The sequence below is a fragment of the Oncorhynchus mykiss genome, chromosome 12 (assembly GCF_057628025.1).
Source record: "Oncorhynchus mykiss isolate SJ-2025 chromosome 12, ASM5762802v1, whole genome shotgun sequence".
Taxonomy (NCBI): Eukaryota; Metazoa; Chordata; class Actinopteri; order Salmoniformes; family Salmonidae; genus Oncorhynchus; species Oncorhynchus mykiss.
In genome coordinates this window covers 83,766,109-83,899,958 of record NC_143033.1, presented here as the reverse complement: position 1 = coordinate 83,899,958, position 133,850 = coordinate 83,766,109, and the positions used below count along the sequence as shown (strand labels likewise).

Below are 133,850 nucleotides of genomic sequence, written 5' to 3'. Positions count from 1 at the left end.
CCGCCCGGGCAATGAAGGAGTGGCTTCGTAAGAAGCATTTCTAGGTCCTGGAGTGGTCTAGCCAGTCTCAAGATCTCAACCCCATAGAAAATCGTTGGAGGGAGTTGAAAGTCCGTGTTGCCCAGCAACAGCCCCAAAACATCACTGCTCTAGAGGAGATCTGCATGGAGGAATGGGCCAAAATACCAGCAACAGTATGTGAAAACCTTGTGAAGACTTACAGAAAACGTTTGACCTCTGTCATTGCCAACAAAGGGTATATAACAAAGTATTGAGATAAACTTTTGTTATTGACCAAATACTTATTTTCCACCATAATTTGCAAATAAATTCATTAAAAATCCTACAATGTGATTATCTGGATTTTTTTTTCTCATTTTGTTAAGTCTCATCTTTTTAAGTGGGACAACTTGGTGGCCGACTAAATACTTGTTTGCCCCACTGTAGCAATTAAACACAGGAATGGTAGATTGGCAGAAGATTAATATGCAGGTAGAGATACTGGGGTGCAAAGGAGCAAAATAAATAAATACCAGTATAGTGATGAGGTAGGTAGATAGATGGGCTGTTTACAGATGGGCTATGTACAGTTGCAGTGATCTGTAAGCTGCTCTGACAGCTTGTGCTTAAAGATAGTGAGGGAGATGTGAGTCTCCAGCCTCAGAGATTTTTGCAATTCATTCCAGTCATGGGCAGCAGAGAACTGGAAGGAAAGACGACCAAAGGAGGAATTGGTTTTGGGGGTGACCAGTGAGATGCTACGAGTGGGTGCTGCTATGGTGACCAGGGAGCTGAGATAAGGCAGGGATTTACCTAGCAGAGACTGGTAAATAACCTGTAGCCAGTGGATTTGGCGACGAGTATGAAGCGAGGGCCAACCAATGAGAGTGTACAGGTCGCAATGGTGGGTAGTGTATGGGGCTTTGGTGACAAAACGGAGGGCACTGTGATAGACTGCATCCAGTTTGTTGAGTAGAGAGTTGGAGGCTATTTTATAGATGACATCACGGAAGTCGAGGATCGGTAGGATGGTCAGTTTTACGAGGGTATGTTTGGCAGCATGAGTGAAGGATGCTTTGTTGCGATATAGGAAGCCGATTATAGGTTTAATTTTGGATTGGAGATGATTAATGTGAGTCTGGAAGGAGAGTTTACAGTCTAACCAGACACTCAGGTATTTATAGTTGTCCACGTATTCTAAATCAGAGCCGTCCAGAGTAGTGATGCTGGACGGGCGGGCAGGTGCGGGCAGTGATCGATTGAATAGCATGCATTTAGTTTTATTTGCGTTTAAGAGCAGTTGTATGGCATTGAAGCTCGTCTGGAGGTAAGTTAACACAGTGTCCAAGGAGGGGCCAGAAGTATACAGAATGGTGTTGTCTGCGTAGAGGTGGATCAGAGAATCACCAGCAGCAAGAGCAACATCATTGATGTATACAGAAAAGAGAGTCGGACCGAGAATTGAACCCTGTGGCACACCCATAGAGACTGTCAGAGGACCGGACAACAGTCCCTACGATTTCACACACTGAACTCTATCAGAGAAGTAGTTGGTAAACCAGGCGAGGCAATCATTTGAGAAACCAAGGCTGTCGAGTCTGCCAATAAGAATGTTGTGATTGACAGAGTCGAAAGCCTTGGCCAGGTCGATGAATACGGCTGCACAGTAATGTCTCTTATCGATGGCGGTTATGATGTCGTTTAGAACCTTGAGCGTGGCTGAGGTGCACCCATGACCATCTCTGAAACCAGATTGCATAGCGGAGAAGGTATGGTGGGATTCGAAATGGTCAGTATTCTGTTTGCTAACTTGGCTTTTGAAGACCTTAGAAAGACAGGGTTGGATAGATATAGGTCTGTAGCAGTTTGGGTCTAGAGTGTCACCCCCTTTGAAGAGGGGGATGACCGCGGCAGCTTTACAATCTTTGGGAATCTCAGACGATACGAAAGAGAGGTTGAACAGGCTAGTAATAGGGGTTGCAACAATTTCTGCAGATATTTTTAGAAAGAGAGGGTCCAGATTGTCTAGCCCGGCTGATTTGTAGGGGTCCAGATTTTCTTTCAGAACATCAGCTATCTGGATTTGGAGAAATGGTGGGGGCTTTGGCAGGTTGTTGTGGAGGGTGCCGGGCAGTTGACCGGGGTAGGGGTAGCCAATTGGAAAGCATGGCCAGCCATAGAGAAATCCTTATTGAAATTCTCAATTATAGAGGATTTATTGGTGGTGACAGTGTTTCCTAGCCTCAGAGCAGTGGGCAGCTGGGATGAGGTGTTCTTATTCTCCATGGACTTTACAGTGTCCCAGAACTTTTTTGAGTTAGTACTACAGGATGCACATTTCTGTTTGAAAAAGCTTGCCTTAGCTTTTCTAACTGCCTGTGTATATTTGTTCCTAACGTCCCTGAAAAGTTGCATATCACGGGGGCTATTCGATGCTAATGCAGAACGCCACAGGATGTTTTTGTGCTGGTCAAGGGCTGTCAGGTCTGGAGTGAACCAAGGACTATATCTATTCCTAGTTCTAATTTTTTTTAGAGGGGCATGCTTATTTAAGATGGTGAGGAAGGCGCTTTTAAAGAATAGCCAGGCATCATCTACTGACGGGATGAGGTCAATGTCATTCCAGGATACCCCGGCCAGGTCGATTAGAAAGGCCTTGATCACCACATTCTTTTGGAGAGATTGGAAACCCAAATTGGTCTACACGGACAAGTTCTGGCCTGGTTTAGATCTTATCTGTCGGAAAGATATCAGTTTGTCTCTGTGAATGGTTTGTCCTCTGACAAATCAACTGTAAACTTCGGTGTTCCTCAAGGTTCCGTTTTAGGACCACTATTGTTTTCACTATATATTTTACCCCTTGAGGATGTCATTCAAAAACATAATGTTAACTTTCACTGCTATGCGGATGACACACAGCTGTACATTTCAATGAAACATGGTGAAGCCCAAAAAATTGCCCTCGCTTCTCGGACAAAACCGAGATGCTTGTTCTAGGTCCCAAGAAACAAAGATATCTTCTGTTGAATCTGACAATTAATCTTAATGGTTGTACAGTCGTCTCAAATAAAACTGTGAAGGACCCCGGAGTTACTCTGGACCCTGATCTCTCTTTTAAAGAACATATCAAGACTGTTTCAAGGACAGCTTTTTTCCATCTACGTAACATTGCAAAAATCTGAAAGTTTCTGTCCAAAAATGATGCAGAAAAATGTATCCATGCTTTTGTCACTTGTAGGTTAGACTACTGCAATGCTCTACTTTCCAGCTACCCGGATAAATCACTAAATATACTTCAGTTAGTGCTAAATACGGCTGCTAAAATCCTGACTAGAACCAAAACATTTGATCATATTACTCCAGTGCTAGCCTCCCTACACTAGCTTCCTGTCAAGGCAAGGGCTGATTTCAAGGTTGTACTGCTAACCTACAAAGCATTACATGGGCTTGCTCCTACCTATCTCTCTGATTTGGTCCTGCCGTACATACCTACACGTACGCTACGGTCACAAGATGCAGGCCTCCTAATTGTCCCTAGATTTTCTAAGCAAACAGCTGGAGGCAGGGCTTTCTCCTATAGAGCTACATTTTTATGGAATGGTCTGCCTACCCATGTGAGAGACGCAAACTCGGTCTCAACCTTTAAGTCTTTACTGAAGACTCATCTCTTCAGTGGGTCATATGATTGAGTGTAGTCTGGCCCAGGAGTGTGAAGTTGAACGGAAAGGCTCTGGAGCAACGAACCGCCCTTGCTGTCTTTGCCTGGCCAGTTCCCATCTTTCCACTTGGATTCTCTGACTCTAACCCTATTACAGGGGCTGAGTCACTGGCTTACTAGGGCTCTTTCATACCGTCCCTAGGAGGGGTGCGTCACTTGAGTGGGTTGAGTCACTGATGTGATCTTCCTGTCTGGGTTGGCGCCCCTGCTTGGGTTGTGCCGTGGCAGAGATCTTTGTGGGCTATACTCGGCCTTGTCTCAGGATGATAAGTTGGTGGTTGAAGATATCCCTCTAGTGGTGTGGGGGCTGTGCTTTGGCAAAGTGGGTGGGGTTATATCCTTCCTGTTTGGCCCTGTACGGGAGTGTCATCGGATGGGGCCACAGTGTCTCCTGACCTCTCCTGTCTCAGCCTCCAGTATTTATGCTGCAGTAGTTTATGTGTCGGGGGGCTAGGGTCAGTTTGTTATATCTGGAGTACTTCTCCTGTCCTATCCGGTGTCCTGTGTGAATTTAAGTATGCTCTCTCTAATTCTCTATTTCTCTCTTTTTTTCTCTCTCTCGGAGGACCTGAGCCCTAGGACCATGTCTCAGGACTACCGGGCATGATGACTCCTTGCTGTCCCCAGTCCACGTGGCCGTGCTGCTGATCCAGTTTCAACTGTTCTGCCTGTGATTATTATTATTTGACCATGCTGGTCATTTATGAACATTTGAACATCTTGACCATGTTCTGTTATAATCTCCACCCGGCACAGCCAGAAGAGGACTGGCCTGGTTTCTCTCTAGGTTTCTTCCTAGGTTTTGGCCTTTCTAGGAAGTTTTTCCTAGCCACCGTGCTTCTACACCTGCATTGCTTGCTGTTTGGGGTTTTAGGCTGGGTTTCTGTACAACACTTTGAGATATCAGCTGATGTACGAAGGGCTATATCAATAAATTTGATTTGATTTGATTTGATATCATTGCATATGTAGGAGGTGGAACAACATGATTGGTTAAGGCATATTGAGCAGGGCTAGAGGCTCTACAGTGAAATAAGACAGTAATCACTAACCAGGACAGTACTGGACAAGGCATATTGATATTAGAGAGAGGCATGCGTAGCCAAGTGAACATCTGGGTCCAGTGAGTGGTTGGGCTGGCTGGGGACACAGCGATTCAGACAGTTAGCAGGCCGATGCTAACAAGCTAACTGTTTGTAGGCCAGGGCTAAACAAGCTAGCAGCGAGTAGACCGGGGCAAGCTAGCAGTTAGCAGGCCGGGTTAGCAAGCAAGCAGTTAGCATGGGCTAGCAGTTACAGACCGGGCAGGTAAGCTAGCAGTTAGCAGGCCGGGGCCGGAAACTAGCACTTAGTAGACCGGGGCAAGCTAGCAGTTAGCAGGCCGGGTTAGCAAGCAGTTAGCAGGGGCTAGCAGTTAGCAGACCGGGTTAGCAAGCAAGCCGTTAGCAGGGGATAGAAAGTTAGCCTTTGGGGGACGTCGCGATGGGGGTAAGTCTATTTTTGCCTCTTCGTGCGGTGACGTTGATAGACTAGTCATGGAATTAGTAGGGTTCCAAGTAGATCTAGGTAGCTAGCAGGCCTAGCTGGTGAGCATAATGGACCTTCAGCGGGCGTCGTGCCTGAGGGGCCTGTTGGGAGTCCTCGGGCAGATTATGTAGGTGTTCCAGTCGTAGGGGATCTGCGGGGTTCCATGCCCTGTACCGGCTGTAGAAGGGGTCCGGATATTGTAGCCCAGGAGTATACTTCGGTGGTAGCCCAGGAGTATACTTCGGTGGTAGCACAAGATCCCTGGCTAGCTTCAAGCTAATTTGTGCTTGCTCTGGGATGGAAACGCTAGCCAGGAGTAGTCATCCGGGATTGCGGTTAGCTAGTTGTGAAGATCCAGATGAAAATGTTCAGTTTACGGTAGGAATCCGGGGATAAAAATAACAGGTCCGTTATGCTCTGGTTAGAGTCACGTTGTTCGAACTGACGAGAGCTTTCCGAGCTGAAGGTTAGCTGATGACCGCTGGCAATGGTTTGCTGACTGATAGCTGGTAGTTAGCTGGCTAGCTTCAGTTGAGGGTATTCCAGATCCAAAGTAAATATAAATACTTTAGGAAAAAAAAAGCAGATCCACGCCACATTGGGTGAGGCGGGTTGCAGGAGAGTATTTAGATGTTGAGGTTAAGCTAAATATTTTTAAGGATATCGGACGAAAAAGATGTAAAACGATATATACAAGGGACACGACAGGACAAAGACGTCTGACTGCTACATCATCTTGGATTGCAAAATGTATTCAATACAAATGTATCGAATGCTCCCTTAGCTCTATTCCACCATTTATGTGTTCAGTCTATGGGAAGCTGCCCTTCAAAGTTCTCCTGGGGTAAAACTGAGAATGTATGCAGTTGATAAAGACAGTGGGCCTATTGCACTTCTCCTCCACACCGTCACAGCAGTGCTTCTTGTTGCAGAGATAAGGAGGTGGTTGCCTTGTGGGATCAGACGCCGTCAAATCACAGATCAGGACGAGGCTGTCGAGCAGGAAGAGGAAGACAGGAGGCAGGGAGTGTGTGTGTGTGTGTGTGTGTGTGTGTGTGTGTGTGTGTGTGTGTGTGTGTGTGTGTGTGTGTGTGTGTGTGTGTGTGTGTGTGTGTGTGTGTGTGGTGTGTGTGGTGTGTGTGTGTGGTGTGTGTGTGTGGTGTTTGTGTGGTGTTTGTGTGTGGTGTGTGTGTGGTGTGTGTGTGGTGTTTGTGTGGTGTTTGTGTGTCTGTGAGTGTGTGTGAGTATTCACTCTTGTAATCATGAAGAGACAGACCTATTGATAAGCTGCTGTCCTTGTCCACCGACACTGAACATCTGGCCTGACCTAGTATCCCCCAGCTAAGTGAACAGGGCTGAATGATAATCATATTTTAACAGCCTCCGCACCCACATTAACCTTTATGAACAGGTGTTTGTACAGACCTCTGTTTGTTTGTCTACCCTTCTGCATTTTCGCTAACATTGTTCTATGAGGTCTAACTGCTGCCTGGGGGCATTTTTTAGTACGTACTGTGACTATTAAACTCTCATACTTAGTGAGGATGAATGGAATTGTAGTACTTAAATAGGATTATACAAGTAAAGTGGAAAATAGTTGTAAAATATGATCTTCTCTGTTGTTTTTCATGATGCAGGATGTTGAAACAGACAGAATGGGCCAGAACAGGAGCACCTGTAACTTGGCAGCCATGGAGGAGAGATTTAAAACAGGAGGATGAACTGGATGTCCTGGTTATGCCAGCCTAACAGTGACGAACAGCTACATTAATCAACCCTGTCCAGCAGACAAGGGTTGAGTCAAAAATGAACACTTCACCATATTTAGCCGCTACTGAAAGGTTGCTTCCGCCTCCCCAGGAATACCCTGGCCCACTTCTCCCTCTCCCTCCATATGCCCCCCCCTGCACTTCTCCCTCTCCCTCCATATGTCTCCCCCTGCACTTCTCCCTCTCCCTCCATATGTATCCCCTTGCACTTCTCCCTGTCCCTCCATATGTCTCCCCCTGCACTTCTCCCTCTCACTCCATATGTCTCCCCCTGCACTTCTCCCTCTCCCTCCATATGTATCCCCTTGCACTTCTCCCTGTCCCTCCATATGTCTCCCCCTGCACTTCTCCCTCTCCCTCCATATGCCTCCCCCTGCACTTCTCCCTCTCCCTCCATATGTCTCCCCCTGCACTTCTCCCTCTCCCTCCATATGTATCCCCTTGCACTTCTCCCTCTCCCTCCATATGTCTCCCCCTGCACTTCTCCCTCTCCCTCCATATGTCTCCCCCTTCACTTCTCCCTCTGCCTCCATATGTCTCCCCCTGCACTCTCCCTCTCCCTCCATATGTCTCCCCCTGCACTTCTCCCTCTTGTGGTTGGATTGATTACACAATCTAGGCTACTTTGCATTGCTGCTTGTCATATCGAAATAATAGAGGCTATATTGTCATGGTCAAAATACATAATCTGTAAACAAGTGTATAGAAGAAGATGATCTGATGCACCAATAGAATACCATTTACAGTGTAAACACATTGCAGCACCAAACCTACCCAGAATCTCCCTTTAGGGAAACTGGCTCCAGAGTGACCAATAGGATTCCATTTACAGTGTAAACACACTGCAGCACCAAACCTACCCAGAGCCTGGCTGCAGAGTGATGGGCCTGATTGTTCTGGGGAGATAAGACTCAGGCTTCTCTGATGTAGACAGCTTCCTTTCACACAAAGACACAAAGAAGCGGACTGCATTGATTTAGAATCGATTCAAGGGCCCAGACTTTGGAGATCTCTCCAGTTAGTTCTCGTCTAGCTGGGAGTGTGTTGAAGGAAGCAGATAATATTGTGAGAGAGGTGAGACAGCCAGATAACATAGTTAGAAAGCAATAGAGAGGAATTATATTATTGTGGAGCTATGATTTCCTCGCCCATCTAAAGGCTCCTGGTAGCGTCCCAATGGCCAATGAGATGTAATTTTGTCACGGTAGAATGAGCACCTGTCTGCTGAGCCTACAGGCTGCTGGTGGCCCGTTAGTTATGGTGAGAGAGAGTATGGCCATTTATCAGCTTGGGTGATTTCTTAAATGAGGACATATTGGGACAGGTGACAGAGCAGCACGAGAGGAGATTAGGTCTGTAAATCGGCTGTAGCCAGAGAGCCGAAGTGACAGCAGGCATCTCCCCTGGATCTAATAGGAGCTAGGCTGTCTGTCTGTGGGCTCCTACTGCACATGGTCTGTTCCACTATTCACAGTCAATTCTGGGGGCAATGGAGAGCAAGGTGCTAGTATCACGTTCTGAGGTATGACCCAGGTGCAGACAGTGTTGAAGAAACAAAAGCTTATTCTTTAAACAGGGGCAGGAAAACGACAAGTCAAGGCAGGCAGGGGTCAATAATCCAGAGAAGGTGTAAAGCACCGGAACAGTAGGCGGGCTCAGGGTCAGGTCAGGCAGAGGTCAGTAATCCAGAGTAGTGGGGCAAAGGTACAGGACGACAGGCAGGGTCAGGGCAGGCAGAACAGTCAGAACCGGGAAACTAGAAAACAGGAGCAAGGAACAGGCGGGAGCAGGGAAACAGAACGCTGGTAGGTTCTACAAAACAAAACGAATTGGCAACAGACAAACAGAGAACACAGGTATAAATAGACAGGAGATAATGGGGAAGATGGGCGACACCTGGAGGGGGGCAGAGATGAGTACAAAGACAGGTGAAACAAATCCGGGCGTGACAGCTGGAGTACCTACAGTATCCACAATAGGGAAGAACTGGGGACAGAAGGAATGGAGTTGTCGCTGTTGTAATAATGGCATGCATGAAGGGGCCCTAGCAGAATTTTTGTCATGGTTTCTAATGCTAAATCAGAACAAGGGAAACAGACAGTCCATCATGACAATGACCCAAATGTAGAGACTTAAATTCCGCACAAATGTGAACTTGGAATTCAGAGAACTGTGTATCCCTAAAAACAAATGCAAAAACAGGAACCTCATTGTACAATGGATGTTTTCATATTGCCAGATTTGTGACTGTGTCTGTTTACAGATGATAAATACCAGACTTGTATTTTGAGTATGACTGCAGTCGGCCTGTTATTAATTGGCATAGGTTTTGCTAAATGGGGTTACTTGAAGAACAGCACAGCCTTGGCCATGCAGAGCATGAGAGATGTGACAAAGCCACTGATTCATTTAAAACAATAGAGTCGACCAAGGAAAGAGGATCATATAATAAGTCATACAGACAAGATAAGTATGGGGGATCAATTATATTTGCCGCAGATACAAAGTTTGATGGATTATGGCTGTTCCCAAACAGTACATTAAAATGCAGTATATTTACCTCTCCAAGTGCCTCTTCTGCAAATATATGTGATTGGGGCAGTCAGCAGGACGGAATTATAAGTGTCTTTGGCGGTTGGTTAAGATTCATTAAAGAGTTCTATAGTTGGGACCCTACTGAGTCTATGTGCTTCCGAATAGCCCAGAAAATAAATATTGTATTTCACCCATAATTTTTTCCCTCCCAGGGATTTATATTAAAGAGAAAGTGGGCGTGCGGCAATCAGCTAATGGCTAGGCTGGCCGCAAGCTGAAGGCTATTAGCTGTGGTGTTGCACGGCAATTAGCTTGTGATTGCAAGAGACAGCTGAGACATGGCTGGTTTTCTCTGTGGACGATCTACTGTAGCGTTCCACTTAATGGGATGTTACTTAAAATGTTTCCCTTTATTTTTACTACTAAAACGTTCCCAAACGTCATAACATGGACAAAATTTATATTCCTTCACAGTTCAAAGGGACATTTGCAGATCTCTTTCACAAAACAGCTATGAATTGGCAGTAATCATTTAGAACTGAAAAAACATTCCTTGATAATAGTATGCTGTTGACCTCCAATGGATCGTCATGACTCTGTCATCCATATGGGTCATTCATGTTCACTACTCTCCATCTCTATGCCTCTGAACATAACATGTTCTCTGCCATCGAGCTGTCACCACTCAACTGTAACCATGAAACATTGCAATTTCTGCCTTTTAGAAACATGTGCAAGCTGTTTAAAATATATATGTATGTATATGTATTGTCGTGTCTTTGGCTATGCCGGATTAAGTGATATGACATGCTATTCTATGAAATAATTTCTCCGTAATTAATATTACCTGATTGAGCTAATCATGTAAATGTAATTAACTAGAGAGTCGGGGCCCCACAAAATAATATTTATAGAGCTGTTATCTTCCGAATAAACTCCTAGTAATATTTTACATCAATAGCAGTCAATATTAATCGTCATCTTAATTCATCTGAAAGTCGTCAATTCTTGGTTATCTGCACAAACCCTGGCTAACAAGTTGAATCAGCAATACAAAATTGGGTTTAATTATTTATTTACTAAATACCTAACTAATCACACAGAATTACACATACACATAATTAATCAACTTGATTACATATTACGTCATAAAGGAAAACGTCCCTTGCGGGCGGAACAGATTTGACTGCTGGTTACACAAACAAAAAGTTGGCTGGGTTTGAGTGAAAGAGCGGGAAGACTGAGGGACAAAGGCCGAAGCTGTGCTATCGTAAATACAGTATCTTATGCATTCTAAATTACCGGCCATTTGGAAAAGGAAAACTCTGAGCTGTGCTTTGGTAGGTTGGTGGTAGATGGAAGACCGTGTTGCCAAACCGAGTCCTTTGTCCTTTGAAGAATGTCTCTGGTGGTCAATTGGATACGTTGTAGTAACGTCGTTGTGTGATAGACGGGATACACTGTCTGTTCCTTCCTAACCCTCGTTTGCCGTTGCTGTTGCAAACTCAACGGCTAGGAGGTATCACTTCTGTAGTGAATAAGAGTTCAAAGTTCATACCATTCGCAACCAAAGCTCACGCTGATGTTGGCTTCATTCTGTAGTTATTATCTGAACCATTCTGACATCGGACCGTCGTCCTCACATCCTCGGAACAGGAGGTTATATTGTCATCAAGGCTTTATATAGGAAGGGAGAGGAGGGCGTGTTTGAAATGTTTTATAGCCCATGTCCCTTCACAGGGGTGGGCCACTGATTGAGCAGAGCCCTACCTTATGAAAACCCTAATCTCACATTTTAGAAGCTAAAATCACATTTCATCCCATCACGAATAATTTCATATTTAAACATTTAAATTGAACAACAATTCCATGTGAATCCGATAACTCTGATTTTTTTAACTTACGTAAGTTAGGATCAACAATTTATTTTAAGAATGTGAAATCTCAGAATAATAGTAGAGAGAATGATTTATTTCAGCTTTTATTTCTGTCATCGCATTCCCAGTGGGTCAGAAGTTTTCATACACTCAATTAGTATTTGGTAGCATTGCCTTTAAATTGTTAAACTTGGGTCAAACGTTTTGGGTAGCCTTCCTCAAGCATCCCACAATAAGTTGGGTGAATTTTGGCCCATTCCTCCTGACAGAGCTGGTGTAACTGAGTCAGGTTAGTAGGCCTCCTTACTCGCACAAGCTTTTTCATTTCTGCCCACAAATTTTCCATAGGATTGAGGTCAGGGCTTTGTGATGGCCACTCCAATACCTTGACTTTGTTGTCCTTAAGCCATTTTGCCACAACTTTGGAAGTATACTTGGGGTCATTGTCCATTTGGAAGACCCATTTGCGACCAAGCTTTAACTTCCTGACTGATGTTGCTTCAATATATCCACATAATTTTCCTCTCTCATGATGGCGTCTATTTTGTGGAGTGCACCAGTCCCTTCTGCAGCAAAGCACCCCCACAACAGTGCTTCACGGTTGGGATGGTGTCTTCGGCTTGCAAGCCTTCCCTTTTTTCCTCCAAACATAACGATGGTCATTATGGCCAAACAGTTCTATTTTTGTTTCATCAGACCAGAGGACATTTCTCTAAAAAGTACAATCTTTGTCCCCATGTGCAGTTGCAAACCGTAGTCTGGCCTTTTTTATGGCGGTTTTGGAGCAGTGGCATCTTCCTTGCTGAGCAGCCTTTCAGGTTATGTTATGTTACTGTGGATATAGATACTTTTGTACCTGTTTCCTCCAGCATCCTCACAAGGTCCTTTGCTGTTGTTCAGGGATTGATTTGCACTTTTCGCACCAAAGTACGTTATTCTCTAGGAGACATAACGCGTCTCCCTCCTGAGCAGTATGACGGCTGTGTGGTCCCATGGAGTTTATACTTGCATACTATTGTTTGTACAGATTAACGTGGTACCTTCAGGCGTTTGGAAATTTCTCCCAAGGATGAACCAGACTCTGATGTACCAACATAACTGTAGTGGAGGGACTAGGGCTCTTATGTACCAACATAACTGTAGTGGAGGGACCAGAGCTCTGATGTACCAACAGTACTGTAGTGGAGAGACCAGGGCTCTGATGTACCAACAGTACTGTAGAGAAGGGACCAGGGCTCTGATGTACCAACATAACTGTAGTGGAGGGACCAGGGCTCTGATGTACCAACAGTACTGTAGTAAAGGTACCAGGGCTCTGATGTACCAACATAACTGTAGTAGAGGGACCAGGGCTCTGATGTACCAACAGTACTGTAGAGGAGGGACCAGGGCTCTGATGTACCAACATAACTGTAGTAGAGGGACCAGGGCTCTGATGTACCAACAGTATTGTAGAGAAGGGACCAGGGCTCTGATGTACCAACATAACTGTAGTGAAGGGACCAGGGCCCCAATGTACCAACAGTACTGTAGAGAAGGGACCAGGGCTCTGATGTACCAACAGTACTGTAGTGGAGGGACCAGGGCTCTGATGTACCATCAGTACTGTAATGTAGGGACCAGGGCTCTGATGTACCAACAGTACTGTAGTGGAGGGACCAGGGCTCTGATGTACCAACAGTACTGTAGAGAAGTGACCAGGGCTCTGATGTACCAACAGTACTGTAGTGGCGGGATCAGGGCTCTGATGTACCAACAGTACTGTAGCGAAAGGACCAGGGCTCTGATGTACCAACAGTACTGTATTGAAGGGACCGGGGCTCTGATGTACCAACAGTACTGTAGTGGAGGGACCAGAGCTCTGATGTACCAACTTAACTATAGTGGAGGGACCAGGGCTCTGATGTACCAACATAACTGTAGTAGAGGGACCAGGGCTCTGATGTACCAAGAGTACTGTAGTGAAGGGACCAGGGCTCTGATGTACCAACATAACTGTAGTGAATGGACCAGGGCTCCAATTTACCAACAGTACTGTCGAGAAGGGACCAGGGCTCTGATGTACCAACAGTACTGTAGTGGAGGGATCAGGGCTCTTATGTACCAACAGTAATGTAGAGAAGGGACCAGGGCTCTGATATACCAACAGTACTGTAGAGAAGGGACCAGGGCTCTGATGTGCCAACAGTACTGTAGTGGAGGAACCAGGGCTCTGATGTACCAACAGTACTGTAGAGAAGGGACCAGGGCTCTGATATACCAACAGTACTGTAGAGAAGGGACCAGGGCTCTGATGTACCAACAGTACTGTAGTGGAGGAACCAGGGCTCCGATGTACCAACAGTACTGTAGATCAGGGACCAGGGCTCCGATGTACCAACAGTACTGTAGAGAAGGGACCAGGGCTCTGATGTACCAACATAACTGTAGAGAAGGGACCAGGGCTCTGATGTACCAACAGTACTGTAGAGAAGAGACCAGGGCTCTGATGTACCAACAGTAATGTAGAGAAGGGACCAGGGCTCTGATATACCAACAGTACTGTAGAGAAGGGACCAGGGCTCTGATGTGCCAACAGTACTGTAGTGGAGGAACCAGGGCTCTGATGTACCAACAGTACTGTAGAGAAGGGACCAGGGCTCTGATATACCAACAGTACTGTAGAGAAGGGACCAGGGCTCTGATGTACCAACAGTACTGTAGTGGAGGAACCAGGGCTCCGATGTACCAACAGTACTGTAGATCAGGGACCAGGGCTCCGATGTACCAACAGTACTGTAGAGAAGGGACCAGGGCTCTGATGTACCAACATAACTGTAGAGAAGGGACCAGGGCTCTGATGTACCAACAGTACTGTAGAGAAGAGACCAGGGCTCTGATGTACCAACAGTACTGTAGAGAATGGACCAGGGCTCTGATGTACCAACAGTACTGTAGTGGAGGGACCAGGGCTCTGATGTACCAACAGTACTGTAGAGAAGGGACCAGAGCTCTGATGTACCAACAGTACTGTAGTGGAGGAACCAGGGCTCTGATGTACCAACAGTACTGTAGAGAAGGGACCAGGGCTCTGATGTACCAACAGTACTGTAGTGGAGGGACCAGGGCTCTGATGTACCAACATAACTGTAGTGGAGGGACCAGGGCTCTGATGTACCAACAGTACTGTATAGAGAAGGGACCAGGGCTCCTATGTACCAACAGTACTGTAGAGAAGGGACCAGGGCTCTGATGTACCAACAGTACTGTAGAGAAGGGACCAGGGCTCCGATGTACCAACAGTACTGTAGAGAAGGGACCAGGGCTCCGATGTACCAACAGTACTGTAGAGAAGGGACCAGGGCTCCGATGTACCAACAGTACTGTAGAGAAGGGACCAGGCTCCGATGTACCAACAGTACTGTAGAGAATGGACCAGGGCTCTGATGTACCAACAGTACTGTAGAGAATGGACCAGGGCTCCGATGTACCAACAGTACTGTAGATCAGGGACCAGGGCTCCGATGTACCAACAGTACTGTAGAGAAGGGACCAGGGCTCTGATGTACCAACAGTACTGTAGAGGAGGGACCAGGGCTCTGGTGTACCAACAGTACTGTAAAGAAGGGACCAGGGCTCTGATGTACCAACAGTACTGTAGTGGAGGGACCAGGGCTCCGATGTACCAACAGTACTGTAGAGAAGGGACCAGGGCTCTGATGTACCAACAGTACTGTAGAGGAGGGACCAGGGCTCTGATGTACCAACAGTACTGTAAAGAAGGGACCAGGGCTCTGATGTACCAACAGTACTGTAGTGGAGGGACCAGGGCTCTGATGTACCAACAGTACTGTAGAGAAGGGACCAGGGCTCTGATGTACCAACAGTACTGTAGAGAAGGGACCAGGGCTCTTATGTACCAACAGTACTGTAGAGAAGGGACCAGGGCTCTGATGTACCAACAGTACTGTAGAGAAGAGACCAGGGCTCTGATGTACCAACATTACTGTATTGGAGGGACCAGGGCTCTGATGTACCAACAGTACTGTAGAGAAGGGACCAGGGCTCTGATGTACCAACAGTACTGTAGAGAAGGGACCAGGGCTCTGATGTACCAACATAATTGTACTGAAGGGACCAGGGAATTCAAGTCTTCCTGTTTTATCTCCAACAACTAACTTAGCTTCAAAGATAATCTTGAGCTGAATGCAAAGAGTCCAAATTAATACTCTTCTTGAAGCTATCATATAAAGCCCTCAAACCATTAAGTCATGGTTTGATTAAGTCATTTAGATATTAGAAGGACATGAGATTTTGTCTTGATGATAATCCGTGGTCTCTGTGTAAATGCATTTTTTCTTGTTAAAGAAGTTTAACTCTTTCCATCGACTAGAAAATGACCACCTCTACCTGAACTTTCTCTTAATCTATTTTCCAATTTCACAGTGACTGGTGATACCTCAATATTGTATTATAAATCATGCTATATAGGCTTAATCTTTTATGGGTATCAAACATTCACTAACACAAGCACACAAATATAAGTGTATGTACTGTGTGTAAGGTAACTCATTATTCATTTAACTGCTTTGTTACATCTTTCCCCTCACGGCTGCCCCACGCCATTCTGTTCTTAATGTATCCTGAAAGGTACACTCTTAGAGAAAAGGGTTCCAAAAGGGTTCTTTGGCTGTCCCCTTAGGAGAACCCTTTTTGGTTCCATGGAGAACCCTTTCTGGTTACACATAAACCCTTTTGGGTTCCATTTAGAACCCTCTGTGGAAAGGGTCCTACATGGAACCCAAAATGGTTCCTCAAAGGATTCTTCTACGGGGACAGCCGCAGAGTCATTTTAGGCTCTAGATAGCATATTTTTTTTCTCAGAATGTACAAGCCCTTTGATGTTACATGGTCTGATTGATTGAGTCATGTAGGCTGCGTTTAGACAGGCAATTTAGCTATTTTTTTCACTAATTGGTCTTTTGACCAATCCGGTCAGCTCGGAAAAAGATCTGATGTTAAAATATTTGATGTGATTTATGAGAAAACCAGTTGTCACGTCCTGACCTTAGTTCCTTTTGTATGTTTCTATTTTAGGTTGGTCAGGGCGTGAGTTGGGGTGGGCATTCAATGTTTTTGTTCTATGTTTGGTATTTCTATGTGTTTGGCCCGGTATGGTTCCCAATCAGAGGCAGCTGTCAATTGTTGTCTCTGATTGAGAACCATACTTAGGTAGCCTGTTTTCCCACTCTTGTTTGTGGGTGGTTGTTTTCGCAGCTGTATAGACCTGTTTCTTTATCTGGATTGTATTCTCAGTAAATATTGTAGTTGTAGTAAGTTGAAGAAACCCACAGTGTCTTTACTCTAAATGCAAATCATCAGTGAGAGCCATCCATCTGGGGCTTCTCAGTGACAGAGGCAGGGGTGTGAGTGACTTTCTTCAATAGGATCCACAAGATTCCTGTCTCTGATGATTCCTGGAGATGTTCCTGGGGAACTTACCCACGATGCAGCCCTTATCCTTGGCCAATTCCCAGAACAGCGGAGGAGCCTCGTGAAGAAACCCAGATTTTGTGTGATTTATTTATATATACTTTTTTGTCTACATTCTTTTTTGTCCCTCCCTCTTCTTCGTGTGCCATGTCGAGGTGCCTGGGAGAGCAGCTTCAGTGCCATCAGCTTCATTGTGTACTTTACATGAAAAGAGAGTGAGATGCCTCCCCTGCGGTGGATTAATGATTTATTGCACAGCCTTCTTGCTCTTCTCATCTCACTTGTAAGGGGGGGGGGGAGAGAGTTTAACAAGCACACTTGTTTTCACCCAGCCCTCAGATAGTCCCCATTTAGAGCAATGAGAAATGTGCCATGGTGCCACTCTGTGCAGCTGTGACCCAGTTCATAGACTCTCACCAGCACAGTGCCAGTGAGGAGGACACCAGATCCAGAGTGGGCACACACATTTGATTTGCTGGGGCATACACACCATCCCCCTACACGGGCACTGCCACAGCGTTCTATAGCGCCAACCTTCTAATGACAGACAAAGGCAAAAACGGCATTTGTTGACTTCTGATGTGGCCATCATATCTTATGAAAAAAATTGTGAACTTAGTTATTTTTTATTTCTTAGCTTGTCAAGAGACTTGCTGTATGTAACAGCAGTTAATTCTGTATAAGACTAGTCATGGCATCCATTTTAGCAGAGGACCTACAACCTGGCAGAAGAACACTGCATTTTAGAGAAAGACTGTATTCATGGTATCTGTGCCCAGGTACTCCAAGTCGGAGAAAGGAAGCGACTGCACCTTATGAAACCGAACACCCCATTGGGATTCTCACTAGCTGACAAGATTTAGCACTTAAAATACTGCATATTGATTTCATACCAAGTTTAAGGGACTAGGGCAACCCAATTTCACATTTTGAAAGGAACATCAAATAAAATGAGCTTATTAAATATAAAAAATACTTTCAAAAGTTTTAAATAGATTATAACAGTAAGAGAGATGAACAGGGCAACATAGCACCTTGCTGCCATGTCTGTGAACTCATATCTACCTTGTTAAAATGATAACAATTAAGTCCATATTTTCCCTTTGAAAGTTTGAGATCTTGAAGTTGAATGCAGTCTTGACCATTCACTCTGTTCTATCTTGTCTCATCCTGTCCTCAACTTAAACTATTCTGAATAATAGTTGCTAGTGAAATATTGAAAATGATGTCCTTACCAGCATCTGATAACCATCCATTCTAATCCTTTAGTGTGATTAGATCCAAATTCAATTAGTTTCAAATGAACCCCCCTCTCTTCCTTTTTACTTTTCTGGCTAATTATCTTTCATTCATTGTGGGAACATCGTATCTTTCATCAGTAGTTTAGAGTCTCCATTATTAGAGCCTTAGAAACAGCTGGCCATGGGGTTGGTTTACTATGGGCCTTCTGCATTTAAACTGGGGGATAACTTTACTGACTCTGGCACAGGTTGATTCTGTGTCAATACACTATTACACTTGTGTGGATGGACTTCAGTCACAACCGTGTTGGAGCCAAAACCTCTCAGCATTTTATGGTTTAACCAATGGTGCAATACAGTGCTCTCTACATGCCAAATTAATTCCTAGATCTATTTTTAGCTTCTTTAAAAAATCCTTTCCTACAGTAGCAATACAGTGATCTCCCTCATCTCTATATGAACTATGACCACACCATTCAACAGATTCAACAGTGCATTGGATATAGGAACAGCTTGTGTGTAGAGCTCAGTCATCCATGGGGACAGAGTTGTTGATGCACCTGTCAGTTCTGTGTCCTGTGCCTGGAGCTGTCTGAGTGGAGATACATGCCCTTATTAAGACTCATGTACAATCACTGCGTCTGGCTGATGGACCTTTGTGTTTTGATGTCATTTTTTCATTCCATACAACACAGGACTCCCCCTTGATGATCTTTTTCATATGACATTGATTTATAAGGAGGTTATTACAACTGACAATGATGGATAATGCTCCTGTATTTATGATAATTATATTGAGATTAAACATGTTTCAGATATTTAAAAAGTCAAAAACGATTAAAAAGTAAAAGAAGTGAAAGAAAGACCTGTTGCTATGGTTCCTTGATCAGTCATTTATTTGAAAGTAAACATTTGAAGAATGTGAGGTTTACTCTCAGGATATTTCCTCTTTACCCAGACACCATTTTCTTCTATTTTGTCTTGCCTGTAGGTGACAGCCTTCCAACAACTTCCATATAGCATAGCCAGCAAAACCTATCCAACAACATATCGTTTGTAAACACATTGCAACTACATGAAAATTACTGTCATGTGAAAACACAGTTTGTCACGCAGTTCAAGTTTTGCAATCAGAAAATATCTAGCTCTCGAAAGGACTCACAGGTTTCAAACAGGCTGTGTGATTGAAGGCTGTCAGAGCTTCAATTACTAGTGCAGATAAATGTAGAAACAGTGACATGGGAGCAAAGAAAAGACTGAAGTGGACAAGCCAAGACAGGCTTCAGTGAGCCTGTCAATGAACCACATACTTCAAGAGAAAGCTTGAAAGTTTCCTGGGCTGAAAAACCTTCCCCTAGAATGGCATGGTCTTAGTGCCTAATTGGGCTGATTAAAGGAACTCCTAAGCTGGCACTTTTGATTAAGTGGAGTGATGGGGGTGATAAAGCCTGCCTGTCAGGCGGGCCAGGCCTATTAGATGGACAGAATGAAGGGGAGTTCACATTTTCCTCCATCACAGGGAGAAAAAGAAATGAACACATCAATCGTTATGAAATCATTATGGGCAGTAGTGTCACGCCCTGGCCTTAGTTATCTTTGTTTTCTTTATTATTTTGGTTAGGTCAGGGTGTGACATGGGGGATTTATGTGTTTTGCCTGGTCTAGGGGTTTTGTATATTTATGGGGTGTTTACTAGTCTAGGTGTTTATGTAAGTCTATGGTTGCCTAGATTGGTTCTCAATTAGAGGCAGGTATTTATCCTTGTCTCTGGTTGGGAACCATTTTTAGGCAGCCATGTTCTTTGGGTATTTTGTGGGTGATTGTTTCCTGTGTCTGTTTGTGCCACATGGGACTGTTTCGTTGCCAGTTCCCTTTGTTATTTTGTATTTGTGTTCATTTTTCCCTATTAAAACATGGACACCTACCAAGCTGCGTATTGGTCCGATCCTTGTTTCACCTCTTCAGAGGAAGGAGGAAATCTGCCATGACATGTAGCCATCAAATGTACAGTTACATCTAAAAATATGAAGTCACATCTACAAATGTACATCTACAGTATCTACAAATATGAAGTCACTTCTACAGTATCTACAAATATAAAGTCACATCAACAGTATCTACATGTACAAATATAAAGTCACATCAACAGTATCTACATCTCCAAATATAAAGTCACATCTACATATATATAACGCTCGTCGAAATGGGTAGACCAAGGCGCAGTGTGATTTGGGTTCATAATTTAAATGTGAACCAGCAACAAAATAAAAACAAACGAACAGCCTTGTAGGGCTCAAAAGCAACAATACAAAAACAAGATCCCACAAACAGGTGGGAAAAGGCTACCTAAATATGATCCCCAATCAGAGACAACGATAGACAGCTGCCTCTGATCAGGAACCATACCAGGCCAACATAGAAATACAAAAACTAGACTACACAGAAATAAACTAGAACACCCCCCAGTCACACCCTGACCTACTCCACAATAGAAAATAAAGGCTTTCTATGGTCAGGACGTGACAATATACAAATATAAAGTCACATCTACTTCACCAAATATAAAGTTACATCTACATATATAAAGTCACATCTACATCTTGTTAAGGATTTCTTCTGTCGAAAGAGGACCAAAATGCAGCGTGGTTATTTATAAACATCTTTAATAAAGATGAAAATGAACAATATACAAAAACAATAAACGTGAAAAACCGAAACAGCCCTATCTGGTGCAAACAAACAGAGACAGGAACAATCACCCACCAAACACTCAAAGAATATGGCTGCCTAAATATGGTTCCCAATCAAAGACGATAAACACCTGCCTCCGATTGAGAACCACTCTAGGCAACCATAGACTTACCTAGACTACTTCACTAAACCACAATCCCATAACCTACAAAAAAACCCTAGACAAAACACACCACATAAATACCCATGTCACACCCTGGCCTGACCAAAATAATAAAGAAAACACAAAATACTAAGGCTAGGGCGTGACAGTACCCCCCCCCCCCCCCCCAAAGGTGCGGCCTCCCGGCCGCACACCTAAACCCATAGGGGAGGGTCTGGGTGGGCGTCTGACCACGGTGGCGGCTCTGGCGCGGGACGTGGACCCCACTCCAACAGTCTTAGTCCTCTTACTCCGCGTCCTTAGATTGGCGACCCTCGCCGCCGACCTTGGCCTACTAACCTTAACCAAGGGCCCCACTGGACTGAGGGACAGCTCGGGACTGAGGGGTAGCTCGGGCAGGTTGATGGCTCTGGCAGATCCTGGCTGACTGGCGGCTCTGGCAGATCCTGGCTGACTGGCGGCTCTGGCAGATCCTGGCTGACTGGCGGATCCTGGCTGGCTGGCACCAACCGCCCTGGCTGGATCTTTACCCTAGCCCGGCAGATGTGAGGAGCTGAGATGTAGCGTACCGGGCTAAGCACGCGTACTGGGGACACCGTGCGTTCCACCGCATAACACGGTACCTGACCAGTACCACGCCCGCCACGGTTAGCACTGCTAGGCGCACTGTAGCACTGAGCTGAAACAGGACGTGCAAGGCTAGAGAGTTGCACAGGAGGCCTGGTGCGTGAGGCTGGCACAATCTTCACCAGCCGACTAGCACGCACCTCAGGACGAGTATGGAGAGCTGACCCAGGTGCCATCAAATCCCTGACACGCTCCGTCGGGCGAATTCCGTGCCTCATGCACCAACACAGCAACTCCCTCATAACGCACTCCTCCAATTTCCTCATTAACTACTTCACAGTCTCTGCTTCGCTCACCTCCAACACCGGCTCTGGTTTCCTCCTTACAATAAACAGGGGGAGTTGGCTCAGGTCTGACTCCTGACTCTGCCACACTCTCCCTGTGCCCCCCCAATACATTTTTGGGGCTCTCTCGGCCTTCCATCCGCACCGCCGTGCTCTCTCCTCATACCAGCGCCTCTCCGCTTTCGCTGCCTCCAGCTCTTCTTTGGGGCGGCGATATTCTCCTGGCTGAGCCCAGGGTCCTTTACCATCCAATTCGTCCTCCCATGTCCATTCCTCTTTGCACAGCTCCTGCTGCCTCTGCCTGTCACCACACCACTTGGTCCTGTTGTGGTGGGTGATTCTGTTACGGTTTTCTTCCGTCGAAAGAGAGGAGGACCAAAATGCAGCGTGGTTATTCATAAACATCTTTAATGAAAGTGAAACGTGAAAAACCAAAACAGCCCTATCTGGTGCAACAGAGACAGGAACAATCACCCACCAAACACTCAAAGAATATGGCTGCCTAAATATGGTTCCCAATCAGAGACAACGATAAACACCTGCCTCTGATTGAGAACCACTCTAGGCAACCATAGACTTACCTAGACTACTTCACTAAACCACAATCCCATAACCTACAAAAAAACCCTAGACAAAACACACCACATAACTACCCATGTCACACCCTGGCCTGACCAAAATAATAAAGAAAACACAAAATTCTAAGGCCAGGGCCATCTCCAAATATAAAGTTGCATCTACAGTACAGTATGTATGTAGCCTGCTGTATCTGTTTCTCTATGAGCTTCTAGGAACTGACAAACCACATGTCATTCCTGAGCTGATGCTAGAAGGTATCATTCATATAATATGCATAATCTAACAGCTCTCTAGTACATCTTGTTTTGGTCAACTCTTCACTATTCGCCGTATTTTCCTCAAGTCTTATGATTTGAGAATAATCTTCTTTAAACCAACGTTTTTCACGGCACAATACAGCACTTGTAGTTGGCAGATAGCATACCAATTTCTTTGAAAGATATTGAAACAAAAGTATGATTCAATTTAAAAACAATAACAAGAAAAGGAGAGGAAAGGCTTCTATGAGATCCTGAGGGCATGTGCCATAATTAAATTTGGATGCCACAAAAACAGTTTGTTACTTGGCTCTATTCCAATGACTTACTGTATGTGTATGTGTGCTGTGTACTCTGACTTTGTCAGTGTGTCCCTGCACCCCTGCTGGGTCCGCCTGGTCCCTGTAGGCCAGAGCCTGCATGATCTTCTGGCCATCTTGATAGGACATTCTACGTTGCCAGCACACAGCAGGGCACACACAGACACACACACACTAAACACAAGGGGCAGGTTTCTCTTGAAGGGCAGGGATGAAACTGAGCCTGTCAGTATAATTTAGGAACAGCAGTCTCTGAAAGAAATTGGGTAGTTAGAAACTTGGCATTGACAGGTTGGGGTGGGATGAAGATTTGACATGTGTGGAGATAGTCACATTGAGGCTGTGGGTCTAAGGTATCTCTCACACCTGGTTGAATTGGTCATTTCAGATCAGATTTACCCTGAAAAATGTGCCTGCTAGTTTCTACACATTTTGTAGTGTGGAACTAATGCAGGCAAGTTGGGTAAAAATAACTTGCGAATGACCTCTGATCTGATCAGGACTTCAATTCAAATCAAATCAAACTCAGCAAATGGTATGTGTGAAAGCCACATTAGACCAGAGAGGATGTGCTCTCTCTCTCTCTCCTTCCCTACTATTCATCTCATCCACTGTCTGTCTTAAGTAGCACTTTGAAAACTCCGCCAGATGCATTTTGCAAAAGCTACTTAATAATGCCTTGTGATCTGAGGGAGAGGGAGGAAAAGAGAGGAAGAGAGAGAGAGAATGGGGTATAAGAATAGCTGGTAGTTCAGGATTAACAGATAACTACTCTTTCATATGAACCACGTCATGACAAGACGCCCATTACGTGAATCATTGAAGTTACAAAGATCTGTTTTGCTACTGCCGCAGACATTGGGAAAAAAACTGTCAGTTAAAAATCCAGAGCCCAAGAACAATTTATTGAGAAGATGTGAAAGGGTATGGCCACTATGGAAACAGGCCTATTCCTAGTCATACTACTGGAGCTGCTTGGTTAAAGCTGTACAACCCTCTAAACTATCCTACTTCAACACCTCCTTACAATAACCATTGGCATTTCAATCAGTTAACTTCCTTTTCTTCAATTCACTGAAAATCGCGTGTCTTATGAAATTCCCTTTGGCCCTATTTTTTATAAAAACGTTAATTTGGAGAGAAAAAATCTTTACCTTCCTGGTTGCCTATAGCCTCACTCGTCACTTATCACTACACCATTAATTATTCATATACAAATGCAGTGTCTTTTGTAAGGTTTTGATGTGTACATAAAATCTAAGGAACTGCCAGGGCTAGTCATGGTTACTGTCGCTCCAAGTGCTAAGGTAATTTGAGATGTATACGGTTTCATGCATGTTAAACTGTGTGCAAATTCCCACAGAGATTCTCTTTCCACCAGGCATTGGTTTCCTCTCAGTCCTGGTCCAGCGACAGTTTGTGATGTAATTCCAAAGCTGTGACATTTACGTCCAAATGGTAATTGATTCAGAGGAAGCTGTTGGTATGCAGCTACAATTTAACAACCCATCTCAGGGGGTGTCAAGCTGTGGGAAGGAGAAACAGGAAATGAGTTGTACTGGATGTTTACCGAATGCCAATTTGAGACTGCCCACGTTCCACACCACAGAGAGGGCAGCCAAGCCCGGGCAACTGTGTAAGAGGAGATTGGAACAGATTTCTTGTTCTCCACGTTCTGCTTAGCAGCTTTCCTTACTCTACAAACATCCAGGCCCAGCACAACCCTGGTAGTGAGACAACCCTGGTAGTGAGACAACCCTGGTAGTGAGACAACCCTGGTAGTGAGGCTACTATTGATTGGGGCCTGCAGGAATAAAAGGAACCTAGTGCATGCTATCCAAGCTCTGTGCTGTGTTTACTGGTGCGGCATAGTCTCCACCACTGCAAAGCCAAGCCGCCACAACAGGGACAGACAAGCAATAGTAATCCTCCAACTTCCACAGACGCTGTCAAGCTTTTCCCAAGGAAAGTCTGGCATCAATCTCAGTACAAACCACCCAGGATTCCAAAAAATGCTGAAAGAGTCCTTCACAATTACTTCTCAACAGTATTGACCATGGTCATTTATAAAGCTGATATCGTAAAGACGAATGCAGTAATGACGGGCATTAAACATGACCCTTGGCGATCATCAGCAGTGGTCATTTTGTGCTATTGTCCTCATTACACTTCTCTATAACAGCTGTGTATACCAATGTGCTTATAGCTACTCATTTATCACAAACCACATTAAGCGACAATTAAGGAAACATAATGTTATCACGGCAGAAGAAAATTGTATATCTGTTCTCTTAATGTTGTTCAGAATGATAAAAAGAGAACACTCATAATGGTCCTGTAGACATTTTCACTGTGTTTGTGTGTCTGTAGCCTACTTGTGCTGGAGGTAATGGACTGCCAGTCTCAGTTAGCGAAGGACCAGGTTAGTGTACAATTGTCTTTCCCTACAGTGGTTGAGTTATTAAAACGGTGTTTTCCTCCATACAACATCCAATCTTAGCTGCCATGATGCCTTCCCAGAAATGCATGTTTGTTCATCCAAAAGCAACTGTGACACAGTGCTGCCTGTCCTCTGTTCCCCCACCCTCCCCTATTACTGTCTGGGGGGTTGTTTCTGTTTTACTAGTGCTTTTTACACTCACACATTTTGTTTCCTTTCAGTATGTTTTGCTGCACTGAGGTTCCACAATGTGTGCAGATAAACTCTTATAATGTGTTTTACCATTACAGATTTATTTTTTTTTACCTCAAAGGTCGACATGTCCACATCCAATATGTCCACCTCGATTGTGCAATGATGTTGTTATGTCTCCATTAACTGTGTCCTGGACTTATCGTGATGTTCAATACCCAAATAGTGAACTACATCACACAGTGTCACGTCAAGTAAGTAACAAATCAGTCCACATGGAAGTTTAACCGACCCTTCTACTATGCCCTTCCTCTGAATCACAGAGCACTGACGTGTTGGAGGGAGATAAGGTTTTGCTGGCGTTAACCGCTAACAGCACACCACACAGACAGCCACTCCTTTCATGGTCTGAGCGTGCCAGCAGCAGCAGCAGTTGCCTCAGTCAGTGCTGGCTGTGCAGCTTTGCTGGGGCAGATAAAGCGAAAGAGGGAGAGAGAGGCAGTGCTGCTACAGCTTTGCTCTAATTTTCCCCAGACTGGCTGCTGTTCCTCTTTACTCTGTCTCTCTCTGATAGCATGGTGTGGTGGAACAGACACAGGCCAGAACCGCCTCCTCCTCCTCCTCCTCCTCTCTCTAACCAGAACACTTTCCCTCCATCCCTCCATGCTCACTTTCTCTCCACATGCCACATGGGTCTTAACTTTCTTTGACACATCCCACTGAACCATGTTGTGGTTCTTTACTATGTGTCGGTGCATTTCCCGAAAAATGGCATGAAAGCAACCATATAGATACGGCAAAAGTGTTTGAAGTCAGTAACAACTATGCCCTTCTGGCTTCACTCTGAAATTGGAGATAAGTAGTAGGCCACACAGAAGCTGCCTAGTATGCCCCAAATGGCTAACTTTGATAACATCAGCGCTGATAACATCGGCTAATTTCCCCATGCCTATCTGCTCTTGAGAGGAGATCGCTTGGGCCTGTCAAAATGAGGGAGATAGGGTGCCATTACATATGTTCTCATTAAATTGAAATGTGTATTGGTAGTTTGAAGTGGGTTTACTTCTACATCTCAGAGGACATTCGTGTAGATTTAGCATAACCTTTTCAGACTCAATGATTTTGTGACTTTGGAATACATGGGTGTGGGCTGATGGTACTTCTAGGAATTCAAATCTTATAAAATCTTATACAAATGCCTTAAACAATTCATTTTTGAAATAGTATTTGCTTTTTTGATTAAACAGTTTTTGACAGTTCCATTAACTCAAACGTACCCAAACATTTCAACATTACACACTACTCTGTTTTGCATAAGAACTGGAGCAGACATTTTGGTCATGCTCTGAGCTGAAGCCCAAAAAGAGGTCCACATACAGTCCCTGATTGAAAGAGCAGGTTTTTAGACACACATCAAACAGATGTTGTACAGTAGGTGGGGCATATTCATGATGTCATAACAATGACACCTCATTATTGTCACTTAGTCTTCTGTTTGGAGAAAATATAACATTAGACAGTATTGTTTCCAATTAGTTGTTGTTTCAAGATGTTGCTCATTCCACTTAATTGAGAGAAAACAAAAGAGCAGAATTCCCAGGTGGAACCCTAATGATTTCATTCTTCTGAGGAATAGTCTCATTATTCCTGAGCCAATGTCGACCCAGTCGTTACCTGTCAATGCTTTTTGCTGAGGCTAGCTTTCTCCACACTAAGCTGTTAAACATTAATGGACAATCCTTCTTCCCTTTGTGCTCGATATGACATCTGATGTGTCATTTTGACTGACAGAGAGTCGGGGGGCTAATTTGCAAATGCTGCCATCCATAGCATCCAGTGAAGAAACACATTTATCAAAAGCCCTGTGCCCTTTTCTTGTCTCCTTGTCATATTAGCTTCTGAACACTGTCAGGGCAGCGTGGAGTTTATGGATTTCATTTCAAAGGCCTCGCTGTTTTCAACATGCAACTCAACGTGGTGACAAGGTTAAAAAAGGCTACCTCATTCAACCATGGGCCACAAAGTAACTTACTGTGCTTGGAGAGTAACAGTAGCTCATCATAGCCTTATACTCATACTGTAATATGGGGCAAACACAACTGAAAGTACACAAACCTGTCAAATGAAAACTGAGGGTGGAAGTACATCAAATATGTAGAGTTGTCTGAAACGATAAGGATTGTTAGATTTAGATTGCACAAGGTCTCCCAGGAACCTCCACTGAACTAGGGGCTGAAGTCAATTATGTAGGCCATTGTTCTTTTTCAGTCTCCACTGCCTCATCCAAAATTACATGGAGGTTGAACATGATGCAGTGCCTTTCATTGAAAATTAGGCTACTGCGGTTTCAGGAGCCTCCTATAAGTAAGTGTGTTAGCTTTAATGCAGCCTTTTCACTGAATATTAACCAACTGCTTTCCGTTGTAATGTATGTGGTCTCTCTTTCCAAAGAGCCACATTCCAGATTAGATATCAATGTCTTAGGAAATATAGCCACTTTTCTGAACACCAGAATAGAACATTCCAATAGCGTGGAGACAAACTCTGCTATCATGACATGTTAAACTGTGTATTAGCATCATATTGTGGCATGTTATTGTATTACCTAAAGCAGATCATTCCCAATCTCTCGCATAATAGGCCATAATAAAAGCCAACTATATAGAAGCACCAACAATTGCAACATGCTGCTGTTACATGGTATGAGTGAACGCAGCATTGTACAGTAAAGCGAAGATTTACACCACCAACGTCGCACTCTGAAAGGGAAAACTCTAATGCAGTTCTAGAATGGTCCAGATTACTGAGTGCAGCCTGTAGGCATGACCGAGAGCACTGCTGTCAGGGGCCGATTTCTAATTAACTGAGGTACCTGTATTGGTGACGTAGACGCGCTCATGTGGAGGGGGGAGTCGGGTCGGAGCAGAACGGGGTCTCACGCGGAGCTGAGGTACTTTGGTTCAGTCTGTGGCAGAGTCGAGACACTCAGTTTCCTGACACCATCAACGGGTAAGTGTTTTTCTGTTTCGTTGCTGTGTGATTTTGGTTGTCTTGTTTGTACAAAAGTTTCGTTAGATTCGTCTTCTTCTCTCCATGAATAAAGCTGGAGGAAAGTAAACCTCACACAATAAAAGAGGGGGGAACTACCAACACTGAATATGTTAGGCTATTTCTCTGTAAAATGAGTTAAGACTTTTTACTTGTCTGCGTTATAACTTTGAAGTGGACATTCAAAAATAGAAAGCATAGCACGAAGAACTACTCAGGGATATATCCGCATAGCGTCCGCGCTGGGTTGCGCTGTCCATGGTGCTGAAACAGTTCGTGCGTCTGCGAGGGAACGTTTGTTTGACTGAGCAGAATTGTTTTACGCGCGTTCATTTGCGTCTGTTAAGTTGGCATTGATACGCAATTCATAAAATTAGATTTAATTTGGTGCAGATGGTTATGTTATTTTTCTTATGCAAAATGTTTGGTCCTTTTTTTTCTTTTACCAAAGTATTTTTTTACAGTTGGAATTTACTGAATCCTGTCTTTCTCTCCTTCTTTCTCTACAGAAAACAATCAACGTTCAACTGTGCAAGATTTAGAGCTTTGCTAATAAATACATACTTATGGTAGATGGCATTGTCTAAGACAGCCGGAGGGGATTCTTCAGCCCATTTCTCAAGCTGAATCCAAATGACAGTTCCTCCACCCAAAAGTCCCCCAATGACCACAGAACTCCACTTATAGTCGGAGGATGCTGCACAATGTGTGACACGGTCGTCCGACTGCAATTGATTGGTGCAAGAAGCATCCTTCCCTCAACCAGAGCATGACACTCTCGGCAGTGGACAGTTGGAAAAGGGCTTCGGAAATGAACCCCTGTGGACAGCCACAAGACTGGGTCAGTGGCAGGAGCACGGCTAGGTAAAGAAGCAGAGGTCTTCGTGTGAGGAGAGAAAGCATACAACTAAAAAAAGTGGGGGGCAAAGGATCGCATCAGCAAAGACATACAACCTCAAATCATGGGGATACAGCATCTTCTGCTTCTTTTGATTTACTTGGACCCGCTGAATGTACTGTGCGCGGCTACAGCCAACAAGAAGAAAAACGCTCCAAAGCGGAATCAGAAGATGAAGGAGGTGAACGGCACGGAGGCGCCTACTGCGGTTCCGCGGCGAAACACTCAGGTCCAGGCACCTTCGATCGCTACCCATGACACCTGCCTGGGCTACTATGACGTGAGCGGAGCGTACGATAAAGTGTTCGAGTGCAACAATACCGAGCACCGCTACTGTTGTGGAAGTTGTTTCCTGCGCTATTGCTGTGCAGAAAAAGGGAAACGCATAGAACAGAAAACCTGCACAAATTATAACACCCCAGATTGGATCAAAACGCAGCCTCCCTCCCCGGCACCAACAGGTGACACTTACGACCCTGACTTGGATCAGACTAACACAACGGTATACATCACCTGTGGTGTCATAGCTTTTATCATCCTCATCGGAGTTTCTGCAAAAGTTGCCTACGACAAAGCAACCAAGCCCCCTCAGGAAATGAATGTCCATAGGTAAGTCACCCTCACATTCAGGTTAAGAAATAGTCATTTATTATGGGGGCCACTTTTTTCCTGTGTGTGTGTGTGTGTGTGTGTGTTAGTGTGTGTGTGTGTGTGTTTGTGTGTGTGTGTGTGTGTGTGTGTGTGTGTGTGTGTGTGTGTGTGTGTGTGTACATGATTGTGTGTGCAATCACTGTTAAGAAACACCAGCTTCATTTTTCACAGACATGAAAGGTCTGCTGATGACAGTAAAAATGTGTACACTGGGTATAGAAAGCTAAATTAGATTTGTGAATAGACTAAATCACGAGCACTTCATCCCAATGGTGCATAGAAATCTGACCATCACAGGTGTGCAGCTATATGCTCAACTTTTGAATAGGGACGAAGCCATAATTCACAATGATGATCAATTTCATTCCTCTCTGGAAAATAGTGTTACATCACCTGCAAGCCATTATGCAAAGGCCAACTGATGATTACAATCAACTCCTTTTCAAGTACCTCTCTTATGCAGATATACACAACCCCCAACTGACAGTCAACTCGATTCACCACTACCACCACCACTACTATTACCACAACCACCACCACTACTACTACCACAACCACCACCACTACTACTACCACAACCACCACCACTACTACTACCACAACCACCACCACTACTACTACCACAACCACCACCACTACTACTACCACAACCACCACCATACATTGGAACATTAAATGCCTCTTGTCAACTAAAGTATTGTTCCGTTTTCATCAGCAGCACAAACAAACCTCCATGATGCAGGTGTGGAATTGAATGGCTCTGTCAAAGAAAAGGCATCACATTCATGGTCACGGTATAACATTCAGACTAGGAGCAAGGTTGGGTTGCTTCTCTGCTAACAACCCAGAGGACATACTGTACAGATGTCACTCTCCCTTCTTTTGATTGGCTTTGTATCTTACGGGATAATGACCCATGGATGGACTGCTGTTGGGAAAGTATAATCAATGTCTCAATGTATTCATTATATTATGTCCCTATGAATGCATACTGTACCAACAATCCTTATAATCGTGCACTCTGCAGTCCTACAATTTCCAAGTATTTGGATAGGTGCTGAAAATAACAAATTGCCTCCGCAATTATTGAAGCTGGTGATTTTTTCCATGACACATTAGAAGCCTTGACTATATTGTTAAGCACTTCCTAGAGCTAGGAGAGTAACTAATGTACTGTAGTCTGAATTGAAAGACAGTTAACCTTCTGAAGTGGAGGAGTATGTTAGGGATTTTGTGCTCTGACATCAACCCGCCATGATGAATTTAGCAGATTAAGCCAGCAGCTATCTCATTCACTCACAGTGTTGTATGTGAGTAGTATACCTATGCCTTGCAAGAAAAGCTATAACAAGACAGTACCGAAAGAGATGGTTTGGGTGGAGAAACCACATGTGGTTAGCCAATCATTGTGGTTGTCTAATGGTGGTCTGGTGTATATTAGCCCATAGCAAAGGGGGTTGTCTACCTGTTCAGCCAAAGCTAAGATCTTGATGAAAGCCCATGTGAGGCTAATTGTGCCTTGCTAGGACTGGCTTCTGTACCCTCGTTACCTGCTGGCTCCATAAAATCAAGGCAGTGAGTGGAATTCAGATTGATTGTTCTCAGACTCCATGCAGCATTAATTTGTACCCATTCTTAAGCAAGCACCTCCCATGGCATCAACCCTAGATAGAACATGTATGTTTCTCCACTAGAGATAATTTGTACCACAAGCCTAGTGGATATAGTGGCTGGTCTAGCAGACTGGAAGAACTTTGTCTGGAGTTAAATGCAGCTTGAACTGTAGCGGTGGCCAGATGTTCAGTATGGGGTAAGCTCCAAGGATGACACTGTCATCTTCTCATGACAGGGATCTACAACCATAGATCTGTCTCTCTTCCACAACATCCATTAACCTCGGCACCTGTTTTCTGCATCAATACCTCAGCTGTTAGATGAGTCCCACTCACACTGTTGTTAGAAGTCCATACTTCAGCCTGTCAAATGTCATTGACTCCGAGCTGAACAATGCATATCAAAGCATTAGAAAGGAAACCTTTTTGTTCCCCTCAGTTTATTAAACGTCTGGTGGATGGTTCTGTTGACAAAATATAGACACGAGAACAAGGCTTGGATAAGTGCCCCCCATTCATTTTTCCTTTCGAAAATTCATGGTTATGTCTACAACCTCAATAGCTATTGATTTAATAGTCACACCAAAAGATGGTGTCAAGTACAGGTCTTTGGTTTAAGAGATAATGCTCTCAGACACATTTTTCTGCTCATAGAGTGACATTCAAATATAGAATCCTTAAATGCAAGCCAAGCCATTACCTTGACAGTTTCAACGATGACAGTACAAGTAGAAATATGATACCAATATCTGTCTGTCTCTAGTGTATTCCTACAGTTCTAGTCAAAGCTATTTCATGCAACCTACCAAACGACTCACTTTGATCCCACTAAAGACTATTAGACTTCTGAGGCTGTGGCAGTACCCCCATCTCAGTACTTGGAACTGAGGAGACTGTGAGGATTTCTGGCCCCTTAATGCTCTCCTATCCTAGCCATGGGGCGTACTTTCAAATGGAGATGCTTACTGCCACCACCACATCAGTATGACTGATGGTGAGAGAGATGAGACAGATGCTGCCCAATTCAGATTTTTTTCTTTACTTTTTGGTCTTTTGACCAATCAGATCAGCTCAAAAAATATATAGTGTTAAAATATCTCATGTGACTGGACAAAAGACCAATTAGTGTAAAATCAGAATTGGGCTGCCTGTGTAAATGCAGCCAGAGTAGGGATGACTAAACGAGGTGACATTGCATAGTGGACATTCAATAGCTTTTTAATGATTTATTTCCAACAATCATTTGGCACATTTGGTAACAATGATCTCTGCCGGGGGGAAAAAATGACTTCTGTGGCTGGCTTGAGACATCCATGCTGATAACCCTGTCTAGAAAGTAGTATTGGAACATGGGATTAACTATATACTAGGCAATGGTTTAAATGTATTTAGCCCTGTGAAGTGACTCAGAGTTTTATCTCAGTGACTGGGGATGGATTGTGAGGGGAATGCTAAGGCATTGGCAGACCTTTGTTGTTTCTTCTGTGACCTTCACGGAGGCACAATAAATGTCGAGTGAAAGCCAAAGCCAGGGATTTGAGTGGTCTATATTGATCACTTTCTCGAAAGCAAACCTGGATGCAATTTAAGATGGATCTGTTGCAAAAAAGTATCTACTCTCAGATTGAGTACATATTAGGTTTTGTTATGCCAGTGAGAGTCAGTTCCAATACATTCAAAAGGGATTTCTAAATTGACCTGCATGCAGTGAGATTGAATATGTCATTTTTGAGTGATTTTACCATAATATTGGGCAGAGAAAGCAGATTGGGTGAGGTAGGTGAGATAGTATGACTTTGCAATGTCTCTTGTATAACTTTAATGCATGTAAAGCACACCTCCATGGATGTATTTCTTCTCCAGTCTCTGCTTTTACTCCATTAGTGGTTAACATGTCAGTGATATCCTTCTCTCTGCTCACATTGGGAATATTAATTTCTTTGGTGTTCCTGACAACTAATCTCTCATGGACAGACTACATATACCTGTTACATCACCTGCAAGCCATTATGCAAAGGCCAACTGATGATTACAATCAACTCCTTTTCAAGTACCTCTCTTATGCAGATATACACAACCCCCAACTGACAGTCAACTCGATTCACCACTACCACCACCACTACTATTACCACAACCACCACCACTACTACTACCACAACCACCACCACTACTACTACCACAACCACCACCACTACTACTACCACAACCACCACCACTACTACTACCACAACCACCACCACTACTACTACCACAACCACCACCATACATTGGAACATTAAATGCCTCTTGTCAACTAAAGTATTGTTCCGTTTTCATCAGCAGCACAAACAAACCTCCATGATGCAGGTGTGGAATTGAATGGCTCTGTCAAAGAAAAGGCATCACATTCATGGTCACGGTATAACATTCAGACTAGGAGCAAGGTTGGGTTGCTTCTCTGCTAACAACCCAGAGGACATACTGTACAGATGTCACTCTCCCTTCTTTTGATTGGCTTTGTATCTTACGGGATAATGACCCATGGATGGACTGCTGTTGGGAAAGTATAATCAATGTCTCAATGTATTCATTATATTATGTCCCTATGAATGCATACTGTACCAACAATCCTTATAATCGTGCACTCTGCAGTCCTACAATTTCCAAGTATTTGGATAGGTGCTGAAAATAACAAATTGCCTCCGCAATTATTGAAGCTGGTGATTTTTTCCATGACACATTAGAAGCCTTGACTATATTGTTAAGCACTTCCTAGAGCTAGGAGAGTAACTAATGTACTGTAGTCTGAATTGAAAGACAGTTAACCTTCTGAAGTGGAGGAGTATGTTAGGGATTTTGTGCTCTGACATCAACCCGCCATGATGAATTTAGCAGATTAAGCCAGCAGCTATCTCATTCACTCACAGTGTTGTATGTGAGTAGTATACCTATGCCTTGCAAGAAAAGCTATAACAAGACAGTACCGAAAGAGATGGTTTGGGTGGAGAAACCACATGTGGTTAGCCAATCATTGTGGTTGTCTAATGGTGGTCTGGTGTATATTAGCCCATAGCAAAGGGGGTTGTCTACCTGTTCAGCCAAAGCTAAGATCTTGATGAAAGCCCATGTGAGGCTAATTGTGCCTTGCTAGGACTGGCTTCTGTACCCTCGTTACCTGCTGGCTCCATAAAATCAAGGCAGTGAGTGGAATTCAGATTGATTGTTCTCAGACTCCATGCAGCATTAATTTGTACCCATTCTTAAGCAAGCACCTCCCATGGCATCAACCCTAGATAGAACATGTATGTTTCTCCACTAGAGATAATTTGTACCACAAGCCTAGTGGATATAGTGGCTGGTCTAGCAGACTGGAAGAACTTTGTCTGGAGTTAAATGCAGCTTGAACTGTAGCGGTGGCCAGATGTTCAGTATGGGGTAAGCTCCAAGGATGACACTGTCATCTTCTCATGACAGGGATCTACAACCATAGATCTGTCTCTCTTCCACAACATCCATTAACCTCGGCACCTGTTTTCTGCATCAATACCTCAGCTGTTAGATGAGTCCCACTCACACTGTTGTTAGAAGTCCATACTTCAGCCTGTCAAATGTCATTGACTCCGAGCTGAACAATGCATATCAAAGCATTAGAAAGGAAACCTTTTTGTTCCCCTCAGTTTATTAAACGTCTGGTGGATGGTTCTGTTGACAAAATATAGACACGAGAACAAGGCTTGGATAAGTGCCCCCCATTCATTTTTCCTTTCGAAAATTCATGGTTATGTCTACAACCTCAATAGCTATTGATTTAATAGTCACACCAAAAGATGGTGTCAAGTACAGGTCTTTGGTTTAAGAGATAATGCTCTCAGACACATTTTTCTGCTCATAGAGTGACATTCAAATATAGAATCCTTAAATGCAAGCCAAGCCATTACCTTGACAGTTTCAACGATGACAGTACAAGTAGAAATATGATACCAATATCTGTCTGTCTCTAGTGTATTCCTACAGTTCTAGTCAAAGCTATTTCATGCAACCTACCAAACGACTCACTTTGATCCCACTAAAGACTATTAGACTTCTGAGGCTGTGGCAGTACCCCCATCTCAGTACTTGGAACTGAGGAGACTGTGAGGATTTCTGGCCCCTTAATGCTCTCCTATCCTAGCCATGGGGCGTACTTTCAAATGGAGATGCTTACTGCCACCACCACATCAGTATGACTGATGGTGAGAGAGATGAGACAGATGCTGCCCAATTCAGATTTTTTTCTTTACTTTTTGGTCTTTTGACCAATCAGATCAGCTCAAAAAATATATAGTGTTAAAATATCTCATGTGACTGGACAAAAGACCAATTAGTGTAAAATCAGAATTGGGCTGCCTGTGTAAATGCAGCCAGAGTAGGGATGACTAAACGAGGTGACATTGCATAGTGGACATTCAATAGCTTTTTAATGATTTATTTCCAACAATCATTTGGCACATTTGGTAACAATGATCTCTGCCGGGGGGAAAAAATGACTTCTGTGGCTGGCTTGAGACATCCATGCTGATAACCCTGTCTAGAAAGTAGTATTGGAACATGGGATTAACTATATACTAGGCAATGGTTTAAATGTATTTAGCCCTGTGAAGTGACTCAGAGTTTTATCTCAGTGACTGGGGATGGATTGTGAGGGGAATGCTAAGGCATTGGCAGACCTTTGTTGTTTCTTCTGTGACCTTCACGGAGGCACAATAAATGTCGAGTGAAAGCCAAAGCCAGGGATTTGAGTGGTCTATATTGATCACTTTCTCGAAAGCAAACCTGGATGCAATTTAAGATGGATCTGTTGCAAAAAAGTATCTACTCTCAGATTGAGTACATATTAGGTTTTGTTATGCCAGTGAGAGTCAGTTCCAATACATTCAAAAGGGATTTCTAAATTGACCTGCATGCAGTGAGATTGAATATGTCATTTTTGAGTGATTTTACCATAATATTGGGCAGAGAAAGCAGATTGGGTGAGGTAGGTGAGATAGTATGACTTTGCAATGTCTCTTGTATAACTTTAATGCATGTAAAGCACACCTCCATGGATGTATTTCTTCTCCAGTCTCTGCTTTTACTCCATTAGTGGTTAACATGTCAGTGATATCCTTCTCTCTGCTCACATTGGGAATATTAATTTCTTTGGTGTTCCTGACAACTAATCTCTCATGGACAGACTACATATACCTAATTGGTACTGGTACTGGTCCTCCAGCATCTGACCAAATTACAAGAGTTTTTAGTTCTGCGTTAAACCGAAATTACTGACAACCTGATAGGCAGGGTCAATGCTGCAATACTTTTATAACATATTAATTCAGCCATGAATCATGGCTTGACAAATATTTTGTGGAGTTCAGGATCCAAGAGGAGTACAAATTCACATTGGTTTCCATTTTTTTCTCCCCAATGCTTTTGAACCTATTTTAATTGGTAAATGGCCCGGTGCAGCAAAGAAAGACCTAGCGAAGCTGCAGTTGACTCAAAACAAAGCAGCACGCCTTGCCCTTGACTGTACACACAGAACTAACATCAACAGCATGCATGAGTCTGTCATGGTTGAGGGTTGAGGAGAAATGTGTTACTTCTCTTCTAGTCTTTTTAAGAAATGTGTGTGTGTTGAAAATGCCTAACCACTTGTATAATCTATATGCATACACTTCAATGAGACATACTGTACATACTCCACCAGATACGTCACTATGGGTTTCTTCACAGGACCCAAACCAAAGACAGATTTAATGCATCGCTCAGTTACTGTATGTTTAGAGCCGTGTCATTGTGGAATGCTCTGCCACAAGACGTTACTCAGGAAAAAAGTAAGTTTAGCTTTAAAAAACGGAAGAAAAAAAAAGTATGTTGTATCACATCATCTCTCCTATTTCTAAAGATGTAATGTATTGTATATAAGACTATGAATGTGTATATGTGAATACTATGAATATATATGAATACTATGAATAATATGAATATGTAAATACTATTTTTGTTGTCTCTTGGTCTCTTTCAAATATATAACTCTTATTTTATGTGCATTTTTTATTTTTTATTTAATGTAATATCTTGTGTTTTTCTTGTCTATAACTGTTCTGTACTTTGTCATGTATTTGTACATTGTATGTGAACCCCAAGAAGAGTAGCTGCTGCATGTGCAGTAGCTAATGGGATCCTAATAAACTAAACTAATCCGTTTAGAATGCAGATGATAGACTTGTTGAACATCTACACCACATGCTCATAATAATTAAATCTCTGTCTCAGTCTGAAATAATTGCAAACATGTCGCCATATCTGTAAACACATTCTAGGCTTCCTTATCTCTTTTGACAATGTAGAAATGTGTTAAAATAGAAAGAAAGAGAGAAAAAAATCTAATTTCACTGCGGAGGCAAGTCCCTCTGATAACCAACAAGACTGAACCACATCCTCTGTCATGTGCTGCAAGTGCAGTGTAAATGGAATTACAATTTATTTTCACTTCTCTTCTTTACAGTATTTACTTCACTCCCTCGATGGATGATGGGTGTATCATTTGAAGATTATTTTATACGTTCCCATTTCTTGAAGATGTTTTTTCCCTTCCCATACATAGGAATGTACTGGTGCTATTGAAACATGATTTACCTAAGAGATTTTGTAGGAGAGGAAACTGTGACAGGTCTAGACTTTGGGGTTTTCAAACACAATATTTTTAAAAAGCACCTCTATTCCTCCACTGTGTGGGACTGGTTGAACGTGTTCCTGCCATACAAGACACAAAGTAGTCAACTGGGGCGATGAAAACCAGGTCGCCTCAGTCTGTGAAAAGGATATGGTTAAAGTGTGCCCATCCTAGAAGGGAAAGGCTATTAATATATAGCTCCCAAAGTCACAGAGAGTTATGGAAAGAAGTTGACTCAGGTCGACTTTGACACAGTTACATTACCCTTTCAGCTCTTTGAAGAAACCAATATGTCCACCATCCTCACCACTATGCTTCAATGGGGACCAATGTTGAAAATGGTGATAGCAAGATGCTTTGTGTGAAAAATTGGTAACTTGGTAGGAGTTAGATTCCCATTTGAACCTTAGTAGTGGGGGCGTATAGCTCTAGCAGAACGTTCTTCAAGGAACATTGATGAATGGCTTTAGCTGTCTTTCCTTGGCCTGAAGGGAAAGGCACATCTGTACTCAGTGTGGCTCAGTAGTGAAACCTGGCCTATCGGCCACGTTGGGTGTAATTACACTTCACACTGTACCTGGTTTTGGAGTTCCACCAACACAATTGAAGCTGTATGTAACTAAATAAATTAAGTAGACCTTCTGGGGATGTTGATAATAATGGTTGTCGGTCATTGAAAACAGGAAATTATTTCGGTTTCTGTTTGTATAGTCTGACAACTATTAAATTACATCTGTGTTTTTACATTTCTTTCGCAGAGCCCTTGCAGACATTTTGAGGCAACAAGGACTAAATAAGGAGAATGAAAATATTGCAGCATTGGAGGGTTCACCCAAAGACATGGACACACCTCTCCGAACGTCCAAGAACCATTACACCCCAGTTCACACCATGCTAGCAAACCACGGTGGGTACCTGCACTGTTTTTACTTCACATATCCAAGAATATCTTGCAAAAATGATTCAAACTGTACTTGTCCTAAGCATAGGTTCCGAAATGTTCTTTCCCTCTAGTAAGCTGCATGGTGCACTATGAGTTGAATCAAAGTCCTTTCTCTGTATAAAATCGATACCCAAGAGTTACTATGGAAACAGAGGTTATGTTAAATAGTTAGATCAAATGAAACGAGGTTCAATGTAAATGTCATGAGAACATAATACAGAAGGTGTTATTAAAGCCATAGTCTTTGCCCTCAGTTACATTCTCTGAGTGGTGGAGATCCAGTCTGAATTTCATATAGACAGTAGAGATTGGTAGGAATTGTGGAGGTAGATTATAGAAATCCCATAGAAACGAGACAAGCAGGGATGACTGAATCAGGAGACATTCTATTATGGACTTTCAATAGCTTTTTATGACTACACAGTAATCTCCATTGTACACGCTTCTATGTAACAGTACATATGACTACTGTCATTATACTTGGCTGACATGTGTACAACAATGTTATTTCTATGGTATGCAACCTTTGCATGGTAAAGTGGGACCTTATTGTTTTCATTAATGGTTAAAATGGTCTTTGACACACGCACTGAAATAGATGATGGGCAGGGTTGGGGAAGCTACTCTGAAAATAGAATTAACGAGCTACCAGTTACTTCACACTAAGTTAAACTACACTAAAGCTAACCTTAATGTTACTTTTGAAAAGTAGTTCACTGCATCCAAACTACTTAGCGAAAAATTATCATACCTGAATCTGAAATGTCACAGACTACAAATTGCAAGAACATATCACTCTGGAGTCAGATGTTAACAGAATGTGTATTCTGGCCTATTAAACTCAAACATGTGGAACTCGGCACACAAAAAGTGTTTCAAGTGAGAATTAGGCAGGTTTGATGCTGAAAAATTAAGGCAATTCTTGCCTACTTCACCAATATTTTATTTTTGCAAAAAAAAAAGTTGTGTGTAGTTCCAGTAGTAAGCTACACCACTACATGGCAACAAAGTAATGAACTACTGAAAACACTACCAAGATTTGAATTTAGGTCAACTACCACAAAGCTACTGCAAAAATGTATTTAAATTGCAAGTTAAACCACATGTAGTTCACTACTGCCCCAAACTGATGATGGGGCCCTGCTACTTAAGTATATTTTTTTAAGACTGAAAACGATATAGCAGTTTAGACAAAGGGCCTCGGCTGAGTCTATTTTCATGCTGGGGTTCCATAAGCCTACTCAGCATTGGCTCAAAATGGAGATGCAAATTAATATGTTCTTCGGGAGACACATGGCTTTTGTCCTGAGATAATTCTGTCTTGCATCGTTGTTCCTCCTTCTTTTATCCGGTCTCCAGATCCCTGCTCCGGGGATCACTTGCTAAGTGCCCTAGTATGGTGTCCCAGATTCAGTGTTATGTTTCACTCTCGTGTCAGTAGACACTCCTCCTCATCCAGGGATTGGGTCAGAGGAGAACTGTTACGTGCTACACCATGGGATGTGAGCCGCTTTTCTCAGACTTGACTCGAGCCACAAAAGCCACAGCTGCTGGTATGTGCAGTTTATTAAATGAAACTACTGTAAGGGCTAGCCAACAGAGGTAGTTACAGTTATGTTTGCCTGAATTCCCAATTGCCTGATTTGCCCAAAACCAGGATTGTCTAACCCCTTATCGGCTTTCATCCCCTCTAACAGCTCTCACTGTGTTTCATTAATCCATAATGTTAACCCTGAAGTGACCTCCAGACTACCATGACACCCCAGTGTTTTACATTAAGAGATTATGGACTGTGCTGCATACACTGGGGAAGTATGCAGCACAGTCCATAATCTCTTAATGTAAAACACTGGGGTGTCATGGTAGTCTGGAGGTCACTTCAGGGTTGACATCAGGGTTAACATTATGGATTAATGAAACACTTTTACATTAAGAGATTATGGACTGTGCTGCATACTTCCCCAGTGTATTACATTAAGAGATTATGGACTGTGCTGCATACTTCCCCAGTGTTTTACATTAAGAGATTATGGACTGTGCTGCATACTTCCCCAGTGTTTTACATTAAGAGATTATGGACTGTGCTGCATACTTCCCCAGTGTTTTACATTAAGAGATTATGGACTGTGCTGCATACTTCCCCAGTGTTTTACATTAAGAGATTATGGACTGTGCTGCATACTGTTGGAATCGGCTCAACTTTGAACATTGAGATATTAAATAAATGATAGAGACGAAGCCTTGAATAGAAAGTCTCTGTAGCAACCCAGAAGGCTTTGGAACATGTTTGATGGAGGAGAGGAGAGCGTTGTGTTGATATAGGGAAGACAGATGGATATCTGTGGATTAGGTGAAGGAGGGGTTGAGGTCAGGAGTTGAGGGGTGAGGTCAGTTTCCCTTCAGGGATTAATCAGGGTTAGTATCTGGTTACCTACTTTCTCTTGGGCATAAACTAAGGATGGAGAGAGGGAGTGTCTTAAATAGGATGTATATAATTGTGATGTCTAAAATGTTTTGCTGTCTGATTACAGCTGTACAGAACCTTTGGGAATAATTAAACTTGGTGAAAGCTTCTCCAGTGTCCGTGAGTCATTTACTCTGAAAAATAGAACCTGACAATACTTCCCCAGTGTTTTACATTAAGAGATTGTGGACTACGCTGGATACTTCCCCACTGTTTTACATTAAGAGATTGTGGACTATGCTGGATACTTCCCCACTGTTTTACATTAAGAGATTGTGGACTATGCTGGATACTTCCCCAGTGTTTTACATTAAGAGATTGTGGACTATGCTGGATACTTCCCCAGTGTTTTACATTAAGAGATTGTGGACTATGCTGGATACTTCCCCAGTGTTTTACATTAAGAGATTGTGGACTATGCTGGATACTTCCCCAGTGTTTTACATTAAGAGATTGTGGACTACGCAGGATACTTCCCTAGAGGCTGACTATTTTGTTTGGGTTCATGTCAGTCCTGTAATTGGTCTTCATCCCTTGTGGCCTCCTTCTGACACGACTCATCTTTCTGTTGTGAAATACTGTATGCATCTCCCTCAAGTCTGGCATCAGCTGTACTATACTGGGTTAAACTGGCCTTGACTGAACTAGCCTCAACACATACAGTATTCCATTACATACTGTATTACAATGCTAGTTGATGTCTTTGGTGGCTCATGTAGATTATATGTGGATATACCTGGGAATCTGCAGTAATACATGAGATCTGCATATGAATATATCTGTTTTTCACAATTCAAATTGTATTCTATGTTGTTTTATTTTCACACTTGGAAATCTACACTGCTCAAAAAATAAAGGAAACACTAAAATAACACATCCTAGATCTGAATGAAATCTTCTTATTAAATACTTTTTTCTTTACATAGTTGAATGTGCTGACAACAAAATCACACAAAAATGATCAATGGAAATCAAATTTATCAACCCTTGGAGGTCTGGATTTGGAGTCACACTCAAAATTAAAGTGGAAAACCACACTACAGGCTGATCAAACTTTGATTTAATGTCCTTAAAACAAGTCAAAATGAGGCTCAGTAGTGTGTGTGGCCTCCACGTGCCTGTATGACCTCCCTCCCAGACCTGGACGAAAGCATCCGCCAACTCCTGGACAGTCTGTGGTGCAACGTGGCGTTGGTGGATGGAGCGAGACATGATAGCCCAGATGTGCTCAATTGGATTCAGGTCTGGGGAATGGGCGGGCCAGTCCATAGCATCAATGCCTTCCTCTTGCAGGAACTGCTGACACACTCCAGCCACATGAGGTCTAGCATTGTCTTGCATTAGGAGGAACCCAGGACCAACCGCACCAGCATATGGTCTCACAAGGGGTCTGAGGATCTCATCTCGGTACCTAATGGCAGTCAGGCTACCTCTGGCGAGCACATGGAGGGCTGTGCGGCCCCACAAAGAAATGCCACCCCACACCATGACTGACCCACCGCCAAACCGGTCATGCCGGAGGATGTTGCAGGCAGCAGAACGTTCTCCACGGCGTCTCCAGACTCTGTCATGTCTGTCACATGTACTCAGTGTGAACCTGCTTTCATCTGTGAAGAGCACAGGGCGCCAGTGGCGAATTTTCCAATCTTGATGTTCTCTAGCAAATGCCAAACGTCCTGCACAGTGTTGGGCTGTAAGCACAACCCCCACCTGTGGACGTCGGGCCCTCATACCACCCTCATGGAGTCTGTTTCTGACCGTTTGAGCAGACACATGCACATTTGTGGCCTGCTGGAGGTCATTTTGCAGGGCTCTGGCAGTGCTCCTCCTGCTCCTCCTTGCACAAAGGTGGAGGTAGCGGTCCTGCTGCTGGGTTGTTGCCTTCCTACGGCCTCCTCCACGTCTCCTGATGTACTGGCCTGTCTCCTGGTAGCGCCTCCTTGCTCTGGACACTACGCTAACAGACACAGCAAACCTTCTTGCCACAGCTCGCATTGATGTGCCATCCTGGATGAGCTGCACTACCTGAGCCACTTGTATGGGTTGTAGACTCCGTCTCATGCTACCACTAGAGTGAAAGCACCGCCAGCATTCAAAAGTGACCAAAACATCAGCCAGGAAGCATTGGAACTGAGAAGTGGTCTGTAGTCACCACCTGCAGAACCACTCCTTTATTGGGGGTGTCTTGCTAATTGCCTATAATTTCCACCTGTTGTCTATTCCATTTGCACAACAGCATGTGAAATTTATTGTCAATCAGTGTTGCTTCCTAAGTGGACAGTTTGATTTCACAGAAGTATGATTCACTTGGAGTTACTTTGTGTTGTTTAAGTGTTCCCTTTATTTTTTGAGCAGTGTATTACGTTCTAACATAATCTTCTCATTGATGTTGGTTGGTCTCTGCTTGGACCCTAAAGTCTTCTGCTAATGGAAAATCAGTTAAATGACCCTTTCGAGATAATGTATCAGTGTATTTCAGCATAAGAACACAATGTATCATGGTCAACGTCTCCTACAGTAGAACCTGAATATAGCCCTTAGGCGCTGTCCTTAGAGTAGACCAAGGTTAGAAAGCTGATTATCCCCATCACAGCTTGTCAAACACTGCCGGAGATACAGTGCATTTGGAAAGTATTCAGACCCCTTCACATTTTCCACATTTTGTTACATTACAGCCTTATTCTAAAATTGATTAGTCCGCCTCTGGCTGGGCCACTAAAGGGTATTCAGAGACTTGTTCTGTAGCCACTGCTGCATTGTCTTGGCTGTGTGCTTAGGGTCATTGTCCTGTTGGAAGGTGAACCTTTGCACCATTCTGAGGTCCTGAGTACTGTGGAGCAAGTTTTCATCAAGGATTTCTCTGTATTTTGCTCTGTTCATCTCTCCCTCGATCCTGACTAGTCTCCCAGTCCCTGCTTCACCATAGGGATGGTGCTAGGTTTCCTCCAGACGTGACGCTTGGCATTCAGGCCAAAGAGTTCCACATTTTTTCTCGTGGTCTTAGTCCTTTAGGTGCCTTTTGGCAAACTCTAAGCGGGCTGTCATGTGCCTTTTACTGAGGAGTGGCTTCCGTCTGGCCACTCTACCATAAAGGCCTGATTGGTGGAGGGTTTCAGAGATGGTTGTCCATCTGGAAGGTTGTCCCATCTCCACAGAGGAACTCTGGAGCTCTTTCAGAGTGACCATCAGGTTCTTGGTCACCTCCCTGACCAAGGCCCTTCTCCCCCGATTGCTCAGTTTGGCCGAGCGGACAGATTTAGAAAGAGCCTTGGTGATTCCAAACTTGGTGATTGGTGATTTGGTGATTGGTGACTTGGTGATTACAAACTTAAACTTCCATTTAAGAATGACGGAGGCCACTGTGTTTTTGATGACCTTCGATGATGCAGAAATGTTTTGGTACCCTTCCCCAGATCTGTACCTCGATACAATTCTGTCTTGCAGCTCTACAAACAATTCCTTCAACCTCATGGCTTGGGTTTTCTCTGACATGCACTGTCAACTGTGGGACCTTAAATAGACAGGTGTGTCACGCCTTTCCAAATCATGTCCAATCAATTGAATTTTCCACATGTGGACTCCAATCAAGTTGTAGAAACATCTCAAGGATGATCAATGGAAACAGGATGCACCTGAGCTCAATTTCGAAGTCTAATAGCAAAGGGTCTGAATACTTATAAGGTATTATAAGCTATTTCTGTTTTTTTTATGGGGTACTCTATGTAGACTGTGTAAATGAATTAATCCATTTTAGAATAAGGCTGTAATGTGGAAAAAGGGAAGAGGTCTGAATACTTTCCGAATGCACTGTATGTGTTGTAGTTGTTTTCCCTTTGGAATTATTCTAAGCCAAGAACACTTCATGAAGGCATATTTCGGATAGATTAAAAAAACTTGCACATAAATGCCTCTTTTTATTCAGCATAAATTGGACTCAGTCAACTTCTTAAATCCTGAGAGTCATTAAGTATTTACTAGTTTCTTAGTATGAAAATCCCAAAGTAACAGTGATGGGCAAAATGTTTCAGCAATCAGTTTACAGTATCCGTTGGGCTTGAAAACAGAACCAAACAGGCTTTAGAGAGCTCAGGCCTGTGTCAAACGTCAGTGTAATGAGGACCAGGGCTAATGGTCCCAGGTGTTCCTTCTCATTATGATAATTTGAAATGTGGTTCGATCTCTGCCTCTCAGGCCCAAAGGTCTGAGTGACGCTATTGACTTTGAAGTTGCTCCATTGAGATGAGGCTGTTGAACTATTGCCAGCTAATGCAGACTGGCACTAACAGGAAGGAAGAGAGCTAGGGGAGGGGAACTCAATAGGCCTTTGTAAGACAGACCGTCATGTTGTTTCTCCTCTATTTTCAGTTTAAGCTTTCACTGTCTGATACACACTCACTTTCTCAGCCTACCTGCATCTTTTTGTGCACAATATTTTGGTGTTCGATTGGCAGGACAAATGGAGGTTGTCAGACTGCTGGCCGGCACTTTGACGGTCCATTGTGGAACTCTGCACTCTCAATTACAGAACTTGTTCCAGCCAGACACAATATATCATCTTGGAACAAATTATGTTACATAGTGATCTTAAAGACCAAGGAAATTCAGGATGAAATGTTTTGTTGCAAGGCACATTTTGTATAAACTGACATTTCATAGATACAATACTACAATGCAGCTGTCATGACTGTGAAGATAGATCCAATTACACAGTTTATGAATCAATTATATAAGGTCCCTCCATAGTGTAGGTCTATGTGCGGTAAAAGTGTTCTACTGTATAAGTTGAGGATGGAATGAATCAGTTTTAAAACACAGGAGAGTGTCTCGGTTAGAAGGGTTCTTTAGAATCTCTCCACTGATCTTCAGGGTCAAGTGCCCAAGCCTGAAAGACATTTTGCCATCCAATTAAAGTTGGAATGTTTTACCTGCTTTGGCAAAAGGGCAGGGCTTTTGACCCTGAATGGGAATTTTTGTTTAATTTGTGAACGATATGAGAAAGGAAGGTCTTCACTAGCTCCCCCAGCTCGCAGCTTTGGGGAGTGTGACCTTTTGCGGTGGTGATGATCCTGAGTGTACATCAGACAGCATAAATTGTTAATGTGAGACCTTCCTTTCCCTCTGTGTCCCTGTTCCTTTACCAGTTGTCTGAGCCAAAGAGGGAGTGAAATACAGAGGCCTACTCTTTCAGAGTACTGGCTGAACTGAACTAAGACTCCATAAAAAACAAACTCCCGTGAACACAGCTATTCGGCTAACTAAAGAATGAGGCTAATGCATCATATAATATATTCATTAACTAGGGTGGTTGGATCTATTAAGAGCAGAGGTGGGACCAAGTCATTGTTTTACAAGTCACAAGTAAGTCTCAAGTCTTAGCACTCAAGACCCACGTCAAGTCCCAAGTCAAGGCAGGCAAGTCCGAGTCAAGTCTCAAGTCCTAAACTTTGAGTTTCGAGTCCTAAACAAGTCATAATGTACTCTTCACCAAATGTAATATCATTTCATATTTTTAACAAGAGTTAGTATACTACATTTACGCAAAACATGAATGCTTTAACAAATATATATATTTATTACTTCCCAAATAAACATTATATTTCCATGGAAATACATGGGTAGCCATGAGAAAGACCCCTCCCATAGCGATCGACTATCACGCGATGTATGCTTATGCACAATCGCCCAACCTTAACACACAACACACAAACCCTCTCTGTGTGGTTACAGTAGGCTAACGTATGTCAATGGATTTAGGAACAGCAGTAACATCAGGCAGGATTTAGGCTACAAACTGCCTAGCAGTTATAGATGTAGCTCAATCTTGGGTGCAATGATCACGTTCCCGCACTGACAGACTGTATGGAGGCTCATTGACTTAAGACAAGTTAGACAACATGCTATACAAGCAAAGTTATATATAGCTGTCGGTTTTATTAGCCACGACTTACCGTTCTTTGTGCAGCTTCAAATGTTGAACAAAGTTGGAAGTTGTTGCGCCTCCGTCTAATTTTCTTCCCGCATGTTTTGCAAGTTGCAATCAATTTTTTGTTGACTACAGCGTAGTCTTCATATCCAAAAATAATAATTTTGGGTATCATCTTTCCAAGGGCTCCATCTGAATTCACTCGCTGACGTTCCTCTGCACTGCCACGCGCAACTTTTTCTCAGCTGGCACAATTTGATTGGCTGCTGTCCGATTCAAACAATAATCAGTTAAGTGAAGAGCTGATGCGCTGCACACTTTTTTAATAGCATCATTTTTAATATTTGGGCTTGAGGAGGGTATCAAGTCAGTTCGTGTCAAAGGGCTCAAGTCCAAGTCAAGTCACGAGTCATTGGTATTAAAGTCAAAGTCGAGTTGCAAGTCATCATATTTGTGAATCGAGTCTGACGCGAGTCCAAGTCATGTGACTCGAGTCCACACCTCTGATTAAGAGTGTCCCAGACTCTGATATGTGTACACAGATTTCGTATGTGAGGGTTGGAACGAAAATCAGCAACGAATATGCTTAGTGAATTGTCTTGTTCAGATAAATGGTATTGGTCATCTCATGCTATCTTAACTCTGCATTTCTCTCACAGGGCACTACGGGAAAGAGAACTTCCGCCAAGGCCAACTTGATCATAACTTCATCTCCTCTGGATTCGTGACACTGGGACGACCGCACCTAAAAGGTATTGTCCATCTCCATTGTCTGTTGGTCTGATGACAATTACTATGTCTTCAAGAGTAATGACAGCGTTGTGGTACAAACTTCTAACACAAATCTCACTCTCATTTTCACCTTGCCTCTCACCTCCACACATTTCCTCCACTCTTTGTCCAAAAAGTCTTCTTTCATTTTTCGATCCACTGTTTCAGTAGATCAGGGGGAAACAGTGCAATAGCCCATCCAATTATTTTACTTGCTCACTTCTAAGCTGGCAGTCACCTTGGGAAATGGGACTGAAGCTTTTGGCAGAACAATAACGGCATTTCTCAAAGCTAATTGAAAAGAGAAAAGCCTCAACGAGTTACTGCTTTGTTCAGATGTGAAAAGTACTCTCTCCTTTTTGTTATGTTTTTCCCCTTGACTGACTCATAAAGGCATTTACACAATGGCCATGTGTGGATGAAATAACACTCAGCATTACCAGCACTGCATGCTGTACTTGTCACATTCTCCAACTCTTCTTCGTGCCAGATCACTGTGTACAGAACTGTCTACTGTACGAGAACAATGCGGTCAGTTGAGCTGACAGAGTCTTGTCTCCGCCCACTAAGGAGGCTTAAAATCATTGATGATAGTTGTACATAAGTGACTTCCTGTCAAATGCCAAGAAAACTACATTATGATATACACCTATTGAATTTATCAGTCGAAATATAAATAGACTGAATTGCAACATAGAAAACGAAATGTTCTTAATCTGAAAGTATAGGATGATAATAGCTAGAGTTGGTGCATAAGGCTAAGTAGTAAACAAGTGGCTGTTCTCTGTCTTTGCAGCGCAGCACTCTGTAGACGATTTAGGGCAGCTGTCCTGGCAGGGAGATCTGGATGTTCCTAATATCTCCTACAGTATGTAACATATTCTCACTATGGAGACCCCTGCTTCCTGCCGGAGAACAGCCACACACCTGCTTTCTGCTCCCGCCAGATAAGACCACTCTCACACACTTCACACACCTAGACCCTGGGCCCATAGAGTGGGTTTGGCGGCTGATGCCCTGCGCTCCTCATAACGCAGGGCATCAGAACAGACGCCCTGCCACTATCATTAACCAGCCCAGTACAGCTTTCAGAAAGCATGGCTGTCTGGTGTCCCTAATGCTGAACATAGAGAAACAACTCCACAAGGAGGAGTGGAAAACAGGCTTGAATGTCTGTGCTGGTCTGTTCTCCAAAGTATGAAGCAGTCATGGGTTCTGTAGATGATTAGGATAGACAAGGAGGGTGACAAGCATTAAAATGGTTGCTATGTCATGATTAACAGTGTGTGTGTGTGTGTGTGTGTGTGTGTGTGTGTGTGTGTGTGACGAGACACATTCTGATGTTGTTAATGTGTCTGCAGTTTTATAACCACTTCTTGTAAATTTTAGGTGTCTGCAAGGTAAGTGGTATTTTACCAAGTGACAAAAACAAGTACTGTTTTACATTGGCTTCTAATTCAAATTCAAATATTTCCTTGCATATCTATATAGTTGTTTATACAAAGAATGTATGTGAAAATTAGGTAGTCTAACTGGGGTTTGAACAGCAATCCTCTGCCTTCCTGTTAGGCCACATCACTGCTGCCTGGTGTTACAGTAACTGTCATTACAAAGCCGAGGGCTTTTCCACCTCAAACAGCTGGCTGTCAACAGGCTCTCTGTCTGCTCCCTGTACCTCCTGTTACTATCACCAGTTTGACATCCAGTATTGGCACTGACCCAGTATATAGCTTACTCTCTTATTTCTTATTTCTTATGTTTTCTTTATTATATTTAGATATATATTGTAGCGACCTGCACAGACAGCTGTGTGTTATGTGTTATGCTGTTCGTTGGTTGTGTTGTAATTACCAGTACCCAGTGTTCACGGGATCCGACATGCCAGTCAAACTGCTATCTGCAGTTGCAAACCTGTAATTTAAATAGATTTATATTTGGATTTCATTTAATGGACATAAACAAAATAGTCCAAATTGGTGAAGTGAAATTTAAAAAAATAACTTGTTTAAAAATGTTTTTTTTTTAAATAAAGAACGTAAAAGTGGTGTGAGCTTATGTATTCACCCCCTTTGCTTTGAAGCCCCTAAATAAGATCTGGTGCAACCAATTATCTTCAGAAGTCACATAATTAGTTAAATAAAGTCCACCTGTGTGCAATCTAAGTGTCAAATGATTCTGAAAGGCCACAGAGTCTGCAACACCACTCAGCAATGGGCACTACCAAGCAAGAGGTACCATGAAGACCAAGGAGCTCTCCAAACAGGTCAGGGACAAAGTTGTGGAGAAGTACAGATCAGGGTTGGGTTATAAAAAAATATCTTAAACTTTGAACATCCCACGGAGCACCATTAAATCCATTATTTAAAAAATGAAAGAACATGGAGCCACAACAAACCTGCCAAGAGAGGGCCGCCTAACAAAACTCACGGAACAGGCAAGGAGGGCATTAATCAGAGAGGCAACAAAGAGACCAAAGATAACCCTGAAGGAGCTGCAAAGCTCCACAGTGGAAATTGGAGTATCTGTCCATAGGACCACTTTAAGCCGTACACTGCACAGAGCTGGGATTTACGGAAGAGTGGCCAGAAAAAAAGCCATTGCTTAAAGAAAAAAATAAGAAAGAACATTTGATGTTCGCCCAAAGGCATGTGGGAGACTCCCCAAACATATGGATGAAGGTACTCTGGTCAGATGAGACTAAAATTGAGCTTTTTGGCCATCAAGAAAAACACTATGTCTGGTGCAAACCCAACACCTCTCATCACCCTGAGAGCGCTATCCCCACAGTGAAGCATGGTGGTGGCAGCATCATACGGTGGGGATGTTTTTCATTGGCAGGGACTGGGAAACTGGTCAGAATTGAAGGAACGATGGATGGCGCTAAATACAGGGAAATTATTGAGGGAAACCTGTTTCAGTCTTCCGGGGATTTGAGACTGGGACACAGGTTCACCTTCCAGCAGGACAATGACCCTAAAGCAACACTTGAGTGGTTTAAGGGGACACATTAAAAGTCTTGGAGAAGCCTAGTCAAAGCCCAGATCTCAGTCCAATTGAGAATCTGTGGTATGACTTAAAGATTGCTGTACACTAGCGGAACCCATCCAACTTGAAGGAGCTGGAGCAGCTGGAGCAGTTTTGCCTTGAAGAATGGGCAAAAATCCCAGTGGCTAGATGTGCCAAGCTGAAGAGACATACCTCAAGAGACTTGCAGTTGTAATTGCTGCAAAAGTTGGCTCTACAAAGTATTGACTTTGGGTAAATAGTTATAAATGCTCAAGTTTTCTGTTGTTTGTGTCTTATTTCTTGTTTGTTTTACAATAAAACATATTTTGCATCTTCAAAGTGGTAGGCATGTTGTGTAAATGATACAACCCCCCCCCCCCCCCCGCAACAAAATAGGAAAAAGGCCAAGGGGGGGTCACTGTATATATTTGTTTTTAAAATAACATTTGAATTTAAAAGCATTTCACTGTACTTGTACATGTGACAATAAAGCTTACATTTTAACTTGACAGACATGTTACGTGTCCCCACCACATCATTATAACCCTGCTACAATACATCATACTGTAACCCTGCTACAATACACCGTACTGTAACCCTGCTACAATACATCATACTCTAACCCTGCTACAATACATCATATTGTAACCCTGCTACAATACATCATACTGTAACCCTGCTACAATACACCATACTGTAACCCTGCTACAATACATCATACTGTAAACCTGCTTCAATACACCATACTGTAACCCTGTTACAATACATCATTCTGTAACCCTGCTACAATACACCATACTGTAACCCTGCTACAATACACCATACTGTAACCCTGCTACAATACACCGTACTTTAACCCTGCTACAGTACATCATACTGTAACCCTGCTACAATACACCATACTGTAACCCTGCTACAATACACCATACTGTAACCCTGCTACAATACATCATACTGTAACCCTGCTACAATACATCATATTGTAACCCTGCTACAATACATCATACTGTAACCCTGCTACAACACACCATACTGTAACCCTGCTACAATACATCATACTGTAACCCTGCTACAATACATCATACTGTAACCCTGCTACAATACATCATACTGTAACCCTGCTACAATACATCATACTGTAACCCTGCTACAATACACCATACTGTAACCCTGCTACAATACACCATACTGTAACCCTGCTACAATACACCGTACTGTAACCCTGCTACAATACATCATACTGTAACCCTGCTACAATACATCATACTGTAACCCTGCTACAATACATCATACTGTAACCCTGCTACAATACACCATACTGTAACTCTGCGACAATACATCATACTGTAACCCTGCTACAATACATCATACTGTAACCCTGCTACAATACACCATACTGTAACCCTGCTACAATACATCATACTGTAACTCTGCGACAATACACCATACTGTAACCCTGCTACAATACACCATACTGTAACCCTGCTACAATACATCATACTGTAACCCTGCTACAATACATCATACTGTAACCCTGCTTCAATACACCGTACTGTAACCCTGCTACAATACACCATACTGTAACTCTGCGACAATACACCATACTGTAACCCTGCTACAATACACCATACTGTAACCCTGCTACAATACATCATACTGTAACCCTGCTACAATACATCATACTGTAACCCTGCTTCAATACACCGTACTGTAACCCTGCTACAATACACCATACTGTAACTCTGCGACAATACACCATACTGTAACTCTGCGACAATACACCATACTGTAACTCTGCGACAATACACCATACTGTAACCCTGCTACAATACACCATACTGTAACCCTGCTACAATACACCATACTGTAACCCTGCTACAATACATCATACTGTAACTCTGCGACAATACACCAAACTGTATCTCTAGCATCTCTCTTCAGTCCCTAAATTCCTTTCAAGTTCATTTCAAGTGTGTATCATGATATTCTGGATCTTTTCCCCATGCATTCACGTGGAACTGTAAATATGTATTAATATCCATATGCTAATAGGGAGATATAACGGAATCTACAATCAAGATAGTTACAAGAAAAACAACTGCTTAGCACAATAGGAATGACCTCAAATTTTATTGAGCAAAATCCTTTAGTTCTCTGTGGGGGCATACACTCTACTCATACAGACACTATAGGGCTGCAGGCTAACGCACAGTAGCAAGCTCATATAGCTCACGGTAGATCGTTTATGTGGCTGGCTAGTGAAGTGTCTGTTGGAAGGCTTGTGCAGTGAGTGTGATTTATAAATGATATCAGTGAGTGGTTTGAATTGGCAATGTCTATCCATCTCCACTCTTCCATGATGTATTGGCCAGGCAGACGTGTCCATTTAGCCACTGTGGACCACAACAGATTTATTAGACACAGCTAAAGGCCAAGCCGCTGCCACACAGGAAATGCTTCAGGAGATTCTACTTCATTCATTTAAAATGACAAACATTGAATTGATCAAATATGTTTTTGAAGCTGGTGAAGATATCTCTGCCAGCTGATATAAGTATTTCCATTTGGGGGAGTTTCTGAAGAGGGGTGGGGTTCTTCCTGCATTGTTTGGTGGTCATTGCGTGCTTGTTGGAGAATTTGAGAGAGAGAATCTTATTGTTACAATAAAACTATCCAAGATGTTTGACAGATTAGAGGTATGTTGGAATGGAACAGTTAGAAATTATTTGTCCTCAAATGAGACATTAACCTTGCAAATGAGTAATTGGTTGTGAAAATAAAAATCTTACCAAAGCTAAGTTATATCACAAATGTAATAAATGCTAATCTGTTTGTCCTAACTGATTTAAGACAAAAATGTGAGGTCATTGCCAGTGGGCGTAGACTAATGTGGGTCGACTATTTCATAATATTGTTACAAATGCAATTTCGTCATTCTGAACCCCAGGCCTTTTTCCTTCAAAGTACCTCCTTTCAAAAAACCTAACTGTTTTTGAGGTCAAAAAATATATCCTTTGTCCATTGTGACGCTTTCAGATATCAAGTGAACAAACATTACCCTTGTCTTAAGGATTTTTTGTGTCCCCCCCTCACCCTCACCCCTCTGGCTGTGACATCCACTGATGTGCATCCTGCGTAATTATTTTTTCACAAGTTGCTCCCTGATTTTGTCCCAGGGGGAATTGGTTTCTTCTCATCCCAATCCATTTAAGGTGACCTTGTCTCATAGGGACAATGCTGCAGCCCTCCCACATCCCTCCTTTTTTCTCTAATCCCTGAGGCTCCACATTGGTAGGGGAGGTCAAGTACACCAAGCAGGTGTCACCTGCATGACAACCTCCATTATGTAGATCGCTCCAAGTCTCAGATCTAAAGGCAGACATTTCAGCTAAGTGATATCCCAGAAAGGAGGGGTGTAAGAGGAGGTAGGTACTGAAGAGGAGACTGTATACAGTATATTTCTATTTAACTAGGCAAGTGAGTTAAGAACCAATTCTTATTTACAATGACGGCCTAGGAACAGTGGGGCAGAACGACAGATTTTTACCTTGGCAGCTCAGGGATTCAATCTAGCAACCTTTCTGTTACTGGCCCAACTCTCTAACTACTAGGCTACCTGCCGCCCCACTACATCACTACAAGGGACAGTAAAAGACCCAGTGCAGGGGAGTAAAGGGGTACCACGCCCTGTAGTGAAATGTTGCGGTTTCAAGACAAGTGGAAAAGGAAATGGCTGGGCAGGGTGTCTTAGCTGTGACCTCTACTGTTCACGCCAGACTCGGAGGGTGTTAAAAGCTTGACCCCTGAGGGACCTCCCAGTAGCGTGAGCCGCCCAGCGGTCCATCACCCCTCCTGACCAGTCTACTGTGACCACTTCACTGTGCCCTTCGGCTGTGTGATAGCCAGGGGAGGAGGAGAGGCATGCCACGCATGGCCCTGCTAGCTAGATCCTAATGGACAGGCCCGATCACCAAGACGGACTGTAAATTTTATAATAGTGGGCCATTGTGACGGAGGCACAGAACTCTCTACCTTCACACACATACGACTCTCTCCCCATTATTGTGAGTTTTCTGTCTAAAAAAATACAGGAAGAAATTCTAAAGGATTTATTCATGGTGATATACCGTAGTTGATGGGAGAATATTCTCTTTGTTGCCTGTCTTTGGAAAGAGGTGCGATCCATTTTTATTTTAAGAAACAGGGCACTATTCAGAGTTGGGGCTCTTGCAAGATATCTAAAGTGCTTATTGTTAAGGTAATGTCTGTTGTGACATAACAGTTTGTGCCATAGCATGCCAAATGTTGCGTTAAATATGGAAATGTGAACAAATTGTTTGCAACTGGTAGTTTAGATAATCTTGACATTATTTCAATCAATGCAGCATGGTGAAGGTAAATCATGGATTAATTCAGATGTATAAAAGATCCTTGTGAATAGTTCACAAACCCAAAAAGGCTATCGAGCGACACTGCTCTCACTGACCTTGTTCCTTCTGTTCTCAGCAAGAGCCACATTGGTAGAAGCTGTGTTTTCCTTCTCTCTCCTGATGAGCATGTCTCTGAGCAGAGTACAGCCTCTGCTCTGTGCCGTAGGAATCTGGGACAGCCAAATGCACAATATGAATTGATTATAATCCTTACATCCTGTCTATTAAAGAAGCAGGCTAAAGGAAGTGATTAGGTTGGCTTCATGAGTCTCGTGCTCCCTTAGTCCCACATGCCTTTAACAGTGGCTTTTATTTAACAGTGGCACATTTATTTAACTAGGCGGTTAAGAACAAATTCTTATTTCTTTATCTTACTGATAAACACACTGATACCCTCACATCATCTCTAGTGATCCATTGTCATTTCATGCATTATGCACTGCTTTTGTGTGTGTTTGTCCAGTGAAATCACATTTGAAGGGCCGGAGATGGATCAGCATGTACGGTGTGTGTGTGTGTGTGTGCGCGTGCAAGAGCAATATGCATATTGATGCCATCTGAGTTTTGATGGTACTCTGCATTATGAATTGGCATGGAAACAGATAGATATGCATTAATTCATTGCTTACTTATTCCAAAGAGTCTTTATGTCAAATTGGAAATATAATTATCTTTCTCCCATCTCCATATCAGGAGTTGGTGCATTTATTCTTGAGAACGTACCACTTCAGAATCTCAGAGCCTCCTTGAATTCCAATGTGCCTGTTGAGCTTGAGTTAGGATTCAGTGGGTACGACAGTGTTTACTATTCAGTTAAATGATTTTCACATTTGTATCATGTTGTGTGAATGTGCTTTGTGAAAATGATACACCAACTTGCACAGCAATACAAACATAACTGTATAGCCTTTTGTAGGGAATTTGTATTTGTGATCTCACACATTAAAGCACATGTTCAAGTGTGATGCAGGTAAAAAGTCCTTGGGAGGCTAGTATGCCTTATTATTTTCCTCCTCAGGTTTAAGAGACTCCTATTCATTCTATCCTTTACATAGCATTCCATTCATAACTGTCTGTATCTCTTACTATGTTGAAAAGCAAGGACACTGTACGCTATAACGATGTGATTGTCTCTGTGTGACTTAATGTTATGAGCTCCTGAAGGGGCGGAAGGTAGCCTAGTGGTTAAGTCAAATCAAATCAAAATCAAATCAAATGTATTTATAAAGCCCTTCTTACATCAGCTGATGTCACAAAGTTCTGTACAGAAACCCAACCTAAAACCTCAAACAGCAAACAATGCAGGTGCAGAAGCACGGTGGCTAGGAAAAACTCCCTAAAAAGGCCAGAACCTAGGAAAAAACCTAGAGAGGAACCAGGCTATGAGGGGTGGCCAGTTCTCTTCTGGCTATGCCGGGTGGAGATTATAACAGAACATGGCCAAGATGTACAAATGTTCATAGATGACCAGCAGGGTCAAATAATAATAATCACAGTGGTTGTCGAGGGTGCAACAGGTCAGCACCTCAGGAGTAAATGTCAGTTGGCTTTTCATAGCCGATCATTCAGAGAATCTCTACCCCCCTGCTGTCTCTAGAGAGTTGAAAACAGCAGGTCTGGGACAGGTAGCACGTCCGGTGAAGAGGTGAGGGTTCCATAGCCGCAGGCAGAACAGTTGAAACTGGAGCAGCAGCACGGCCAGGTGGACTGGGGACAGCAAGGAGCCATCAGGCCAGGTAGTTCTGAGGCATGGTCCTAGGGCTCAGGTCCTCCGAGAGAGAGAAAGAAAGAAAGAAAGAAAGAAAGAAAGAGAGAAAGAAAGAAAGAAAAAGAGAGAGAATCAGAGAGAGCATACTTAAATTCACACAGGACACCAGATAAGACAGGAGAAATACTCCAGATATAACAGACTGACCCTAGCCCCCTGACACATAAACTACTGCAGCATAAATACTGGAGGCTGAGACAGGAGGGGTTGGGAGACACTGTGCGTTGGGCCAGTAACTGAAAGGTCCCTGGGTCAAATCTCTGAGCCGAGTAGGTGAAAAATCTGCCGATGTGCCCTTGAGCAAGACACTTAACCCTAATTGCTCCTGTAAGTCACTCTGGATAAGAGCATCTGCTAAAATGTAAAGCATTCCTCCTGTCTTCCCAGCATAGCTTTTTATTTCATTAGTTTGCTCATACAGTTGGAAACATCACACCATATTAAAGACAATGTCAGGCGGGTTATCTGAAGGATTATTTTACATCTATATATTGTATATAGATACACAGCCTTTTATTAGGGCAGGGATATATTGCTGTCTCTATCTGCATTAGAGCTGCATGCTCCAAAAGCTCATTAATAAGAGACATGCATTATTCATCAACTGTGCATTTTGATGGCAAGGTATAAAACAGCATTTTTTTTTATGTAAACAGGGAAACAGTTGGACACTAGCGAGAGATGAGGGGACCACGCAGCCTTCAGCTTGGGGGTTGAAGTAAAGATGAAGTATAAAACCACTGGCAGGGCTTATTACCTGCCGGGCTGGAGCACGAGGAACCAGAGAAGAGAGGAAGGGTGACAATTACACAGCCATTCAGCTACAAGGCACGGCGTATGCTAGCATGAAATGCTATTAGGGGGCCGACAAAGTTGTGAATTGAATGCTATAATGATGAAAAAGCCCTCTATAACATATCCAATCATGTTAGGATGGAGATTAGTGTTATCTGCACTCCACCTGTCAATATCTATTATGAGGAGAGAGCAGCACAGGGCAGTGGTGGACATGGAATTGCTTCTGTCAGCATGACGCCAACGAGCTAGCCAACACCAGAAGAGCAGCAGTGACCGTACCACACCTGTCTGAATACTAATATCAGGGAGAGCAGATCTAGCATGCATAGTAGGACAGCTACAGTACTGTGCTGTACGTGGCCCAGACACTCAGTGCTGCTATTGAAGAAAGGCTGTTGTTCTGTGAAGGGAAGTTCTGCCATTACGTTGAAGGGATAACTCATTCAAACCTGGACCAAAGCTGACACAAATGGAGCAAATGGCTGAGAGATACAAACCATCTGACATCCAAATGCCAAAATGCTGCAACAAGCCCAGGACAGGCTGTGTATTTGGGGGTTTGTTGGCTGTGGTGTACAATGTCTTAGCTAATGTGGAAAGCCAATGGAGTGTCTACATTTTTCAGAATGTATTTACTCATAAATAGAGACACAGGTGCACGCAAACACACACACACACAAACACACAGGAATATACACAATCAGCTCATCAGAGAGAGAGAGGAAACTGCAGTGAGTGCAAATCAGTGCCCAGTAGGGTGGAGAACGAGCAATGAGATGTGTGTTTTGTTATGCACATCGAATCCTCTAGCTTTTCGGCATAATGGTGGTGGTGGAACATTGAGCTGCAAGCGACAAGCTCTCATTCCAGCCACAAATGGCTGGTAATTGCAGCTCGGTGGGAATGGCGTCCCAAAATCACAATTGCGGCTGATGCATAGTCATCACACACTCTCCGCTGGCTGCTTCATTAGGCAACGCCTCAGAGTAGATTTAGAGTGACAAGAGGAAGAAGGACAGGTCCATACATTAGAGCAGTACATTTTCCCTCACATATATCCTGTATATTTATATATGTACAGTATATACACTGAGTGTACAAAACATTAGGAACACCTTTCTAATATTGATTTGCAGCCCCTTTTGCTCTCAGAACAGCCTCAATCCGTCGGGCATGGAATGTGTCGAAAGCGTTCCACAGGGATGCAGGCCCATGTCGACTCTAATACTTCCTACAGTTGTGTCAAGTTGGCTGAATGTCCTTTGGGTGGTGGACCATTGTTGATACACATGAGAAACTGGAGCGTGAAAAACCCAGCAGTTCGTGGCACACTCAAACCTGTGCGCCTGGCACCAAATACCATACCCCATTCAAAGGCACTTAAATATGTTGTCTTGCCCATTCACCCTCTGAATGGCACACATACACAATCAATGTCTCAATTGTCTTGAGGCTTAAAAACCTGTCCCATCCCCTTCATCTACACTGATTGAACGAGATTTAAAAAGTGACATGAATAAGGGATCATATCTTTCACCTGGATTCATCTGGTCAGTCTATGTCATGGAAAGAGCAGGAGTTCCTGATGTTTTGTTCACTCAGTGTATATCCTCTGTATCCTGTAGTGTTCACTCATTCAGGGAAGCACAGTGTGTCAACTCTCTCTCAGACCTGTAACACGAACATAGTATTGACATCCTAAACAAATCCATAACCCATTCAGAAACACAGCTCTGTGTTGTTCACATTGAAGACACCCTGATGAAGGGAGTTGTTGCTTAGGGAAATGAAAAATCTAATATTTGTGGCATGAAGGAAAACGTGGGTTGACTTCAGAACTGTGCTATTGAATAAAATAGAGGTGTGAGAGCCGAGAGTGGGCCAGTATGACAGGCCTGTTATCAGTAGACCGTCCCTTGGGTGTTGTCCTGGAAAAGCAGAAACCAGGCTTCAGCAGCAGGCAGAACTGACAGAGAGAATGAGAGAGAAGTAGAGAGAGATGGAGAGAGAAGGAGAGGGATAGAGATAGGGAGAGAGGGCAGGAGAACCAGGCAGAAGACAAGGGATTTGGATTTCAGAGGGGTGCAATCCCCAATAATGTGAGACATCAATCAGGACCATTTCCTCGTGCTGTGTGGCCACTTTTTATTAAAGCTCATTAAGAGAATGCAAGGAGTCTTTTATGCTAATTTCCCGTTCATCATGTTGCAGTGTGATATCGGCAAGAGGCTGGTCCCATTAATCTGGCCATGGAGAACAGTGGCTTTGAAGGCCATATCTTATAATAGCAGCTATTTGTTTTCAAACAAATCATTGTGGTGCACGTTCTCAGGAACTGTCGACACCGCCCATCAGTAATGGCATTTTCTAACACCAAAATCTTAAGAATCTTTTTTTTTTATATAGCCAAGTTGGTTACAACATTTAAAAAAATTATTGCCAAGTTGTTGACAATGGCAAACTATGATTTACTGGTAAAAAAAAAGTTACCATTCAACTATAATTATAAGTCAAATTACAGTCTTAAGCATCGGTTTGGGTTTAGATTACCACATATCAGAATATTTTTGGTGTGATATGGTTCAATAATATAGAGTAAAATACAGAAACAGACTAAATAATATCTAAGATGTTTTTATAGGAAAGGAAAATAAATAATTTGCCTTTATGGAGCAGTAATGATGCATTTAGCACTCTCATCTCCTCTTGTATCCTTATCATTTCAGGTATCTGGACACTCTCATCTCCTCTTGTATCCTTATCATTTCAGGTGTCTGGACACTCTCATCTCCTTTGTATCCTTATCATTTCAGGTGTCTGGACACTCTCATCTCCTCTTGTATCCTTATCATTTCAGGTGTCTGGGCACTCTCATCTCCTCTTGTATCCGTATCAATTCAGGTATCTGGACACTCTCATCTCCTCTTGTATCCTTCTCAATTCAGGTGTCTGAACACTCTCATCTCCTCTTGTATCCTTATCATTTCAGGTATCTGGACACTCTCATCTCCTCTTGTATCCTTATCATTTCAGGTGTCTGGACACTCTCATCTCCTCTTGTATCCTTATCATTTCAGGTGTCTGGACACTCTCATCCCCTCTTGTATCCTTATCATTTCAGGTGTCTGGACACTCTCATCTCCTCTTGTATCCTTATCATTTCAGGTGTCTGGACACTCTCATCTCCTCTTGTATCCTTATCATTCCAGGTGTCTGGACACTCATCTCCTCTTGTATCCTTATCATTTCAGGTGTCTGGACATTTTTCCCCCTGTTTCTGGACACTCTCATCTCCTCTTGTATCCTGATCATTTCAGGTGTCTGGACATTTTTATTCTCTGTGTCTGGACACTTGTAATCTGTGGCAGATAGGCAAGCAGGCAGGCAGGCGAGCGCAGGCAGGCAGGCGAGCGCAGGCAGCCAGGCAGGCAGGCATGCAGGCAGGCGAGTGCAGGCAGACAGTCAGCCAGGCGGGCAGGCAGGCAGTGAAGCAGGCAGGCAGCACAGCGGTTCTATCAGACCAGATCTGTCCCTGGGCGAGTTGAGTCTTCATGGGGGGAGAGACTGCAGCTCGAGGCACATCATATTCTTCCATCTCTCTCCAGCCCCAGACAACAGGCTGGGCAAAAGGACTGTGGGTGCCGCCAACTGTGAAATGAATTGAACTTGTGATCCGAGGGGTAGAGACTAGTATTCACCCTGAGGAGGCATGTGTGTGTCCACGCAAACATTAGCCCATGACAAAGGAACAACAGAGCCCAGAGGCAATGCATCCCAGGTCAGTTTCTTTCCACACCAAGATGTCTACGGACATGGCTGGATTACTGCTCCAGTTGACTTGGGTGACATTGCAGCTTTTTCATTTGGCTCTTGTGTGGGATAACATTTTGGGGGAAAAAGTCATGTTAAAATCTGTAGTGTTAAACATGTCAGATATTTTTCAATCATTAATATTCTTTCAATGATAATTTTTCAAAGAGCCACATTATTGTTGTAGGAATAGACTTTCAATCAGTAAATCAATGATTACACAGGGGACCAGAAGGTTAAGAACACCGCCTGAACACACGCTCACCATTTTGGGGATATAATAGAATTTTATCAGTGGACTCAAGAATTCAATTACAGTACAGCCTGCTTCTGGACACACTGATAAATATTTGTAGGGGGCTGTTACATTTGAGTGTAAAATATATTTTCATTGTCTGCCCACCCGACACAGAGGGGATGGATGGAGGCTTGAAACAGACTGCTGATGCATGCAGTGTGGCGAGTAGGCCATCACAAGTGCATTGCTTTAAGAAGTTTGTGTGCCTCCAAAGGTTCCCAGAAATGCAGTCTCTGGCAGGCCCCATGGATACAATGCAATCTCTGCTGCCCCACATTACACAACTACCCTGAAACCTACATTGAGGTCAAATTGCAGCAGTCACATAGCAGCAGCACTGAAAGACTCTACCTTAAGGTGGATGGTTGTGGTTTAGAGTTTAGAAGTGACAAAAGGCTCTATCGGGCAAAAAAGTGTCTAAACTTGCAACCAATAGAGCATGACTTCACTAAGTATATATTTACATCCACTGATTCAGCTCAGTGTAAAGGACTTTAATGCAAGGATACATGGTGAGAGGAGCAATAATATAACAGCTATCTAGAACCTGGAAGGGTTCTTCCCATAGGAGAACCCTTTGAAGAACCCGTTTTGGTTCCAGGTAAAACCCTTTTGGTCCCAGCTAAAAACCTATTGGGTTCCATGTAGAACCTGTTGTGACGTTACCTTCATTAATCTGATGATTGTTATTAATTTAATCCACAAAATATGTTTAATTGTTACACAATTAAATCAATCATGTAACAATTAACTCATTAGGATTTGGGGCACCATGGAATAAATTGTTAAACGAGTTACCATCTCCCGAATTAAACTCCAGAAGATATATAAGTTATATATGGATAACAGTCATTTATTAATCATTACCTCATATCAGTCTCATAATTCTGAATGGTCGCAACCTTCTTGGATATGCAAAAACCTCCGCCTTGAGTACTACACAAATTAGTTTCAATATTTATTTAATAGCTAACTAAATAATAACACAGAATACACATACACACTTCCATGAGACAAAGGTCCCTAGTGGACTGACAAGATATGACGGCTTGTTACATATATGGATAGGGGGTGGGTAAAAGAGTGAGAAAAAGGGACATTTATCGTGGATACATTCTAGGACTGGCCACACATTAATCATACATCTTGCACACGAACCACCAGCCATTTGGAATAAGAAGTGATGAATGTATTTACGTGTTGAATACCATTCGCCGTTTGTCTGTCGGAACAAGCCCTCCTTCGGGAGAATGTTGGTTTGTTGAGCCTTTCCTGTGGACCACTTGTGCATGCTCTGATTGTCCACCAGAAGTCAAAATGTCTTTCTTCTTAGTTGTCTGGTCTCCAATGAGCTGTTTCCTAAGAACAGCTACTTAGCCGTACCAGGGATTGTCTGAGAGGAGAGTTTTCTTCTCCTCTTACTCGAGTAGATAGTCAAGGTTCCAAACCACTTTACATGCGCTGCTGCAGACTGGCGGTGTCCTAGTCTAGTCTAGTGAGTTTCTTCTTCACCTCGTGTTGAGGTTAAATTCTAACCATTTAAAACGTGTGGACCACGGTCTCACGTCTTTCTGGTCTGATGTGATAATTCCTGGCCAGTCCTTTTAAGCACTCTGGTCGAAAAGGGCAGTTCCATCACACTGACACGCTTTTCTGACCTCACTCGGGGTGTGGATAGTTTCTCTGCAAAGGATATGCTTAAAGGTTATCCCTTATGACTCCTAAAATCCCATTCCTATCTTAACACAACTATAATTTGATATATCCTATGCACAACGTATTGGATGGAAACTTGACATATAAAGGGGGTATCCCTTCAAAGTTACAGTATTTGTTCCATACAGTTTTTAATAGCATCACAAAATGAAAAGCAATATCACATTAGTTTTCTACATCTCCCCACTGACCATTTCCCACATTCTTTATGATAGAATTATTGTTCCATTATCCACTCTTTGGACGTCAAAGGTTTTGGCGGTTAAAAGTCTTCTGGAGACGAAGGACGTTTCAATCCCAGTACTAGAGAGACAGAAAGAGAGTTCTCTCCTGGTTAAATTTTACGACCGGGTGTGAAGGTGTCAAAACCCCCACCGTTCCCTACTCCCCCCTTTGCGGATGGGAGAGAGTCTGGTGATTGTCAGTCATTGCCAAGCTGATCTGACCCATTGTGATCCTCGCGTTTAGAAGTGACATAAGCCTTTCCCAAAAGTGTTCCACCTGGAACCAAAAATGGTTATCTTATGGGGAGAGAATAACTCTTTTGAAACCCTTTTTTTTAAAGAGTGCATAATGAAGGGTAACATTTAGTTGAAAACAGTCAAACCTTGCAAGTAAGAACATCCTGATAAAAAGGATAATGAAAAGATAATGAGACAAGCCTTTAACAACTCTAAGTACAGTGGAATTGCAACATACTGTAATTAAGACAAAGTAACAAGAGTGATAAAAAAAAGCTGTGACATTAGACTGGAGAATGAGTGGTAAAATACCCCTCTACTGCAAGAGTATGTACTCCAGGCTAGCCTACAAGTCATGATTAACAACCTTAGTGCTTCTCCCTGATCTGAACAGTATTTCAGTTCAAAACTGACCACAGATCATTTGTCAAGGAGAGATTTTTACCTCCAAAAATGGCTTGTGCATACATTAAATATTAATACCTCTCCAGAATACATTGTTATGGAAAATTTTCAGGAAGGTAGTGAATAAGTTGCTTTACTAGGCATATGATGTTCATGTCTTAAGGCGATGCTGGTCGAATATCATCTTGGTGTTGCTTTCCCGGACTAAGGAAAGGCAGCATGACATTCACTTATATACAGTGCATTCGGAAAGTATTCAGACCCCTTGACTTTTTCCACATTTTGTTACATTATAGCCTTATTCTAAAATGGATTTTAAAAATTAAATCAATCTACTCACAATACCCCATAAAGACAAAGCGAAAACAGAAACTCAAAATTGAGCTCAGGCTCATCCTGTTTTCATTGGTCATCCTTGAGATGTTTCTACAATTTGATTGGAGTCCACCTGTGGTAAATTCAATTGATTGGACATGATTTAGAAAGGCACACACCTGTCTATATAAGTTCCCACAGTTGACAGTGCATGTCAGAGCAAAAACCAAAGCCATGATGTCGAAGGACTTGTCCGTAGAGCTGAGAGACAGGACTGTGTCTGCAGCATTGGAGGTCCTCAAGAAAACAGTGGCCTCCATAATTCTTGAATGGAAGATGTTTGGAACCACCAAGACTCTTCCTAAAGCTGGCTTCCCAGCCAAACTGAGCAATCTGGGGAGAAGGGCCTTGGTCAGGGAGGTGACCAGAAACCCAATGGTCACTCTGATAGAGCTCCAGAGTTCCTCTGTGGAGATGTGAGAACCTTCCAGAAGGACAACCATCTCTGCAGCACCACCAATCAGGCCTTTATGGTAAAGTGGCCAGACGGAAGACACTCCTCAGTAAAAGGCACATGACAGCCCACTTGGTGCTTTCCAAAAGGCATCTAAAGGTTACTTTCAGACCATGAGAAATAAGATTCTCTGGTCTGATGAAACCAAAATTGAACTCTTTAGCCTGAATGCTAAGCATCACGTCTGGAGAAAACCAGGCACCGCTCACCACCTGGCCAATACCCTCCCTACGGTGAAACATAGTGGTGGCAGCATCATGCTATGGGGATGTTTTTCAGCGGTAGGGACTGGGAGACTAGTCAAAATTAAGGGAAATATGAACGAAGCAAAGTACAGAGGTATCCTTGATGAAAACCTGCTCCAGAGCACTCAGGACCTCAGACTGGGGCAAAGGTTCACCTTCCAACAGGACAATGACCCTAAGCACACAGCCAAGACAGCACAGGAGTAGCTTCGGGAGAAGTATCTGAATGTCCTTGAGTGGCCCAGCCAGAGCCCGGACTTGAACCTGATTGAACATCTCTGGACAGACCTGAAAAGGTGTGTCCTGTAACGCTCCCCATCCAATCTGACAGAGCTTGAGAGGATCTGCAGAGAAGAATGGGAGAAACTCCCCAAATACAGGTGTGCCAAGCTTGTAGCGTCAAGCTTGTAGCATCATACCCAAGAAGACTCGACCCTGTAATCGCTGCCAAAGGTGCTTCAACAAAGTACTGAGTAAAGGGTCTGAATTCTTATGTGAATGTAATATTTCATTTTATTTAAATTATTTTTTGAAAACATTTCTTAAAACCTGTTTTTGCTTGTCATGATGGGGTATTGTGTGTAGATTGATGAAGGGAGAAAAACGATTTAATCCATTTAAGAATAAGGTTGTAATGTAACAAAATGTGGAAAAAGTCAAGGGGTCTGAATACTTTCTGATTGCGCTGTATAGCATTCAGAATATAGCGATATTTAATTAGAATGCTTTGAATATGGCGTTCAAATATTATGACCTTCATGAACACAACCATCTGTGTTGCAAATGGAGGCTGCTTTACTTAATCAATTATAACGTCTAAGCTTTTAAGCCGCATTCCTCCAAATATCTGAGATATGCATAATAATGACCTCATTACAGAAGGCACGGCAGAGTGCTTGGGCATTGTGTTGGGGAGATTGGATGCAAAACCCACTTTTATCATTTGTAATCTATCCTTCAGAGGACCCCGAAGAAAATGAAGAAGCAAATGGAGGAAGGCAGATTGTAGGGGAACAAGATAGCGTCAGGCCTTTCTTTGAGAAACCAGCCAGTCAGTTCAAAATTGAAACCAGACTTATCCATTCTGGGCACGAATGCAGTTCCAGCCATCTACGGTATTTGTGATGCGGTCTAATGCCAGGTTCATGAAAAGACACTTTGTCAAGGACATGGGCTCCAGCATCTACAAATAAAACGTATCAACTGTTACCAATTTCGAAAAAGCAGTTAGGCAAATAGATCAGAAGAAAATAGTGGTGTTCACTGAGAATATCTTAGATATTTCCCCTTTCACCCTAGACTTCTCACAGTTCTTTAATTTCTCTAACTTTAAATGTTTTGCAGCTGTGTTTTGGTCTTAAACATTTAAACCATTCATTGACATGTGCATATTTGATTTGATATCACACTTATTCACACTTACTATTATTCAAACAACAACAAATATTATTTGACCTATTTTTTGTAATCCAATTGGTAGTTACAGTCTTGTCCCATCGCTGCAACTCCTGTTCGGACTCGGGAGATACAAAGGTTGGGAGCCATGCGTCCTCCGAAATGTGACCCTGTCAACTGCACTGCTTCTTGACACACTGCTCAGTTAACCTGGAAGACAGCCTCACCAATGTGTCAGAGGAAACACTGTACAACCGAAGTCACAAGGAGTCACTAGAGCATGATGGGTCAAGGACATCCCGGCCGGCTAAACCATCCCCTAACCCGGACGATGCTGGGCCAATTGGGCGCCGCCTCATGGGTCTGCTGGTCGCGGCCAGCTGCAACACAGCCTGGGATCAAACCCGGGTTTGTAGTGATGCCTCAAGCACTGCAATGCAGTGCCTTAGACCGTTGCGCCACTCGGAAGGCCTAACAACGACAAATATCAATGTACCACAGTAACTATAGCTTGTGGATAGATATGCTCTCTGACCTGAGATCAGCCAGGTGACATTTAAACATTGATACATAGAAGAGTACTGTAAGAGACTTAGTTCTCATGTATTCCCCATCATGTGTCACCCTCAGAGGGAGGTTTTCCCATTAACACTCAGATTACTGCACTCCATCATCTGAGATAATATTTCAAATAATTTGCATACAGTGTAATGCTGTGTTATATTCGGGAGGAGATAATCCTCTCAACAGCTCTCTGGTCTTACAGTGCATGATGCCCAATTTCCACTTACTAGTCTGTGTGTTTGTCATATGTGCAGTGTGGTAATGTAATATGTAAAAAAAGATATCAAAGTTTCTGCTTTACTTCGAGGCTGAAGGATCTCCATGAGCCAAACTAACAAATTCTCTCTCCTCTTCTCCAATGCCCTCTGACTCCAATCAACTCTTCACCACATCTATCTCCATAACATTATTTCACCCAGTGTTCCACAGAATACCAGGTATGGTCCACTTATTCCATTTCAAAATCATGTTACTTGTGGTGCGTGGCATGTGGTGCTCAATGACCACTTTAAAGTCTTTCATACACAGCAGGAGATTGATAATTGCCAGACGTGCTAGACAAAAAGTGATCATCATAAGCCCTATTTTGCACCAGAGAATAATCAGATGATGGGAAGGCCTATTCATTGTGGTGGAGGGAAGTGAATAAGAGTATCTTTCTTCAGTCATCTCAACATCTCAGTATATAAGACAATCACCCCACTCCTACTCCACTTCTAAAGCTTAATCGGCATTTCATCTGATCCATTAGCTCCAGTCAGCAGATGAAAAGTCAACCTGAGGCCTGATCCAGTTGACCATGCCTTAACATGTCTCCTAATGGGATCTCAAACATGAATCACTTTCACATTCATAAAAAAACAAACACTTTTATAGTATTATAGCTTAAATGCCCAATGCAGTCGTGTTTATCTCAATATCAAATCATTTCTGGGTAACAATTAAGTCCATTACTGTGATTGTTTTCAATCAAAAAGTCACAAAAAAACAAAAACAGAAACAAAAACAACTTCTTACCAAGAGTGGTCTGGGAGTGTTCTGAGTGGGGAGGGGAAACCTGTGAAAACTAGCTCATTTACCACCTGGTGATGTCACCAGGCAGGCCAAAACTCCATCCCACCAAAACAGGCTGACATTTCAAGTGGTCTTTTCAAACAGCTCTTACACTAAAATGGCATTATCATAATTTTCTTTGTTTTTGATTGCACCGGGTTTTCGTGTGTATGCACGTACACACACACACGCACACACACGCACACACACACACACACACACACACACACAAACACACACACACACACACACAGTACGCAGCATTCAAAATAATTTACAGAACTTGTTCCGGACTGTTGAACTTTTCATAGTAGTTCTCGCAATTAGCCCGTAAATGGTTGGCAGGGATCCAAGATGAATCCTGTCTGAATGGAGTAGAGCATCTCATACTATAATCATTTGTTCTGCATCCCATTGCAGTGATGTCCTCGGTGACAACGTAAAGTTTGATCAGCAACATTGTTGTATATCATAACCACTGACAAAGAGCCAGGGTTGCTCATGAGAGAGTGTAGGCTGGCCTACGTAGAATAGTGTACCATAACACATCACATTCAACCCCATCTGACGAAACCAGTTATGCTCTGCTGGTTTTAACATTATTGTCTTCTCTTTGAAGACATCACCATTCTCTATTGGACTTGATATCATAACATTAAAAGGCCTCAGACTGTGGCCAAAGTTTGCTGTTAGCCCAAAAAGTCAGGCAGAGCGAACAGAATTTCATTACTGCTGTCTGTTCACGTCTTCTGACATTGTATGCATCGAGGCACTGTGCTGTAGTCGTATAGCCGTGTGGGCATCTCTTCTCTGAGCCCGGCATTGCATGCACAGTTAATTAAATGTGTACACACCCTGGTTTGATAAATCTGCCCACAGGGGTTTGTCAACGTTATTTATGATAACCAAAATAATGTAATAATAATAAGAAAGCAGAAACAAATTCCAAATTGTAAATGTTTTTTCACAGAAAAAAAACTTTTAATATTGCCTAGCATTTTAAATGCATGACATTTTCTATATGAAATGAGTAGTAGACCAACAACAAGAACGAAATCTCCCTCAAATTGAATAGACGTACTGATTACTGCATGTTACATCAATGCGATGTTGGTCTTTAGCAAATGAAAGCCATTTAGAATACGATTACACACATTACGATTTAAAGGACTTCATCGGGATGCATAGGTGTCTGACTTTTTGCCTTGGCAATGCCAGTACTCAGTGGAAGTGACTAGACAGACAATTAAAATGCCAGAACCAAAGAAAAGGCTTAAAAATGCAGACTGACAATAAGACGCAATGAAGCCCAAGCCAGATAAGGAAATGAAATCTACAGTGAGTGCTGGCACTTGACCCCATTATTCAGAGTGAGCGGAGAGGTGTGTCTCGGCTTTATTGCCCTTTGCACTGACTGCGTTCATTTGAGAAAATTATATGATCTTTGTTGCTGCTCTTGGCCTAGTTTCAACACTGAAACGAATGAAGTTATGATTGGACACCTCATTGGAGATTTTTATTTGAAATGACCTCCGATTTGATTATTTTAGAGTGTTCAAAGTTGTTCTGTTTTACCACTCGAATCTACCAATATGTAGTAGAACTACAGAACTTTCTGATTCATGTGTTTTTGAGGAAAGTTTTAAACCTAACAATTACCAACAATGACGTAACTTGTTTATTTAGGTGTGTGCATAGAGATCATACAATTTATTACATGTTTTTATTTATTTCTGTGGGTGTGTGTTTTTCAGGGTGCAGACTATCACAGCAGCTGCCATTCTTATTTTAACACCTCTATCACAGGCTGTCACCATATATGAGGTTACCATAGAAACACGGCCCAGGAAATTGTGTTTTCATACTATTTTGCAATAGATTGATGTTTGATATACCGTACTTGGGGTTGGGTGTGGACCTGAAGTTTACACTCAATATGCATGGTAATATCCCTCTGGTCCTGCCTGGGTTGTGTGCCGAGAGGCTCCAAGACATGTTCTCACAGCTGCAGCCAGCCTGTTGACATACTGTGTGGAATGGCTGGATTCTAATGAAACCAGGGGATCCACAGGCTTAATGAGGTGGAGAAATTATCGAGTTTTCCCACCATGCTGCCAGGGAAGACAGATGCTCAGTAGGCAGAGGTTTAGCTTTTCATGTCGGGAATGCAGAACACATTTCAATGCACACTACGTTGTCTGGAGTGGTTATTGCATGAAACATATTCTCATTACCAGGGCTTAATGGAAGATAGAGTGATCTGATGATAATTGACATTCACGTTGGCTGTGTTGCATCGGCTGAACAGGGGTACATTTATGGCAAGGTTTGGTTACTGGGGGACCACAAATCCATTAATCTCTTCAATTGGTTGAGAACAGTTCTTTTTATAGCTTGCCACAAGAGATAATTCAGCCAACCATCTTGTTGGTTTCAATAACGTTGAATATGAGAGATCTCCGGATTTTCTAAATTTGAAGGTTGTTATTATTATGTGGTCAAATAATTATCCTAAAATAAGTCCCTCTGTAAATTCGATCTGACGTACACAAATGTTTTTATTATATATTTACAAACGTATTATACAAGTAAACACATTAAATTAATATTTATATTAAACTTTATCTTCTTAGTGTTACCAGCACCAGCTGAATCATTTTGACCTAGTTGATCTATGAAAAGGACTGGTAAGAATTGGGTGGGTGTTTTTGTGAATCTTAGGTAATGTAGCAGAGGCCAGGACCAGCCCATGGCTGGCACTGTGTGGAAGACAAGTCAACAGAGTTTTGTGGAGTGTAATGCCAGGCTATTACCTGGAGCTGGGGAAAGCATGACTCACATTAGATTAGAACAGTCCTCTTTCATTGTTCCCAAAGGAACACATTTGTCTTGTGGCAGTCACAAAATATTGGCTAATTGTGACAAATGCGTCCTGCACAGCACAACACTTTACAATTTATACTGTATTCTCCTGTACAGCGCCCGTTCATTAATAGAATTCATTATGCACTGTGGACAGGCCAGGCGGACAGGCCTGGCGAATTGAAAGGTCCCAATTTACTTTAACAATATGCAGGGCATCCTTAATCCCTTGCTAGACCTCATCAATGAAATGGATGGCTGTGAATGCAGAGCCCATGCATCTTTAAACACCCTACTATATCAGCTGGGTTTAGTGGCCTGATTACAGAACTTGCTTAGTTGGCAACCTAAACTTTAAAATGGAAGTGCCAGACTTTATCTTTGCCTCTACCTGGTCGCTTTGGGGGCAGCTCACTTGTATTTGGGTTCCACAGTCATGACATCTGTGAGTGACTCGTGGCACTCACCCCTCCCCTTGCACATTTCTATGGACCATAAGGTCCTGAGACGTGTTGTGTGTTATGTAAGTGCTGTCCTGGGTCCAGACAAATCTCAAAATGAGTTTGTGAGATCAAGTTGCTGGGTCTGTGGACAGGTTGTTGGCACTGCGGGTCGATGCGGGTAGTGTTGGTGCAAATCGACCCCAAGCCTCCTCGCGCTGCACAGGCTGCCCTAGTTAAAGGGGTATTTTAAGACTTCCCAGATGGGTTTATTTGCCCTCTAACGGCGGTCTGTCTCTTTCTTAAGTTCTTCCATCTGAATCATCCATCTCCTACAGATTGAAGGAATCAGCGTAAGAAAGTCAGCCTCGATGTACATATTGTGGTACCATGTACCTGTCTTCTCTCAGTGAATTGTATGCTACAATTACTGCTACCAAAACAGAAGGTCTCCCACTGGGCACACACTGGTTGAAGCAACGTTGTTTCGACATAATTTGAATGAAATTACGTTGAACCAACATGACTAGACGTCTGTGCCCAGTGAGCTGTCACTGTCAGTGATTATCTGTTCTACTCAATAATATTGCTGTCTGCTAAACAAAGAATTCAAATAAAGCGCGTATTACAAGAATGAGATTGGGAAGGCGACATTGTCTTGCATTGTTGAAGTGCTTGTATGATTAATGGTATGAAAAGTAATTGAATGACTTGCAAAAACTGCATGATACATCAATAACTGAACCCGAATCAGAAGAAACATGTTTGATGCTTTTAGAGGGTAGTTTCTATAATAAGTAGATAAAAGTGCACATTTGTTGTTGAATACTGAGTCATCGGGGTGAAAGTCCTTGCATTAAGTATCCTGATGAAAAAGAGGAAAAAGTGAATTGATGATCGTCATGACCCAACACAGCAGTGGCTTTCAGTTCAAGTATTTCACATAGCACCATTTTGTCTTCTGATGAGTTTCAGACAAATGTGATTTCAAAATCAAATCAAATCTAATTGTATTAGTCACATGTGCCGAATACAACAGGTATAGTAGATCTTACAGTGAAATGCTTACTTACAAGCCCCTAACCAACAATTCAGTTTAAAAAATAAGAATAAGAATAAGAAATAAAAGGAACAAGTCATTATAGAGCAGGAGTAAAATAACAATAGCGAGACTATATACAGGGGGTACCAGTACAGAGTCAATGTGTGGGGGCACCGGTTCCAAAACGCCACAGGTCCATATTGCACGGGTCCATATTGCTGTCATTTTGAATAGCCTTTACCAGACTTACATGAGAACATATTGAACATATTGCCTATGCCGTTCTGTACCATCACTCATTCATATCTTTATGTACATATTCTTTATCCCTTTACACTAGTTTTGGAATTGCTAGATTAGATTACTCGTTGGTTATTACTGCATTGTTGGAACTAGAAGCACAAGCATTTCGCTACACTCGAATTAACATCTGCTAACCATGTGTATGTGACAAATACATTTGATTTGATTTGATTAGCAGGGCGTTGTTTGAAATGGTCTCTCCCATTGTGCCCTGTTGTTTGTGTTTCCATGCTCAACGCTCTCTCCTCTGACTGCCTCTGTGAATGATGAGCCGCTCCCTGTTTTTTCCCCTCCATTTTTTCATTCAATGTCCCAAACGGGGATGTGAATGATGAATTTCCATATCCACCATTGATTGTTTAATCTGACAGACTGATAATAGATGTTTAATGGCGTCAGCAGAGAGGGCGGTGTCAGCCAGTTCAGTTCTTAAAGACCCATTATCTCTAACACACTTATGATCAGCGTTTCCAGAATGTTTCTGAAGACCTTTTGTAATTGGATTCACATCGCCTTCTTTGACTATTTGGAAGTCCTGACAGGTGTGGAATGTCAGCTATGTCATTTCCAACACTGGTGTTTAGAGTGGTGTATTCTGTACCCTATGAGACATGCTGTGTGTAAGACTGACTCAACAGGCAGTTCTTTGTTTCCCCCCAAGTTCCCCTTAGTACATTGTGTTCTGAGTTCTAAGGCAGGAGCAGACAGCACAGCTATGAGATTGAATGATCAGATAGATCATAGTCCTTTTATGCCTGTTGACTATTCATCTCCGAGTAGTCAAAACCCACAAAAAATAGATGTGCCTTATACCGCAAAATTTGCAAAAAGGAGTGTGGTGGAAATATGAGACTTTGAGGAATACCTGTAAAATCATCCCACTCATAGTCATAGGGGTACTTTCGCCTCCAAACCCCCATGCCCTCAAGCCATTTTAGCCCATACAGTCTGTGTTCAAAGTCATCTCAGCTCGATGAGGTGTCATTTTCTATTAACATAGATTTACAGCACCCTCTATCTCTCTCTGATCAAAACATATTAGCTACAGACCTATACTTTCTGTAACCTTGCTGAGCATGGTCTCTTTTCAGTGGAAATGGGTTTTTCAGGGACATCTTGCAACAAGCAGTCTTGAAAAGGCACAGTGAAATGATCTCTTCCTGTTGTCTAATTAAAGAGCTGAGGTTCTGGCTGGGAGAAGAGAGAGAGGGAAAGAGAGAGAAAGAAAGAGACATAAAAGAGAAGGGCAACATTTGACCTGTGCAGGCATATTGACAGCAGAAGTCTTCAGACGGAAGACAACAAGAGCAGTGTAGAGATAGCAAGTACTTCAATTACCCTGCAGTTTGATGCCTTCCTAAACACGTCACAGATCAAAACAAATCGTTCCCTCAAATTGTTGTTTGATTTCTTCTATATGTGTGCTCAACCCTTTACACTTGTGGAAAATGGCCCATGTGGACAGGGACTAATTAAAACATTTCGAACAGAAAAACTACACAAAGCATATAAATGACCATGGTAGCAATTGAAAGAGAACACTTTGGAGATTATCAGACCAAAGGTTAGGACACAACAGTTCACCTGGCACAAGACTGAATCCAAACGTTACACTGTTGATTTCATGTGCGTTTTACATTAACTATACTTTTCACAGCATTTGTCAATAACGAAATCTGAAAATTCTCTGGATACATTCAGTAACATAATAAGAATATTTATTGACATTTTGGACTAGGTGCAAGATCAGAATAAAACTAATACAAGGGTTTGAGGGAGAGGTCTAACTGGTGGTCCATGTGCCCACACACCTCTCCAAACTGTACATTTCCTGAGTAATTTTAACTCACTTTTAAAACAAGGAAAGAGCCTTCAACTGTAAGGTGCATTTCTGCACTTTCCTAGCTTTCCCATTGAGGAACTGAAGCAATCATCCTTGTAACTGCCCACATACACTGGTTGAATCAACTTTGTTTCATCGTCATAACAATTAAATGTGTAGGGGATGGTAGAAAAAAATGATGTCAAGTTAGGTTATATCTACAGTAGCTTTGATTGGACTGATACTTTCAAAATCTTAGCTAGCAGTCATCATCATGAATCAAGTCGACAATCTACTGGCAAATCCTTGTCATATGAAGATAAATAATGGAGAGAAATTATAGACAAAACGTATCGGTGCTCATCGGCCATTGAACATAAACATTACACAACCAGTTTGAAACCGCAAATTCAACGATGAGTGGTTTGGAAGGAATCAGTGGCTAACTGCAAGAATTGCAAAACAATCACTAGCCTGGTATTTAGTGGAGTGTTTGTGTGGGACCCAAGTCTGGTTTTAAGGGTGTCTTTTCCAAGCTTAAAATGATAAACATTCAACATTGGTCATGCTGTCAATCCAGCATGACTTCTGACGTGCTCAAAACAACTGGAAACTAGGAACTGGGAAATCTGACTTCAGTGAGGTTAAGACAACTGGGAAATCTGAAGAAAAAAAACGAGCTCTGGCAGAGAAAATACGCTTTGAACGGCATCCAACTCGGAATTGTAAGTCGGGAACTCAGGCCTCTTTCTAGAGTTACGACCTGAAGATCACTGGCATAATCATGATTCAAGCTTGTTTTTTTTGACTTCCTAGTTGTCTTGTAAGCACCATAAATGCAGAGAATGCCAAACTTTGATGACACATTTTGATTACAAAATTTGACCACGAAGGACCGCCGCTCCACCTTCCTGTTCAAGTGAGCACAGCACAACAAGGTGAGTCCAAAAATGTATTGTATGCTGCTGCATAAATGATGTAATATGCCCTGGAGATATGTATACTGTAACAAAGAAAGTAATAATAAGTGTATGTTGTGTAGTAAGCTGTTAGTAGTTAATGTGCCTCACCCTAATAATTTTGCCTATTGTTCTGACTTGGTGGTGCACATGTAGCCTATAACCTGTTTTAGAGAAACGTAATCATTGAATATTGTAAGAGCTTTCATTGTCTCCTTATATGCCCCCTTTGTTTATCCTACAGATCTGACTTGATGTACAGGGAGAATACTGTAAGAACGGCCCATGTTCTGAATTCTGTTGCTGTACATTTCAAAATGGCTGAACAAATAGTTATTTGACTACGTCCGTCCTAGCTTGCTCATTAATGTCTTAATCGAAATTACAGATTGCCTCTTATCTGCTCGTCATCCCTTCCTTCATGCCATAGTTTGTACATCTCAATTGTCAGTAGAAACCACATTTGTTTAAGCAAGTCAGCATATCAGCTATGTTTTTTTAAAGAATAAATGAGGCTGAATGATCTGTTTCGCTGCCAGACAAGGCTCTGCTGATAGGCAGGTGTAGCAATGGTACGGTGTTGGGACTGCTGTTGGGACTCTGCTGTTGGGACAGCTTTATGTAGGCCCTAACAGTTTGTGGACACTGTTTGTCACCATTATAGTGCAATTAATGTATTGATCAGTGTTGTGTTGTTATGTGTAGTGGCTTTGCTGGCATGCAAAATAATAATGTTTGGGGGGTTTGCCCCACCAAGATTTACACTCTAAAATCAACAATGGCGGGAGGGATGGGGGCTTCATCTTGTCGTGCGCAGTGCTCAAGTTTATAACTTGGGACGGCAAGGAGCCTAGCGATTAGAATGGCGGGACAGTAACCGGTTGCTTGTTCAAATCCCTGAGCCGACAATATGCAAAATCCGTTCTGCCCTTGACCAACCCCCACAACAGCTGATCCCAGGCAGCCCCCTGCAACTTTCTGATGCTGACTAGGTATCCCCCTTCCCTTTCCCTAATGGCTGTCAGTCAAAACCAGATGAGCAGAGAACCTGAGCTCTGATGTCATGTATATCATTTTACTGTACAGCCACTGCGTTCCAATTAAAGCGCCTATTAATGACAAAATCTGTCATTTTCAACCCGTATAAAGGATGACAAGGGCTGTGAGTAGAAAGGGCTACTGAGCACTTTGGGGTCTCCCAGTGTAAGCAACGTGTACCTTTCAGGTATAGACTGGGATGCAGATAATTATGTGCGATGAGTAAGCATGGTTTGTCGTAGCTCATAGGCATTGCTGGAAATGGTGTACCGCCACATTTAAACGTTTAATTTAACGCCTAAACTTACGCTCATCATAGAGGTAAATTATTTAAATCGCTGCAATCACACAGAACATCACACAGATTTTTTTGGTGATGGATGTCTGGCTCAATCTGGAGGTGAAAAAAGCCTCTCAGAAATGCTTTTAGGGCCACTTTGCTCTTTGATTTTCCCATTGAGTCGCCACATCAGGTATCTGACTCAGGCTCTCCTGAAGAAGAAAAGGTTGCAGGGGGGATGTGGTGATCAGAGAAATGCCATTACTAGAGGAGACCATAACAGAGAATGCTCGATTCACCGATACTCACAAAGAGATGTGGCTTCTCTGGGGTTTTCTTGTTAGAAATGTTGATCCTTTTCAGACAATGTTTAAGTAATATGATCAAGATCAGAGCTAAGCAATAATGGAGACTGACTGCTAGTCATTGATGTCAATCACATGAACTTCTGTTTGTGACTGACATACGCATAATATAGATCATGACTATAGCTAGAGGTTTGTGGTCTTATCAGTAAATTACAAGGTTTCACTTTTTTTTGTGTGTGTGATTACTCCATTCAGAGACATGTAGACATGAGTATTTCTGCTTCCTTCACAATCAGATCACATTTCATCCTCATCTCCCTTAGCAGACAGCAAGCATATGCTCAATGTATTCCCCTTCTGGCATCTCACCATCAACCTAAATTGTCTTTAGCTTCTCTATGAATGTCCCCTTATAATGCTGATTGACTTGGCTGCCATTTTCTGCCCACAAATATTTCTGATTTTCTTTGTTTAGTCATTTCCTGCTCCCTACACCATATGTCTTTGGTAAATTTCACCCTTCTGACTGCCCTCATCCCCTTCACCGAATACAAGATGGCGTAGCAGTCAGACGTCTTTGTCCTGTCGTGTCCCTTGAATATATTGTTTTTTTACATATTTTTCTTCGCATATCTTTTAAAATATTTTGCTAAACCTCAACATCTAAATACTCTCCTGCAACCCGCCTCACCCAATGTGGTGTGGATCTGCTTTTTTTTCTTCTAAAGTATCTATATTTACTTCGGATCTGGAATCCCTCAACTGAAGCTAGCCAGCTAACTACCAGCTATCAGTCAGCAAACCATTGCCAGCGGTCATCAGCTAAACTTCAGCTCGAATAGCTCTCACCAGTTCGAACAACGTGACTCTAACCAGAGCATAACGGACCTATTATTTTTATCCCCGGATTCCCACCGCAAACTGAACATTTTCATCTGGATCTTCACAACTAGCTAACCGCAACCCCGGATGACTACTCCTGGCTAGCGTTTCCATCCACTTAGCTTGAAGCTAGCCCGGCCAGAGCTCCTGTGCTACCACCGAAGCATACTCCTGGGCTACAATATCCGGGCCCCTTCCACAGCCGGTACGGGCATGGAACCCCGCAGATCCCCTACAACTGGAATACGTACATAATCTGCCCGAGGACTCCAACAGGCCCCTCAGGCGCGACGCCCGCTGAAAGCCCATTATGCTAACCAGCTAGGCCTGCTAGCTACCTAGAGCTACTTGGAACCCTACTAATTCCACGACTAGTCTATCGACCCCATCGCGACGTCCCCCAAAGGCTAACTTTCTAGCCCCTGCTATCTGCTTGCTTGCTAACCCGGCCTGCTAACTGTTAGCCTGCCCCGGTCTACTAACTGCTAGCTTGTTTAGCCCCGGTCTGCTAACTGCTAGCTTGTTTATCCCTGGCCTACTAACTGTTAGCTTGTTAGCACAGGCCTGCTAACTGTCTGAATCGCCATGTCCCCAGCCAGCCCAACCACTCACTGGACCCATATTTATTTTCAATCTCTTTTAGATTTTTAATTTGATTATACCTTCCGGTAACCTGCCTCACCCAATGTGATACGGAATCACTATTATTTTAAATTTTAGAATACATTCAAGAACCTCCAGAAGCTAACCAGCTAATTAGCTACAAGCTGTTTAGTCGTTGTTAGCCACTGCTAGCGGCTTTTACCTTCTGCACAGCCAGCCCTGTTTTTAGCCTGGATAATACTCGCCAGTGTACCAGTATCGAACTGTCTCTCCACAACAACGCCGGATTCCTGCCGTAATCCCTGGACCACTACTTCTGATCTTCACAGCTAGCTTGCACCCAGTACCGAAGCTATCCCTGAGGCCCACCTCCCCACCTCCCGGCCTACTCAGCTGTTCACCCAAACCCCACTCATACACGGCTAGAGCCCAATACTCCACCAGATCCTTGCTGTAAACTCTGGACCTTGGATAACGCCACTGCCACGAAGCTAGCACCAGTTAGCCGTGAGCCAGGCACATCTCCCTGCTAGAAAACTAAATTCTACAATACCTCTTTCAGCATCTGGCTTGGATTCTCTGTCGACACGCCCCCCCGCCACACCACCATGACTGGTCTGCTGACGAATACTCCATCCGCTGTGCCTTCAACCGGCCTCCATCCCCCTACCACCCCCGGGCTACCAACTTTAACCGCTGTGTCGCCCGCGTGCTAGCGTAGTGGCGGCTTCCCTGTTCCATCCACTGCTGCCCCCTGGACACTATGATAACTTGGCTACATAGCTGATGCCTGCTGGACTGTCCATTAATCACAATACTCCATTCTGTTTATTTATGTTTTATCTGTCGGCCCCAGCCGCAAACTCAGAATCTGTGTGTAGTTAATCCGACCCTCTCTGCCTAGTCATCGCCATTTTACCTGCTGTTGTTGTGTTAGTTGACTAGCTGTTGTTGTCTCACCTGTTGCTTTAGCAAGCTCTCCCAATCAAGACCTGCGATTACTTTATGCCTTGCTGTATGTCTCTCTCAAATATCAATATGCCTTGTATACTGTTGTTCAGGTTAGTTATCATTGTTTTAGTTTACAATGGAGCCCCTAGTTCCACTCCTCACACCTCTGAAACCTCCTTTGTCCCACCTCCCACACATGCGGTGAACTCACCCATTATAACCAGCATGTCCAGAGATACAACCTCTCTTATCATCACCCAGTGCCTGGGCTTACCTCCGCTGTACCCGCACCCCACCATACCCCTGTCTGCACATTATGCCCTGAATATATTCTACCACGCCCATAAATCTGCTACTTTTATTCCTTGTCCCCAACGCTCTAGGCGACCAGTTTTGATAGCCTTTAGCCGCACCCTCATCCTACTCCTCCTCTGTTCCTCGGGTGATCTGGAGGTAAACCTAGGCCCTGCATGTCCCCAGGCACCCTCATTTGTTGACTTCTGTGATCGAAAAAGACTTGGTTTCATGCATGTCAGAAGCCTCCTCCCTAAGTTTGTTTTACTCACTGCTTTAGCACACTCTGCCAACCCTGATATCCTTGCCGTGTCTGAATCCTGGCTTAGAAAGGCCACCAAAAATTCTGAGATTTCCATACCCAACTACTGCAGAGAGAGCATGCAAAGTTCTGTCATACTTTCCAGGTCTATGCCCAAACAGTTTGAACTTCTAATTAAAAAAATGAATCTCTCCAGAAATAAGTCTCTCACTGTTGCCGCCTGCTACCAACCCTTCTCAGCTCCCAGCTGCGCCCTGGACACCATCTGTGAATTGATCGCCCCCCATCTAGCTTCAGAGTTTGTTCAGTTAGGTGACCTAAACTGGGATATGCTTAACACCCCGGCAGTCCTACAATCTAAGCTAGATGCCCTCAATCTCACACAAATCACCAAGGAACCCACCAGGTACAACCCTAAATCCGTAAACACGGTCACCCTAATTGACATTATCCTGACCAACTTGCCGTCCAAATACACCTCTGCTGTCTTCAATCACTATCTCAGCGATCACTGCCTCATTGTCTGTATCCGCTACGGGTCCGCGGTCAAACGACCACCCCTCATCACAGTCAAACGCTCCCTAAAACACTTCTGCGAGCAGGCCTTTCTAATCGACCTGGCCCGGGTATCCTGGAAGGATATTGACCTCATCCCGTCAGTTGAGGATGTCTGGTCATTCTTTAAAAGTAACTTCCTCACCATCTTAGACAAGCATGCTCCGTTCAAAAAATGCAGAACTAAGAACAGATTTAGCCCATGGTTCACTCCAGACCTGACTGCCCTCGACCAGCACAAAAACATCCTGTGGCGGACTGCAATAGCATCGAATAGTCCCCGCGATATGCAACTGTTCAGGGAAGTCAGGAACCAATACACGCAGTCAGTCAGGAAAGCAAAGGCCAGCTTTTTCAAGCAGAAATTTGCATCCTGTAGCTCTAACTCCAAAAAGTTATGGAACACTGTAAAGTCCATGGAGAGCAAGAGCACCTCCTCCCAGCTGCCCACTGCACTGAGGCTAGGTAACACGGTCACCACCGATAAATCCGTGATAATCGAAAACTTCAACAAGCATTTCTCAACGGCTGGCCATGCCTTCCTCCTGGCTACTCCAACCTCGGCCAACAGCTCCGCCCCCCCCCCCGCAGCTACTCGCCCACGCCTCCCCAGCTTCTCCTTTACCCAAATCCAGATAGCAGATGTTCTGAAAGAGCTGCAAAACCTGGACCCATACAAATCAGCTGGGCTTGACATTCTGGACCCTCTATTTCTCAAACTGTCCGCCGCCATTGTCGCAACCCCTATTACCAGCCTGTTCAACCTCTTCGTATCATCTGAGATCCCCAAGGATTGGAAAGCTGCCGCGGTCATCCCCCTCTTCAAAGGGGGAGACACCCTGGACCCAAACTGTTACAGACATATATCCATCCTGCCCTGCCTATCTAAGGTCTTCAAAAGCCAAGTCAACAAACAGATCACTGACCATCTCGAATCCCACCGTACCTTCTCCGCTGTGCAATCCGGTTTCCGAGCCGGTCACGGGTGCACCTCAGCCACGCTCAAGGTACTAAACGATATCATAACCGCCATCGATAAAAGACAGTACTGTGTAGCCGTCTTCATCGACCTGGTCAAGGCTTTCGAATCTGTCAATCACCATATTCTTATCGGCAGACTCAGTAGCCTCGGTTTTTCTAATGACTGCCTTGCCTGGTTCACCAACTACTTTGCAGACAGAGTTCAGTGTGTCAAATCGGAGGGCATGTTGTCCGGTCCTCTGGCAGTCTCTATGGGGGTACCACAGGGTTCAATTCTCGGGCCGACTCTCTTCTCTGTATATATCAATGATGTTGCTCTTGCTGCGGGCGATTCCCTGATCCACCACTACGCAGACGACACCTTTCTGTATACTTCTGGCCCTTCCTTGGACACTGTGCTATCTAACCTCCAAACGAGCTTCAATGCCATACAACACTCCTTCCGTGGCCTCCAACTGCTCTTAAACGCTAGTAAAACCAAATGCATGCTTTTCAACCGTTCGCTGCCTGCACCCGCACGCCCGACTAGCATCACCACCCTGGATGGTTCCGACCTAGAATATGTGGACATCTATAAGTACCTAGGTGTCTGGCTAGACTGCAAACTCTCCTTCCAGACTCATATCAAACATCTTCAATCCAAAATCAAATCTAGTCGGCTTTCTATTTCGCAACAAAGCCTCCTTCACTCACGCCGCAAAACCTACCCTAGTAAAACGGACTATCCTACCGATCCTCAACTTCGGCGATGTCATCTACAAAATAGCTTCCAATACTCTACTCAGCAAACTGTATGCAGTTTATCACAGTGCCATCTGTTTTGTTACTAAAGCACCTTATACCACCCACCACTGCGAGCTGTTTGCTCTAGTCGGCTGGCCCTCGCTACACGTTCGTCGCCAGACCCACTGGCTCCAGGTCATCTACAAGTCTATGCAACGTAAAACCTTGTTTGGCCGCCTTTCCTTCCAGTTCTCTGCTGCCTGCAACTGGAACGAACTGCAAAAATCTCTGAAGTTGGAGACTTTTATCTCCCTCACCAACTTTAAACATCTGCTATTTGAGCAGCTAACCGATCGCTGCAGCTGTACATAGTCCATCGGTATATAGCCCACCCAATTTACCTACCTCATCCTCATACTGTTTTTATTTTATTTACTTTTCTGCTCTTTTGCACACCAGTATCTCTACCTGCACATGTTCATCTGATCATTTATCACTCCAGTGTTAATCTGCTAAATTGTAATTATTCACTCCTATGGCCTATTTATTGCCTACCTCCTCATGCCTTTTGCACACAATGTATATAGATTTTTTTTCTACTATGTTATTGACTTGTTTATTGTTTACTCCATGTGTAACTCTGTGTTGTTGTCTGTTCACACTGCTATGCTTTATCTTGGCCAGGTCGCAGTTGCAAATGAGAACTTGTTCTCAACTAGCCTACCTGGTTAAATAAAGGTGAAATAAAAATTTAAAAAAAATTTAAAATAAACCTCTCTCCTCTCTGATCTTGTCAAACTCTCCTCTGATGCAATACACAGCCGTCCACCCACATCAGTCTCTTTCATGCACTCTACCCTCCTTCTCATAATTTCTCTGGCCTCTCTCTCTCTCTCTCTCCTATCCCTCATCTCCCTCATTTCCTCTTGTCCCTTTTCTCATCTCAGCTTCTCTGATTGAACCTTTCACATTTCAGAATAAAAGTGTTCTCATGATATGCTCTCCCATTTCATGAAAGCTAATATTTTTTACCTCCCCCTCCCTTGACTCACCCTCAATCTGGCAGGACCTGTCTTTTCCTGTTTCCCTTGGAAATATTGTCTGTCCATCAACATCTCGGCTTCAACATGCATACATTTAGATAAGCCTCAACCTAAGAACCTCACCTCTCTTCCCTGACCTCCATCACATGTTCAATGTCTTCTAATACTTCACTTGCTTCTTGACGTACCATCTTCTCTGATGTTATACTAGTTAGATTTTAGACTGATGTCTAAACTATGAAAACAAAAAGGACAATGTTCCATGATAAGGAACTATGTGGATGGAATCTGCCCGTATCCTACCAGTCTGGTGTGAAAGCCCCTAAAAACATCACTGCATTTATCTATGTTCGATCAATATCTCCCAGTGCCATCTATCAATGTTTCTCCCTCAAATATAATCAGCCACTGGTTCAATCACTTCCATCTCATCAATACCATATTTTGAGAAACAGATTCTCCCTTTCTGTCTCTCTGCCTCCCCAGTGGTAAGGGGAAAAGGTGATTAAAATAACTGTTATGAGGAGAGGAGTGGTTAGATATTTGAACAGTTACCAGGCCTGTGTTTCTCAGAGCTACTCCGCTGTTATTTAATTAGTTGTCACTCCTCAACACAGAATCAGAGAAGGGGTTACTGGGTAGAACACTGAACACCCAAACAAACACTCCTCCACCAAACAAGTCAATTAATGAGCCGCCTCTACGAGCCGACAGTAGCCGATAGTTATCACCTTGATGTGTGCACACTAATAAGTGCTTATTGATGCCAAATTTCTGTGGTTGTACATTTAGAAAGCATGGGGATAGAAGGGTGACACAACCCTCACCATGGGATGTGGAATGCCAGACGAGCTGCGGCGCATTGTGCCACCACCCGCTACGGTAGCATGGGGGACAGGCATATGGCGTCAATTATTTCCCTAGTATGCTAATTAATGGGAGACCCAACACTTTCCAAAGAAGCCTCTCCAATCCTGCCAGTGTGCAGGATCTGTAATTAATATGGGCAGAACTGCGCTGGAGTGCAGATTGCAGACACCGGTATTCTGAGATACGTAGAAGTGCGCTCATCATTATGGGCGAAGGCACATGGAAAGGCGACTAATCAATGTGGTCCATATATTCTCGAGCGGCGCTCAAGTGTGGCCTTCTCTCCATCACTCGAAGTCTGGGGCTGCAGCTCTGGCTCTCACTCTATCAGAGGACAGCACACCATTAATCACAAGTGTCTTAATAAATGCTAGGAGACGAATGTCATCCAGTGCAACACGTCACACATAGCGCCTCACTGTGTCCAACGACTATTAATTAGCGTCATCAGCGTCCCCAAATGTTTGCGGGCTGTGAGCGATTATTTCATTAGCAAACTTTAGATGGGAGATACGAGGTAAATATTTTGAAGATGGGATAACAAGATGAACAGCAAACAATTCATGCAGATACTTGGCCACGATAAACAAGCTGAACTCTGTAGGACTAGTATCTATCAACAGTCATTATGTAAATAGATACAATCACCTCGTGTACTCATCTTGTGGATTGATTGTTGCAGGATTGGTTACTCGCAGGAGGGCTGGGTAAGAAATTGGGTTGGGTAGGAAAAGAGGCCAGCCATCATCTGGAAGGCTGGGATAAAAAAAAAAGCGAGATGAAGCGACTGATAAACAAAGGGATACTGAGCCAAGTCATCTTTCACTCCCTGAAAAAGTAGTACAATAACACAAAGCTTCCTGCTAAGAGTTTCTATAAGTAATTGTCAAACGGTTGGGCATTGCTGGCATATCACCATCCTTTATTGTGGCGTGTCAAGGTGAGTGAAGACTATTTTTACTAAGGGGGCTAAAACCTCCACATTGCTCTGAAAGTGCAGTTTAAAAGCTAATCTGTCCAGGGCTCAGTGTCAGATGTGATTCCCTCCAGTCCAATGATCAGCGTTAGATGTGATTCCCTCCAGTCCAGGGCTCAGTGTTAGATGTGATTCCCTCCAGTCCAGTGATCAGCGTTAGATGTGATTCCCTCCAGTCCAGGGTTCGGTGTTAGATGTGATTCCTTCCAGTCCAGGGCTCGGTGTTAGATGTGATTCCCTCCAGTCCAGGGCTTGGTGTTAGATGTGATTCCCTCCAGTCCAGGGCTCGGTGTTAGATGTGATTCCCTCCAGTCCAGGGCTCAGTGAAGGATGTGATACCCTCCAGTCCAGGGTTCAGTGTTAGATGTGATTTCCTCCAGTCCAGGGCTCAGTGTTAGATGTGATTCCCTCCAGTCCAGGGCTCAGTGTTAGATGTGATTCCTTCCAGTCCAGGGCTCGGTGTTAGATGTGATTCCCTCCAGTCCAGGGTTCGATGTTAGATGTGATTCCCTCCAGTCCAGGGCTCGGTGTTAGATGTGATTCCCTCCAGTCCAGGGCTCAGTGTTAGATGTGATTCCCTCCAGTCCAGGGCTCGGTGTTAGATGTGATTCCCTCCAGTCCAGGGCTCAGTGTTAGATGTGATTCCCTCCAGTCCAGGGCTCGGTGTTAGATGTGATTCCCTCCAGTCCAGGGCTCGGTGTTAGATGTGATTCCCTCCAGTCCAGGGCTCGGTGTTAGATGTGATTCCTTCCAGTCCAGGGCTCAGTGTTAGATGTGATTCTCTCCAGTCCAGGGCTCAGTGTTAGATGTGATTCCCTCCAGTCCAGGGCTCGGTGTTAGATGTGATTCCCTCCAGTCCAGGGCACGGTGTTAGATGTGATTCCCTCCAGTCCAGGGCTCGGTGTTAGATGTGATTCCCTCCAGTCCAGGGCTCGGTGTTAGATGTGATTCCCTCCAGTCCAGGGTTCGGTGTTAGATGTGATTCCCTCCAGTCCAGGGTTCAGTGTTAGATGTGATTCCCTCGAGTCCAGGGCTCAGTGTTAGATGTGATTCCCTCCAGTCCAGGGCTCAGTGTTAGATGTGATTCCTTCCAGTCCAGGGCTCGGTGTTAGATGTGATTCCCTCCAGTCCAGGGCTCAGTGTTAGATGGGATTTCCTGTACATGAATCACAAGGTCAGGCTGAAGGGGAGAGGAAGGCTTTAGCCTCCAGTTGACTGGAAGCAGTATGCCACCAGAGCATGATTCACCTCAGCCTAAGACAGTCAGGAGGTGATAGGGAAGGCGATACAGAATCGATGGAAATGGATCAAAGAGCCTCATTCCCGGGGGCCCATAATGGGACGACGTCATGTGGAACGCTAGACCAGCACTCTCAACCCGCTGTCATTGGCCTCTCTGAGGGAAGGGAGGATTGACAGAGAGATTCAGAGCCACACACTGATCTGTCATTGTAATAGATGGACCTCACAGCACAAAGCTGCAGTAGAGGTGCTCAGAGATCTCAATACTCACGCTCAAGTTTGTTGACCGGCCTACCTTAGCTACACAATGGACTTTGTATCTTCAAAATGTGGGTGAAAACAAATTATCCGAGCTAAATTCGGCTTGTCACAATTGCCTTATGCTGAAAATACAAATATAATTGCGGGAAAACATAGAAAGTAATTATTAAAAAAAAAAAAAAAAGAAAGGGAAATTAAAATGGAAATGAATTGATCATTTGCATTCGGTAGGATTTTTGCATCTCTTCCATGAAAAACGGACTCCTTTTATTTTTAATTAGCGTCACTGAAAATTAAATTAATTCGGTTGTTGAGCATTCATGAATATGGCTTATTCAATGAATATGAGAGCTCTTGTCACGACTTCCGCCGAAGTTGGTCCCTCTCCTTGTTCGGGCGGCGTTCGAAGTCACCAACCTTCTAGCCATCGCTGATACTCTTTTCATTTTCCTTTGGTTTTGTCCTGTCTTCCATCACACCTGGTTCCAATCCCATCAATTACACGTTGTGTATTTAACCCTCTTGTCACGCCCTGACCTTAGAGATCCTTTTAATTCTCTATTTTGGTTAGGCCAGGGTGTGACTAGGGTGGGCAATCTAGTTTTCCTATTTCTTTGTTTGGCCTGGTATGGTTCCCAATCAGAGGCAGCTGTCTATCGTTGTCTCTGATTGAGGATCATACTTAGGCAGCCTTTTTCCCACCTTAGTTTGTGGGATCTTGATTTTGTATAGTTGCTGTGTAGCCTGCAGCACTTTACGTGCGTTTTGTATTTTGTTGTTTTTTCGGTGTTCATTTTAATAAAAGTAAGATGTTCGCCTACCACGCTGCACCTTGGTCTCCTCATTCAAACGAGGAGCGTAACACCTCTGTTCCCCCTCATGTCCTTGTCGGTGGTTGTTTATTGTGCACGTCTGTCCTGGTGTGCGTTGGGTTATGTACCCATTTATTTTATTATTCTGTTTTCCGGTGGGTTTTGTTAATAAACTGCACCGTTGGAAACACAGTTATTTCTCTCCTGCGTCTGACTTCTCTGCCGCCAGTTCGCACCCCTTACAGCTCTTTAGTATAGACATCTGTTAGTAATAGAAACAGCCATAGAGAGTGTGTGCAAAAGGCTGATATTAGTCTGATCCTCAAATCTTATCTGGGGAAGGTTATGGGAGAAATGTTCCTGTATGCAAAACAATTGGTCGGTTCTGGATTACCACTTAATACGTAGAGCTCAATAGCAAATTCTGTGTCTTTGAGCTTCATGCATTTCTTTTCAGAGTTTGAAAATAGCCTTTCCATTAGAACTGATCCAATCCCATCAATTAATATCATATGACTCTGTATAGCCATTATAATTGTAGTTTTTAAATGTTTTTAAAAATATTTTTTTTAGTTACATATCCAATCTATGGAGTGCTGTTTTTGCAAGTGGATACTGTATGCTTCTCTCCTATGACTCCTACATGATTCCAGGTGTCGCTGTTCCATTCAACGTGGATCCTTCAAGAAGATGATAAGATGCTAAGGCAGGGATAAAGGCAGCTTTGAATGATGTTACTTCTTTCAAATTGAAGGAGACATCAGATAAATCTGTGCTTATCCTTGTTGGCAAGTCACGAGATCAACAAACTTCAGGCCACCGGAGGAGGTTTGGTAAAGTTGCAACATGTTTTTGGTTTATGTCATGCAACTGTTGGTTTTTATGTCTCTCCCAATATGGTTGTTACTTTTTTATACTATGCAATTGTTGTATCACTGGGATCTCTTTGCAGTATGTGACGCAGAAAACTAACAGATGTTGTGATGGCATTGGCAGATGAGCTTGATGAAAAATGTCCCGACCCCCTAAAGATTTGTCAATGTAGGGCAGATACAGTTATAGACCAGCATTAGTTCAAGCTCATGTGGCTCAGTGTTTCTTAAAGCAACAGTGATGTATCCAGACATGCCTTGGAACCTGTTCAAAGTGTCATCTTTCATTGTGCCTCGTGACGTGTGCCACATGACGTGAGGTTTACTCTCACAGTATTGTTTTGTCTTCTCTTCCGAGCTTTATTGTTGTTTTGTCTGTAGAGTGACTAATATTCTTTCTTTGAAGCACAGGGATTCAGTTAGTCATCTTGAACTTAACAATTAGAAGTCCCGGATTTCTTCTGAATGTGTGAAGAGCTGGGATATTCATGTATTATGAACTTTAGCAACAACTACACTGCTGTACGCTGAAACAAAGCAGCACCTGCAAACCATAATCACACCCCAAAAACATCCTGCATTGTGCACAATAGAACCTCTGGTCTCAGCGCATATCGATACAAAGCCCATATTCATGCAGAACCTGTCTGCGTTGATGGTAGGTTCTTGCAGTGCATCTGCCCCAGCAGGCTCCTGTCCCTCCCTCTACCACCGCAGGGTGTAAGGAGGAGAGATGAGTTGAGGTGAGCCTCAGCCCCAGCCAGCCACCCTGCAGGGCCCACATGGCACTTTACACACGGCCAGGGTAATGACACAGCGTGGGCTCTCATCGTTACAGGCAGTCCATCAGGTTTCACTGACAGAGGCAGAGTGAGGCTTTCAGAATGGATCTGGGTAACAGTGGGATCCCCCCTGTCTTGTCCAGCTGCTGGAACCTAGACGGGTTTCACTCAGTGGTGCCCAAAATGCCTGCATTATGTTCAACCAAGCATGTTTGACATGTTGAGGTGATGTTAAACCATTAGATATGTAGTATGTATGTAGTTCCTATGTAATAACAAAGTGTATTCATTATAATAACCAGAGATATCGGTTTGAGGGTATTGACAAAGTACAATGTGGACTCATAATGGGTAAAATGCGAATAATTATTGGTATCAAGTAAAGCATTGATCTGTCACGTCTGAATGAAGACTTTCACACCAAAACCATTCCAAATTAGCTCTTTTAGAGTAGATAAACTACACCTGAAGTGCAGATGTGTATAACTCCAACAATACTGTTATATGGCATTCATTATTTCAAATTCTCACAAAGCCCCTCCACTGACAGGCTCCAGAGCATAGAAAGAAGAATGAATAGAATGGGTTTCCCATTCAAGCCAACAACGGCAATATGGGTTGGGCATGGAGGTCTTTGCGAGTGTACCCAGGAGTTTACCAGTAAACATACCAGATTTAGAGGTTCCAAGCCTGTTCTATTCATTGTTATTTTTATGATTCAGAGCCCTGCAGGCAGTACAGCTGTTCATCCAAACATTCCTGTACCTGTTTCTGGACATGTTACAGACTGGAATGAAATGACTGGACACCTCTGAATTTCTGAGAGTCGTGTGACTTTTCTACTGTACATCTGATTCATGAGTTGATGCATTTACATAGTGGTGGGTGGATATGGGAGTCCTGGGGCATGACATCTTCCCACCTCCTTACACACAACAGACAGGATGTGGGTGTTCTTCAGCAAACAACATCATCTGCGGTTGTTCACATTTGCTTAACTTTTTAAGGCGTGCAACTGTAGGAGGTCCACTCTGAGAAGATAATCAATGGTGATTCAATACAAAATGGATGCACATACTGTATGAGAAAAGCGGAATGTTACCAACGTTTATGAAAAGCCAAAAGAAAGCCAATACAACAGGAAGGCAGATATAGGGGCAGTCACTCCATCAGTTTTTGAACAACGTTTAGAAACCTGAAGTATTCCAACACGTTTTTTTTTGGGACGGCCTGATTGTTAGACAGTTTGTAGATAGCAGGGAATCTCTTCTTTTCAGTGTAAAACGTTTTCCCTGGCAAGCTCAAAGCAGGTTAGTTTAGCTCAGCCATCTGAAGATCGTGTAATTGGTCCCTTGATCAAACAGGGTGATTGAACAGGGCAATACAGCTATAGTGTGAAGGGAGATTGGGCACAAATCTTGTTGTATGTTCGTAAAGGATATTGGGATTTGGAATACCGGTACATTGCCATTTAATTGGATGATGTTGTCTATTGGTTGTTGTTCTACTCCGTTGTATTGTTTCTAAAAAGCTATTCCTTCAGAACTGTGGTAAAATCCAGTTTAACAAGGTACTTGACCCTACTGTGCTGATTGCTTTGACATAAATCTCTCCAACAGGAGGCAATTTTCCCTGCAAAATGTATGTTATGCGCAGTTCCAGCTACTTATCCGAAACCAGCAGACGAAATGAAGGCTTGTGTTGCCACACATCTTTTTTGTAACTGTCACAACTCTCCATTAGCAAGTCACAGTGACGGAAAGAAAGCACCTGTTTTTCTAACGCCACGGAGATGCTCTCCTGTCACTTCACGTTAAACATTCAAAAGAGTTCACATTTTATTTGAGTTTCTTTTGTGTTTAGGGTTCTAATGGGATGATCAATGAATTTGTTGAAATGCAAATAAGGTACAGTGTCCTGCATCTGCTGCTGTAGTAGAGGAGAAACTGTGCTCTACATTGACCAAATAGACCTCATTGAATAAAGGGAACATATTCACTCTGTCACATGACATTCAGTCCCACAGATGTCAGGAAGTTGACGATTCTGATGAAATCTGTCTTACCTCATTCTTCGTTGCTCAAAAGGGAATAGCACAAAATGCCTGCCTTAAAATGTGACTGTGTAGTAGAGTAAAGATGCACAAAATCCACTTTAATCATCAGTCAGATATCAAAGCACACCACTGCTATCTCTGGACAGATCTCCCACTTTGAATTTAGTAACGCAAAGACATTTTACTAACATGTCTGTCAATGGGACATAGGTTTATGTGATCATTCACAGTGGTGTCCAGTCAGCCTGCATTACAAGAGTCAATGATCACAAAAATTAGGGAAAAGTTGATCATATTGTCATGTATTAACAGCCATTTATTTGACATGAAATGCACATAATGTGAATCTATGGTAATGTTTAATTTGATTTCCAAACCTAACCTTTTCATTGTTTTCCCAATAGGCAGCCACCAACATGATTATCAACATAGTCACCTGGATCTTACCCAGGCCCACACACCTAAAATTGGTAAGGATATTTAAGGTTTGCATGTTCACATAAGTACAGTATATATAACATGACTGTGGTTGGTTGGTAACATTTCACTCTTTCCAATGAGTAATAGAAAAATTTTGATAGTAACTAACCGTCTGTCGAGATATATGGTAGATGGAAAGTACATTATGGATACTAACCATGCCCTTTTAAGTGTGAGATTATACTGCCACACAACACACAGTGGCTCTTGGGTATGCTACAAATATGTCTTCATTTACCCCAATAAAGTTGAGGGAGGATTAAGTCATATTGATTTCCTGAATGCATGGTTTTATCAGCTCCAGTACGACACATGAACTTTGACTAAATTCGAAATAAGTCAAAATATGCTTTTTTAGAATTCAAGCGAGGACAAAACATTTTTTTTTTCACGGGAAATGAATAGCTTGGATAGCAAATGAAACGGGGTCTTGTGGAAAATGAATTATAATGGCATCTGTACGGCTTACTCAAGTTATTGAAAAACTTCAATTACTTATATTGTGCCTTATCTAGTTTCCTAAATGAGATTTTCTATGAAGAGAGAGATGCTTTTTAGCATGAAATTATTGAGTGGTCACAGCTCTAACACTGCAGTGAAACACCATGAGTTCAGAAAGAAAATATATTTGTGCATCATTGCACAATGCACTGAAACGCTACACCATGCTACACTGTCTGTTTCAACATCAGTGGAGCTGTGGACTCCAACCTCATGGCAGGATAGTTTTCCAATTGCATGTTTTGAGGCCAACATTTTCAAAGGCAAAGGGACTTTTGAAAGTACCCATAAGTAGATAGATCTCTCCAACACAGACACCAAAGGATAGCTTTCAAGGTGGATCAAACCAGAGCTGATTATGAATAACTACTTTTGAGAATGGTCACAATACATAGGAATCTGATTTATTATTTACTTTATTTGACTAGTACGATTATTATAAATAACATAGACTTTCAACAACTAATTTGAAACAGAAAATGTCAGACACATTGGTTTGGTTATTAATACATACTATGAATAATGTTTGTTATTGTACTGATCCATTTTCTCTTACTTGGATTTGTTATGTAGCCCACAGACAAATGAGACATGGTAAGTAATACGCATATACACCTGCTGTACATGTGTATTCCCTTTCTCTTTTACGTACTGTATAAGTCGACCTCTTGTTGTGACAGTTGGTGACAGTGACGTCTTGTATATCGCTGGGGTCAAGGCGGAGGTTCACTCTTCCTTTTTGTTCAGACTGAATGAACCAAAGTTGACACCAAACTCTCACTTACCTTCTCACTCTGCTCTGCTCTCTTTCTCTCTCTCTCCAGTATCTCTCTTTGTTGGGTTAGCTGCCACATAGTGTTTGCAATGGTAGAAAATCATTAAGATCTGTGGTAACGCTTCAGAACCGGACCTTTGTTACACAAAATACACATTCTACTCCCTTCCATCTTTTCTTGCTCACACTCACACTCTCTTTCACTCTGTCTCTGTCTCTCACAGAATGCCTCACTTCTGTTCCACATGGTCCTTGGTGTTGTGTGTCCCTGTCCTCTCTATCACAGTAATCACCCAGCCCTATTTTTAAACCTGCCACCGCTGACCAGCACCTCAGAGGACTGGCAACGACCCACCCCACCCTAAAGCTGCTAACGCTCCAGCTGCCTGCGCCACGACCACTTGTCCCACATAACCATGGCCACAGCAGGCAGGCAGCATAGCCACCCGCAATGGTGCCACGCATACTAGTGACAGCTAGCGTGGCGAGTGCACTTGCAGTCGCAACTAATCCTAGCACACCAGAATTGCACTCTGAAATAACATTTAAAAACCCCCACAACAAATCATGTTAAATCCCGGTTAGAAGAGTCGAACATAACAGTCCCCACTTCATCTATCCTCACCCACATACCCCTACCGCACCCACACACCGTCCTCACACCCACACTCTGTATCCCCCTGTCTCCTCCAGTGAAGACCCCCTGTGTACGCGCCCCTCTCTGTGGCATCCTCCAGACTGTCGGCTGTCTGATTGTAGCCTGATTGCACTGCGTCAATCTCTCCTGTCTCCCCTGCAGAGAAGCCCCAGCGCATGAACAACATTCTAACCTCGCAGACAGAGCCATACGACCTGGACATGTCCTTCTCACGCTCCTTCCAGAACCTCACCCACCTGCCTCCCAACTACGAACTGGCGGCAATGAGCAAAGCTGACTTAAGTAAATACTCCTCTCTCCACAAATTAAGTAGGTGGTCTTTCATTACATACACCATCATGTTTGTTTGATCTCCTGCCTGGACCCCGCCAGTCCACAGGGGGGAGAAAAGGTTGATCTTAACACATTGTGTTGAAGACCACATTGCATTCAAGTACTGTGATGCAATAGTAACCCTGTATGGATGCCTATTACAGGGATGCAAACATAAGTCATGAGCACAAAGTCATTGGGGTTATGAGCTGAATCCAGAGGAAGACATCTCTGTGTGGGAGATGGGTTTCTTGAAGTGCACAAGCACATGTTAAAGTCACTGGATTCAGCCCCATTGTCCCCATCTACCGACCCATTGACTGACATCTAATTGTCGTGTAATTTGGCTCCATCTGTGCCCCGTGTCATGTAGCTAATGTCTGGTAATGACATATTAACAGCCATTTCTCCATACCCACATGAGTATAGACGCCAACAAGATGGGACTAATATCTCTGAGATGAGATCTGGGTCAGCCCGATTATTATCATTATACTTCCTCTGCATGATGTCTTGACTTTCACCATTCTCCATATCCCCTATGACAGCTGCATGCTCTACAGCATGCTCCTCCTCTAGTATCCTATGGTTGGTTGCGTTGCATGTGTCATGTGTCATGCAAAAGCATTAGTTCCTTCCTGCTCGAATGTTCAATAGTGCTGTATTAAAATAAGTAGGGTGTGGTATTCTAGTGCAGGCTTGTGCTCAGTGTCGACACAGAGAATCAATGTGACGAAACCTTTGATGTGGACAACATTGATAACATCTGAATTGTCTATACTCAGCAATGCTGAGTAGAGTAGATGCTTCTTCATCTAGTACTGCTCAATAGAAACATTACTCACTAGGCACACACTGGCTGAATCAACATTGATTCCTCCTCAATTCAATGTAATTACATTGAACCAACGGGGAATAGACATTGAATTGATGTCTGTGCCCAGTGGGTAGATATAAGACCGTAAAATAATCCAAGGATTTCATAACCTTGATGAAAAAATGAAAAATCTCATACATGTTGTATTAGTTAATGTGACGACTGTTGTTCATCGAATGATTAAAGTTTCTAATTGCGTGATTAACTGAATCAAGCAATGATTAACTCATTAACCTGGGGCACCATGGAAAAACTCGTTTTTATTGAGTTTCTATTTCCCAAATTATAAAGAATATCAGAATATCGATTTTACAACAGCCGCTAATTAACCAGTTGCCTCTACCAATCTCGTTCTGAATGTCGATTAGCCTGTGAATCTGCACGGACTCTGGTCTCACCAATGAGTTCGTACCACACCAATCTTAGTTGAATATTTACTTACTAAAAAGATAAAATTATGATAAAAGATACACATAGACAAAACACATGTTCGATGACGCACTACTCCGGCGCACCTCCCTGATCGTCCTCCCGATGTCAGTGTCCTTTTGGCTTAGGAGTCTGTTCCCGCACCCTTTGCTCTGGAAGGGGTCTTCTGAGGACAGACAGCTCTGTAGCTCAGAGCTCACAGCATAGGAATGAAACCCTTTAGATACCACGATTCGATGGGAGATGGAGGCTAGGTGGTTCGACTTGAATTCACCCGCTTAGACACAGCTACTCATCCGTAGCTTGGGTAGAAAAGGATTTCTTTGTCTTCAAACTTGCGTTGCGTTCTGGGTTCGTTTACTTTTTAGACCTTGCTGCAGCTTGGATCATGTAGTCTTCCTGTAAGTTCTATACTCACAGGTTTGATACCCTTTAGTCAGAAGTGAGCGTAACCGCGTTTAAGGCAATTCTCTGGGCGTTAATGAGGCAAGGTCTAGATTTTATTCAAATCCAATTTTAGACAACTAACTTAACATTTCATCTTTACCAAAACATTCCCTTTGATTTGGATATTTTCCATTCAACATACAATGTATAAACATCAAACATATACTAGGAAAACTCTTCACATTACAACGTTTTCGTAATAACGTCATCTATGAACCTTTAATAACAAAACAAAAATGACATACATTTTCATATTCCATCTATCGTCATGATCACCATTGTGGCTGATGGAAACCATTGTTCCAAAGTCCCTTTATTTCATGTTTAATGTTCTGAGGCTGGTTCTCCATAGTAACAGGACAAAGGAATTTGTCTGTGGCCTGAGATTTACCAGGGGCGTGAGGGGTCATAAAACCCCCCACATCTTCAGACCCCTAGATCTCTCCTCCTCTGTTGGGTTTGAGAGATAATCTGTAGGGTTGGGGTCTCCTGTAACCTGACCTGGTCAGGACAGCCATGACAATGTTATGCACCAATTTAAACTCCCTTCATAGTATGTTTACATGCCTTTAGATCGTAGATTGTGTCTCTCCCTTATCAAACCAAGGGGTCTTCACTTAATATCATAGGGCGTTGTAAACACACTGAAATCACAGGGAGGAATCCAATTAAATGAAAAACAGTTTGAGCTGGGACCCATAAACCCTAAAGTATTTGTCAGAGAAGTGAATATTTCAGTTCTCTACCTACCTACAGTACAGCGACAGCTCTTCTGAGAGGAGAGGTCCCTCATACCTCTGATAGATGCTGTGGCTTTGTGCAAGGAGAGAGGCTTTGGAAAAATGCCAAAAACGTATATAATGCTTTTTTAATGAAACCATTTCGAGAGATGATGATGAAAATCTAATTAATATGGTTCATTTGTGATTCTAAATGCACATGCTGTAGTCTGTGTGTGATTCCTCCTCTTCCTCCTCCTCCTCCTTCGTTCTCCCCTATCCGACTGGAGGGAGCCGGGGATGGAGATGGAGGACACTACTCTAAAATAACCTGCTCAGACCCTCCAAGGAGCTAGTGGGTGGAGGGGAAGGGAGGAGGCAGCAGCAATCTTATTTGGCTCGGTCTTCTCCTTCTTTCTGTAATCAACTTAAAAGGCATTAGAACACTCGTCAGAACAACAGTCCCTTTTATCCTCATGCCAAGCAAAAAGCTAAATGATATTATTGTGGGCTCCTTTCTCTTACCACGTCTTGTCTTAATCCCCTCTAAAGATCCCTTTATCATTTATGTTTCACAAGTTTTTCTACAAGTGTATGTGCATTATGTGATTACTGCTCCGTCTGGGCCGGATGATGGCGTATTGGGATCAATAGCTGCCACAGATGAATATACTCACCATATTGAATTTAATCTGGGAGAGGGGAGACTTCAGTTTAATTAAGGGTAAGGAAAGGGAAAGGGGATACCTAGTCAGTTAGCCACAGCTAGCAGGTTTGTGGTTTCACCTCACCTTCGAGACCCCGTGCCCTCTCAAAATCGAATGCATGTTAAAGTGCAACGTCTTATTCAAAGCAGCAAGGAAATTAATCCAGCATCTATTTCTTGAACATAAAAGTAAAAAGGAAGGACATACATTTGTTCTTTGTAACATCATGAGCATGGACACAAAACACACGAGGTTGCAAAGTTGCATCTTTCATACTAATAATGTTGCCTAATGACCTATGTGAATTATTTACGAAAGGCCTAACATTTTTAACAGCAGTTAAAATGTCAAATTTAAATTGATTCCAAACTTGAAATGTCAAAACTAAAGCATCCGAGGAGAGTTGGTGGAAATGTCTCTGAGTACAACATGAAATCAACCCCTATTTCAACATGGCATAGTATTTTCAATGCAATGATGTCAATTCTAAATCTGTGATCTATAGGCTTAGGATAAACTGAACCCTAATCCTTATAACTCTTGGCAACGAAGAGGAACTTAAATGAAGCTAAGGGACATGTCCTGTCTATTGTGGGCAAGCTATAGCCTCTGGGTCAGTGTTGTTGACATTTCTTACCATAATGTCACACCTAAAAGGACCCCTTGAGAAAAAGACAAAACGCAATTGCCAGAAGCCTAACCCAGGTCTTCTTCATTAGTGATGCATGCTGGGGAAAATAAATCCCTTATGGAGAGAAAGAAAGGTGATCTTCTCTATCCAGGCGTAGCATCTATCTAAGGAGGAGGGTTTACATATCCATACCAAAACAAAATCCTTATCATTCAAATCTTAGTCAAGCACGGTCTTGTCCCGACATTTTTAGACCACCTCTGTGTGTTCCTGAGGCCTTGGGAAATTAGCTTCCGCTGAGGTATCTAACCCCCAGAGATGACAGTTAGTCACAGTAGTTTCAGGGTGCCATCAATCTGATGTTGCCAGGCCAAGCCGGTCTAAAAGCCTGTTTAAAAGTCATTTGAGAGGAGCCCGCCGCTTTCCTCATGCAGATGTAATGACTTTAACATCAGGAGAGTGTTGGCACTCGCTGTAGAGCCCCTCTGCTTTTGGCAGAGTCAAACCACTGGCTACCCTGCAGTGCAACACTCGCACCACTGACAGTTTGATTGTTTTGCCTTGCGGCAGGCGTGTAGTCCTTTCCACGCCAGAACAGGAGTGGAATTATTGTGATGCGAGAGAGCCCCTGCCTTCTCCCATGAAAGCAGAACGACAGAAAATGCAATCATAATCAAAGGGGAATGGTAGGAGTTGTCACAGTAGAACTGCTGAGCTGATCCACTCAGGAGGAGGTATAGAATCATTCTTTATATAGAGTGTAATGTTTCTCCTGTCCTTCTCCCTCTTTCCTCCCCCTCCCTCCTTTCCCACTCAGGTGATAAGGACATAGATGAGTACTACATGCGGAAGCGACACCAAGACTTGGCAGGTCGGCAGATTCTGCAGCCGCCCCACATGGTGAAGCTGAACACAGAGCCCCACCAGCAGCACCGTCAGCGGCCTCACCGTGTCCAGAGGGCCATGTCCCAGGACCATGTGCTGTCCCCAGAGAGGACCCCACGCCATGGCTACGGCCTCTCAGCCTACAACATGGGCGTCTCTTCCTACGGCAGCCGCATTCTCTCAGAGGAGCAGCTGCTCTCCGCAGACCGCCTCCAGTCCCAGGACCCCCTGCTCTCGCCGGACAAGATGCTGTCGCTGCGGCGCTCCAACTTCCGGGAGAAGGCCATGTCGCGGGCCATGTCCCACGTAGACATCAACTTTGTGCCCACCACACCTGTCATGGACCGCAGTGAGCGCTACGCTAAGATGCAAAAGATGCACTCCCATCCCACTACCATCAACGACTCATACAACACGCTCACCGTCAACCACCCGACCACCAACAAGAGGCAGCAGTTTGCCTCGCGACGGACACACACGGTGGACCATCTACAGTACATCCCAGGCCACCAGCACAACAACCAGTACCGCACGGCCAGTAAGAACGAGGTAACTGTTTAACGAGAGGGTGGCTGGCCAAGGATTCCTGTGTCAACAGACTGTCAACAGATGAAAACAGCAGATACTTCCAGAGGTGTGCAACCTCACCATAGGTCTTCTTTTCAAAGTAGCCAACAACTAACCCTTCTTGCTTTCAGCTCAAGCTCTCAGTTTCATTCAGATTTGGATTATCACAACTAGAATCAACCACAAAGACATCTGTACTTTATCTATAAGGCAACATAAGGGCTTTGCACGTTGACACATAAGGAATGCTTTATGTGAGGTTATCCGTAAGAAGACAATATTTTTTAAAAAGGGGAATTGGAAAGGAACTGGATCAACTTTATAAATATATACATATATTTACTATTTGTATTTTCAGTCCTTGTTATAGCTTTAGAGATTCTTATTGAACTTATCTGGTGTTAGAACTTCAAGAGGTGCCTCTCGAAATTGTTCCCATTTCAATGATGAAGTGGATTTTTGGGTTAAAAAGCACAATTAATGGGGGTTTTTCTCTGTTGGTTTATTCTTGTTTTTTGGTAACGGCCAGCACATATCAGCTTATTAGTGGATATAGTGGCAATTTCCGTTGCATAAATGATTGTAAATAGGCTATATTAGCAGAATTATACACTAAATGAGAAGAGCTGGACAAGTGGAATTGTTGAGTTTCTATCCAAGAGTCTACAGTCTTTTCACAATTAAAGATCACAATTTCAGATTAGTCCAAACCCTCAACAAATACTTGATACTAACAAACATGTACAATAATGTGTGTGCGTATGTGTGCATATTTTTGTAACTGTGCTTGTAGGATGATTGGGTATGGCTAGGGTTGAATCAACCTCATGCCACTGTTAATTGGCAGCTTTAGACTGTAGGCACACTACTCCACAGGTGACCATGTTAACTAATGCTTCTTTCAAATGGCTTCATTTGCTGCACTCATTCCCTCGCTATATAATCCAAGTGGATGACATCCATTTTGTTTTCAGTTCGGAAAAGCTGCTTTCATTCTGATATTGTATATTTGACTCCATTCATCAGAGTTGAAGAATAATAGTTGTTGTTATGTGTTTACAATTGTTACATTGTTGCAGGTGTGTTGACGTACCTGACACAATCGACAAAGAGGACATCAATATAATCACTAGCTAAGCAAGGATTAAAACTGTGATTTTTATGTCCAGATGTTTTCATTAAAGCAATGCCTTATTGTGTGGAAGCCCATACTCATGTTCTTAATTGTACAATCACGCTTGTGTTTTTATGTCTTGTGTCTAACATGTTGATGCGTAACCAGCTTTTTATGTCATTTTTTTTATCATTGATGATTTACCAGCACTATAGAAGGACAGAATCAGTTTCGGTGTTATACCTCAGAATCTGTAGGGCCCACATTTTACAAGGATGAAATTCTTAAGTTAACAAAATGTTCTTTGAAAAGAAGCAAAGGAAATTATTATTTTAAGCAAAAAACATAAGAAACTAGAATTGAACAAAATATTTCACATGAGAAAGAAAAATGTCTTCCACATTTTCAAATTCATCCAGACTTCCTTGTGGACTCCCACTGTGTCCTCTTATACTTATAGAGTAACAGACCCATCAAGTACATGATTTGTCGTTGTTTTTACTTTTCAACTATATCTTCAGTTAACAAGAAAGTCCAAATATTATCGTAAAATCCTGGGTCATGGAAATGGGTATATAGACATTTACTGTAGAGATGTTGTTATATACATTTGCTGGTCATTGACAATTTCAAAAATTGTCACTGGTGTACTACCTTAAATGTTAGGAGCTTGTATAATATTGTTACAACGTGTGCAGTGTGTCCATATTTAAGACTTAATTTTGCCATTTGTCATTACAACAGAGGCTAACATTGCAACAGAGGCTAACATTACAACAGAGGCTAACAGAGGCTAACATTTTTCTTGGTAAATGATATGCTTATATCATTATATGACTAGCTATACTATACTGTATGTTCACATGCAATGAAGACACAGTAGAAATTGATGCACTTGAAATATTAAGAGCAATTATTACACTAGTTTCAAGCCCCAGTATCAGCTAAGATATTGATAGGATGGCAACTAAAATGTTATTTATTTTGAGGTTCAAGTTAAGGCCAGAGTACCAAAAGAAAACGTGATAGGTCAATATGGAGTTTCATAGTCCTTGTCAAGCTCCAATGATAGTTTCATAGTCCTTGTCAAGCTCCAATGATAGTTTTATAGTCATTTATTGTTGTAGTTATGTCAGAGCAACAACAAAAATTGAGCAATGAAAAAATGACATTTGATGGCCCTGACTCTGACATGGTGGAGCTGCAACACTGTGTTGTACTGATGTTGCACCACCGGAATCTTACAGACACGTTTCTAAGCAACCATCTATCTGGCTCAAATACATCCACCCCATCGCAGAGCTCCGGTTTTACTTTCCAGTCAGTCAATGATAGTGTCCACAAGAAGCTTTTCCCACACACATGAGGCTAGAGCTCAGTTTTTGCCGTAGGTTCTGAGACTAACGTGCTGCTAAGTTGTTGCGTCCCATGATCTATCTGCTGTAAAAGCACTGTTTACTTTTGTTGCAAATATTCCTTGCCATTTAATAAGCTTGTATTTTTATGTGTCAATGTGGTATGAATGAAAATTCCTTTGTGTCTTTGTTGCACAAACAATGGAGGACTCATTTAAAAAGCTTCAAAGCAAGCAGTTCCAGTTCCTGTGCAAATGTTTTTGTTTACAAATGAATTATTAAAGCACATCCCATGTGTATTGTACAAAACAATAATCAGTTTAGTAAATATGGAGTCTGGGGGAATTTTTTCACATGTTCATTTAAACAATATTCATGAATTAGAGTGAATTGGTAATATTGGTATTATGTTTTTGTTATGGCTGAGTTATAAACATATTAACTGTTTGTAAAGAACCCACATCTACTGTATATATGGAATTATACAACTTGTTTGACAGTCTAATAAATGTATAAACCTAAACATTTCAACATCAAATTAGCATATACCCCATAGATATAACACTATGGACCCCCAGGTTAAGTTACAAATCGTTGTTATCCTGTCACCTATATTTAACTAGACTAAATGCTACTCTGCGATATTTGCAAGAAGTTGCCCACATTTTAACCTCACCCACAAGGTCTTACACACCACACATTTGGAATACACATGAAACAAGATAAAGAAACAACATTTTAACCACTAAGGGGACTGATGACAAGACATGCTATATAGTATATCCCTTTGTCCTTTGTCATTCAATAAAGCTTCCAGTGCTCTTCCACTGCTGCAGTTTGTATAATTCTATTAGTAGGTAAAGTTAACTACACATTAATGATTCAAATCAATAAGGGAGCATTATCAACTCTTTTTTCCCCCTCCTCTTCCCCTGAGAGTTTGAATCTACTGTATTGTACTATCGACAGAGGTCATTGACCTAACGGCACTCACAGTAACAACAGAATACATTATGACTGTCATTATTCTGATGACACACATATTAATACCCACTGTTTCCAGAACAGCCAGTGCAATTTCAAAGCCTCTTTAAATTCATAGAGTCAGAAGAAAACATTTCCTCGCAACATGAAAACAAAAGCCTTGTGGTTACAATTGTGTACAGATAAATGGGAAACAGCTATGTTTTTCACTTTGTGTAGGACCCTCCCATTTGCATTTAGATGGGAAAAGGTCATGGCTATTGGAACCTGTGAGGTAAGAAGGAAACAGCAGTGGTCAAACACATTAACAGACAGAAAGGAAAATGAATCTGCGCAAATTGGTCCATGGCAGAGTACATTAACCAACAGAACTTGTTTTCCACTAATAGTTTTTAAAATGAAAAGAATAGTCCTGACAAAAACGAACTTATGTAGGATATGTAGGATCAATTTGATCAATCTTTTGTGGCTGAGAATTGTCCTGCGCCGCTTTATGATTTACATATATTCACTGAAAACCCACACTAACAGTATTGCATTTTCATGTAGTCTACTTTTGACCAGCTAATAGCCTAACCACCAATCAAGCAACATTATAGAATAAACGTTCAACTCCTGTTGCTGCAAGATTGTTTTGCTCTGACAATATAGGTCAAACATCTGTATATTCTAAGCCATACAACTCAAGGGAGTTCTCTGATATCAGAGAAGTTGTACCTTTACCTCAGGGTAAACAGTTCAAAGGAAATGCCACTGCCAACAGGAAAACGACCATGTTGTTTCTGCCATGGCACTTGTCATTCACTGCACATTTCGCCAGACTACTGCTTTGAGGCCAGGTTTTTTATGGAGTGACCTTTCTATCCTTCTGGGAAGAATTTGAGCAACATGACAACTTAAGAGTATGACAGACTTCTCGCTGTATTTCATTCCTCTGTATTACAGTTGGACCCGTTGGTTAAGCTGACTTGTGAGGTGAAGGAATTCAGAGAACTGGGGTTGACCTTCTGTCTCAGCACCTACGTACCTGATCAGATCAGAATCCACAACACCATGGAGAATAGCACAGTACAGGGAAGGAATACTATGAGGAATGGAGACACTGCCCTGTCACTTACAGTAAAAACTCAAATGACAGGTGTTATAGTATCCATTTCCTCCACAGCAATTACACTTTAATAACCTATTCAGAAACATAGCAAAGATTGGACAACATTGATTGCATGTGTGTAATGTATGGGCCACCACTGCAGCTCCAGGGCTCATGGGTGCAATTTAGGCTAAGAATGTGGGCAACATGTAAATGCAGAGAGTAAGTGTCGGTGCTAAGGGAGACCTGTGTGTGAGGAGTGTTAACAGCATGACATTCAGCACTGACCAGCCCACCATGTGTGTCAGATGATGAGTGCACCAAACGGGGCCCGGGACTGCTCCCAGCACTAAATCCCCAAAGCTCCCACATAGCCCCACACAGCCCCACACAGCCCCACACATAGCCCCACACAGCCCCACACAGCCCCACACAGCCCCACACAGCCTCACACAGCCCCACACAGCCCCACATAGCCACACACAGCCACACACAGCCCCACACAGCCCCACACAGCCCCACACAGCCCCACACAGCCCTGAAAGTATTGATCGCCCCCAACACTGCCTCGCCACCACTTAAATGAGAGCAGTCAATTGGATACCGTGCAGGCTCGTAGGCGGCCAAGGTATTCTCTCTTGGGAATGGTGTGGTTGGGTGGAGGAAGGAGAGGGGAGAGGGTAGAACAAGTGTAACTACAGTTGGTAAGGTTTGGTGTTGTAAAAGCCTGTAGGCGTCTATGATGATGTTCGACTTTCAGTTAAACCAATAATGAACCTTCAGTCAACTCAAGTCAACGGCCACTCAGCTGCTTAGCCAGCCAGAACTTCCCCTCATCGAGTGGTAAATTAATGGACGATCATGAGAAGTGGCTGTATGCAGGTAATGATACATAATGGATATACTATTAGGGTCATTTCATAATGAGGCTTGACGAAGCGCCACCAGACCACGGGCGGCCAACCATGTTCTCTCACATCGTTGATCTGGGACCTCATCACCTTGGCTGCTTTCAGCCACAGTGTGAGGTTAAGAGCCTACTGTGAGAGAGGACTAAGTGGGAAAGGGCATCTGCCCAGCAAATGATGATGATGATTACTGTAATAACGCTAATTACAACAATCAGGGGAGTAATTATGGAAAACCTTTCTACTGTACAGCTCATGAGAATAGCTGTTCAATGGAGCACTGCAGTAAGAGAGAGGGGTTTAGGAGAAACCACATTACATAGACCATAATAATAAATAAAGCATCATCACATAAACATTACAGACGTGGGTTTCATCCTTGTAGCTATGTTGGTTAATATATTAAAACGTTTACCTTGGGGTAAGTTGAGCCAATGGCCATAGGGTGTAAGGTGAGCCAATGTTTGAGCCAATGGCCATAGGGTGTAAGGTGAGCCAATGTTTGAGCCAATGGCCATAGGGTGTAAGGTGAGCCAATGTTTGAGCCAATGGCCATAGGGTGTAAGGTGAGCCAATGTTTGAGCCAATGGCCATAGGGTGTAAGGTGAGCCAATGTTTGAGCCAATGGCCATAGGGTGTAAGGTGAGCCAATGTTTGAGCCAATGGCAAGTTGAGCAAATTGAAGTGTTTTCTTCCCAGGGGTAATGTAGGGCATTATCACTGGGATATGAGGTAACAACTGGGCCTGGCCTATGTTAAAAGTGTTTTTAAAAAGTACAATGTCTTTGTTAGGTGTTAATCCTGTGTTAAAAGATGCTTAAAATTATTAAAAGGCCAAAAAGTGATTGTGGTCATGTTGAATTGTGTTTGGGAAATAAAGATAGACATGGTTTTAAAAAGGTTCATTTAAAATTTAATTCAGTACAGAAATTTGTAGGGCGACTCAACTCACCCTGTCCTAGGCTCAATTTACCTCGTACCCAGAGTAAGTTGTGCCAATAGATCACTTTTAGGTGATATACTATGTTTTCAAAACTGTAATGTTTCCATGAAATCGGATTATTTCCAGCGATACACAACATCCTGCAATATATATAGATATCGATTTTAGAAAGAATACAATATTTCCCTTGACGGAGTAATGCTGAATGTAAAAAATGGTTAGTCTACCCCACTCTCCCCTACCTATTTCTTTGGCGTTGCACACAACAGACTGCTATTGCCTAGTTATCATATTAAATAGGCTATATTACATAGACGTGTACACCTAAATGTAGGCCTACAACGTTTTGTCTGCATTTTTAGAATCATCTGCTTTGTCACATATGCTTTATTTGGCACGAGGAGGATGAGCATTTCAAAGTGTACGAAAAGTAGGATAGTTGCACTCTAATTATCGTCCTACAGATGGCAGTATTGCAGTTATTTTAAAGAAGTTTATCGCAAATCCATAGGACTTGAATCGACAGTCTTAATGTAGGAAAACACTTCCTATTAGTAGCAAGTAGCCAAGTCAAAGATGCATCAATGCAATGTTGGCCCACAACATTTTGTTACAGACCAATTGAACAAAAGTAAACCTTGAATTTGTATATTTAAAATGTTCCTCTAGTGGCCAGGGTTGGCCTATTTTAAGAAATTCCATTGGTTGGTCGATATAAAACCTCAGATCTTTGATAGGCTGATGAAGAATTTGTATAGGGTTAACATATGTCATGTTATCTGATGGGACCAGCTACAATTTTGCGTTCTGTCACATGCAAGTAAATCAAGTCTGCTGTGCATTTTGTGCAAGAGAACCTGTTTAAATGTACATAAATGTTTGCTTATGTTCGCAAGTAAGCCTATGGACCTCGTGCATTTAGGTCAGAACACTCATGCCCGGTTTGAGGTGGATGTCTGCTTTACCTTTTTAAATATTCTCATATTACATCATATGGTGTTACGTTATATTAGCACCTTTCTGACACCTTTCTGACACAATGACTATATCAAATACAGTGGAGGGGGAGGTTTTCGTCAATGTGCCCTTGGGCACGGCGCTTGAACCTGGTTGCTGCTAGAGTGTCTGCTAGATGATTGAATGTAATGTAAATGTTGAGTGGCTTCACTGCAGGTAGATTGTATGTTTTGAAATCAACCCCCCACCCCCAAAAGAAAAAAAAAGAAATGCATCTAAATATATGCATGTTCGTCTCTGTTTCAGCACCAACTGGTAGATTTAAAATACTCTGATTTTGTAGATTATTGAGGCACATTTTGGGGTGAGGAAAGTATCTATGAATCATAAAAAAAACAGGTTTGGAGAGCCTTTATACACAAAATATACTGATTAATCAGAAATACAGTGTTGACAGTGCTGAAAGTTGTTATATTCAAGTTCAATCCATTTGGAAGTTGGAAAAAAGTGTACAATAAGGTTGAACAATAGTTTTATAAATCTACCTTAATCCTCACTAATCATGGAATTGTGACGTCAACGGTCCAGTAGTGAACTGTGCACCAGGCTCCAGGTTTAAACTGCTACATGTGTTCAGAGTTCCATAATGATTCAAATAAGCAATGTGTTCCCAATTATTGCACAACATTAGCCTATTATGATCCAGTATTGCTAGCAATCCTCAGGAACAATTTACACAGGTTGACAGAGGAAAGAAAGGTCAATGGAATGGAATGATGCCAAATGTAAGCTACAAATTTAAGAAAACTAACACTAAAGTCACAAATGTCTGTGGGTATTACTGACGGTGGCTCCTGATAGTGGCTAATATTTAATATGATTTAAATTGTAAAATGAATTACAGTCTGGGCATATAATTTAAACACTCTAAAGTGCATTCATCAACTCGGCAGGTTCAGCCCTACAGAAGCCTCTAGCTTGGGTCTACAAATTTCATCCACGCAAATTATGAGGGCATACAATACAAATTCTGAATAATGGCACAGCTATTTATAGCCTACTTCACTTTGGAAATGGGGCCGCCACACGTCAGGTTAATATGATTTTCAGTTAGCTTCCATATGTCTGGTTTCACATTCGTCTCGAGGGAAAAATCATCTAAACAATTGCTATGTGTATTTACAAGCCCCTTCTCCAAACAGATTACTTATTTACCTAGCTCTTATCATTTTATAAATTACAGTCCTTTATTTCTATCAGAAAAAATAAAGTAGATGCTTTTTCCACAGCTTTTTCCACAAAGTTGGTGCAATTATGAGGGAATTAAGTCAAGGTCAGAATACGACGTATCTGTAGACACACCTCCACCACACCTTCATTTCTTAGATCTCCATCCTGACCAAATAGTGTGTGAATAGCATGCTATTCTTATGCTTCAATTCAATGTCAGAATAGGCATAGAGAGAAAAGTGCAGTGGCGACCCGTCATTCGGGGCAGGTGGGACAGAGCCGTCATTCGGGGCAGGTGGGGCAGAGCCGTCATTCGGGGCAGGTGGGGCAGAGCCGTCATTCTGGGCAGGTGGGGCAGAGCCATCATTCGGGGCAGGTGGGGCAGAGCCGTCATTCTGGGCAGGTGGGGCAGAGCCGTTATTCAGGGCAGGTGGGGCAGAGCCGTCATTCAGGGCAGGTGGGGCAGAGCCGTCATTTGGGGCAGGTTGGGCAGAGCCGTCATTCGGGGCAGGTGGGGCAGAGTCGTCATTCGGGGAAGGTGGGGCAGAGCCGTCATTCGGGGCAGGTGGGGCAAAGCCGTCATTCGGGGCAGGTGGGGCAGAGCCATCATTCGGGGAAGGTGGGGCAGAGCCGTCATTCGGGACAGGTGGGGCAAAGCTGTCATTCGGGGCAGGTTTTGAGCACCACATTTTTGGGTTACCTGTTTTGTCACATATCAGTTTGCAAACAATGTAAAAAATGTATATAAAAAAATCATTGAGTTAATAAGACTATTAATAAGACTATTAACAATAAGTCTATTTTATGCTTTCTTTAGTAAGGCAGCTCCAAAATGCAGGTGTTTCAGCCTAAGCTCAGTGCTTTATGTGATGGTGGGGCAGCCAGCGGAAAATATGGAGCATAGGGGTTGGTAATGTTCTCTAGTTGCGTCGTGATTGGGGACACTACCTCACCGCCAAAAGGGTAGGGCTCGAAAATCCAAGCCCTTTGGGTGCTGCCATAGAGTTACATTAGAAGTGCCCATCCAAGAAGGCTAAAGGTCATTGTCCACAGAAAAAAATATGTAAAATCATGTTATATCAACAGTAGCTTTTATTGGACTGATCATGTCAACATCGTACTTTCAAAATCTTAGCAAGCAGTCATCATCATGAATCAAGTTGACAATCTACTGGCAAATCCTTTTTAATTCTTGTCATATGAAGAGAAATAATGAAGAGAAATTATAGAAAAAACATATCGGTGGTCATTGGCCATTGTACATAAACATTACAAAACAAGTTTGAAATCGCAAATTCAACAATGAGTGGTTTGGATGGGATCAGTGGCTGCAAGAATTGCACAAAAATCACTAACCTGCTATTCAGTGGAGTGGTGTGTGGTCCTAAGTCTGGTTTTAGGGGTCTCTTTTCCAAAATATAATTTTCCAAAATGATAAACATCCAACATTGACCATGCTGTCAATCCAGTTTGACTTCAGCCGTGCTCAAAACAACTGTTAACTCGGAACTGGGAAATCTGACTTCAGTGAGTTCAAGACAACTGGGAACTCTGGGAGCTCTGGGAGCTCTGACTGGGAAAACAAGTTTTGAACAGTCATCCAACTCAGAGGAATTGTACGTCGGGAACTTGGGCTTCTTTCTAGAGCTACGACCTGAAGATCACTGGCGTCATCATGATTCTACCTTGTTTTTTTTTCAAAATTCCCAGTAGTTTTGAAAGCCCCATAAATCCAGAGAATGGCAGACTTTGATGGCAAATTTACCCACAAAGGACCGTCGCACCACCTTCCTGTTCAAGTAAGCACAGAAAGTCCAAAAATGTCTTGTATGCTGCTGCATAAATTATGTAATATGCCAGGGAGATATGTATACTATAGCTAAGAAAGTAATACTAAGTGTATGTTGTGTACCTGTTAGTAGCCCATATACCTCACCCCAATCATTTGGTATTTTTCCCCTCTTAATTTCACCTGCTGTTCTGACTTGTTAGTGCACATGTAGCCTATAACCTGTTTTAGATAAAAATTAAAAATAAATGAATATTGTAAAAGCATTCATTGTCCCCTTTATTTATCCTACGGTTCTGACTTGGTGTACAGGGAGAACTCTGTAAGAATGGCCCATGTTCTGAACTCTGTTGCTGTACATTTCAAAAGTGCTGAACAAATAGTTATATTGACTATGTCTGTCCTAGATCACTCATTTAATGTCTTAATCGAAATTACAGATGGCCTCTTATCCGCTTATCGTCCGTCCCCTTATGCCATAGTTTGTATATCTCAATTGTCCGTAGAAACCACATTTGTTTAAGCAAGTCAGCCATATCAGCAATGTTTTTTAAAGGCAGTTAATGAGGCTGAATGAACTGTTTCGCTGCCAGACAAGATTCAGCTGATAGCCAGGTGTTAGCAGTGGTAAGGGACTGCTGTTGGGACAGTTTTATGTAGGCCCTAACAGTTTGTGGGCACAGTTTGTCACCGTTATAGTACAATTAATGTATTGTTTAGTGTTGTGTTGTGTAGTAGCTTTGCTGGCATGCACCACCCCCCAAAAAAATGGTTTGCCCCACCAAGATTTACATGCTAAAATGACTACTGGAAAAGTGCATAAAAAGGGAATTACGTTCCATTTACATGCACTTAACTCAGGTCGGAATGCCCCCCCTTAAGGGTTAACTCATGTTTAACAAAGTCAGTCATGAATTCTGTATTGTTGTGACTCAGAACCTGACAAAACAACTGCAGTCATATGGATTAATTATGCATGTACTGCTGAAGTCAAAAGTCTCGCAACTGCTTACATTTCTCCACTCTCGACTTCCCAACTACTCAGGAAATATTTTTAATTATTGTCAGTGGTTTCTGCCACCTTAATGAATACGCTGTCTGCTTTGTCTTATTGACAACCGCTTCCATTAATCACCACACATACATACACAGTCCACAATTCACTCTCCTTCTGGTCCTCCTCCTCTCCCTCTCTCTCTCGCTCTCTCTATTTTTCTCTCTTCTCACTTCTTTCTTTCCTTTCATCTTTTTTTTTTACCACAGCAAAGTCACTTTGAATTTCCGTGCTAAACTTCAAGTCAGGAGCTTCACCTCCCATCCAGACTTCACATGGCCAGGGTCAAGAAACAGATCAATGCACCTCAGACTGGAGATGAGGCAATCCCTCAAGTCATTGGTGTGTGATTGGCAGATATTTCCATTTGATCAAATGCCAGCAAAAATCATTCACTGAGAAGGCCCCACTCACCTTATTATGCAGGAACATCACCAGGAATGTGTTCAACCACTAGCATGCTATTTTGTTAACAACAAACTGATAGGTGTCATTCCCTGGTAGGTATTTTTTACAGTTTCTTATGTAATCCCAGGCAGGTAAATACATAAAACCCATTTTGTATACTATAAAGTGAGCTCCAAAACTATTTGGCAGGTGACACATTTTTTGTTGTTTTGTCTCTGTACTCCAGCACTTTGGATTTGTAATGATATAATGACTATGAGGTTAAAGTGAAGTCAGCTTTAATCTGAGGGTATAGCCTAGTAAGTCATTTCTCGTTTCATTATTACTTAACTCTGAGTAATTATTTATAGGCATGTTGTTGAAGTGCTGTTGTTGATGTGTTGTTGAAGTGCTGTTGTTGATGTGTTGTTGAAGTGCTGTTGTTGATGTGTTGTTGAAATGCTGAGTTCTCCTGCCAGCCTGTAGCGCGTCACAAACGCTTCACAATTGATTTCTTAAATGGCAGGCAATAGCCTTGAAATAATACTATTAGAAACATAATTAGTTATTTACGTTCCTTCTTAGGCTACCTGGCTTGCTCCTGACTGATTTAGAGTCCGTATGTTGTTATATAGCCTGTTGAAATGTCAAACATCAATTGATAGTGACAGAATCACACATCACTTCCCAAGCAAAGTACATTTTTTATCTCCTATCAAAGGTGCCCCCCGCAGCCTCTGAATATCATAGAGACAAATCAAAGATATCTTATATGCATCTGTCACGTCTTTCGACACATTTTACAGCTTGTTTCTTACTTAAAGCATTGCGGACTAAAGTGTTGTTCCAGATCGCGTTATATAATCAGCCATTTCCTCACATACACCCTCAATTCAGCCCTGGTTTTAACTTAACACACCGAGCTCTTCACTGACACTGGGATATTAAAGGAATGCATGGAGACTAGGGTTGAATAGCAGAAACTGGGTTACCGAGATTTACCACCCAAACCCACCCCCTTTTCCAGGAATAAATAACTGGTAAATTATAATAAATTATTTATATGAACAGCATGATGTAAAATGGAACTGTTCAATCATATGCAATGTCTAAATCTGGCTTCTCTATGGCCTTCTCTCTGCTATCTGCATGATCATTCATCAACGCCCAGGGTGGGCACAGAAAGCACATCTCAGTCTGGAACGCAGTTCACAATGCATTTCGACCTATCATCTCATCATGGTAACTTTTTTTTCTTGTGACTGGTAGGCCTGCATTTGCTGCAGCTTAGCCTATGCTACAGTAATATAAGGACTGAGTGTGCGTCTAATTTACACATCTCCATCTGACTTTCGAGGGTCACCTTATTTTGTTATTGTAAGCATACATTTTTTGATTGCAGCTGCAGAGTTTTAAAACAGCCTATCACACGTCGCTTCCACCCGGTTACGTAAACCTGCACCTTAGAGGCTACTGCCCTATATACATAGACATGGAATCACTGGACACTTTAATAATTGAACACTAGTCACTTTAATAATGTTTAAATAATGTTTACATACTGTTTTACTCATCTCATATGTATATACTGCATTCTATTCTACTGTATTTTAGTCAAATCCACTCCAACATTGATCGATCTAATATTTATATATTTCTTAATTCCATTATTTTACTTTTAGATTAGTGTGTATTGTTGTGAACTGTTAGATACTACTGCACTGTTGGAGCTAGGAACACAAGCATTTCGCTACACCCACAATAACATCCGCTAAATATGTGTCTGTGACCAATAACATTTTATTTGATTTTAGTCTTTCTCTCTCCATCAGTTCCATTCAAATTGCATCCAAAATAGATAATCCACTTCAAGATTTATATATATATATGTCCTAGATGACCTATTTCAGGTAATACATTCTATGCAGTATTATCATTATACTTAGCTAATAAATGATGGGTTATGCATATTAAGCTTCGAACGTCTCTCTCTCTCTTTCTCTCGGAGGACCTGAGCCCTAGGACCATGCCTCAGGACTACCTGGCCTGATGACTCCTTGATGTCCCCAGTCCACCTGGCCGTGCTGCTGCTCCAGTTTCAAGTGTTCTGACCCTGCTGACCCTGCAGGTCATCTATGAACATTTGAACATCTTGGCCATGTTCTGTTATAATCTCCACCCGGCACAGCCAGAAGAGGACTGGCCACCCCTCATAGCCTGGTTCCCCTCTATGTTTCTTCCAGGGTTCCGGGCCTTTCTAGAGAGTTTTTACAAGCCCCCGTGCTTCTACAAGTACATTGCTTGCTGTTTGTGGTTTTGGGCTGGATTTCTGGACAGAACTTTGTGACATCAGCTGATGTAAGAAGAGCTTTATAAATACATTTGATTGATTGATTGATCTAACATTCTCAGCCTTTGGGCATAGTTAGGATTTGCATCGCTGCTGAGGTCAGCGATCGATCTTTCAGTGGGTGAGGGTTCACTTATTAGTGAGGGAATGGGTGGCAACACATCTGACAGCTTGCTCATTATTATGAGTATTAGCTATTTAAATGTATGTAAAGTTTGGGTTGTTGGAAGCTGCACAAACCATTTTTATCAGTTTATAGACGTCAATGAATCATCAATGCTGGATCAGTAATGTGGCAGTTGGGCTATTAATGAACTTGCAAAAGCAATTTTAATTGATTAATCAATGTTATTGATTAATCATACCTGTATAGGCCATTTGGGAATTCAACTTTCATTAACCTGAAAGCGTCGCTGTATCTAGGTTAATGTGGGAACGTTTAAATTGTCTCATTGGTTGGAACAAACTAATTTGGTCCTTATCCAAACTATCAACCTGAAAGAAGGTTAGTTTGGCAATTTATCTTCCTTGTTAAATTGAATGAGACAACATATCCAGTCAGTTGAGATTGGTTGGATATCATACAGTGTAACTCGTTGTAACAGAGGAGAGAAGGCGTGACCTCACATTAAATGTTTTCTTTCAAAAATGACTGGTGAACCTTCACCGCCAGTGGTCACTTATCCCTGAAAGCTGAAATCAAAGGGATTTCCACATGGTGGGGGATTTCAGTGTGAACAAAGGAAAGATGGCTGCTCTCCCTTTCTTTTAGCTTAGCTACCAGTGCAAAGCTAGCCCTTCTTGTACAGGAATCTCACTTTCAAGCACAACAAGGTTCCCTTTATCAGACTCAGGTAGCATCAGGCTGGAATTTTCATGCCAATCGAAGCTCTAATCAAATCCAAATGTACAGTAGTTATATGCGTTTGAATGACACTTCTGGTTTTGTCGGGAAATACCGGGAGAAGAGTGATTTATTTTCGGGATGGAACATTTGTAAAATACCAGGAAAATATTAAACTCTAATGGTGACTGAAGGAGTTGGCTGACAAAATCCATGGATAATAGACTATAACTTTGTCTGTGAAATATTTTCTTGAATAGGAAGAAACAGACTCCTTCACAAAGCCCTCATGTTGTTGGTAGCCTAGTCAAATTAAAATGAAGACTGTTGAAATGAATTAGGCCTCCTCGAATTAGCCTGCTTTCAGCACCCATGTGCTGTCATCTCAGCGACTGCCGCTTCATAGTAATGTAAGTTCTGTAAAATACTAGAATATGGCTTATTGTGAGGTCAATAACTCTGATAAATAGCTTCATTGTGGGCAATGAAACATATTGTTTTTATTTAAATTAATTATAGCTGTAGCATGCTTACCTTCGGTCCTCCTTCTCATCTTCACACTCTCCCTCTCAAACTGAACAGGACATCAGTCGGCCTAGTCAGCGTGCACAGATATTGTCTCTTTTTTGTTGTGCAAATTGCCTTGCCTCCTGAAGTGCCACCATACACAGCACAATCATTGGATTGGAAGCACAAAGCAAGAGAAGGGCAGGCCGAGGCTCATGATTGGGAATTGCAGTGTGTAACGTAGTGTAGCCTATTTTATATACACGATCCTAGCAGCTCAAAAACTCGAGAAGGAAGTACAATTTCTAAGGAAATATATCTTTGCCCTGTGCTTCTCCGAGCATGCTCTTCGTATAACCTAGGCCTATAGCCTATAGAATAAGCTATGGATCATTTGATTGAGACCACACTGCGCTCAGTTGATATTGCACGCCCAGTCGAGAATCAGGGATGAGGGGCATCATCGGGCAATAACCAACTAATTCTCAAACCCTGAGCAATTTTGTGGGTTCCTGAGTGGGGCAGTGGTCTAAGGCACTGCATCTCAGTGTCAAGAGATGTCACTGCAGTGGTTCAAATCCAGGCTGCATCACATCTGGCCATGATTGGGAGTCCCTTAGGGCAGCGCACAATTGGCACAGTGTCGTCTGGGGTAGGCTGTCATTGTAAATAAGAATTTGATCTTCACTGACTGGCCTAGTTAAATTTTAAATGTTTAATCAGTTACAAATTATATGATCCTCCCCTGGACTAAATTTAAAAAAAATACTAAACCTGACTGAAATGTAAAAAGCATGACCCTCCCCCATCTTCCTCTGGGTAACTGCTGTGTAAATTTCCATCTCTCCTTAACTGAGCAGGATTGTTTAAATCAACTACACTGTTTATGATGGTAACAGAGGAGCAGGGGAGCTGGGACCTGTTTCCTCTGTCTAAAGAGACAACTAAAGTCCAGGTGTTGGCCTCCATGTAGTTTAATATGCTGTAAATGGAGCGTCCACAGCACCTTCCTCTGTCAACAAGATGCGGGACTAACCACCAACAGAGGTGTGTGTGCGTGAAGAGAGAAAGAGAGAGAAATCCTCTCATGACTCACTGTATTACATAACTTCTTGTGGTTCCACTTGTGTGCACAGCATGCAACAAACACATTCTCATCAAGGGCCATGAAGGTCTTAAGAAGTGTGTTCACTCCATATTTTTTAATATTTGCAAAGGGGGCAATTTACTTTTGCAAGAGCTCTCTGCTTGTTTAACAGCTCCCCTCTACGGCGGAACAATTTAATCTAGGGAACTAGGCTGAGATCCCTCAGAGGAATTCACTGCGGGAGCACACAAAAGGAAAAATACTATTGTTCCCTTTTAAGTTTCTCTAAAGCAAACAACGCTGAAAGGCCTCCAGCAGATCGGTAGTTCAAAAGTTCACAAATCCAATCCATTAATCAACAATGCTGGAGTGGAGAGTGCAACATGAGGCCTAAGACCCATTCACCAAGCACTAGCTATATTTAACACACACACACGCACACACAAATGCACACACAGGTTTATGAAATTCAGCTAGAATAGTTGGCATATATGCACAAAATTCCACTTCAATCTACCAAAACTCCTATCAAAGTCCCCATGTCCCATTTCACTATTCCCTGTGCAACAAATATCAGACTAATATCCGACTAACACAGACAATGAACATCCTGTTATCTCCCCAATTGCAACTGACATAGCAGTATTGTGGTACACACAGTCTACACGTGTTGGACCCACCGTTCTGCCACCACACCATGATAATAGGTGTGAGATGAACGGCAGGTCTCACAGGGCGAGGCGTCCTAGATTCTGAAGACACTCCGTGACCTTGATTTCTGCAGGAGTGAAATCCATGGAGTGCGGATGATTAAAAAGCCTAAACACCACCTCTAAAAGACTCACTCTTTCACCATTATGAGTCCACACTGGAGAACACACCTTTCATCTTATCTTAATTATTGAATGTGAAGAATCCCTTTAGTATTGAGTCAAAGTACACTGAAGCTGCTCCGTCAACTCTGGAGGGAAAAGGAGAGGGTAAAACTTAAGATCTTCTGAGAATAAATGGTATACTGACCTTTAAAATAGGTTTGAAGCTATGACTAATATGTTATTTGATAAACACCACACAGAAGTAATGAATGTGCGTTTCCCATTATGAAAAGATAACAGCGTTAAGGTCAAATTATTTTTTATTATTATGGCTGAGCTGTCCCTGAAGTCTGAAGAGGCTTAACAATGATTAAAATACAGGAAGACAGTTTGTAGAAGGCAAAAAACTGATACAAAGAAGAAAAAGGCTCTCATGAATTATTCAGTATCTTAGTCCCTCAGTAAACACCACTTTATAATGAACTGTGAGAGCAGAAAAATTAAGGCTTCCTAGAATATGTTAATACTGACAATGTTCAGCATGTTATTATGTACCACCAAAAACTGTTTCTCATAAAACAAATCCCTAGAGTACTTTGACAAGGCTATAAATCAAAAAGCTGTGACTATCATATTTTAACCCAATATGAAATGTGTTACAGTATGATACATAGATTGAATGCATGATATACATCAGTTATATTCAGATTAAGACAGATATATTATGTAATAACATGAGGAGATTTGACTTGAGGGGTCACTGTGATGACATTTTCATTCCCTTTTTGGTGAGGAAATAAATAAATCTATTTTCTCTCAAAAAAAGGATGAAGATAAGAGACAAAATCTATATTATCGACATAATCCTGGGGCATGAGTGTTCCTTTGTCTGGACAGATCAGAATTGGAGCCTGAACAGAACAACAAAGTCTTTAAACTAAAATATGAGTCTTCCACAGCCAAAGGAATTGATCAATGTGAAATATTACCCAAAAGGTTCAATGAGTGGATCAAACATTGGACCATTCTTGATACACAAGGGACACTGTCGAGCGTGAAAACAAAACCCACAGCGTTGCAGTTCTTGACACCCCGTTCAAAGGCACTTAAATCTTTTGTCTTTCCCATTTACCCTCTAATGGAACATACTGTATACACAACGCTCGTCTCAACTGTCTCAGGGCTTAAATCCTTCTTTAGCCTGACTCCTCCCCTTCATCTACACTGATTGAAGTGGATTTAACAAGTGACATCAATAAGAGATCATAGCTTTCCCCTTGATTCACCTTGTCAGTCTCATGGAAAGAGCAGGTGTTCTTAATGTTTTGTATTCTCAGTGTATACATTTCATGGTGTTGTCCAATAACCGACTTGCCTGACAACATCCGCCATTAGGCTATACAGTATATCTTGGAAGAGGTTGATAGTTACCTGTTTTGACATGATCAACATTCACTTGTTGTCTTAGAACCATGTGTTGCTATTTGCAGGGTTTTTAATCATTGAGGCTATTGGTGCGATCTAAACACTTTGTAACTGGTTGTGAAAACAATCTGTGAAAAACTGTGAATGTCAGCCACCTACACATTTCAAGGATGAATAGATGCTGACAGCAATAGTTAGACTTTGCTGAATGGGAAGACCAGCATAATCTAACAAGATGTGAAACAATGTAGTGAATTCACCTCATGAGGACACACATCGGTTTGAGGGGACAGAGAGCCACATCACCTAGCCACCTCTTATTGTTATTGAAAGCTAGTCTCCAGGGTTTCTGTCTGGGCAGTGTAATATCCAACTGCCATGTTGCCTCTCACTTCAAAATGGAGGAGGTTGCACTTGGACACAAGGATGAACCTTCTCCTCAGACTGACATTCAAAAGCATTTGAAGATAAAAAATACATCCACTTACAAATCTATTTTAGAGAAGCCATTGTGACAGAGGCCAAGTGTTCAATATATACCAAAATGTTGCAAATTCCCTTTAAAAGCAGAGTGAAAACTTTATACTTACTTTCTACATACTAACATAGGTATTCTTCTAACAGTTCCCTGTTAATTTAACGTCTACAAGGCTACATATCCCATAGAGAATACTAACAGGTAACAGTCTAGCTGCCATATTGGATTTTAAGCATGAGGCAAAATAGGCCTCCTTTGTCTTTATTAGGCTTCAACATCTGCACCACCTTAGCCATCAAGCTGTCATTGAAGGTTAGCCCTGACTAAACTCTGAGCACTCCGTGCCCCTTTTGGTACAAACAAGTCATCGAGGTCTGTAAGAATGAGGAGGGATGGTAGAGGGGAGGAGGGTTTGTTTGTCTCGACACTGCCATAGTTTGGCAGTGTCGAGACAAACAAACCCTCCTCCCCACACGGTTGGTAATATACTGTACCCTTTGACCTCTAGTGTCACTGGCAGACCTTTCCTCACTTCATGGGCATCCTTCAAGAGTATAAATCTACTGCACTGGCATGATAAAGTGTTGTTGCTCAGAGAACAGAGATATTTACAGGCAGAGATGCGTACTTCTGGGTTGCCTGCACCTTGTTTATCTCTTTGACCCCTTATCGATTGCTCTTATTTCCCATGGCTCAGGATGGTCTGACCCTTTGATACTGTTAGCCTTTCTCTTAATACCTGGAATTAGAGGTCAGATTCTCATGAAGCACAATCATAACTTGCAGTATATTGCTTTACCCGACGTGGACAGCTTGCAACCTCCGAATGAAACTCTCTCAACCCCACTTTGGTGCTGACACCATACCGGTTTTATTGCTTTTAAGGGGATTAAATAGAGCAGAAAGTATGGCAGACAATAAAAGTTTGTTAACCGCCAAAGGCCATTCATTATTTTTGTTTGGGACTCAGAGTGGACTGAGGGCTGTGTGAACGGGAGTTGGGTGTACGGCAGTCCTCTAAGATCGTATTGTCTTTGCTAAATTCATTTTCATTTTCAAGCGTAAGGCTGCAGAGAACATCGGCATCGGCACTCTTGAAAGCGTCTTGATCTCAAATGACATCTAGGGGATGCTGACAGTAGTGTAGGTTGGGATGACTAGAGCTTCTCAGCCTCTTGCGCCACATATCCACCAACACTGGGGCCAAGTGTTCCAACTGACAGTAGGAGTATATCCATGGCCCATCTCAACCACTATGGAAGATGTCGAGTCACCACCGACTAATTAAATGAAAATATTTTGAATCTTCCAACTTTAGAATCTTCCGGAGTGAGTTCATGGACTCTGATGGTGCCATACGGGCATAGCCTCTGCCATAAAGAAAGTCTTCTGTTCTGCCTGAAGGGTTGTATTTCTCATTGAAAGAACTGCACTCATGCAGAACAGCAGTGACAGAGTTTAAACTGAGATGACACCTACAGGGCACATCCCAAAAAGTTACCTAAGAAACTCACTTTCAAAAAGGCTATTTAGAATCCCTGGAACTCAAAACTGACTATGACCTGGAATCAAACCTTTTTCATAACTCTGTTTGCATATTTCAAGGTTTTACTGCTAACCTACAAAGCATTACATGGGCTTGCTCCTACCTATCTCTCTGATATGGTCCTGCCGTACATACCTACACGTACGCTACGGTCACAAGACGCAGGCCTCTTAATTGTCCCTAGAATTTCTAAGCAAACAGCTGGAGGCAGGGCTTTCTCCTATAGAGCTCCATTTTTATGGAACGGTCTGCCTACCCATGTCAGAGACGCAAACTCAGTCTCAACCTTTAAGTCTTTACTGAAGACTCATCTCTTCAGTGGGTCATATGATTGAGTGTAGTCTGGCCCAGGAGTGGGAAGGTGAACGGAAAGGCTCTGGAGCAACGAACCGCCCTTGCTGTCTCTGCCTGGCCGGTTCCCCTCTTTCCACTGGGATTCTCTGCCTCTAACCCTATTACAGGGGCTGAGTCACTGGCTTACTGGGGCTCTCTCATGCCGTCCCTGGAAGGGGTGCGTCACCTGAGTGGGTTGATTCACTGATGTGGTCATCCTGTCTGGGTTGGCGCCCCCCCTTGGGTTGTGCCATGGCGGAGATCTTTGTGGGCTATACTCAGCCTTGTCTCAGGATGGTAAGTTGGTGGTTGAAGATATCCCTCTAGTGGTGTGGGGGCTGTGCTTTGGCAAAGTGGGTGGGGTTATATCCTTCCTGTTTGGCCCTGTCCGGGGGTGTCCTCGGATGGGGCCACAGTGTCTCCTGACCCCTCCCGTCTCAGCCTCCAGTATTTATGCTGCAGTAGTTTATGTGTCAGGGGGCTAGGGTCAGTTTGTTATATCTGGAGTACTTCTCCTGTCCTATTCGGTGTCCTGTGTGGATTTAAGTGTGCTTTCTCTAATTCTCTCTTTCTCTCTTTCTTTCTCTCTCTCGGTGGAACTGAGCCCTAGGACCATGCCCCAGGACTGATGACTCCTTGCTGTCCCCAGTCCACCTGGCCATGCTGCTGCTCCAGTTTCAACTGTTCTGCCTTATTATTATTTGACCATGCTGGTCATTTATGAACATTTGAACATCTTGGCCATGTTCTGTTATAATCTCCACCCGGCACAGCCAGAAGAGGACTGGCCACCCCACATAGCCTGGTTCCTCTCTAGGTTTCTTCCTAGGTTTTGGCCTTTCTAGGCAGTTTTTCCTAGCCACCGTGCTTCTACACCTGCATTGCTTGCTGTTTGGGGTTTTAGGCTGGGTTGCTGTACAGCACTTTGAGATATCAGCTGATGTACGAAGGGCTATATAAATACATTTGATTTGATTTAGATTTGATTTGCATAATGATTCTTATCTTCTCTGTCGAAGATCCATTCAGAAAATGTAATCCAAGAGACATAACCTGAAGGGTTTGGTTTTACCCATGATAGTAACCACTCAGCTAGAGAGAGAGAAAAATGCACTGACAAAGATGTAGAGATGGGTCTGATCCTTCACCATTACTAATAGATAAGGCCAGGCTCGTAAGAGATTTAAAGATTCAAAGAGGATATAATGAAAGACAGCTTTCTTAAATTTAATCCTCAGTGAGCCCCCATACTTTAATATAGAGCCAAACCATGTGGCCAGTGTCAGTTCAATCGGAAGCCATCAACAACCTTCAATGAAAAACCCAAGGCAGACATCAGCAAAGAAGGCAAACAGAGCACCTTGAGATCAACCAGGGAGTGTGGCGGGCTCCATCCCTGCCAATTACCAGACTGGGAAAACAAATCTGTCAGAAATAAGACCTGCCTGAGCTATTGATCTGTTTATACAATTCACACCTTCCCAACTGCATGCATTAGTGCTCTCTCTCCCTCTCTGTTTCTCTCTCTGTTACTCCCTCTGTCTCTCTTTCTTTCTCTCTCTTTGTCTATCTATCTCACTGACACACCTTAGCTGGGGTGGCACAGTGCAAGACATTACCTTCACAATAGCATGGGAGCCAGGAACAAGAAGCATCAGGAGACTACATATGCCTCTCCTTTGAGTGCAACCTGGTCTCAGAGCATTTAGCATTATTCCTTAAGTAAACCCGTGATAATCCATTTAGTATGATATGTTACATTTCGTATGGTATCTATTAATTTGTGGATGTCCATCACCCATTTCAAATGACAAGTTAGAAATTACAATTTCTATTATATGTTACGAATTTGCTAAACTTATGATGTTATGAATTCTAGCTAGGTCGATAACGTTAGCTAGGGTTAGGGGTTAGGGCTAAGGTTAAGTTTAGAAGTTAGGTGGAAGGGTTAGGGTTAGGGGAAGGATTAGCTAAAAGGGTTAAGGTTAGGGGAAGGGTTAACTAACATGCTAAATAGTTGCAAAGTAGCAAAAAAGTAGTAAGTAGTTGAAAAGTTGCTAATTAGCCCATATGCTAAAGTTGTCCATGATGAGATTTCAACATGCAACCTTTGGGTTGCTAGATGTTTGTGTTATACACTTACCCATCCACCCTGACAAACCACCCACCTTAAGTTTGTGCCTTAAGTAACCATCTGTCTTGTGTAGCCATACCAAACGTAACCTATCATACTAAATGGAGTGTCCCAGATTTACATACACAATAAAACAAGACTGTTGAGTGGTGTGCTACGTGTTTCTCTTCAGTAGCGATAAATACATACGGAGGCCTTGTCAAAGGATATGGAAGAGCAATATAAGTAAATCCAGCCTACCAAATAAATGTAATATGATCTATTTCCTTTGAGGAGAAGGTGAGACAGAGGGGAAACGTCAGGTTTGGATCAAACAAGTATAGGTGTACTTGGTGAATAAGAGACAAATGAATCTTCAAAACCTGAAGGGTCTCATCCCATGCAGCCTCTCTCAGCAGTCGAGTGGACAAGTTGAATTAAAAATGCGGCTGTTGTTTGCCATCAACCAGGGAGCATGGCTCCTCCTGTGGGCCTTTCTAGCAAATGATGCAAACTTGCCATAGAGAATAATTAGTCTCAAGGTCACCTGTGTCTGCAGTGATAGTGAGACAGATCATTGGATTCTTCTGAATGCTATTTATGTCTGAGGCTGAGTGGATGTAGCTGACTCTGGAGGGTTCATCGATATTTAATGATGAGCTGTTTAGGATCAAGAGTCAGTGTGACTTTATTCGTCCAAATGTATTTTTCTCTTTCATCCTCCCTCCGCAAAAAACACGGAGTCTTACCATGTATCTTTGATGCGCATGTCTGCAAATAGTATACACACTACAATTGACCAGTCAGCAGTCATGTCTTTTTTCTCTTCATTCTATTAACTAATTTTATTGAGAGAATATGAGGTAATAATAAATTAATATCAGTGTGTGACTACTCTAGGTGTCTACGACCAAAGTAAATGGACCATTTAAGATAGATTTAACACATCATAAGCAGAAGCTGGCACATTAGAGACAACCGCTAATACATGTCTCACATATAGTGGTACACAAAACTGTTACATTCTGAGTAGTAATTCTGCTAGGTAGAGGACGCAAGTATGAATCCTAGTGCACAATCTCTAATGCAGAGCCTACATAGCTAAACCTAGTAAAGACCAGCATTGCCCTCTAGTGGGAAATATTGGCTACTGCACCACAATACAATTTCTGACGACACAATATGGAATTTTTGCTTAACATTGTAGGAACACACCCAGTCAGGGAGCACGGGTCATTCACATGGTGCAGTCACGACTCATGACAGAGAAACATGAGAATAATTCAATAGAGAGCACTTGTGCAAATTTAGTTTTTCTATAGCAAATTCTAGCCAATTCGAATGAGCCATTTTCCCTGCCAAAGAGCTCTCCTTGAATCCTGATTGAATTAAACAAAGGGATTATGTGGCAAAGATCAATCGTCACCAACTGTCACCAAGTTTTTTCCCCAAGTCAAAATACAATGTGTCAAGCTAAACTAACTGTAAACCATGAGATTGTAACAGGCACTTCAATGGAACACCAATAAGGAAATAATGTATATTGACTCAACAACCTGACTAAAGTCAATTATTAGCTATATATGGGTGCATTACAAAGAGTTGGAGTTTAGACAATGATCAAGTATTGAAAATAACATTACCTACACTGTAACAGAAAACTGTAATTTATACTGTAATTTTTGTTATTATTGACAGTAAAAAAAACTGAAACATTTGACTGCATCATACTGTAAATGATGGTGCATTGTGGGAATGTTGCTGTATTTCGAAAGGTACTGTAATTCCACCCAACAGAATATAGAGTACTTAAGAGAGGCAAAAAAAACTTCTGACCACTAGTGGGTGCATGGTATTGTTGTTTCTGGCTCATTAACATATTATGAGGCGGGTCTTGTAAGAGGCAATATTTGTTGCACCCACGACTGAGAATGCTGTACCAATGTGGTTATAATGCCCTATGAACTTAAAATCTTTAGGGGACAGATTGGAGTTTTAAACCTTAAATGCCATATCATTTTGATCTGTTTGGCACTGTAGTCAGTAACCAGTTTGGAAGCCTTTCTTAATAAGGCCTCTAGAAGTGCAAGTTATATAAAACACCAAATATTAATTGATATGCTGTTAATGTGTGAAATACAAACCCTTCCCCTCAAGGAATTCCAGTTATCCATTCATTCATTCTGATTACGCCAGCATTGACTTTTCTACATTATAATACAGTCACTTTACAGTATTGTACAGTGTCATTACACAGTACTTGCTTCGATACCGTATTTATATTACAGCAGGTAATATGAAATACAGAATTTTACTTGCCACGAACTTCCTGTAAGTTACTGTCAAATTCATGGAAACCACTTTACAGTGTACCTTTAATTAAAACAACACAGAAATTAGTACAGATAGCAGATATTGTCGCACCTTTTGATGCATCTGCTGAGTCTTAGGGCACTTTCTCCAGTCTGATAATATATTTAATTGATCCGTTTTTCCCTGAAAAGTATTTACATCCTCCAATATATGGATATTGTTTACATGTAAGCCTCATCCAGCACCCTTAAGATACTGGACACTGTGTATCACGGGGCGCTTAGATTTATAACAAATGCATGACCCCTCACCCATCACTGTGAACTATACGACATGGTGAAGTGGCCCTCCCTTCCTATGAAAAGTCTGAATCACTGGTGCATCTTTGTGTAAAAAGCCATGCTTGGACTATTGCCTACTTACAGTATCTGTGCTCCTAACTAATTTATAGTGTCCAACCTGTTCTCAGCTGATACTATCTTTCACAGTATCTAAGGCCAGGACTGAAAGTGGAAAATGTTCATTTTCCTACAATGCTCCCTGGCCTTGGAACGAGCTGCAAAATACCATACAATTGCAGAAGAGGGTATTTCTTGCTGAGTTTAAAGGTCTGATAAAGAAACATTTTTGCATTTAAACTTTAGATCACTGGTAACTTTGTGTGCTGAACATGATAACGATGTTTGCAATGGGAAGCAATGGTTGTACACTTAGATTTGGAATTGCTTAGCCTAATGTTTGTGTTTTTGTATTCTCACGATTGGGACTTACTGGCATATTCTTTAACATAATGCTGTGTGTGACTGCTGTCTTTCTATTGGCCTATGTGTTTTATAAAAAGTGAGCTCTTCTACATGGAGTGCGCCGGTATCACAGTCGCTGTCCTTTCAGCATCACAAGCCTGTCAAACTCATATCCTTTATGTGTCACTGTGGTCGTTTTTGGTGATAGTGTCATAGTGATGGCGTTAGGCTACCATAGGTTGTGTAAGCAGTGTGGTAGTTGTGGCTGGTAACATTAGTGTGGGTGCTGTCTATGTGTTTTTCTTTATTTTTTTGTTTGGTGAAATGTTTTGGAAGATTTTTTTCCCCACTGAAGGCCCAATAGCCACAGTTTACCGCTGGTATTGTGCTCTTGTGTTGAGTGTACACGCTGACTACTTCCTAGTGACCTCTTGCCAGGTCCCCCCTGCCAAAGAGGTTTCTAACCTCAAGGGTATTTTCCTGGTTAAATATAATTAAATAAGAAATACTAGCTGTTTCCATAAAGAAGCATTGAGAAGTCACAGTGGTGGGTGATGTCAGCCATTTCCAGTGCCCTGCCCTGCTTTCCCCTCTCATCTCTTATAGTCTTCCTGTACATTGATTTCTTCTCTCTCTCTCTCTCTCTCTTCGGGTCAGTTATAAAGGCTTTCAGACATTCAGATCAACAAACACTACCCTGTGGATCTGGGGAAGAGGTTTCTCTAACCACGACATGCATCTTCACATGAATTCTGAAGGTTCAACTCAATACTTGGGAGACTGGATGAAATCTCTCTAGGGACAGCAAGGCAAGCCCCTAGCCCAGGCAGGAAGCATCATCACTACTAATTTAATACCAGCCATGGCAGATGCTGTGAGGGCTAGCATGAATAGGAGTCAGAAGGGTCTGTTGAGGAGGTGGAGAGACCATAAGGGGAGGGGGGGCTGTTTTCTGGAGGTTATCTGCAGTGCATTCAGCTGGCCACACTGGGCTTGCGGTCCACAAACATCCACACCCAAAGCTTTTTATTCATTTTTTTTCTCTTTTTTGGAATGGTCTCTAAGATCACTGAGATACTGTTACCACCACAGGTATAACATCAAAGCTGCAAGTTCCTCAGCATCTCAAAGGTAGGTCTTTATCTGATCTCTTTAGATTTTGGCCTTGAGTTGTATTTTCTCAAGACTTGCCAAGAGCAAATACATTCTAAAAGTTGGTAATATGCTCTGTGCTCGATTTATAGCTTGGAAAGTAAGACGCAAACTTGAATTTGTAATCTGTTGTATCGTATTATATCACCCCTTTATCATGACATTGAAGTATTAAGTGAAAGTGATATGATACACTGATGTGTATCACTGAGGTGATACGATATCGGCTTCATGTTGAACTCACAGAGGAGAGATTCAAGATAAAATAAGGGTGCGTCCAAGAAGCACAAGATGCAATTTCCTCTTAATGGATGTATTCTAATGCACTGGTGCCGTTCACATTTTTATTTTTTTTATTTTTACATTCCTTTTATTTGAAACAACAAGGAATTTAACGTGAAATGCAGACTTCGAAAATATGACACCAGTATACATTTTATTGTTAAGAGTAGAAGCTATTCCAACCTGGATCCCTTATCCTTTAGGTAATAATTATTTCCACTCTAAATTCCAGCATCAGGTGAAAATAGACAGAAAGAGATAGGGATGTATGGGTCATTGTTGAACCTTCACCTTCTTCCACTGACTCCCAGGTGAGGAAGGGTAAGGCTAAAGGCTATGCCTGGACTACCAGAGAACATCCCCCTTGGGGAGTGCACCCTACACTCCCAGTCCCAGGAGCAGCTCACTCCCCAGACAGAAAGCACCGTGTTCAGCCTGTCCCGCAGCGAGTCCCTCTGGACCAACGAGTCGGCCCGCAGCACATGTGAGATCTACTGGTTCCCATTCCACCTCATGTCCACCGGGGGCAGCATCTTTGCCTGCGGCTTCATCCTGAGTGGCCTGTATTTTGCTGGCTACTGCAGGAAGGCCACCAACATCCTGGGCCCGGCCCTGGTATCCATAGGCCTGATGGTGCTGGTGGTGGGCGTGGTGCTGATCCCCATCACCAAAGAGAACAGGAAGCAGCCCACCATGAAGAAGCCCTTCAGTTACTACAGGCAACCAGTCTTTAAATTATGAGGTGGGCCGGGCGGGGTATCCCTGTCTTGTATGCTGTGATCCTGGAGAGTTCTCATGCTCAAAGTTTCCCAAAAGCACAATGGAGGATTTGATACTTCCCTGCTGAGCATGGCTACACGTTCACATGATGAATGTTTGCTCTAAAGACAATTCATTTGTAGGGGGACATGAACCGTTCTATTTTCTTCCACCACTACGTATGTATACAGTATTTTAATATCTGCATGACAAAGTATACATTATAACCAAGTTACAGGTGGTTCTTTGGAATTTGTTCTTAAGCATTTGAAAGTACTAGAAAATGACCGTGCTGCCAAAAAACACAATTATAAATGTAGTCCACTGCTTTTATGCATAATTATTAGAATGAGTGACAAGCATATTGAGAAGAAAGTTGTGTGCATGTACATTGATGAGAGCGGGATTGAGTATTGACAGCATGCCTTTGTGGTAGGCTGATTCATGAATAATTCAATAAACAACATAAGTGCTTATTTGGGGTGGTCTAGTGGTTAGAGTGTTGGACTACTAACCGAAATGTTGTAAGATCAAATCCCTGAGCTGACAAGGTAGACATCTGTTGTTCTGCCCCTGAACAAGGCAGTTAACCCATATTGAGAAGAAAGATGTGTGCATGTACATTGATGAGAGCAGGATTGAGTATCGACAGCATGCCTTTGTGGTAGGCCATCACTGAAAATAAGAATTTGTTCTTAACTGACTTGCCTAGTTAAATAAAGGTCAAATAAATAACATTTGGTGATGGATGCATTTTCTTTTCAGCTGCAGGCTATACTCATCACATTCACAACCATTACAGACTTCCAGTGATGTGTGTGTGTTAGATGTCATCTCTGTGATGGCAGTGTGACACTTGACTGGCCCAACAAATGGAAAGTGTTTAGTGCCAAGGGGAAGTGAAGATACATCACACTTTTCATAGCATTTGAATGTCATTCTCTTGACTGGAATGAAACTTTGATTTTACACAACCTCAATTTTAGAGTGACTATCAAATACTCTTAGAATAATGATGTTTCTGTTTCTGTTCAGAATGCTGTATGTGACTGACTAGGTTTGTCTAAATGTTGCAAATTATATCAACGTGATCGATTTTGTTGATAGGGTAGGCAGACTATTATTACCACGACATTCCCTTATGTATTTTCACTTGTAGGTGAATACTCATTTGACTGGCAAATTACATTACGTCGAAAGAACTGTGTTGGCCTGCACACAAGCTGCATCATTTGCATCAAGCAACAACACCATATGCAAGACAACCACTTCTGGTGAATAGGCTACTGTAAAATACGTGCGCCATAAGAAAGTATAGATATTTTTGTTTGTCTATTTTATGTGTTTGCTGATCAATTAAATGATAGTCTGTTGTCGTGACAAAGGACTTTTTTTTAAAGAAGAAGAAAATAAATGGTGTTCTGCCTACCTTCCGCTCTGAACACGTCACGTTGGGGCGGCACTCACAGCAGGTGAGCTCTCTGGGTGCGAGAAGAATAGAAGGAACAGAATAGACGCACCTTCCGTTATTTTCAGGGCTGTATCGACACAATGATGGACCTTAGATGCATAGGCGGGTGTGTGCCGTTATTTTTTCTGGCTATTGGTTTTGATGTTATTGGTTTCATTATCCTGTTCATTGGAATTTTTGCCAATTTGCGTATCGATGGCAGGTTTTATGGCGATTTCTTGATTTACAGTGGTTCAATTATAATTTTCATAAGTTTGGCTTGGTGGATTATGTGGTACGTGGGAAATATACAGGTCTCAGAAGACAGCTTTGGAACAAGCTTAATGAAAAAGAAACTGAGTTTTGTACAGTTGGCCAGAAAGTTGTCAGAGAGGCTTTCCAAAAAATGTAAACCTGAACATGTAACCACAAAGTATGCCGAGGAAAACAAGGTTAAAGCTGTGACGCCTTCACCTGTTCACGTCGCCTCTCGAATAACCTGGGGGAAATCTTTCGGTTATCAGAATGGCGGCTATGACTCCAGTTTGGACTCATTTTCGATGGAGAAGGAAAAACAGACACCAGATATACAGAACTTGGATGTGCAGACCCTCGCTAGGGGTAATGTTGAAAGGCTGTTCTGATTGTAAGTTTTGGGATAAGATGTAGGCTTCTAATAAATTGTGTATAATTTCAGGGGAAAAAAATATATTTAATTTTCACAAATGAAAAATAAGTCCTCTCTGATAAACACATTCAGTTATCTTGCTCTAAGAACATTATAAAACCAGTAGGCCTAGGTAACCAATATTAGCTTCACCCATAGGGGGGGGGGGGGGGGGGACTGAATTAGGGGACTGTATTGCCTAATTGTAAAATGTAAAGTAAAATTATCATCTGGAAAATGTATAAATCTGTATTCAGGAAGAAACGTTTTCAGTCTATTGATTTGTTATTTTCTCATTTGAATTTCAAGGTTCTCCGTAGCACTTTCTGATCCCCAGACTACCTTCAACACTGTACGCTTCACGGAATGGGACTACAGACAATTCAGGACATTAATCAGTACTGGTCTAGACATCAGTTCTTGACAACAAAGACCATTTCATCCTTATGGGGTGAAATTATCTATAGTCCTAGGGAAATAGACCTACTGTAGATATTGCTCTGAATGCATATTATATTGTTTTAGTTTTTTATTATATATCAATTATTAATATAATCGCCATGTGATATGTGAACTTCTTATGTTCAAGGATCAATATTATGTGGAAAGGCTATGTTTTGTCATATAAACATGTCGACATGTTAAGGTCCATCATAGCCATTTTCTAGAATAGTTTCCGTCTCTAGTCTCAGACGGAAATCCTAGAGGCCCCTGTCTGAACGGCAGGTTATTGAACGCAGACTCTCTTCAAGCCAGACCCAGAAATGCAATCACCTGCATTTACAATTGTTGACACTACATAAAAACAGTAGTCAGGCAGGTTTGCCTGTGCCACAACAATTGCATTGCCAAAGCAGGCTGTAAACCCTCAACAAAACGTTGTGTGGCCTGGGGCACTGAGCTTGGTTTCACCTGCATGTTGGCATTACATGGACATTTGGGCTATACTATTTTAACTGAGTAGGCTGATTTAGTTTTAATCATGTGCGCAAACTTCTAAAATGTATATTCCACCAGACTGCATTTTTTTTAATGTTGTGATTTATTTGATATTTTATTTCTTAATATTCTTTAGATTTCAGTTGCCTTACCAACATATAGCTTTTTTGTCTAACATGACTGATAATGAGCGTGTGCATATCAAGTCATTGTACTCAGGGCGTTGCCTGTCTGTATGCTAACTATTACCTAATCCTGGCCTGTTGACTCTGCTTTGCGGTCCTTGGTTGAATAGGTGTTGCACAGAGGTAAACCAAACTCCCGCGACTGTCTGACTGGTCGAACCAGGTACTTAAAGCGAGAGGTTTTTCACTGCAGTTCCCCTTTCTGTCATGATGTAGGAAGCATGAAATAGTAAATAATTGTGGAATGCGTCCAGTAGGCCTACTGAAGGCTAAATATAAACTGCTGATAGTCACTGAAATATATCTTCCCAACATACAGTATCTTTTCCCACACTGTTCATAATGTTAGATGTTATACATATTTGCTGATGCCATATTTTTCATATCAAATGCATTATTATTTTATACACAGAGGCATGGTGCATTAGATTTGATTTATTTTAAATATACATCCAATGATCTTGATAAGCATCCAAAATAAAAATAGTTATCTAATGAGATGATCCATTTCAAGCACTGTAATTACATTGCTGCAAGTCAGGGATTGCTTAGGAATGAGGTTGGACCATTTGGCCTTTAAGTTTTAATGGATCATTCAGAGTAGTACAACCTGTTGATGTGGTTAGATACCAGTTTTGCTGCTGTTTCCTACAATGGAAGAATTTGAAGGCGTGCTGAAAATCAGAAGAATGCGACTTGCGTTTTAAAAAGGTTGTGGCTGGAAAGGCCTCTCCTCATTCTTGTAAAGTCCTCAGCCGGCAGGAACCCAGACTGCGTCCATGTCCTTGCTATGGATACCTCTTCTATGGGTCGCTGTGTTTTCTTTCTCATCCTGGCTTTGGTCTTTGACGTTGTCGGTCTGATCCTATTTTTCCTGGGGATCTTTGCTCCTTTGAGTTTCTGGGACTTCTTTGTGCTGTCGGGGCCCCTGCTCATCTTCCTCAGCCTGGTCTTCTGGATATTCTGGTACCTGGGGAGTCTCACAGTGCCTTACGAAGAGCTCATCTTGCCAAAGTGACACCCAAACATGGTCAAAGGTTACCCACCTGACCAATGGCTGGTCCCCTGGACTGACAGCTTGACCCTCACAACTTTAAGGAGTTGACAGAATTCTGGATTCTGGGTGTTTGACCATGTTTCTCATTGGACTGTGAACCGGAGGTCCTGGTTTTCTTTAAAGAAGGTTTGAGCTTTAGTTCAAGCGTTCTGTGTTTGTTTCTGATGATGATGAATAATGATGAAGACATGGCTGTTGTTTCAAAAAATAGATATACTTTCCTCTGTAGAATGACAAGATGTCATGTACAGACAACCAGAATTTCATCTGTGCTGGGTTGAAGTGGGACATGAACTCTAAAGCACTTGGGTTCATCCTTAAAGACTGCAT

The 133,850-nt window shown here is 42.6% G+C and overlaps 2 protein-coding genes and 1 long non-coding RNA gene across 4 annotated transcripts in view; all 3 read left to right on the top strand.

Moving 5' to 3' along the window:
* Positions 1 to 28,378: 28,378 nt before the first annotated feature.
* Positions 28,379 to 103,960, top strand: LOC110538570 (protein shisa-6). Of its 2 annotated transcripts, none has more exons than XM_021625465.3 (8): positions 28,379 to 28,701; positions 29,250 to 30,247; positions 39,337 to 39,485; positions 48,568 to 48,660; positions 93,081 to 93,146; positions 94,231 to 94,251; positions 95,232 to 95,399; positions 100,030 to 103,960. In XM_021625465.3, exons 2-8 carry the CDS (start codon positions 29,703 to 29,705, stop codon positions 100,656 to 100,658), a joined length of 1,671 nt encoding a protein of 556 aa, XP_021481140.1. In that variant the 5' UTR covers positions 28,379 to 28,701; positions 29,250 to 29,702; the 3' UTR covers positions 100,659 to 103,960. The 2 variants fall into 2 exon arrangements, with proteins under 2 accessions (XP_021481140.1, XP_090049861.1); XM_090193735.1 differs by having other exon boundaries at positions 28,420 to 28,701; positions 95,232 to 95,372.
* Positions 103,961 to 127,716: 23,756 nt separating this feature from the next.
* LOC110539175 (phosphoinositide-interacting protein-like) lies at positions 127,717 to 129,959 on the top strand. The gene is made up of 2 exons (XM_021626134.3): positions 127,717 to 128,160; positions 128,775 to 129,959. Exon 2 carries the CDS (start codon positions 128,800 to 128,802, stop codon positions 129,202 to 129,204), a length of 405 nt encoding a protein of 134 aa, XP_021481809.1. The 5' UTR covers positions 127,717 to 128,160; positions 128,775 to 128,799; the 3' UTR covers positions 129,205 to 129,959.
* Positions 129,960 to 130,670: 711 nt separating this feature from the next.
* LOC110538569 (uncharacterized) overlaps positions 130,671 to 133,850 on the top strand; it is a 5,171-nt gene continuing 1,991 nt past the window's right edge. Inside the window, exons 1-2 of the long non-coding RNA XR_002475781.3 lie at positions 130,671 to 131,318; positions 131,649 to 133,850. The exon at positions 131,649 to 133,850 is cut by the window's right edge and continues 1,991 nt beyond it. This is a non-coding gene — a long non-coding RNA (uncharacterized LOC110538569). The remainder of the gene's footprint in view (positions 131,319 to 131,648) is intronic.

Excerpts from the sequence above, each read along its gene's own strand:
- LOC110538570 (XM_021625465.3), top strand. The coding sequence starts at position 29,703 with ATGGGGATACAGCATCTTCTGCTTCTTTTGATTTACTTGGACCCGCTG. Across the intron at positions 39,486-48,567 it reads CACCATGCTAGCAAACCACG|GGCACTACGGGAAAGAGAAC; the intron begins GTGGGTACCTGC and ends TTTCTCTCACAG. Across the intron at positions 94,252-95,231 it reads CCACAGACAAATGAGACATG|AGAAGCCCCAGCGCATGAAC; the intron begins GTAAGTAATACG and ends TCTCCCCTGCAG.
- LOC110539175 (XM_021626134.3), top strand. The coding sequence starts at position 128,800 with ATGCCTGGACTACCAGAGAACATCCCCCTTGGGGAGTGCACCCTACAC.